This window comes from Populus nigra, chromosome 19 (assembly GCF_951802175.1).
Source record: "Populus nigra chromosome 19, ddPopNigr1.1, whole genome shotgun sequence".
NCBI classification, from domain to species: Eukaryota; Viridiplantae; Streptophyta; class Magnoliopsida; order Malpighiales; family Salicaceae; genus Populus; species Populus nigra.
The window spans coordinates 8,304,247-8,442,908 of NC_084870.1; the positions used below are offsets into that span (position 1 = coordinate 8,304,247).

General features: G+C 35.0%; 17 protein-coding genes and 1 long non-coding RNA gene across 28 annotated transcripts; 8 read left to right on the plus strand and 10 right to left on the minus strand.

Annotated features, from left to right (window-relative positions):
* Positions 1-1,841: 1,841 nt before the first annotated feature.
* LOC133679753 (oligopeptide transporter 4) lies at positions 1,842-7,766 on the minus strand. The gene is made up of 6 exons (XM_062102438.1): positions 7,053-7,766; positions 6,557-6,654; positions 3,650-4,216; positions 3,282-3,534; positions 2,910-3,092; positions 1,842-2,672 (listed from the first exon to the last, which is right to left on the minus strand). The coding sequence occupies exons 1-6, from the start codon at positions 7,584-7,586 to the stop codon at positions 2,058-2,060; spliced, it is 2,250 nt and encodes a 749-aa protein (XP_061958422.1). The 5' UTR covers positions 7,587-7,766; the 3' UTR covers positions 1,842-2,057.
* Positions 7,767-14,711: 6,945 nt separating this feature from the next.
* LOC133680315 (uncharacterized) lies at positions 14,712-19,312 on the plus strand. Of its 2 annotated transcripts, XM_062103178.1 has the most exons (5): positions 14,715-15,139; positions 15,246-16,392; positions 17,693-17,772; positions 18,202-18,466; positions 18,573-19,312. In XM_062103178.1, exons 2-5 carry the CDS (start codon positions 15,618-15,620, stop codon positions 18,830-18,832), a joined length of 1,380 nt encoding a protein of 459 aa, XP_061959162.1. In that variant the 5' UTR covers positions 14,715-15,139; positions 15,246-15,617; the 3' UTR covers positions 18,833-19,312. The 2 variants fall into 2 exon arrangements, with proteins under 2 accessions (XP_061959163.1, XP_061959162.1); XM_062103179.1 differs by having other exon boundaries at positions 14,712-16,392; positions 18,563-18,913.
* A 1,748-nt stretch (positions 19,313-21,060) lies between these two features.
* LOC133679921 (heat shock 70 kDa protein, mitochondrial) lies at positions 21,061-24,523 on the plus strand. Its single transcript, XM_062102658.1, has 6 exons — positions 21,061-21,365; positions 21,873-21,949; positions 22,045-22,123; positions 22,219-22,785; positions 22,870-23,490; positions 23,660-24,523. The coding sequence occupies exons 1-6, from the start codon at positions 21,291-21,293 to the stop codon at positions 24,287-24,289; spliced, it is 2,049 nt and encodes a 682-aa protein (XP_061958642.1). The 5' UTR covers positions 21,061-21,290; the 3' UTR covers positions 24,290-24,523.
* Positions 24,524-27,356: 2,833 nt separating this feature from the next.
* LOC133680163 (secreted RxLR effector protein 161-like) lies at positions 27,357-27,857 on the minus strand. The gene has a single exon (XM_062102980.1). It carries the CDS (start codon positions 27,855-27,857, stop codon positions 27,357-27,359), a length of 501 nt encoding a protein of 166 aa, XP_061958964.1.
* A 7,447-nt stretch (positions 27,858-35,304) lies between these two features.
* Positions 35,305-42,388, plus strand: LOC133679982 (rDNA transcriptional regulator pol5-like). Of its 2 annotated transcripts, none has more exons than XM_062102747.1 (9): positions 35,305-35,451; positions 35,729-36,374; positions 37,094-37,219; positions 37,302-37,499; positions 37,704-37,946; positions 38,034-39,158; positions 39,576-39,860; positions 40,314-40,764; positions 41,158-42,388. In XM_062102747.1, exons 2-9 carry the CDS (start codon positions 35,751-35,753, stop codon positions 42,015-42,017), a joined length of 3,912 nt encoding a protein of 1,303 aa, XP_061958731.1. In that variant the 5' UTR covers positions 35,305-35,451; positions 35,729-35,750; the 3' UTR covers positions 42,018-42,388. The 2 variants fall into 2 exon arrangements, with proteins under 2 accessions (XP_061958731.1, XP_061958732.1); XM_062102748.1 differs by having other exon boundaries at positions 35,353-35,451; positions 35,726-36,374.
* Positions 42,389-45,054: 2,666 nt separating this feature from the next.
* On the minus strand, positions 45,055-47,518 carry LOC133679293 (transcription factor GTE7-like). 2 transcript variants are annotated; one of them, XM_062101837.1, is made up of 4 exons: positions 45,946-47,518; positions 45,636-45,840; positions 45,411-45,553; positions 45,055-45,305 (listed from the first exon to the last, which is right to left on the minus strand). In XM_062101837.1, the coding sequence occupies exons 1-3, from the start codon at positions 47,329-47,331 to the stop codon at positions 45,501-45,503; spliced, it is 1,644 nt and encodes a 547-aa protein (XP_061957821.1). In that variant the 5' UTR covers positions 47,332-47,518; the 3' UTR covers positions 45,055-45,305; positions 45,411-45,500. The 2 variants fall into 2 exon arrangements, with proteins under 2 accessions (XP_061957821.1, XP_061957820.1); XM_062101836.1 differs by having other exon boundaries at positions 45,639-45,840; positions 45,946-47,487.
* A 4,020-nt stretch (positions 47,519-51,538) lies between these two features.
* On the minus strand, positions 51,539-52,420 carry LOC133679945 (uncharacterized). Its single transcript, XR_009836238.1, has 3 exons — positions 52,266-52,420; positions 51,824-51,917; positions 51,539-51,710 (listed from the first exon to the last, which is right to left on the minus strand). It is a non-coding gene; the product is annotated as an uncharacterized LOC133679945 (long non-coding RNA).
* A 6,230-nt stretch (positions 52,421-58,650) lies between these two features.
* LOC133680058 (uncharacterized) lies at positions 58,651-60,512 on the minus strand. Its single transcript, XM_062102860.1, has one exon. It carries the CDS (start codon positions 60,260-60,262, stop codon positions 58,817-58,819), a length of 1,446 nt encoding a protein of 481 aa, XP_061958844.1. The 5' UTR covers positions 60,263-60,512; the 3' UTR covers positions 58,651-58,816.
* A 5,335-nt stretch (positions 60,513-65,847) lies between these two features.
* Positions 65,848-69,943, minus strand: LOC133679241 (phosphoglycerate mutase-like protein 1). 4 transcript variants are annotated; one of them, XM_062101779.1, is made up of 10 exons: positions 69,809-69,943; positions 68,965-69,039; positions 68,691-68,798; positions 68,483-68,562; positions 68,007-68,169; positions 67,642-67,716; positions 67,399-67,487; positions 66,865-66,984; positions 66,222-66,266; positions 65,848-66,139 (listed from the first exon to the last, which is right to left on the minus strand). In XM_062101779.1, the coding sequence occupies exons 2-10, from the start codon at positions 69,022-69,024 to the stop codon at positions 66,034-66,036; spliced, it is 846 nt and encodes a 281-aa protein (XP_061957763.1). In that variant the 5' UTR covers positions 69,025-69,039; positions 69,809-69,943; the 3' UTR covers positions 65,848-66,033. The 4 variants fall into 4 exon arrangements, with proteins under 4 accessions (XP_061957763.1, XP_061957764.1, XP_061957765.1 ...); XM_062101780.1 differs by having other exon boundaries at positions 68,965-69,027; positions 69,809-69,887; XM_062101781.1 differs by lacking the exon at positions 69,809-69,943 and adding an exon at positions 69,643-69,770.
* A 2,011-nt stretch (positions 69,944-71,954) lies between these two features.
* On the plus strand, positions 71,955-72,661 carry LOC133680473 (uncharacterized). The gene has a single exon (XM_062103441.1). It carries the CDS (start codon positions 72,095-72,097, stop codon positions 72,575-72,577), a length of 483 nt encoding a protein of 160 aa, XP_061959425.1. The 5' UTR covers positions 71,955-72,094; the 3' UTR covers positions 72,578-72,661.
* A 689-nt stretch (positions 72,662-73,350) lies between these two features.
* LOC133680472 (protein RMD5 homolog) lies at positions 73,351-76,497 on the minus strand. 3 transcript variants are annotated; one of them, XM_062103439.1, is made up of 2 exons: positions 76,391-76,497; positions 73,351-74,759 (listed from the first exon to the last, which is right to left on the minus strand). In XM_062103439.1, the coding sequence occupies exon 2, from the start codon at positions 74,755-74,757 to the stop codon at positions 73,603-73,605; it is 1,155 nt and encodes a 384-aa protein (XP_061959423.1). In that variant the 5' UTR covers positions 74,758-74,759; positions 76,391-76,497; the 3' UTR covers positions 73,351-73,602. The 3 variants fall into 3 exon arrangements, with proteins under 3 accessions (XP_061959423.1, XP_061959422.1, XP_061959424.1); XM_062103438.1 differs by lacking the exon at positions 76,391-76,497 and adding an exon at positions 75,810-76,378; XM_062103440.1 differs by lacking the exon at positions 76,391-76,497 and adding an exon at positions 74,838-75,793.
* Positions 76,498-77,323: 826 nt separating this feature from the next.
* On the minus strand, positions 77,324-80,832 carry LOC133679347 (glutamyl-tRNA reductase 2-like). The gene is made up of 3 exons (XM_062101915.1): positions 80,335-80,832; positions 79,281-79,522; positions 77,324-78,882 (listed from the first exon to the last, which is right to left on the minus strand). Exons 1-3 carry the CDS (start codon positions 80,591-80,593, stop codon positions 77,764-77,766), a joined length of 1,620 nt encoding a protein of 539 aa, XP_061957899.1. The 5' UTR covers positions 80,594-80,832; the 3' UTR covers positions 77,324-77,763.
* A 4,809-nt stretch (positions 80,833-85,641) lies between these two features.
* Positions 85,642-88,533, plus strand: LOC133679163 (peptide methionine sulfoxide reductase B5-like). The gene is made up of 3 exons (XM_062101671.1): positions 85,642-86,072; positions 88,009-88,165; positions 88,262-88,533. The coding sequence occupies exons 1-3, from the start codon at positions 85,735-85,737 to the stop codon at positions 88,418-88,420; spliced, it is 654 nt and encodes a 217-aa protein (XP_061957655.1). The 5' UTR covers positions 85,642-85,734; the 3' UTR covers positions 88,421-88,533.
* Positions 88,534-89,330: 797 nt separating this feature from the next.
* LOC133680328 (K(+) efflux antiporter 3, chloroplastic) lies at positions 89,331-99,136 on the plus strand. The gene is made up of 19 exons (XM_062103195.1): positions 89,331-89,647; positions 90,147-90,536; positions 90,809-90,910; positions 91,419-91,499; positions 92,471-92,572; positions 92,793-92,870; positions 93,852-93,920; positions 94,092-94,142; positions 94,621-94,734; positions 94,824-94,925; positions 95,015-95,149; positions 95,350-95,531; positions 95,621-95,756; positions 95,988-96,056; positions 96,166-96,267; positions 96,793-96,954; positions 97,742-97,831; positions 97,931-98,092; positions 98,556-99,136. Exons 1-19 carry the CDS (start codon positions 89,612-89,614, stop codon positions 98,850-98,852), a joined length of 2,460 nt encoding a protein of 819 aa, XP_061959179.1. The 5' UTR covers positions 89,331-89,611; the 3' UTR covers positions 98,853-99,136.
* An 8,533-nt stretch (positions 99,137-107,669) lies between these two features.
* On the plus strand, positions 107,670-118,796 carry LOC133680462 (probable sphingolipid transporter spinster homolog 2). 2 transcript variants are annotated; one of them, XM_062103425.1, is made up of 16 exons: positions 107,670-107,901; positions 108,570-108,701; positions 109,312-109,413; positions 110,333-110,437; positions 110,575-110,668; positions 112,632-112,706; positions 112,904-113,006; positions 113,080-113,145; positions 113,706-113,748; positions 113,917-114,014; positions 114,304-114,380; positions 114,573-114,686; positions 117,438-117,557; positions 117,651-117,779; positions 118,326-118,404; positions 118,475-118,796. In XM_062103425.1, exons 1-16 carry the CDS (start codon positions 107,765-107,767, stop codon positions 118,609-118,611), a joined length of 1,611 nt encoding a protein of 536 aa, XP_061959409.1. In that variant the 5' UTR covers positions 107,670-107,764; the 3' UTR covers positions 118,612-118,796. The 2 variants fall into 2 exon arrangements, with proteins under 2 accessions (XP_061959409.1, XP_061959410.1); XM_062103426.1 differs by having other exon boundaries at positions 107,678-107,901; positions 110,593-110,668.
* A 2,226-nt stretch (positions 118,797-121,022) lies between these two features.
* LOC133679086 (soluble inorganic pyrophosphatase 6, chloroplastic-like) lies at positions 121,023-124,309 on the minus strand. Its single transcript, XM_062101591.1, has 6 exons — positions 123,861-124,309; positions 123,152-123,312; positions 122,862-122,962; positions 122,567-122,748; positions 121,830-121,928; positions 121,023-121,309 (listed from the first exon to the last, which is right to left on the minus strand). The coding sequence occupies exons 1-6, from the start codon at positions 124,116-124,118 to the stop codon at positions 121,217-121,219; spliced, it is 894 nt and encodes a 297-aa protein (XP_061957575.1). The 5' UTR covers positions 124,119-124,309; the 3' UTR covers positions 121,023-121,216.
* A 1,668-nt stretch (positions 124,310-125,977) lies between these two features.
* Positions 125,978-128,897, minus strand: LOC133680486 (L-galactose dehydrogenase-like). Of its 2 annotated transcripts, none has more exons than XM_062103471.1 (5): positions 128,542-128,897; positions 128,198-128,426; positions 127,744-128,013; positions 126,901-127,029; positions 125,978-126,457 (listed from the first exon to the last, which is right to left on the minus strand). In XM_062103471.1, the coding sequence occupies exons 1-5, from the start codon at positions 128,721-128,723 to the stop codon at positions 126,326-126,328; spliced, it is 942 nt and encodes a 313-aa protein (XP_061959455.1). In that variant the 5' UTR covers positions 128,724-128,897; the 3' UTR covers positions 125,978-126,325. The 2 variants fall into 2 exon arrangements, with proteins under 2 accessions (XP_061959455.1, XP_061959454.1); XM_062103470.1 differs by having other exon boundaries at positions 127,744-128,043; positions 128,542-128,896.
* A 5,303-nt stretch (positions 128,898-134,200) lies between these two features.
* LOC133679884 (transcription factor bHLH18-like) lies at positions 134,201-136,240 on the plus strand. The gene is made up of 4 exons (XM_062102611.1): positions 134,201-134,368; positions 134,486-135,013; positions 135,120-135,494; positions 135,606-136,240. Exons 1-4 carry the CDS (start codon positions 134,333-134,335, stop codon positions 135,678-135,680), a joined length of 1,014 nt encoding a protein of 337 aa, XP_061958595.1. The 5' UTR covers positions 134,201-134,332; the 3' UTR covers positions 135,681-136,240.
* Positions 136,241-138,662: the final 2,422 nt, after the last annotated feature.

A 138,662-nucleotide genomic window follows, 5' to 3' on the forward strand; every position in this document is an offset into this window, starting at 1 on the left:
GATCTTAAGATGTGCTTAAGGAGGAGTACGGAGAGTGTTATCAAGCGACGTAGTGTGATGATAAAGAGTTTGAAATCTGTACAATAAGTCTCGAGTTTGAGTCAGAGTGTGTACCTCTTATAAGTAGGGGTGAACAAAAAAATCGAGAAAATAAAAAAAAATAACCAAAAAAACCGAACCGAACTGTAAAAAAAACCGATTAGAATTTTTAAAAAACCAACCGGTTCGGTTCGGTTTCGGTTTGATAAGCCTGAAATCGAAAAAACCGAACCAGTTTAGCAAAAAAAAAAATATTATACAAGCCATTTCTAAACTTTTAACCCTAGCATTCCCTTGCATCCACCCCCCCAACTCTCAAATCTAAACTTCTCTCACTCTCGACCTGATAAACAATTAATTTTTCATCACTTTACAAAATTTTATAGCCAGATCTAGACTTCTAGTCATCTAACAAAACTTCAACAAGGCTTCAATTTTCATCTTTAAATCTAACAACTCAGGGACTGGTTTAGTATATGCTTCAAATCTTCATCTTCATGGCTTCAATGTTTGTTTCCTTTCATCGTGGTTTTGGGTCTTTTTTTTTTTTTTTTAAGGTTGATGCAGCTCCTGATGTAATTCCTGCCAAGGCTGAGAAGAAAGATTAAAACTTCATACATCATGGGTTATTCTGCTATGTTGTTTACATAAAGCTCTTTACTTTAAAAGTTTGTTTTTTGTTTAACTTTTATATTGGTTGTTTAGTTTCTTTCATAACCATTTTACAATGCGTGGAGACGATTTTATGGTTACTGGAGATGGGTTTAGAATAATGAAATGGTTCTTTGCTGTATTTTATCTGCTTGTAGTTATTACATGTTTGAGATTTGTTGTTTGTTGAGTAATTGAACTTTTGAAATTGTGGGGTTTGTAGGGAAGAACAAGAGGGAAGCTGGAGAAGCTATAAAGAAAATTTTTTAAAAAAACCCGGTCGGTTTGAATATAACTTTTTCCGGTTTTTATGTTAAAAAATGAACTAGACCGAACCGAAACCGGTTGGTTTGAACCGATTCTGGTTCGGTTTTGGTTGAAAATTTTTAGTTTTTCAAAATTTTATTTTGGTTATTTTTTTAAATAAAAACCAAACCGAAACGAAAATGATCACCTCTACTTATAAAGAGTCTGGGATAGCTGAGGTTTTACTCGCTCACCTGTACCCATAAAATACATTTTCTTATATTTCTTCGAATAAAAAAAAAGAAAAAAGAAAAAAAAGAAGAGAGTACTGAGAGTGCTCCTGATACCTCTGAAGGTGCAGAGGTTGTGCATTTTGACCAGTGAATATCTTCTAGTTCCTGAATTGACTGTTTTGGGAGACCATTTCTGAACATTTTTTCTTTATAATAAGGATGGATGAGTATAATCAGTGGCTCTCAGTTCACGCATCATGATCACATTCAGTAAAGGTACGATTTATCATTAGTACTTTCTGATCATCATCTCAATCGACCTCTGCTAAAGAGCAAACAATATCGTGCCCACAACATGTGAAAGTATTTTTTCGCTTTCTTTTTGTCTGTCATATTTCAAAAACGATATACCATATGCATTTTGTGTGGCTGTAGATTTAGTCAAATCAAGCTAAATTGTTCTTGATTATAGGGTAGCACAATGTCGATAAAATATGAAGTGCCATATCATCATACCAGGTTCAAGGGAATGAGTATAGTATGATAACAAATGCTTGCCTGATGCATCACCCATATAACAATTATTTTGTTGCCACAACTGCAGTGTGATGCGCCACAAATGCATCGTGGACAAAATCCGAATGGCTCCTCAATGTGGAATGACACAAGTCGTTTTCCTCGGAATATATAGGATTTTATTTAAATATTTATAGACATGCATTAAAATATTTCTAGTTCACAACAATGTACACATGAAGCTGGCTTTATAGCTGAACTAACATATGAAACCTTGAGTTGCCACTATGGCTTGATGCATGTTGTTCAATACCTGCTAATTCTATCCTGTGTAACCTCTTAAATAGAAACTTGTATCAGAAGGCAACAAAGTTAGTTAACTGGACAGCCATCAACCATTATACCCTTGGCTGTTGGACAAGTTGCCAATTCACAGTGTTCACCATTTGTACCCCACCAATTCAAAGTCCTATCTTCTATTCCAACTGAGAAGTACAAAAGCACTGCCATGAAAGCCACCCCGGCATCCAATGCAGCTGAAAGAACATAATTGTACCTCTGCCACCACGTCTTTTTGTAACGGAAGATGAAGAAATTGAAAATTGTTCCAACTATGATCCAGGCGTTGTAGTTTACTGGTGTAGCTGGAGGCATCATCGCAGTTGCTCCTAGAAGGACCGGAAGATTAATTAGGGGAATCCAAGATTGCTTGGGGAATGATTTGTGTAGCAGCCAAACTATAACCGGTCCTAGTGCACCTCCAAGGAAAAACCAGTTCATGGCCTGATAGTTTCCAAGTGTTCCAAAGATCCGCTTTGGTCCCACCAAACCCCATATGACAGAAGCATCAAAGAAGACTCGGTCACCTGGGCATGTCCAAGGACTGTTAGCGGGTAGTAGATCATCCTGGCATATGTTTTCAATGGAGTTCAGCAGCCACCAGGCTACTGCAAGGTTGATGGTTCCGGCAAGAACTGTTCCTATGAACTAGACATACCCAGATGGAAATGCAAAAGCGAATAAATATATCAGTAGCTCTAAGTGGAAACAATAACAACAAATTGTTCATTATAATTGACTTTGTCAGTTTAAGGTCGCGGTCTTGAGGAAATTCTTGGATGGTGGATCCTTTTGCATACATCACATGAACAATTATAACAGTTAAACAGGATACCTGGATTTAATTCATTTATTATCTAGACAGTAGTTCTGAGAAAAATGTACCTGAACCAAGAACATCGATCTTGGAGGGATCTTCATGTAATGTCCTAGCTTGAAATCATTGAGGAAAGAAACAGCCTGAGCCATGCTCATATATCCATAGGTTTTGAAGCATACATTGGCTATTGGTCTCCCCGGTAATATGATACCCATGACATACTCCGTTATTATGTTCAGCCCTGGTGTCTGTATATGAAGTGGTAGAGCATTAATAAAGAACAGATTTAGCTGAGATGATGAAGTGAAAGGGAATGACTATCAAAGCCCGGATGGATAGAGCGGGAGGTTTCGAATTTTTATTTTTCCGGTTGATGCTGAATTTCACTACATATTCATCTCTTGCTCGGAATAAGATTTAAAAGAGAGCCAAGTTACCTGGTTTGTTGTGGCAGTTATGATGCTGATGGGAAGGGTGAAGACAAAGGCCATGGCACTCGCGAAGATGAGTCCCCACCATGGCATCTGAACTTGATCATTCAAGAAGATGCACAGTGCAAGAGCAACAATTAATGTCACACCAAGCAACAGGTAAAACCACCAGGAAGGTATGTCCTTGTATCTTTTCATCAATTTTGTATGGATATCCTCCTTGCCCTTGTAAGAAGCACGATATTTCTGGAGAATCTCCCTGTAGATCATGTTTCATATGTCAGAACATGCGTCTGTTAAAAATCTGATTACAACAACATGAATGGGAAATTAAGGCGATTCTGATTCTCAGTTCTGTTTGTTGAAAGATTTACCTTCCATAGAAGAAAGCCACATGAGTAAGGGTGGCAGCAATAGTTGCAAAACCGAAGCCATAAGTGAGAGCAAAAAACATGCTTAAATGAATTCGTCCTTGCTGTTCATAGTTTGGTATATCCAGCTGAAACTTGTTATTAACAATAGCTGTTATATTGTACTTGTGACCCTCTGCTGTAAACAGGTGTGAGGAGAAAATGGGAAATTTTCGTGCACTGTACAAGTCGAGGCCCCAGTATGCTAAGGGCATTGCAACGTAAATTATGAATACATATCCCACAAGGACATTGGCAATGGCAAAGAATGGACTAATGAGAGGGCTGAACAAGAAGGATGCCACAACAGACCAGTCAAGTGTAACGGCTCCAAGTCCAAGGCCCCTCATGCCTGAACCAAGTTGCTGTGCGGTTACTGACTTCGGAAATACCCAGCAGACCCATGAAATGCTTGAGAGTGTTGTAAATAGGTATCCTGGGAATAGATACCAGACAAAACTGCAAGCCAGTGCAATTACGAAGAACTTTGCCCGTGTCATGCGGGGACCGTCATCTTTCTCGTGCAAAGCCCTGCAAGATTTTTCCCAGGTAGTTTACATGGGCATTTAGTCACGTGAGTTATCTGAAGATATTAAATGTTTATGGGTGCATGCCGGATCAAGTGCTGGAGAATTTAGCTGCGATGACTGGCCAGATTAAACACCTCTATAATTAAGGCATATCCACAAAGTTGAAGAGCAAACCCATTTATGTAATGCTTGCTTTAAGAGTTTTTTCTCAAAGTAGCACAATAAAATATTTGCGAATTTTTAATTTATGTTATTTTTTAAAATACATTTTAACTGCATTTTTTTCTTTTAAAGAAAATCTACTGTTCTTAAAAAAAAAAAAAAAAAAACTCATAGGATGCGCAACAAGAAGACAAGCGGTTTAGCCCTGTATTTCAGACCAACCTTTTAGCACTTAGGTAATGGTTGTTTTTCGGCTGGATATTTTTGAAAATTTTTATTTTTATTTTTTAAATTAATATTTTTTTATATTTTTAAATTCACTTAAAAAAATTCTACTGTGCTTCAAAAAAAAAAAATTAAGGAGGTCGCGGGACATCAAGACAAACGGTTTAACCTCTTAGGTATGGTAGGTATCACAGTGGTGGTGAAAAAAAAAAAAGAACCGTAAGTCAAGGACTTGTAAATTTCAAATCAATCTTGTGGTTGTTTTTTTGCAATCCAAATATATTTTTTAAAAAAATTATTTTAAATTATAGTTTTCTTATTATTTTAAAATTATTTTAATATACTATATTAAAAATAATTTTTTTAAAAAAAAATATATATATTTTCAATATATATAAATAATAACTACACCAGCTCTCACTTCTATTATTCGTGGACGTGTAATGACGATGACAAATATAGGTTGGTTGGATGATGCCATTTCCAAAACAGACAAATAAATGATCATTATCGTTATCATTAGACTGAATACCTATCTTAAAACCTTTCCAACCACGCTTTGTGCGTTTCTTGTTCATGATTTATTTAATTGAGAAATTCCACTCTCATCCATTGCCACTGTACACCATTCACCAACCAGTCATCTGCGTTCCGCCACCACCTCACTTATTATATCCTTGACGTACAATGTTCTTTTACATTTTGATTTTGTGTTTTTCAGTGTAATAATAATTGTTTTTTCACAGTGTTTTTTTTTTATAAATATATTAAAATTATATTTTTATCTTTAAAAAATTATTTTTAATATTATCACATTAAAACAATTCAAAAATATATAAAAAAATTCAAATTTTAGCTTACCCTGTTTCAAACGCAATGCAAAACAGGGTATATCCAACCAATTGAGATTTGATGTCACTTTTAGGGTGTTTGTGTTAGAGGTGGAGGTTAAAATTTGGATAGAGACCCATTAAAAAGCTAAAAAAAACAAGAAATATTAACTTTTATGATTGAATTTTATATATAATTAGATTATACCCCACCACAACCTCAACCACAAAAACTAAACTAAACATACCGAAAACTTTTAGGAACACTGAAAAAAACACCTGAACCCTCTGTGCTATCACGTCCAGTTAAAGTGAGAATTAATTGTGCCTTCGTGTTTTTTTTATTCATGAGCTGTCAAGTAGCAAACACTTAAAAACTTCCACCAGTCCACCATCCATTTCTTCACACGAAGTTAGCTTGATTCCGTGGAAAGTCAACAGTTCCTTTTCCTAATTATTAAGTTAAAAGCACGCTCACAATTTAAATATTCCTTGATATTATAATTGGAGTTATTTTTAAAGGTAATATTTTTAAAAAATAATTTTTTTATTTGTTAAAATTTATTTTTGAAATTAAAACATTAAATTTATCTAAAAACATTAAAAATAAATTAATTTTAAATAAAAAATACAAATTTTTTAAAAAAACCGCCCGACAGCAGCGTGGCTAGACAGATTCTAAAGCCGTGAACAAATTACTAATTAATCACACCGAATCAGCTAAGCCAACTTAAGATTCTAGTTGACTCGATGGAAGGAAAAGGGGGGAAGAGCACAATAATAAAAGAAATCGAATCCTGGGAAAAGGGACATGTCACGCGCTATCCAGTGTAAGAAATTATTTATATTTGCTTTAGCTATCAACAAAGAAATTAATTATTGCAACTATTATGATTGAAATAATAATCAATCTCAGGAAAGTCTAGATAAATAAAAACAACTCTTTTTACACAAGATGTGTGGACGGAAAAGTGGTGATGTGGAAGAAGAAATTGTTTAGTATTTTTCTTTTTAGCTTTGATACATGTCAGGGCGGGGGCTGTGCATCAAATTGCTCAATAACTTTTCCTACTGCGAAAGACAAAAAAAGCGAGGGGTCTGTAATGCGAGGGAGTGAGAGATACCTGAAAAGAGAGACCTGAACGAGAGTGCCAGGCCACCACATATGGGCTGGCTCCACCACATACTTCCTCAGTAGCCCTGCCCAGCCATATCCTAACACCTACCATTGCCAATCATGCACCCAAATCACTCAAATTATCACCACAGCGATGCTTAATTAGCAGATTTTTCACATCCAAATCGTGACACAGTTTTTTTTCTTGAAAATAAATGCAAGATTTTCTTAGAAGTTTTATGAAAATATAGCCATTGAAAAAAAAAACAGCTAGATGTACGGTAACGACAAACTCCAACAACCAAGCCAAAAGGGCCCAAATGCCTGGGGGGGGGGGGGGAAGAAAAAAAAAGAAAAGGAGACAAGGATCCACCCAATATTGCCAAAAGAACTTCATCGCTTACCCAACTTGAAACCAGAACTAAGATCACATTTTGCTTTCAAAAATATTACAAAAAGAATACCTTTTTTTATTTTTTTGATAAAGGAATACCAAGATTTACCTGAGTAGTGGTAATGAGAAGCCAACCAGCCAAGAAAGAAATACTCCTTCCGTAAAATGCTTTGATGATAGTGACAATACCAACAGCATAAGCAGATCCACTACCAAATGCACTTCCGGCGTTAGCAAATATAGAAATGAGTACGTGTTCTTTGATGTTAAACGGACCTGGGTTGAGAGAGAAAGTTCTGGACCCAAAACCAGGAATCTTGAACTTGGTTTTTGGTAGCACAGCAGCCATGGAGCGGCCTATAGGGAGTGAAGCTACTTGGACGGTTATCTGGCTTATAAGAAGCGGCTCGGTTCTGTAAGCAAAGAATTGGTTGAGGAAAGCTAAAAGGCTGCATGAAATCAGGCCTAAGAACCACATCCGGAAGGTCCATACAGGTAGGGTTGGGTCGTCCGTGTTGGCCACGGTCAGTTGGACCTCCTCGATAGGGGATACGTCGTCGTCTTCGACAGCATCGGTGATGGGTTTTTCAGGGTCAGCGAGTCTAGAGGAGGTATATGGTGTTTGGATCTCCAGGCTGCCCATGGTGAGTGGGGTGGTGGAAGGGAAGGGGTGATAGTTTTTTAGTAGGAGGTACTAGGGAGGGGCTTGGCCCTTTTAAGACATGGTTTGTGCTTTGTAGGATTGGACGGTTTAATATTATGGGGTAGGGCCCGAGCAAGTGTGAATGGAAGGAGTCTAGTGGATGAATGTGGAGATTTTTCCTTGTTTACAAATTTCTAGTATGGATGGGTTATCTTGTCTGTTTAAAAACAAAAAAGGCTACTCGTATTCGTGGACCATGTGGCTAGATATGGGTGTGGAAACGTTTGCAAATTGATCATGAACTGGAGTTGGGTCACAAACTGCGCCTGCGTACCACTGACCAGTGAGTGAATGTTGAAGAATTGTGCTTAATATGGGGCTGAGGGCTGGCAACTTGTGCTAGTTGGGAAGAAAACGCGTTGCCTTATTTGAATTTACTGGCATAAACTTTGGTTTATCTCTGCCAGAATCCTTATTTTGGTTCCATGTTCTTGCTATATAACAAATTAATCCATCCATCCTCCATGAAAGGTGCCTAAAGACCAGCGAGTAAAAGATTGAGAATAATTCTGAATCTTACTCCTTAAAATACAGGGTCTGCTTTGTGTTATACTATTCAATGAATATTGTAATTGTGACTCGTAAACACAGAGCTAAAAGAGTGGGAACTAATTAGGGACACCAACGCTCTCTCGCTCTTCAATAATACAATAGTGGCATCTTTATTTATTTTATAGTTCTTTAACTGATTAAAGTGTGCGGCTAAAATAATGTTCGTTTAAAATTTAATTTTTTTTGTTTAAAAATAATTTTTTAGTGTTTTTTTATTATTTTGATATACTAATATAAACATACATTTTAAAAAATAAAAAATATATTTCTAAATAAAAATATTTTAACACACTGGAATATCTTTGAACGGAATAATCCACCAAGGGAATGGAAGGGACAAGTGGACAAAATATACGGGGGCCGGAAAAATTAACAGCCATATGGGACCGATAACCTCTTCGTTGACTGGAGTGCGAAGTCAACAAAGAGAACATCTTGGAATGTGCAATTAACTTGATCTGTAAAGTTATCTGGAATAATTCTAATTTTAATTAAAAAAAATCAAGTGTCCTCGGTCTTTATTTGTTTATTTATTTAAAAATGTTTTAAAATGAGTGCTAGCCTTTTTATTTGATCAGCCACTAACAAAAAAGGAATAATCACCGTCATCATTTCTCTATTGATTCTCTAATACAGCCAGCCACCGATAGTTGGAGCCATAGGCGGAGGTTTGGCAAAGGCTGGGGTGGGCTTTAGCCCGGGTTAAGATTTTATCAATATTTTTTTACTAGTTTTATATAAAATAAATTTGTAATTTTCAATTAAATTATCAAAAAATTCTGAAAATTTGCGTGGAGCCTTCTAATATGATGCTTTAGCTTGTGTTAAAATTTCAGAATTTTTGGAGAAATTTAGAAATATGATGAAAAATCACAATTTGACCAGTTTAACGCTATTGAACGTAATTTTCAATCCAACCATCAAATCGATCTGAAATTTTTCAAGGGATCTTAAAATATGTTGAATAAAATCTGGTTAAAATTTTAGAATGAACGAAGCTTGGTAGTGCTAACAAAAAAAAACCGTCAAATAAAAGCAAAATGACTCATTAAGAGTAAAATAGTTATTTGTCATTAAAAAATAAAACAAATAAGCTCCTCCTTTCTTTTACATGTTGCCGACTGGGCAGAAGCATAATAGAAAAATAAAAAAAAGAAAAGGCGAGAGAGAAATAGAAAAAAGTAAGAGAAAAACATAAAAAAAAATCTAAGGAAAAAAATAAAAAAAAGTGAAAGAATAACCTCGTAAACTTACAAAGTTCAACCTATAAAACACTAATCTAGGAAAGAAACAAGTGAAGGAAGGAGGAAATGAAAGAGATAAAAAATTTAATTACTTTGTTTTTCAGTTGACATAAGATTGTTATTTTATCCCGGTTGAGGGGTTGTTACAATATCGATTCAGATTCGATTATAGATGAATTATATTCCACAAAACATCAAAAGATGTAACTTTAATAGTGAGTTTATTTTTACTTTCGTTTTAATTTTATGTATTTTTAAATTTATTTTTTAATATTTTGGGTAGTGTATTTGAATTAAAACTTTACTATTAACTTTAAAAATTCATGTACATAAGTTAATAATCCATCTTTAAAAATATTTATATATTTATTTAATAGCCCAGGATAAAAAAAATTCTTGGCTCCACCTTGGTTGGAGCCAAAGGCCGGCTCCCCTCCCTGTTGTGAAGAGGAATCCATCATGAATCAAATCTTCAGAGCGAGTCCCTTCTGTGCGAGAGGTCTAGGATTCTTTGGAAGGGGACCGGAAGGAGATAATGCATGAGGATGTCATTATTATCCTGTGAGGCAGATCATATTTAGATATCCTGGAATCTTTTTAACAATGTATTTGCAGTTTTGCACTCGAGCATGGCAAAATGTGCATGTGAACCCTTGAGAAGCCGGTTCATGTCTACATGTGACGGTAACAATGACAGTGCGTAAAGGTGAGGGAAAAGTTGGCAATGCCAGATATTGTGGTTTCAGACTCGGTGTGGACTGTGATGGGAAAATTATGTTTTTGTTCCTTGTGACCAGAAAACATGCGGCTTAGCTTCCGAGGGTGGTACGGTTTTTTTTTTAAAAAAAGCAAATATATAAAATTACCCTTGGCAACTGGGACGTTTTTGCTATTTCCATTTTGAATGCACAATAAAATTACTGGATTGCCCTTGAAGCAGAAAAAAAAACTTTTTAACTTCGGTGAAGGGTTTTTGGTGTCACTTTACAGCTTTTATATTTATTATAGTTTGGTGAGGGCAGGTTGGTCATTTACTTGGTAATAAATATTATAAAAAAATAGTTCACGTGACTGTGGCGTATGCAGGTTGTTGTTGCGCTCTTCTAGTGATGTATATAGCGTCGTTCAATGGCCAGACGACAACTTCTAAAATTGTGTTTGAATCGTCCTAGCAGCTCCTTTATCATTGGTCAATACGTGTTCTAAATGTACTGACGGTTTAGCGTTGATAGTAGTTTTTTTTTCCTCTCATCCTCGATTTCCTTACCTAGCACTCAAAATTCTCAAAAGTTGACCCTCAAATTGTTTTGTCTTCACATGCAGTCCTGTTCTTTTTATTTCTAATTTTTATCCTTAACTCTTTTGTAAAATTTTAATTTTCATCAATTAATTTCAATTTCTCATGTGCTGTATTTTTTCATTTTGATCCATAAAAAAATGTTGTCCTCTTATTGTTTTTATATTTTGATCCTTTTTTTAATTTTTAATTTTTTTCTTCTGATTATCTTGTATAATTGTTTATATATATATATATATTAATATTTAATCAATTAAGAATTGAACTTTGTAATTTTTTTATATGGGGTGCTTTTAGTCTAATAACCGGGTCACGTAACCGGGTCACGAGTTTAAGAAGCTACCACTAACTGACATCTTTTTTTTATTTTATTATTTGACATTGTTTTTTTTTAATGTTTGGTGTCTCGTGACCTGAGCTGCGAGTTTAATGGGTTAGCCTAAGTTACTCGACCTTTATTACTCGAAGTAGGTTTTTTTTATTGTTTTTTACTCTATTTCATCGTTTCATATTTAATTGCTAAGATTCGAATTGCATTATTTTTTTCCTTTTAAAAAAGGTTTTTTTTCCTATATTATTATGATCAATTTTTCAATTGACCTATTTATTATCGTTGCCTCTTCTTTACTTATTATCTAATAAAAATAAAAATAACTTATTTAATTCAATCAATTATATATCTTACTTGTATTTTTTTTAATAAAAAAAGACATGCATTAAAATACTAAAACATATTACCACATGCTGAAGAGCGGTCTCCCTTGTTGATTGTGTTTTTATACACACACACACACACACACTCACACAAGAGTCAAAAGGATGTACATGAATCCGTTGATATTTGAAGATGCGAATCTTAGCGACATCATCATCATCATCATCCAGCTGTTATTCGAAGCGACCATCAATTTTCAGTCAGAATCAGCTCATCCGCAGCGGTCTATGCTTTCACATGGTCATTGATTGCGCTCCAGAAGGCCACGTGACGTGGTACGACGCGCGTGCTGAGATTTTCAAAGGTGTCGCGTGATGTTTCTGAACATTGAACATCTTTACTTCTAATATTGGAAAATGCGAGGGAGTCTTTGAATACGAGAACAAGTATGCAATGCATGCGAGATACCCAGTTGTCTAAAATAAATAAATAATTTATTTATCTCATCATAATATTAAAATAGTTATTTTAAAAAATATATCTTCACTTGAAATATATTAAAATAATATATTTTTTATTTTTAAAAATTTAATATCAAAATTATTTACAAATAATACAAAATTAATTTAAAGAAAAAACTCTAGAAATCTTTTAAATTATTTTTTAACTACAAAAACAAACATGCTCCTACACTGAATTGTATCGAAACCAAATGCATGGCTGTTAAAATGTTGTAGTAATCCACCCGTGAGAGGCAAAGGGCTGAATTAACAATTCAGAACTCGTGGTTGATTGATTGCTCATGAGTTTTTTTTTTTGTTTATTATTAATAATTTTACCACTTTATTAAACGTCTTTATATTCCCATGCAACGGAAAATTTGGTGCAGGTTCATTAATTTCGGCCACATTTTTCCACCTCGGCAACCCCTAGTTAACTCCACAGTCACCGGTGCTGAAACGGGTCCACACGGCAAATTCTTGTGGACATTAAGGAACAAGGACGCATATTGATGGAGGCATTTCTTGGGGTGGTAACTCAAACAATTTAATCTGTCCATATCATCTGCTTTCTATTTTGGAAGAAATCAGAAAAAAATAAAAACACATTGTCATGGTCGTCCTTATTGTTCTTGTCAGCATCGTTTCATTGATGAGAGAAGAAGTGATATACCAATACTTGTAAGGTTACAATACGACGTTGGGATTTGAAAGCATGATCGAGATTATAATTGCCATCCCCCGACTCTATCAAGTATCAACCCACTGCTTCAAATCACAGCGAGACAGACTCAAGCTCTTTGTCGCAGCATGGAAAAAAGTCAACGGCCCTTATCGTTGAAAGTGATGCCATTCTCACACCAGAAGTCAGAAATTCGTCTTGCATCTCGAGAAAAAAAAGCTCTTTAGAAGAATTAATAAGTCAGTAATTTAGCTTTTTTAATAGTCTAACTATGTTATTTTCTACATGTGCATTCCAATAGAAAAAAAATCATTTAGAAAAACTAATTATATTTTAATATATTTGATATTGACAAATTAAACCATCTATTAATTGTAATTAACTAATGAAATTACGATCAAAACTCCTTTTCTGCATAAGAATATACTAAATAAATCTTCAGTACTTTTGACAAATATATAAGAATGACTCTCAGGTATAAAAATGCTTATTTTAGCTCAACAGCATAGCTTTTTTCCTTGAAGTTCTAAAAATGTCAAATGTATATATTAATTCGTTTATACATCTCCCTTTCACTTCCACTAACTAATCGTGTAGAACATGGATAAGTGATTTGTATCTTTTTCACTCCAATTAATTGCTTGTATGATCTTCAAAAAAGCCATATTCACAATAAGTTTTTTTTTTGTTTTTTTACGATAAGTGCAATGTATATTCATTCATCTTTTTTCCCCGCAAAAAGATAATTTGTGGCACCATTCATATGATTTTTAAATGAATAATTTGTTTCAGAGCCGATTTAGTGTAGCCTAGGGGATGCTAATCGTGGTATACATGCATCAAGATTACGAGTCAGGGAGAGTGGTGATTGATCGAAAGGCATCCCTTTTACGAACAAAGTAAAGGCATGGAAATTTTATAAAACACTGAGCCCACTAAGCTTCGCGAGTAAGAATCCAGGCGCATTCAGACTCCATGACAAAGCTAACACTGTAATGGCACCCAACTCTGATGAAAGGCAGAAGAAAAAAAACCAACTTCAGCCCCATTCAACGACTCATGTATCCGAGCCGGCCCATATAAAACTACAGCATAATCAACTAACTGGGGATTTCTTAAGGCCATAATCCAGCAATTTGCTTACAAGCTGCGGATCACATGGGCCTAGCATAACAAAAAGAAAAAAAAATCTAAAAATTGTAATCGAGCTAAACTAACCTTTACCAGTGTAGATTTGAAACCTCCTTTTTATTTGAGATTTTCCATGTATCTAATAAGAAAAGGCAACGGGATAGGTCTGAGCCACAGCAACCTGGAAGAAAATCATGCATGAAATGCCGAGACTACGAGCAAGTTGCAGAGGCTAAAGGAAGCTCGATCGGACTTCAGAGCAGCTTTATTTCACATATTTGCCGCAACCATCGTTGGTAGTCGCCACTGGTATTTTGAAAGAGATGGCTCGCCTACTTACTTACTCCATCTAGAAGATGTATGCCCAATATCTCAACTCTCTTGGTCATCCTTTGATCCGGCGATCATCTATCTATTTCAGCGAAGGAAAGGGAAGTCGAAATGCTAATGGACACGTAGACAAATATGTTGATGAGCTCGTCAACAAGTGACCATGGCATTACTATATATATATACTTACCAGGGCCTAAATAAAAGGCCCAACTCAGCTCAAGAAGAAAGGAGGAGAGGAGAGAGGAGGGGGAGCCCAAAGAGAGAGGAAGAGGAGAAAAGAAAGAGGAGAGAGGGCCCAAATAAGCCCAAAGAAGAGAAAGAGGAGGATAGAGTGAGCTAATCTTGAAAACGTTGGATTGTTTTTTTTTTTTTTTTACAATTAAAAGTATATTTGGCAGTGTATCTGTGCATGATCGTTTTTAAAAAAGCTTTTTATTTAAAAATATATAAAAATAATATTTTTTTAATTTTTTAAAAATTATTTTTAATATCAATATATTAAATTATTTAAAAATATATAAAAATTAATTTAAAATAAAAAAATTCAATTTTTTTTAATTCAAAATTACTTTCCAACCAGGAAAACGTAGCCGCCCATGAGATGAATTTGTAAAACCTCAACCTTGCCTTTTTATAGTTCATCCACAGACTCAGATTTACGGCTTCTACTCTTTCACCTCACACATTATCCTATTCATTTATTGTACGAAAAACGAACCAGCCAATTCTGGTCACTATTGCCCTTTTTAGTGAGCGGTCAATGTCAACAGCAAATTCCTACAATTTATTCAAAGATAAAAACCTAGAAAGTGGATAAAACTGATTTGTTTTCCCCATCAACGTGAAAATATTCTATGTCGTTGTATTTTTAGGCAGTAACATAAATTATTACTCAAAATATCCCGATATTTTTTATTTTCTTTGAACAATTCAATACCAACTGCTTGGTTGTTTATTGTTGAACCATAAATCAAAAGAGGATTACTGGGTTTTCATTTTCATTATCTTCTCTCCTTTTGCTGATCTTTGGTGGTTTTTAAGGATTCTTGATCTGGGTTTTTCTTATTGAGGCCTGCAAAGTTTCTTTATTATCAATGAGGTAAAGGATTCCTTTTCTGTTTTATTGAGGGTTATATGCTGGAATTTTGATATTTTGGGATTGAGTATAAGCTGAAAGATGGGAAATTTCTATTTGTTATTTCAAGGATTGATGAGCGAACAATCTGCAAAGTTGGAGACATGTAGATGTGAATTATTGGGTTTGTTTCATATTCTGTGAAGATTTCTGTTGGGTTCTTTTCTTGTATGTCTATTGTTTAGTGCTGGTTTTGGTTTGTAATGAGGCAGTTTTAAGGGATTTTGATTTGATTCAGCATCACCTTCTTCAGCTCTGATATTGGAGCAAATGAGGAGTTCTTATGTCTACTCTTGTGATTTGACCATCAAAGAAGGGTTTTGTTGTTGACCTCAAATTGATTTGTTAGCGAGTTTGACTTAGCAAGTTTTTGGATTAGATTGACTTGATTTATATGCTTACTGCATTTTGGATTTGATATTCATAGATATCTGAAAACATTATGCACATAGACAGGGAAGAGCCTGTCGGGAACGTGGAGGCAGAGGAGATGGACGGAGACCTCAAGGAGGATACTCCTCTCGGGGACATCCCTCTCTACCGCCACCGTTTTTTGGGTATGGTGAGACAGAAAGCCTATATATTTGACGGTGATGGAAATTATTACAATAAAGATTGGGATTTTGCTGAACCTAAGGAAAACGAGTTTTGTTGGTACCATGTAGAACTTCCAAAAATTAACCAGAAGCTTCCGCTTTTCGCACAAAGCCTCATTGACATTCTTTGCCCTCCTTTGAAACTCCAAGATATTCTGTCACTAGTTAGCAACGGGCCCCTTTGTAGTCATGTTAATGGAGCACTTGTGTTCAGAGTTAATTCTCCTGGTCCTCCAACTAGCAATTATACATTTAGATTAGCTGCTAGAGTTACTGAGAATTCGGTGATTACCGTGTCACTAGGACGGGTTCCAAGATTGGGTTTCTCACCAACGAGTAAATCCCTTCTCTCTGAGATTCCTAGTGTGGAGACTTATTCAAGTGGTGGGCCGCCCTCACATAATGGAGGGGATCAAAAGGAAGGAAGTGGGTTTGTGATTAGAGAGCATGTTCTTGAGTTCTTATTGACAATGAACCACTCAGAGGAGGCTGATAATCCCGTGCCGGAATCTGTCTCAAATCTTGTTGTTCACATCATTGACACGCATGTCGATCACCTTCAAGATGTTACCACCAAACTCGAGATGGAGCTTGACTCTGTGGAGCTTGAATTAGACAAAGGTAAAATTCCTATGTAATGACAACTTATGGTCCCTGTTACAAAATCAAGGTTGCCTTAAGTGTTCGCATTGTTGTACACTTACTATTTAGATTTCTTTTGGGTGAAACACTGTTAGTTTTGTTGCCTTTTTTCTGGTCATGGAGATAATTACAAGTTTTGAGTTCATTCTTCTTTAATGCTAATATATTTGCTCCACATTTCTAGCAACCCTACAATGGTAACTTTTTTAATTGATCTGGAAGGATTATTGGTATATGCACTCTATGCCATATGCTTATTTAGTAATTTCTCATCCTATTTTGGGCATGTTAGTTCTGTTATAGTTTTGGAAAATGGCAACCTCTTATATACTCGGTCCTCCTCGTTTGTCAACAAGCAGCAAAACAAATGACAATTGGAGATGTCAAAACTTGTTGAAAAAACAAATGTTGAAATGAAATTTGATAGGATTAATCTTGTCTTTGCAACCTTGATGGCTTTTCACTCTCAGTATTGAAATTTATTTAATTTGATAGGATATATCATGGATCAAACAGTGAATCCTGGTAACTGCAGCTTACAACTTGGAATGCATGTTGTGATGTTTTTCCAGTGTCATGCGGAACTGATATTTTATATGATTGGCTAATAAGAACATTTTTGGGAAGAGTTAAGAGGTCATCAAAGCATTGCCAAAGTTCACTTGTGAATGGGGCGGGGAAGCTTGTTGCTAAATGTGCTAAATATTGTGTCAAAATAAGAAACGGTTTGCGGTTTGAAGAAAAAATATGATTGTTTTCCACACTGATGGGTCTGAATAAGAAGCTAACTCCAGTAAAGTTGGTTATAATGTCCCAAATGATCATTCCAGGACAGTTATCCTTCTTCATGTGGCATGTTTGTGCCATTCCACATGCCTGGTATTTATGTACCTTGAAGTCCTTGCAATTACATGATGGAATCTCATTGTTACCTTAAAATCTATTTTCACTCGCAATAGATTTAATTTTCAGAATTTCTGCTTGATACCTCAGATATTATTCTTGTTAAACTAAAGTCTATATGAACTCCCTGGGAAAGAAAATAGGTCTACACAAAAGTCTGGATGGCGAGAAAAATTATGAGAAATCAGCATATCTATGGACCATCAAGGTACTAGAAAACATGGTCAGGAACAGTTACAAGCCTCTATCTTTATCAAAGAAAGTATTCCCTTTTCTGTTTGTCCTGAAACTCAAATTTGAGGTGCTTTCTGTTTGGTACATGATTTCTTTCAACTTTTGAGTGGAAACTGAGTGTTGTTTTTATGGTATACTGCAGGAGGTTTTGCATTAAAGAAACAGATGCTTGATGATAGAAGATTTCCTAATATGCATCTTAATCTTCAGCGTATATTGCAGGTAGTTTGTCCACCCTGTTTGATTTCTTGTAAACATAAGAACAATTTTAAGTTGATTGGTACAGAGCCAGACAAGTAGGTATTTAAGTATCGCTCGTACAAAATCAGTCTGGATAAGCTGTAAAGACCACTCTACTAGAACAGCAGAAGGTGTGAAGATTGAAGTCCTTGATTGCTATGGTTGAATACTTTCAGGGTTTCCTATTATGGAGTTTAAAGCACTTTATTTTGGACATTGACCATAAAGGTTTTTAAGTGCTTTAGTTTTTCACCAATAACATCATCTCTGCATTTTGTACAGCAATGCATCCTAGACATTGATGTTTTTGGATCATTTCTAGGAAGATTGCAGCTTGTTAAATGTGTGTTTTTCTCTAACAAATATAAAATTGAAACGCATGTATTAAACTTGTATTTTAACTGAACTCAGGTGATTGCACATGGGGAGCAAGTATTTCCGCGAGTAAAAGAAAAATGTTCTTCAAAAAAATGGTTTTGCAGTGAAGATATTAACTCCCTAGAAGAGTTAATTGGAAGGCTAAGGAGGCTAAAAGAGAGTGTGGGGTTTATAGCAAATCGTGTCACGGCAATTCAGGCAGGTTTGGATAGCTGGCAGGCTGAGCAAATAAACAAGAAACTATACTATCTCTCGTTCCTTTCAATTATATTCCTCCCATTGTCAATCATTACTGGAGGTAAATGTTTCTCTCATTTTTTTTTTCCAATCATAGTTAAACCTTCTTGAATAACTGTTGAGAATCAAAATTTAATAATGCTGATATTTTTGGAAGCTCGTAACAGTCTTTGGCATGAATGTGGGAGGAGTTCCATGGACAGAGCAAAAGAACCCAAAGGAGAAAGATGGTTTCCGCAATGTGATGTTTCTCTGCGTGGGAATGCTAGTTCTCGTTCTTCTATGCTTCCTTTTCCCAGCTCTTTACACCCATATAGCTGCCTGGCGACGAAGGATGGCTTTGAAAAGAAGCTGGTCTCTCAATAGGAAATCTTTTCTCAAGAGAACTGTTCCAGTTAAAGAAAGAGGTGGTTATATTCGCCTTTGAGAGTGCAAGCCTAAGGAAGAGAGTGATGATGCAATTGTGGTACATGTGCTTTTCAGTCTTGATGTGATTCCAGTTGCGGAATTTATCTTCACTCCTGAAGATACATGTCCTAGAGGAGACTTCTCTCAACAAGCCTTGATTCTGTTTCTTTTTCTTGATTCTTGAACGACATGCACTCTGCAGATAAACAATTGTCAATGTTACCACAGATCCTGTCTCAGAAATGGGAATTCTGGTAGAAAATACCTTCTTCCTTTTCAATCTAGATAAGAGGTAAGAGTTTTTTCAAAGAGCGGATTCTGTTTTTTTTGCAATAACGTTGTTAATGACTGCATTCTTTTGCAATCTTTGTAACAAACTGTACAGATTATAACATTCATCGCACTGAATATGCATATAAATATTCAGAGCTTGTATCATTATGATTCCACTCAAACAATAATTGTGAATGCTGCTTGACATCTTTCATTCTCTTGCCAATTTCTTTTTTATCAATGGCTATCCTTTGTCTTTTCTGCACTGCCTTTCAGATTGTAGAAACTACAGTGAGTAATATATTTGATTCAATCCCTATTGATATATCCGGGAATCAAATTCAAATATGGGATATTGTTAGAGATTGAAATTTATGTGGTTTAATAAATGAATGACGCATCAATCTTATTTTAATATCATTTCCAGAAAAAAAACAAAGAACCAATCTTCAGTAATTCCATGAATAACCACTTCGTTCTAGGGATCATGTGACAATTGACATCACTCTGTCTACTTTTTTTTTTCTCTATTTTCGACTCTATATTTATATAATTATTTTTTTTTCCATGAAACGATTCCTTTTATTTATTTTATTTTTATAGTTGAAACAGTTAATGTCGTGGGAGAAAGGAGAGTCAAAAGAAAGCACCCATTCAAGTTTCAAACATGGTATGGCCACACAAATGCTTGGTACAAGAAATGCCACTTTCGCACTGCTATGAGCCGCTCAAAAAATGGAAAAACTCCTAAATTATGTAGTAGCCATGGTCAAAGATGGACTCTTTATTCTAAATTAAAAAAGGATTGTACTGAAATTTGCCACGTATTTTTTCAATGTTTTACATTATGCCCCCTGCTTTTAATTTTTTTTATAATACAATTTAAAACCATATCTCATGGAATTAGGCAAAAAAAAAAAGATGGAAATGAAAAGAAAAAAAAGGAGTTGCGTTTAGCCGATCCTCCCTGTATCTGAAAGACCGAGTCGTTGACTGTACGGGATGAACAATAGAAGAAGAACTGACGGTGGGTTAGGGAGAGATGAGCAAACGACACGGTTAAAGAAGAGGATTCAAATGCAGTATTAAAAAGTAAAAACAGAGGGATGAAATTGGAAGGGGGAGCTGCTTAATTGTTCGTAAAAAAAGGATCAATTAAAAAAAGTCTAAGAACATAATGCAAAAAATTAAAAAAATGAAAATGAAAAAAAAAGTTGCCTCGTCGTCCATGTGAACAGTGATTTTAATAAAAAAAATAATTGACGAAATTGATAATATGAACATAAATTAATCTAATAATTCGATGACTCCTATCCTTTAGCTCGAATCAGGAACTGGATACACATGTTCAGTAACCTTTTCTTTTCATCCAAGAAAAGAAAAAAGAAAAAAGAAAAAAGAAAAAAGAAAAAAAGCCAGCCAGGCAGGCAACTACCCCTCTAGAAGTGTGGACACCCCTCTTTCACTCACGTGACAACGCGACCCCAAGCATCAATGGCCCCAAACGGCAGCACCCCAAATCCCAAAATGACTTCCATCTCAGAAGTTATGACTCGACATGTCGTTCAGGGTAGGCTTATTCATCAAGAAACCGCTTAACGGTGTTATTTGGTCCCCTGCTCTCATCTCTATTACATTATCATCCTTAAAGTATCTTTTTATAATTCGATCCTCTTTCCTTGTTCTGTAACTATTTGATCCTTCATTCAATTTTCATAAATAGATATATTTTTAATTATAAAAATAATTTTTCGAATGAGAAAAGGGAAGACACTGATGATTATTGAACTGCAATTCACTAATACCATGAAAAAATAATATCTTGCAATAAAAATATAAGAAAAATACTGAAATCATTTCATTATGTAACCAGAGATTTGTACAGTATGATACCATAGCAGTTTCTTACAATGACTTACGGACAGATCGTATCACCATAAAATAAATAACAAGAGAGCCAAAGTAAAACGCTTAAGAGAGTGAAGGGACCAGACTCGGCTTATAGTGCATTTTGTGTGTTTTGCAGGAAGGGTATATATCTAGAACCTTCTACGCTTGCCAGAAAAATCGTTTGCGAGTTGCGCCTCATTAAAAAGCCTTTGCTCCACAAAACCCTAAACCCTTCTTTATAAACCTCCAAAACACTGTCCCCGCGTCCTTCTTCTCCGCTTCCAATCCAAATTAACCGGTAGATCTCTTCACTTATGGCCACAGCTGCTCTCCTACGCTCTCTACGACGCCGTGACGTCGCCTCCGCTCCTCTCGCGGCCTACAGATCCGTGCGTCTCTCATCATTTCTACTCCTTCTTCAGTTTTACTAATTTGGTTGTTTGTTGATGGAGCTCAAACCTAGACTTGAACTTGATTGAGAGATGAATAAAAGATTTAGACTTTTTTGTGATTGAGTTTTTGATATGGTAGTTTAGAAACTCGGGCCCTTCAAGGGTTCATTTGTAATGTGCTTTTTCATTTGATATATTACATAATCATGCATAGCTGTGTTTCTTCGGATATTAACTACTTTGTTTTTTTATTTGTTTTGTTGTTTAATTCTGAATGATCAGCTGAGAGTTTTGATAAATGTGAGTTTTAAGTACTTAGGCTTTTAGGCAATGATTGAATCGTTTTTACTTATTCTTGTGAGGATAAAAATGTTGTAGATGACGATTGAAAAGTGTTGGTTTTTGTTTCACTCCAGTTGTGGTTGGTCTGACTATTAAAAGTTGTTTGCAAATTGAGGTTGAGATTGTGAAATTGCTGAGTTTTGGTGGTTATCTGTTGTGCAGTTGAGTAATAATGTGAAGCCATCGTGGGCTCCTTCTAATTTCAGCCAAAATTTGGCTGGTTTGTCCAGAGCTTTCAGGTAGCTTGTTAAGTTTTTTGTGGTTTTGATTTGTATTTCTGTCATTTGCTGTTCCTTCTGGTATGTTGAAGGTGAGCGTTTCCTCTTCTATGTAGTGCAAAACCTGCAGGCAGTGATGTTATAGGTATTGATTTGGGTACCACAAATTCATGCGTTGCGGTCATGGAAGGGAAGGTAAGCATGGATGGTGTTTGTTCAGATTGTTTATTCATTTGGTTATTAGGCTTCCTTTTCCTTTTGGTTCTAATTGATTCCATGATTATATACAGAGTCCCAAAGTTATTGAGAATGCTGAAGGATCTAGGACAACCCCGTCAGTTGTTGCCTTCACCCCAAAGGGAGAGTTACTCATGGGCACGCCAGCAAAACGCCAGGCTGTGACAAATCCGAGCAATACAGTGTTTGGAACTAAGCGTTTGATTGGTAGGAAGTTTGATGATCCTCAAACACAAAAGGAGATGAAAATGGTTCCGTATAAGATTGTCAGGGCTCCAAATGGAGATGCATGGGTTGAATCCAATGGACAGCAATATTCCCCTAGTCAAATCGGGGCCTTTATTCTGACCAAGATGAAAGAAACTGCTGAAGCATATCTCGGAAAAACAATTTCAAAAGCTGTGATCACTGTACCAGCTTATTTCAATGATGCTCAAAGACAAGCTACAAAGGATGCTGGAAGAATTGCTGGCCTTGATGTGCAGAGAATCATCAATGAACCTACTGCTGCAGCACTTTCCTATGGTATGAACAACAAGGAGGGTCTCATTGCAGTGTTTGACCTTGGAGGTGGGACATTTGATGTTTCTATCTTGGAGATCTCTAATGGTGTTTTTGAGGTATGTGACATGTTTCGCTATTTAGGCTTACTCTGATTTTCATTTAGTTTGTTAAATTGAACCAAGTGAACGGTCCTTGTTTAGGTCAAAGCTACAAATGGGGACACATTTTTGGGAGGAGAGGACTTTGACAACACCCTTTTAGAGTACTTGGTCAATGAGTTTAAGAGAACTGAGGGAATTGATCTTTCAAAAGATAAGCTAGCTCTGCAGAGGCTCCGTGAAGCAGCAGAAAAGGCCAAGATAGAACTCTCCTCGACCACTCAGACTGATATCAACTTACCATTTATCACAGCTGATTCATCAGGTGCTAAACATTTGAATATAACACTGACCAGATCCAAATTTGAAAGCTTGGTAAATCACTTGATTGAGAGGACAAGGATCCCATGCAAGAACTGTTTGAAGGATGCTGGCATTTCTACCAAGGAAGTTGATGAGGTTCTTCTTGTTGGAGGAATGACTCGTGTTCCCAGGGTTCAAGAGATAGTATCAGAGATCTTTGGAAAGAGCCCTAGCAAGGGAGTAAACCCTGATGAGGCAGTGGCAATGGGAGCTGCAATTCAGGGTGGAATTTTACGGGGAGATGTCAAAGAACTGCTTCTTCTTGATGTCACTCCCTTATCACTTGGTATAGAGACACTTGGCGGTATCTTCACAAGGTTGATCAGCAGGAACACAACAATTCCTACAAAGAAGAGTCAGGTGAGTCTTTAGTGCCAAATCTGTTTTCAATTTATCTCCAAAAAATTTAAATGTGGGCAATAAGCTGCCATGCCTGTGCTAGTGCCCAGGCAGCCCTCCGATATTCATCTGCTGTTCTTGTGTTTCTGGGCCCAGTTATATATTTCTCTGATCTTTCTATGTAATCCAGGTCTTCTCTACAGCAGCTGACAACCAGACGCAGGTTGGTATCAAGGTGCTGCAAGGTGAGCGTGAAATGGCATCTGACAACAAGATGCTGGGAGAATTTGAACTTATGGGTATTCCACCAGCTCCCAGGGGCATGCCTCAAATTGAGGTGACCTTTGACATTGATGCCAATGGTATTGTCACTGTCTCTGCCAAGGACAAATCAACTGGTAAAGAACAGCAGATCACCATCCGTTCATCTGGAGGCCTTTCAGAAGATGAGATTGAGAAGATGGTCAAGGAGGCCGAACTGTTTGCGCAGAAGGATCAAGATAGAAAGGCCTTGATTGATATTAAAAATAGTGCTGACACCACTATCTACAGCATTGAAAAGAGCCTCGATGAGTACAGGGAAAAGATCCCTTCTGAAGTTGCAAAGGAGATTGAGGATGCTGTTGCAGATTTGAGGAAGGCAATGGGGGGAGACAATGTTGATGATATCAAATCCAAACTAGATGCCGCAAACAAAGCAGTTTCAAAGATTGGAGAGCACTTGTCTAAGGGCAGCAGTGGTGGAGGTGATAGTGCTTCTGGAGGTTCACAGGGTGGCGACCAGGCTCCTGAAGCTGAATACGAGGAGGTGAAGAAGTGAGGGGTTAATTTTGGTAGCTGTCTTTTTATTTTTCATGGTTTTGAACCATATTCGAAGAAAGATCCTTTTTTAATTTTATTTGCACTTGGGATGTACGTTTCTTAGGGGTTTTGTATCTAATGGTGGAGATTAAAGTGAACGTATTAGTCTTTTTGTTCATCTGAAAACTGCCAATGGGTGCCGAGGCCGAGACCCTTTTTATTATATCAATAACCAATTTTTTTCTCAAGGAAATTGTCGGTTAATTTGAAGGTCGTGTTTTAGAATATAGTAAAGGATGTGGATTAAAGTGTTTGTTATTTATAAATGTAGTAAATAATATATATATTTTTAAAAAATATATATTTTTATATTAATAGACTAAAATGATGGAAAGATATAAAAAAATTTAAAAATTTAAAACACCATTTCAACTCCTTACCAAACGCATCTGAAAACTTCACTCTAGATGGAGTTCTGATTAATCCGCTCGCTGTCGGTGTTTTCTAGCCCTGCAGACAAGTAATGGCAGGCTGTCGCGAGTTCGCTTGTAATGGTGATGGAATGGTCAAAGGTGAAATATACGCTTTACTGTGTTCGCGAGTAGTTCCATGCATTTATGATGTCATATTGCCATCTTCGTTCGTCTTGCTTTTTGATGCATGTGTTTTAATTGCTACATGACCGATTTATCACAATTGCCACTGGCACCAGTCCCCCTATCCATGTAACAACAAAGCTCTTGAATTTGTTTTTTCAATTGAATTTTTTTATAACTTAATTAGATGAAATTAAAATTCAAATTATTATAAAAATAACTGTAAAGCTGTAATTTTCATGCATTTCTCAAAACTTTTTTTTATTCATTTTTTAGTCTGTTAGAGAAAGATAATAGGAATTTTATTAGAAAAAGTTACGAGAGAAATAATTGTTAATTGAAGCTATTTTTCAGTAAGTTTACTTGATATATTTTTTTAAATTCATTTTATGATTTTATTAATCATCCATATGTGTTTGAACCTCTACGTCTAGATTTTTTTGTCATTCGTTATTTTTCTTTTTTTTTCTTTTTTATTAAATTATCAAGTCTACTAGATATAATTAAGATAAATCTTACATAATTTTATTTTAAACTCGAACTAAATAAAAAATTAAATCAAAAATTTTTAATTTTACTTATCAGATGGATGGAGTTTGATAGCATTACCAAGTGTTGTTAATGTTATTGAAATCTGACACTTATCATGTTCTTATAACATAAAATCTTGATTTGTATATATTTTTATGTTTATTTTTTAGAATTTAATTTTATCTATCTAATTTATTTATTTTTATAGAAAATATTGGGTTAAAAGTTTTTTGTCGTCATATTTCACAATAATTACAATACAGTCTCTAACTTGTTTTCGATTAAATTCTATATATATATATATATATATATATATATATGATATCATATGAAATAAGAATTTTAACAAAATCACAATAGTATCAGCCATAACCATAATAAGCAATCACATTTATGGTCAATTAATCCAATGAAACAAAAAAAATATAAGAAATAAAATTCTCATTGTAAATATACGATATTAATGTAGGAAACAAAGTTTTTTTTATTTTTTAAACATGTATACCTATTAAATTCTCATCCATGTATTTTAAATTGTTTGACTAACTTGACCAAGTTAGCAATTTAACATGCAAAGATTTAATTAAGAAAATTAATCCAGGGACTAAATTGTATTAGCTATAAAATATGATAATAAAAAACTTTCAATTAAGGAGTTTTTGTAGGGAGAAAACAATACAGAGATTAAAGTGATTTTGTTTTTTAAAAAGGGACCAAGACATATATATCAATGAAACTTTTGTTGTGTAAACATGACACGTGCTAGTTTTTAACAGCATTAACGACACTAGTTAATGAAAAGGACATGACAGACAAAGTATAACGTTGAGGAATGATATTAAGACAAAAAATAGAAAAAAAGGAGTTTCAGGAATGTCGAAAAGCATCGATCTCCTGGTTATCACCGACTATCATCACCGTCTCAACTCCCCCCACTACCTTTATAACTAGTATCCACTGTCATCTTGTTGCCATTGTAAGTTTGCAACCACCACTTCATCGTTATAGCCACTTCATCATTCCACCACTAGCGTCCCCCCGCCACCACCAACTTGTTACTAATACAATTTCACAACCACTATTGCAACACCATTGTACTTCCCTCGCTGTCATTGTTATCTTGCTACCACTATTACCACCACCACCTCTCATCAACCTCCATTACTACCACCCATATTCTTACCATAATTAGTTTCCTTGTCCTGCTACCATCATTTCACAATCAACCTATTTTTCTATGAATAATCAAGCAGGCATGAAGCACATCTCAAGCTCACATGCACTGGTTCATAATTATAATTACATGCGAAGTTTTTTCGTCGGTTCATTAGAAATAATATCTACACAGTCAAAAAGGTCGAAGTTGTTGAACACTAAGTGTTCTGCACTAATTCAAAGCTAAAGTTTTGTATTGAAAACGTACAGTGAAGCTAAAGCTTTGTAACAACAAACGTGGAAGTGCAACACTATATATTTCATTAAGAAGAGTTCAATTTAAATAGGAATACAAATAATAGATAAGTAGAAAAATATACAGCATCTATCCCATGACTAACTGTCACCTAGTCAGCTGGGATTTTCCTAAGGAATAGGTAAACAATTGACTGGTTCCTGGTAAATAGAAACTTATTCAAATACAGAGTAAATCAAATAACAAATAAACAATAAACATTTAACACCCTCCCTTAAACTGATTTATGCAAAAAACAGTTTAAGATGGTACTACCATGGAGGTTTCATAGGTTTCATCATAGCAGTTTTATTAAACAAACAACATAGCTGCTGTCATCAATTTCCTTGCTCAAGAACCTGAAACGAACACATTCCAAGTAAATTACGCAGTTTTTCAAATGCATCCAATTTCAGTGCCTTTGTTATGATGTTTGCGATTTGATCTTCACTTCGGCAGTAAACCAATTCGATGGTCCCTTCATTTGAAAGATCACGAAGGAAATGATATCACACATCTATGTGCTTGCTTCTCCCGTGAAGGACTGGATTTTTAGAAAGCTTGATTGCTGAGCTGCTGTCACAGTGAATTATTGTAGGATCATGTTGCTGAAAATGCAGATCATCAAGAATTCTTCTCAGCCATATGGCTTGACATGCTGATGTTGCTGCGGCTATAAACTCTGCTTCGGTTGTGGATAGAGTAACCACCTGTTGTTTTCTTGAAGACCAAGACACAACACCTGAATTCATCATGAACTCGCTTCCTGAAGTGCTTCTCCTGTCGTCTAAATCACCTGCGTAATTACTGTTAGCATAGCCAATGAGTCTTGAAGCTTCTCCTTTCTTATAGTGTATATCGAAATCAATTGTTCCCTGTAAATAACGAAACACTCTCTTCGCAGCTTGGGAATGCAGACTTGTTGGTGACTCCATGTACCTGCTAAGAAGACTCACTGCACACATAACATCCGGCCTAGTAGCCGTTAAGTACATTAAGCTCCCAACCATTTGTTTGTAATAGGTGTTGTCGATTCTTTATCCATCAAGATCCTTAAGTAGCTTCAGTCCTGGTTCAATTGGATTCTTGACTGGATTGCAATTTTGATAATGAAATCTTTCCAAGATCTCTTTTGCATATTTCTTCTGCGTAATGAAGATTCTAGTTGTTGATTGCATGACTTCAATTCCAAGAAAATAACGCATCATACCCAAATCAGTCATCTCAAATTCAGCTTTCATGGAGTCTTTGAATTCTTGAAGCAAAATCCCATCATTCCCAGTGTAAATAAGATCATCCACGTATAAACACACAAACAGGAATTTACCTCCACCTGCAGTTTTAACAAATAAAGTGTGTTCATGTGGGCATTTTCTGAAACCTGCCTTAGTGAAGAACGCATCTATACGACTGTACCAAGCTCTAGGAGCTTGTTTCAATCCGTATAAAGCTTTGTTCAATTTGTAGACCTGCTCCTCATATCCTTGCTTCACATATCCAGAAGGCTGATCAACATAAACTTGCTCTTCCAAGTCCCCATTCAGGAAAGCAGACTTTACGTCCATCTGAAAAATAGGCCAAGTGTGCTGTGTTGCCAATGAAATTACAAGACGAATGGTATCATGCCTGACTACTAGGGCAAATACCTCATCATAATCGATGCCATGCTGCTGTTTGTAACCCTTTACCACTAGACGAGCCTTGTGCTTGTCAATCTCCCCATTCTCATTTAACTTGGTCTTATAGACCCACTTTACGCCAATAGTTTTCTGTCCTCTTGGAAGATCCACAAGTTCCCAAGTGTTATTTTTGTTGATGGCATGAATCTCTGTATCCATAGCTCTTCTCCATTTGTCTTCTTTTAATGCATCTTTGAATTTTATAGGATCAGAACCTGCAAATAAAGCAAACTGAGCAAAGGTATCTTCATCAGAAAATTCATTTCCATTGACATAGTCATTCATCCATGCAGGAGCTGTTCTTTGCCGTTGAGGTATGTTGGATGTCCCTTCACCATGTGGAACAATGGTTCCTTCATGTGGAATAGGAACTTGCAGCTGCTTTTCTGTGTGAATTTCACATTCAGGTGGCTGAATGTGAGACTCAATTCTGCGATCACCAATAAAACCCTCTTCTGTTCCGTAGCTTGCATCTTCATACAGGTCAGAATCTTGAAACAGATTTGCATCTGTTTTCTTCCAATCCCATGTGTTTTCTTCATCGAACTGAACATCACGACTGATGACTATGTTTCTGGTGATTGGATTATAAAGCTTGTAAGCTTTTGATTCCTCACTAACTCCAAGAAATACACACTTTACTGCCTTGTCATCCAGCTTTGTTCTTTTGGCATCTGGAACATGTGCATATGCTATGCACCCAAAGATTCTGAAGTGATCAACCATAGGCTTAGATCCACACCAGGCTTCTGTTGGTGTAATATTCTTTACAGCAAACGTAGGGCAACGATTCAATATATGAACACTCCATTTAACTGCTTCAGGCCAGAAACTCTTCGGCATTTTTCCCTTCAGTAACATACTACGAACCATGTTCATAATTGTACGATTTCTTCGTTCCGCCACCCCATTCTGTTGTGGTGAATATGCTGTTGTAAGTTGCCTTTGTATTCCATGCATTTCACAGAAATTTGCAAATTCATGTGAAGTAAATTCACCACCACGGTCTGTTCGAAGGATTTTAATGGGATTACCACATTCCTTTTCACTATGAGCTTTAAATTTCTTGAACACAGTAAAAGCTTCAGACTTATCTTGCAAGAAGTAAACCCATGTCTTTCGACTGCAGTCATCTATAAAGGAGATAAAATACCTCTTGTTGCCATTTGAGGTTGGATTAATTGGTCCACAGATGTCCGAGTGAACCAAATGAAGAGTTTGTTCAGCTCGCCAAGCTTTTCCTTTTGGAAAGGAATCTCGAGGTTGTTTCCCCACAACACATTCCTCACATAATTCAGTAGGACAAGTGATCTTAGGAAGCCCAGTCACCATGTTTTTCTCTTGCAGTGCCTTCAAGCCATCGAAATTTAGATGCCCATAACGAAAATGCCATAACCAAGTTGAGTCATGCATTTTCGTGGAAAAACATGTTTGAATTTGATCCTGCATGTATAATGGAAACATGCGATTGCTTGTCATTCTTGCTTCAACAATTACTCCCTTCTCTGGATAATGTATTTTGCAACAACCTGCTGCAATGATTATTGTATATCCCTTCTCTTGCAATTGTCCCATACTAATCAGATTACTCCAATTCTGGAATGTAGAAGACACTGGATATTGTCTGCACTATGTTATCTTTTGCATAAAATCTCACATTTCCCTTTCCCATGACAGTAATGAACATGCCATTCCCAAGCTTTACTGTATCTTTGTAATTTTCATTCAAATAAGAAAATAATTCCTTGTTTCCACACATGTGGTTATTGCACCCTGAATCCAAATACCATTTGTCTGATTTGGATTCTTCTTCTTCAAGAAATGCCATTAAAAGCATTTCTTCTTCGGCTTCAGCTTCTACAAGATTCACCTTCTCCTCTTTATCTGTGCATTCATACTGATAATGGCCATACCTGTGGCAATTATAGCATTGAACTCGTGATTTGTCAAATGGTTTTTGATCATAACCACGGCCTGTACCTCATCTGCCTCAGCTGCGACCTCTTCCATATCCCCTTGAAGGTACTCCACCATTCATTGATACTTTCAGAACTTGTTCCTCAGGAATAATGCTCACCATCCGCTGCTCATGCAATAGCAATGAGATTTGTAGCTCATCAATCGAAAGTTCTTCAATGTTGTGTGATTCTTCAATGGAGCAGACTACATAGTTAAACTTTGCAGACATTGATCGAAGAATCTTCTCAATTATCGTTACATCCTCCATTTTATCACCATGTATTCGCATTTTATTTGCAATTGCAAGAGTGCGTGAAAAATAGCCATCGACTGACTCTCCAGTATTCATGTGGAGAATTTCAAACTCTTTGTGAAGAGTTTGAAGCTGCGCCCTCTTCACTTTTGTTGACCCTTGATACTTCTTCTTCATTGAGTCCCAAATCTGCTTGGATGTGTTCTTGTGAAGAATGGTCTCTAAAATCCCCCGATCAATTGCTTGGAACAAGTAATTTTTTGCTCTAAGATCCTTCAGTTTCTGATCTTCAAGGATTTTGGTTTGTGCTTTTGTCAGCACACTTCCAACCGTTGGTTCATTGATCCCTTGTTCCACAAGACTCCAATACTCCTTTGACCTCAAGAAATTTTCCATCAACATACTCCAATGGTCATAATGACCATCAAAGCGTGGGATTGCAGGTTGCACGTAATTATTTTCTGATGCCATTTTCTTTGCTGCAGCAAAAGACACAAAACTCACAAAACTCACTATCTCTCTTTTTCCCTGTGTTTCCCAGTGTTTCTCTCAATCTCACGATCTCTCTTCCCTGTGTTTCCCTTAACTTTCTGATTTGTCACACTCTAACACTCTTTGGCTCTGATACCACTTGTTGAACACTAAGTGTTCTGCACTAATTCAAAGCTAAAGTTTTGTATTGAAAACGTAACAGTGAAGCTAAAGCTTTGTAACAACAAACGTGGAAGTGCAACACTATATATTTCATTAAGAAGAGTTCAACTTAAATAGGAATACAAATAATAGATAAGTAGAAAAATATGCAGCATCTATCCCATGACTAACTGTCACCTAGTCAGCTGGGATTTTCCTAAGGAATAGGTAAACAATTGACTGGTTCCTGGTAAATAGGAACTTATTCAAATACAGAGTAAATCAAATAACAAATAAACAATAAACATTTAACAGAAGTAGACGTGTTCGTAAAATTAAAACCTGGTGAGCATGGTTAGATTCCAGACTAAGTAGAACAAAAATCTGTCTACATTCAAGGACTACATACATTGCCATTTTGTAGACACTTTGACTCGCGATACAGAAACTCTGTAATTGCACTTATATTTTCGTAACAGTAAATTTTCCTCAAGGGATTTGGATATTTTTTTCTACGCTCTACTAGTTTTTAGTTTTTATATTTGGATAGTTTCTTTAAAAAAACAAAATTAAGAAAAACATATTTAGTTTATATTTTAACCAAGTATATCATGATTATAGACGGGAGTGAGTAAAATAGTTGAATTAGCATAAAAAAACCCATAAAATTAAAACAATTTAAGATATTAAATTGAAAAAACCAATTATAATATTTTTTAAAATATCAAATTCAATTCTATTTGGTTTTTAAATTTAAAAAATCAAAAAAACCAAACATAAACTATTTAAACCAACATAATTAAAAAAACTGATAACCAACTCATCACTTTAAAAAGCCCAACTAAAAGCCCATTGACTAATTTGGTTTTTTATTTAACAAAACCATTCATTTCGAACCGTTATTTAGTTTGGTTGTGATAACTTTTTTTTTAAAATATTTTATCCAAACCAAAGCAAACTTATTCCATAATCCTTCAACTTCATTTTATAGTGCTTAAAAAATAACCATGAATTTCTACTAGTTATTTTCTACAACTTAAAAAAAACTGATATAAGAAGAAAAAAATCCTAGATGAAGACATAATTATTATTTTTAATGAGATATGAATTTTATTTTTTTAATATTTATCTTCTTTAAAATAATCCCATAGATAAGAGTTATTACTCTCTCTATACCACAAAATTTCCCATCAAGAATTGTATGAGCCTGTTTGAGAATGTGGCTGTGATTATTTTTTAAAGAACTTTTCATGCTGAAATGCATCAAAATGATGTTTTTTTATTTTTTTAAATTATTTTTGAAATCAGCGCATCAAAACAATTTAAAACATACAAAAAAATTAATTTTTTTTAAAAAAATTAAAATTTTTTAAAAACATGATTTACACCACGTTTCCAAATATTCTCATAGTCTTGCCAACTCAAAGCGATTCAAACTCAGCATAAACCTTAACCCGACCCGAGTTTGTAAATGACCCGAGTTTGTAAATGGGTCAAAATCAAATAACCTAAAGAAGATAGATAAAAAAAAAATGAAGAGGAAAATGGGCCCGGTAAACACTTTTAACCCTCTCCTATATTTCAGACAGGCTACTGGACTAGGCTTTCATTAGGCTAATATGGGCCCATATGTTTAATGGCCTGGAGCAAACCGTGGTCTCCTTTCTTCCTCTCTTTTGAGCACCACAAATAGAGTTCGCCGCCCAGAAAGGGAAAACACAAAAAGAAAACCTATTCGTCTCTGTACCCTAGCAAATCCTTAGATTGACTAGATTTGATATGGCATCAGCTGCTATCTCAAGAGGCGAAATCCTCTATCTGTATCGTTCTCTTCTACGCACAGCCCGTCAGTTCTGCGATTACAACATCAGAGAGTACACTAAACGACGCACTATCGACGCCTTCCGTCAAAACCAAAACCTAACCGACTCGTTGGCCATCTCCGCTGCCTATTCCGACGGTAAGACCCAGCTTGATGTCGCCAAACGACAGGCCGTTGTTTACTCCCTCTACGCTCCGACAATCAAGAGCGTCATGGAGGCCAAATCAATTTGACCTTGCCAACGAATTCCGAGCAACCAATTTGATTTTTCTCTTTTCTTTTTTTATTTTAATTGAAATAATTATGCTGTTATAAAACTTGTGAATTTGAGTATTTTACTGTCGGTCATGGTCGTAGTGATACTAAAGGCTTATTTTGTTATTTGTGGTTATTAACTGAGTGATGTTTGTTTCGTTAATTAGGGATGTGCTAATGCTATGTGATGAGTTTTCTACTGGGTGTGCCATGAAAACACTAAAAGCCATTTCAATCAAAGCTAATTTTTTATGTGATGGACTGGTTTTCCGTCATAAAAACAAGCTGCCAAAAGGATTTGAGGTGTGGTTACAGATGAAAGTGTGGTTGGTGTCTGGTGAATGACTGGATATGTGCTTTAGAATTTTAATCTTAAATGTATGAATGTTTAGCTTGCGTTTGTAACTTCAGCAGAGCACTAGTTTGAGACATGTTTTCATGCACAGCAGCTGTATATTTGGTTCATAGAGGAAAAAAATGAGGGAACAAGGGGCTGTGCTATAGTCTTCCCCGAGATTTTTTTTCAATGTATGCTATGGGCCTGGAACTGCAAAATCTGAGGTGCCGTGGGGTGATGGCTCTTTTCCAATCTACATTCATGGGATTTAGTTGCATTTCGATCCTGAGTGCGATTTTATGCTGTAAATCAATGGGTAATAGCCGGTCGGATGTTTTTATATTCATATTTTATTTATTATTTATTATTTATGGGGCAAAAAATTTAGATGTGCATGAATTTTTTATTGCTTCCGGTATTCAATGAATACTAATTATTTATTAATCAATAACAAATAAAATAGGTAATGTATATTTGAAATATTATATATATTGAATGATAAATATTATTTATAGATGTGTGTTTTATGTCCATAGTATGTATATATTATATTGTATTAAAAAATATATATTCTACAAATATATTTATATAATATAAATTTATATTTTGGATCAAGTTCAGTCAGATTTTGGATTTTGAATCGAGTTTGATAATACTTATACCTTAATCATTATTCATCCGTTCCAAAAATACCCCCCTTTTCCGTATGTAAAGCCACAGGAAGTCTTAAGTGGTTGGCATAAAACTTGCTATGAAGTTGAGGGATAACAGAACGTGTTTGCTAAACTGGCTACCTTTCTGCTTTTCTTTCCTTTTTTTTTTTAATGAAAAACCAAAAAAATTATTAAAACGAACAAAAAAATAATAATAATCAGATGTTAAAGCATTGCAGATAAAAGGAGTGCCTTCAATCAAGAATTCAAAACTTGCCTAGCTGACTGCCCTTCTGGGGATAATTTATTTCTTTAATCTATGTATATAACCCAGTCAATTTTCCGCTCTGATAATAAAAAATATTTTTAAATCTACTCAATCAAAACTAAATTCATTGCCATCTCTGATATGATGCATCTCATAAGAGAAATTCATTCATTTAGGCATAGTTTTGAAATTCAGCCTCGTGGATCGACCCGAGATCCAGCCAATCTAGAATTAGAACTTGAATCGAGTTAATAAAAAGTCAGGAAAAAGAAATTGAATGTGACTCGAATCTTAAACTATACCGGATCTAAAAAGTACGAACTTCAATCAAAATTAAAAAAAATCACAAAGTAGAATAAAAAATTTTACCCACAATATCTCCTTCGGCTTCCAAAATAATCCTACTATAATCGAAGTTGCCTACGTGTTAGTAGACCAGTGGTGTTAGGAAAAAAAGAGGAAGAAAATGACACGGGCCTAGAAAACTTGCCTAAAAAACCATTCCCATGTATTAGACGGGCCGCTAGCTCGGCCTTTATAAGTTCTCTAATCGGGCTATTCACTACTGTTCGATAAGAGGAGCCCATTAAATAATGGTTCAGAAAAATAAACGGCGAGTCGGTGACCTCCTCCTCCTCCTCTTTTAAACAATAAAGACAGTGTGGTTAATCAGCTAGGGTTTTTGATTTCCGCTTATACCCTACCCCACGTAGAAGAAGAGGAGGAGACTCTCCATACCCTATAGGTAACACTTGCATAACCTCTCTCGATGTACCTTGATTAGGGTTTCTTTCTATTCATTCCTTTTACCTCTCCAACTGAAGCTCACTTAACCTCAAAACTCTTTTTTTTTCCCCAGAAAGTGTGTCAATTTGGGTACCTTTTTTTTTGTAGTTTTAAATAAAATTCAGTGGTTTGTATTGGTGCTTGAGCTTCAGCCTTACCACTTTTTCTTAATTTTTAAGTCGATTTTTTTCCCTGGATTTTACTTATTTTTTATTTGGTGTATACAATTTTAGCAGACATCTGATTTTTTTGGCTTAAATGGGAAGCAAGAAAAGAAGCCCCAATTCAGTAGCGCAAGTTGAGGATTTAGATAATACAGACACAAATATGGAGAATGCAAACTTAGGGGATACGAATAATGAGAATGCAAGTTCAAATTCAAGTAGAAAGAAAATGAAGAAAGATAAGAATAAAGAGACCGAAGCCCCGGATGGGGATGCATCCAAAGCAGGCCTTTCTAACATTCCTAGCTCAATGAAACCCATGGAAAGACGGAAGAAAAGGAAAGCATTGGATAAAGAGCGGCTACATGCTGCTTCAGAGAGTAAGGAAGTGAAAACTAAAAAAATGGATGTTAACTCAAAGGTTACCGAAAGTAAAGAGCACATGGGAGCTTCCTCGAGTGGGACGTTGCCGAAGTTTCATATTGGTGTCTTTAAGGACCTGGCATCGGTGGATGTATCTGTGAGAGAAGGTGCGGTGGAGAGATTGGTCACGGAGCTGCAAGAGGTTCAGAAGGCGTATGAAGTTACGGAGAATAAGGAGGTGGTTGAAGGTGGATTGAAACTGGAAGCGGAGAAGGATGATGGGTTGAATGATTGTGCACCTTCTGTGAGATACGCTGTGCGTAGGCTTGTTCGTGGTGCTTCTTCATCAAGAGAGGTATGATTGGTTAAATTGCACACTATGCTCTTGTTCCTTCTTTGTGAAAGCTATGTATCATGCACACACTCACACCTTTTGAACCAATTTTAGGGTTCTCTGTATACGCTGTGAGGGGATGGAAACTTGATTCATGATATCCAACAATAAATTTTACACAATGTTTTTGAAGTTCAATTGCATCAAGGATAAATATTTCCTGGAGTTGAATCAACGTTTAGAATTGTCTTTTTGATGAAAATGGTACATTAGTTTAGTTTGATTATCACCTTCATGCTGTGTGATTAATTGCACAATCATGTCTGATGCCTGTTGGGTCTTGATTCTCATGAATGATTCCATAAAACATGCATTCTTGGTGTATCTGTTGCATTGGCTTATTTCTCAGTACCTGTTCATCTCCATGTTAATAGTTGCTTTATACTTTTGACCCTGCATTTTATGCAACGGCACCCGTTATCTGATTCTTGTTTCTCAGGGCATTACATCTTGCTGGACATTATGTGAAAACTCTTTGTTTGGGCATTTAGATCTCACGTGAGCTGGATAAGACTGTTAACCTGTAAAACATTACTGTAAACTGAACATGGTCAAATGGTCACCTTTTCAAGCATTGTAGACTGTAGTATCTATTGTGTGGATATAAACTTGGGCTATCTATAATGTGAGGTTGTTGGCTAACTTGTGTGTATCACATAATCTGGTTTTGCTTTTTGCAGTGTGCAAGGCAAGGATTTGCACTGGGCTTGACAGTGTTAGTTGATACAGTTCCTAGTGTCAAAGTGGATTCAGTGCTGAAACTAATAGTTGATTTGTTAGAAGTTTCTTCATCAATGAAGGGTCAGGTGGGTGAGGATTGGTCCTTTGTATTCTGTTGCTATCTTCTCTGCATACTATTCCTGAAGTTGCTTCTTTGTGGCACTGCAGGATATAAGAGATTGCCTTTTAGGTCGGTTATTTGCTTATGGTGCTCTTGCCCTATCAAGAAGACTGACTGAAGAGTGGATTTCTGATCATAACACCCTCATCATTAAAGAATTCACCGATGTGCTTATCTCCCTTGCAGCAAAAAAACGATATCTGCAAGAGCCTGCTGTTGCAATTATATTAGAATTGGTTGAAAAGGTGCCTTATTCTGACAAATGAAGAAAATTGATTTTCTTGGACAGCTGCATCCTTTTTATTTCCTTGGGGCTTTTGAGTTTTATTTTTTTTGGGGGGTGGGGTGTTCTTATCGTATGCCCACTTGGGATGCGTGTCTTGCAATTCCCTCAGTGTCTCTTGATCTTTGATCCTTGATCCTTCCACTGCCTTGTCTTGTGATTGCAGTTGCCAACCGAGGCCGTGCTGAATCACATTCTTGAAGCTCCAAGACTGCGCGAGTGGTTTGAAGGTGGTATTGATGCCGGAAATCCTGATGCTGGAAATCCTGATGCATTGCTTTTAGCTTTGAGAATTCAGGAGAAAATTTCCATTGATAGTGAAATGTTTGGAAATTTTTTGCCACATCCGTTCAGCCCTAGTAGACTTTTTGTGCCTGGTCATTTGTCCTCAATTATTAACTGCTTGAAGGTGATTCTTTAATTATTTGTGCAGGAGAGTAATATTTCATGGTCATAAAAGGTTTTATTATTTACTATTGTTTGTAAAAAATGGCAGGAATCAACTTTCTGTCAGCCTAGAGTTCATGGTGTATGGCCTGTTCTGGTAAATATCCTCTTACCTGATAGTGTTATGCAAGCTGAAGATGTGGTGTCAGCTTCTAATTCTCTAAAAAAGCACAAAAAAAGTCGCAAGTCTAGCTCATCTGAAGAAGAAATTGCCAGGAGTGTTAGGTGTTTCTGTGAAGTTATTATCGAAGGCTCCCTTCTTCTTTCCTCGCATGATCGCAAGCACCTGGCATTTGATATTCTGCTTCTCCTTCTCCCAAGGCTCCCCGCATCTTTCATTCCATATGTTCTCTCTCACAAAATTGTGCAATGCATGGTGGATGTACTTTCGACAAAGGACTCTTGGCTGTATAAAGTTGCTCAGCATTTTCTCAAGGAGCTATCAGATTGGGTTGGAAATGATGATGTCAGAAGAGTTGCTGTTATAGTGGCTTTACAGAGACACAGCAATGCAAGATTTGATGGCATCACAAAAACAAAAACAGTTAAAGCTTTGGTGACAGATTTTAAAACTGAATCTGGTTGCATGTTGTTTATTCAGAATTTAATGAACATGTTTGTGGATGAAGGAAATGCTTCAGAAGAACCGTCAGACCAGAGTCAGACTACTGATGACAATTCAGAGATGGGTTCGGTCGAGGATAAGGATTCAAATGGTGCAACGGCAAATTCTGATTTCTTGAAGACTTGGGTGGTGGAATCCCTCCCAATTATTTTGAAACATTTGAAGCTGGAGCCAGAAGCAAGGTTTCGGGTGCAGAAGGAAATTTTGAAGTTTCTAGCTGTTCAAGGTCTGTTCTCTGCATCTCTTGGCTCTGAAGTGACATCTTTTGAATTACAGGAGAAATTTAAGTGGCCAAAGGCGCCTACCTCGAGTGCTATTTGCAGAATGTGCATTGAGCAGATCCAATCACTGCTTGCTAATGCTCAAAAGATAGAGGGGTTGCGTTCTTTGTCTAGTGGCCTGGAGCACAGTGATCTTGGGTCTTACTTCATGCGTTTTCTCAGTACTCTACGAAACATTCCTTCGGTTTCTCTTTTTCGATCTTTGAGTGATGGCGATGAAAAGGCTTTTGAAAAATTGCAAGAAATGGAAACTAGGCTTTCCAGAGAGGTAAGCTTTGTGTTCTTGCTTTCAGCAACTCTAATTATTCTTACATTTGAATATGGACATCAAATTGGTTCTGATTTTAGAGTTGGGATGCATGCTGAATCCTCAAATAACAGATATGATGCATGTCTTGATTACACTTTAAAATTGAATGACTGGAGGGAACCTTTGGATATGAATCAGATTGTTTTTACCTGTAATTTTCAGCACGTGCCTTGCGTAGGACTGTTCCTTATTGAGTCTGCCAATAACTGCTTTCCCTTGCATTATTATGAGTTCTTTGAGAGCTAGTATTTTTGCTCGAGTTTCAAATGCTAGCAAATCATATTTATTTACTTGTGTTCTCAAACATCCCAGCTGTCACTTTATCAGCTTTTTAATCTTGTGCAATCCAACTTTTAAAATGTTTTAATTATGCAGGAAAAAAATTGTGTGATTGGTGCTGAAGCAAATAAATTGCATGCAATGAGGTTCTTGCTGATCCAGTTGCTGCTTCAAGTACTCCTTCGACCTGGAGAATTCTCAGAAGCTGCATCTGAACTTGTTATATGTTGTAAGAAAGCTTTTGCAGCTTCTGATCTTCTTGACTCAGGAGAAGAGGAGTTGGATAATGATGCAGATCCTAAGTTAATGGATGTCCTTGTGGATACATTCCTTTCATTGTTACCTCAGTCATCAGCTCCCTTGCGCTCTGCTATTGAGCAGGTGTGTGCAGTAATGGAAGGTTAATTTGCATTTGTATTTGCACATGTATGTTGCATATCTATATGTCCCCAAGCTTAATTTGGCTTTACAGTGCACATTCTATGATAAAGTTTTATATTACTTTCGTGACAGGGTAAAGCTCTTGAGTAATCTTGTGTGGTTTCTTCATGTTAATACATTATTTCTTTGTCATTGTTTTTGAGAATTTCGGAAATTCAACTTGCTACTGGAATGATGCAGTTGGCCGAGTCCAGATTGAATAGCTGAACTGTTAGTCAAGTATGAGTTGCTTTCAACAATCATTGTGCATGGCATGCATAATCTTTGTTTCACAACTTATGTAGGGAAGATGTCAATTTGGTTAGAGTGAAGGGTTGCTAACAATGTCTCTTCTTGGACATGGATTCCCATCAACAACATGATATTAACTCTGGTAACAATTTATGTTTTTAGGTTTTTAAGTACTTCTGTAATGATGTGACCAACGATGGACTTCTTCGGATGTTGCGTGTCATTAAGAAAGATTTGAAGCCACCTAGACATCGGGAAGAAGGTAGAGATGATGGAGATGATGACGATGAAGATTTTCTTGGTATTGAAGAAGTAGAAGAAGGAGAAGGAGAAGAAGAAATGGATGAAGCTGAGACAGGTGAAACAGGTGAGGATGAAGAACAGACTGATGACTCTGAGGCAGTGACTGAGGTTGAAGAAGCTGGCAAAGAGCTGTCTGATGATTCTGATGGAGGAATGGATGATGATGCAATGTTCCGGATGGACGCTTATCTTGCCCAGATTTTTAAAGACAGAAAGAATCAGGCTGGAGGTGAAACCACCCAATCCCAGCTTGTTCTGTTCAAACTTCGTGTCCTTTCATTGCTGGAGGTTTACCTACATGAAAATCCAGGTAAGCATTTGTTTCTTGTGTTAAATTATCTGGGATATGCGAGTTAGCCTTTTGTTTGTTCTAGCATAATTCATAAATTCCTAATAATTCTCTCATGGCTGGATATAGCGGTGGCTTTGGATCAATGAGAAAGGAATCATTCATTTATATATAACATTGGTTGTGTTAATGACTTGTCAGAAATGCTAAATGGTATTTCATGCCTGGGGCTGGGGTTTGGCAAGCTTCTTTTTTGGCTGTGTCGGCAGAATCTCCAGTCTCAGTTGCAAGAATTCTTTATTTCTACATTATGTTGGAATTTTAGAAAGTCTGTTTTGCCTTACTTTCTCTGGATGACGTTTTATTAAAAACCTGCATCCTCATTTGTGCTTTCTTGTTGTCTTCATTCTACAGCTGAGCCTGAGGTTCTGATGGTGTACTTGAACTTGGCTCGGGCATTCGTTAACCCTCAGACTGCAGAAATCAGCGAGCAGCTTGGACAGCGAATATGGGGAATTTTGCAGAAGAAGATATTGAAAGCGAAGGACTTCCCGAGGGGTGATGCTGTGCAGCTACCTACTCTTGAATCTTTGTTGGAAAAGAACTTAAAGTTGGCATCAAAGCCATTAAAGAAAAAGAAATCTGCTGGTAATTTATCCAAGAAAAAACAGTTGGCCATGTGGAAGCGACACAAAATGATTGTTTCCCTTGCTCAGGATTCAACCTTTTGGATTCTGAAAATTATTGGTGCCAGAAATTTTCCAGAGTGTGAACTACAGGGGGTTATTGATATTTTCAAGGGTGAACTGGCGCGATATTTTGAGAGTAAGACATCCCAAATAAAATCTGATTTTTTGACAGAAATATTTCGAAGAAGGCCATGGATCGGGTACCATCTCTTTGGTTTCCTTTTGGAGAAATGTAGCAGGGCAAAGTTGGAGTTTCGTCGAGTTGAAGCACTTGATCTAGTAATAGAAATATTGAAGTCAATGGTTTCTTCTGGTAATGATGAAAGTAATCGCAATGCATCAAAGAAAGTCTTGAAAAATCATTTGCAAAAACTCAGTCATCTGATAAAGGAATTGGCAACAAATATGCCAGAAAAGCCATCAAGGCGGGCTGAAGCACGCAAGTTTTGTGGTAAGGTCTTCCGGTATGTGTCAACATATGACCTGACCAAATCATTTCTTAAGTATCTAGCCCCAGAAGCTGAAGCTGCTTGTGAATCTCAACTTGGAGAGCTGTATCTCAATTTCAAGAAGATCGAGAGATAACTACAATAATTGATAGGGCTTCATAGTGCTGAAGCCCTCGATGCTTCTTCCAGCTCTTGTTCCATTCGAACATGCCCAAAGTATTTATTCAGGATTGTTTGCTTGAAATAGTTTGGAGAAGGAACTTCTCTTGCAGAATTTTCTTTGTGATGGTTGCTTGTTGTCCAGCATCATCAAGTTATCTATTGGTATGACTATTTAAAGCTTCCGCTTAGCTGTTTTTTCCAGAGGTTCTTTTTAAATGAAGACGGAGCATTAATTTGTTTTCTTATAGGAAAAGGTTCAATGAATGAAAACTTGAGAGGGTGAAAATCCTTTGCCATTTTTGTCGAACACAAACGTGCTATCTAATCGTTATTTAAGTTTATCTACTTTCTGCGTCTGCGATGGAAACTTGCAAAAAATTTGTTGTATGATGTTGACGTTTCAATCTTGTTGATGGGTTTGGATATTTTAAAAAAATGCTTGACATGTTTGTAAAGTTGTCGAATAACAAGTTGCTAGAATATGGCAAGCACAGGGAGACAAAAAGGATACGAGGATCCTCTCTGTCAGTACATGAATTGACTTCTACCCGGGTTATCTCCGGCTCGCCGCCAAGTCTTTGCCGGCGTAGTAGTTGAATCAGCAGGCAGCCCTCGAATTTACAGAGAGTGGTTTGGAGAAGAGTAACGCCACTGGTTTATTTATGTAGTTGTGCTCGCCACAACATTAACATGTTTGCTTCAACTTCAATGATGGGAGAGGGAGTGATCAATCATTGGCTCTGACTTGTCAAGGTCCCACGTAAAATAAATCCTTTCAACTGCGTTGGATGCATTTAATTTACCAAGCTGGAGATGGTTAAAGCGCTTTCCAGAATCCGTTGTTGGGGGATGCTGCTTTCTTGGTCTGGCTAGCATGTCTTGACATGAATCACCATCCATGGTTTTATTGAAGGGCGTGTCCCTTCCCTAAACAACAAAAAAAGAAAGAAGAAAAAGATAGCAGCATGACATCAAATGAAAACAGCGTTTTTGAGAATGTCATTTGTGTTGGTGAGGTCATTTTCAAACTAGGTTTTACTAAGAAATATCTCGATGGTGGCTTACGTGATCTTGAAAGCAACGCGCTAGAGTTCATAGAAACTTCGTCGTGAAAAGTTTACAGGCGAGTGATTAGAGGGAGGAAACTTCATTTGCTGAAATAATTGCGATTTGCTTTTCAAGTGAATAAACCCAACGTAACCACCCTGAACTACTGCTTCCCTAAATCGATGGTTTAACTAACCCTTCTTTTCTATCACTAAAATTGCTAACTTCAATTTGAAACGCCCAATTATTCCGTTCCTTCTCTCTCTCACTAATCTATCCTTATTCTTCTTCTAGAGCAAAGGAGTGTTTGATAGAATACTAATCTATCCAAGTTACTGGCGAAACACGAAATTTCAACTTTTGCTTGGGAAAATTGATCTTTGGAGCTTTTAGCCTAAACAAAAGATGATGATTGAAATGGACATTTAATAGCAAGAGGGGGTCTTCTATCAGTGGCGTTTCTTTCATGGATTTTTAATTTATCAATTTGATGAATTCAAATCTATCTGCTGCTGGTGAAGTCTCTTTATTTTATTCTATTAAGTTTTTACTGGGCTGTTTAGATTGAATTTTTTTTATTATAATTGAATTTAATTATAAATTTTTAGTTTGAATTAATAAAATTTATATTTTTTTAAAAAGATAAGATTTAATTAATTTTCTTTTTTAGTACCTTCTTCAAAATTCTCTAATTTTTTTTTGATAGATAAGTATTTTAGAAAAGTTGATCTGAACATCAATTTCTTTTTTATTTTTTGTAATAAATTAAAAGGGTTAACCTTTAATTTACTTTTATATTATTTTTAGAGATTAAATTCTATTTAAAATTTAACTTTTGATATTTAAAATAATTTTAAACTTAAATTTTTTTAATTGAATTCAATTTAAAGAGTTTAAAATTTCCAAGAGACAGTTTCTTCTTAACATTTATGGAGTTTATCTCTAGGTAGAGAGATTTAAGTGTTTTTTGTTGAGTTAACTTATTTTTTTGATAAAATTTATTTTTTTTATTTTGCTTCAAATTAATTTTTTTAATGTTTCTAAATTGTTTTAATGTAATAATATAAAACATTAAATAAAAAATATTATTTTAATATATTTCTAAATTAAATAAAAAAACTTTAAAAAACAATCCATAATCCATACGTTACTAAAATAAATAGAAGAATCTCCACGTTACTCAGTTTACAACTAATTCCATACTTTGCTAAAAGATGACTGGGTCCCTCATATTAGCCATTAGAAAAAACAGGACATTAAAAAAGAGAGACGAGAGAAGAGAATCCTATCTCTTTCTGACAAAGGCTTGAAAGGCCAGCAACTCCTCTCAATTATCTACTACATGGTGGGCTTTGAATATGGTCTGTCTGCTCAGTAAATTAAGAAATGCACTTTGTCACGTTCAAACGGGGCTTGAGTTGCAGGATCAAACCTTTTCCATTAGGCGGCGTGAATATTAATTAATTAAAGCCACCCGCTTGGCTGACACTTTTCCCCCCCCCCCATCCAGCCCTTATTCATATCTGGCACACCTAAATTTCACATGCTTGCTTGCTTTCATCTGTTCGTCTCCCTCGAAAATATATTTGCATGGCATATGCTCCCACACGGTCCGTTCTATATATATATATATATATATATATATATATATATATATATATATATATATATATATATATATATATAGAGAGAGAGAGAGAGAGAGAGAGAGAGAGATGGGATATTTGCCTTGCTTCCAATCTTTCCTGTCAAGGAAAGAAAGAAAACTTACTACTCGCTTTCCGAGATGCCTAGTGTGCAACACTTTAATATAGGAGGAGCTGGTGATGCACTCTTTTGCCTCCGCTGGAGATCCCCTCTTGCTTGCTTGTACAAAATGCTTAATATCTTGGGAAAGGAGGCTGCTTGCTTATTCATGGTTCATCAGTAGTTCGATGGTAAAAACCAAGAGGAAGAAGAGGGCATTTACAGAAGATAATAAAAATCCATGTATTAGGTGTTGTAATGTGTACAAAAGTGATTCAACCACCTCTCTAACCATCTATTCTACTTTTTCACTGCTTTTCCTACCATCCTAACCTACAACCTTGATTTCTACTATTTCCTTCATCTTTTTACACAAATTGCAAACGCTTTCAGTCCCCAGCCAATGCAAAGCCACTCCCAACTCCTTCAAATTTACCTCTCCTAAGACGCAACCCAACACAATTGTTCCCTGTACACAAAGAAAAGGAATCCATAGAACTCCATCAGTCTACTACTGAAATGAAAAATTGGGTTTTCAACAGCAACTACAGGCATCAAGTGAATCGCCACATACCTCAACCACAACCCATTTCAAGGCACTTCAAAGAGACACCTGGAAAGCTTTAAAGCAATCCAGAATTCATTCAACTCCAATAAGACATCATCATGAATGTGCATCCTCTGAATCACTCCCTGAAGAACTCCCTGAATCAGAATCTGCAGTTTGATTCAAGATTAGCACTTCTGCAACAAAACAAACTCTCTTAAATTAGACTCCAAACATCAGAATTGAGTGTACCACTTGAAGATGAAGAATCATCACTCGAACTACTGGAGCTACTGGAACTGCTACTTGCATGTCCATTATCTTTCTCAATCTCCACTGGTGGGAAACTACTCATTGGCATCTCATCGCCAATGTCAACATCTTCATCCCCAACATCCCCTTTCTTCGGCTTCTTCGCCTCATTTACCACCTCCATTCTATCATTTCCAGGTACATCCTACTCAATTGAACACCCAATAATAAGTCATTCAAGCACTACAAATACATAACAGAAATGAAATGAAAACAATGCCATAATAGAAAACTAAGACAAATCATATACCTTATTATTGCCTTCACTGATAGCAGTAGCACCCGCATTTGTGTTAATACCCATCAAAGCTTGCCGCTTAATCTTGCTAACCATCTTCTTGTAATTAGTCACAAACCGATCCAACTCCCATAATGTCTCTGTATCAACGGCCTCAATATCAAGCTCGATCTCATCACCCTCTTGCCTCAAATGCCCATTCCTCTTCCTGATAATCTGCACAACTTGCTCCATTTTCTCTTGTGGCAGACTCTGCAAACCAACACCTAGCTTGTGCTTCTCTTCAAGATTCATCTCTCGCTTATTTGGATCCTTTGCTTTCGGCTTTGGTTGCTTCAATGGCTTCACTTGCGGCACCCTCATTGGTGAAGGCGTCCTCACGGAATTAGGGTTTTGATTCATCCCGGTTGGCTGCTGCTGCTGGCCAATTGGATCAGATTTCGCTGTAACTGGCATAAAATCACCATCAATTTTACTAACCCTCTCTGGCTCTCTTCTAATATGATCCCAAGAACTCGCTTGCACTTCTTGAACTAGATCATTCTGCTCCTCTTCAACATCCTCACCCACCTTCTCCTTAATCGGCCTATACAAATCCTGAAATCTTGTAAGAAACTGTTCGGCAAGAATATAAACTTCATGACCCTTAGGGTTATACTTCATGGCATTATTAAATGTCAATCTAACATCAGCAGCGAAATCCCTTGGCGATTCATACAAATTCTTGCTCAAATTTGTCTTCACCGTACCCAAATCCATCGGATTCTTGATTATATCATGGTAATCATGCAATTGCAAACCCACAACATCAACTGGAGTATTAAAAATATACCCTAATTTTTGCTTCATCAATTTCGACAGAATTTGACTGCAATTCTTCATCAATTGCGCATTATCTGGACTTGATCGCTTAAAATTGTTAAAATTTGAAGGGGCTGGAAACGGCCGCTTGTTGCCGGATACTTTCTTGTTTGTAGAGGTTTGCTTTTTGCTACTGAAGTTGGAGCTGGGTTGTCCGATGTGGAAATCAGAGGATTCGATTCTGTTTTTCAACTCTCGGATCTTTTCAAGCTCGTAAACTAATCGACTTTTTAGCTCGATTAGTTCTTTCTTAGAATACGAGCTAACATTGAACGACACGCATCCTCCGGTGTTGAAATCGTGGTGATTGTTCTGTGGACGGCGGTTGATAGACGACGCGTCATCTGAAGCGGCTGAAGGAGATTCATCGACGTCAGGGATTTGTGGTGGTTGAGGTGGCTGAAATTGGCGTTTTTTGGAGAACTTAGGGTTAGGGTTGGAGAAAGGGATTTTGCCCATGAATTTAGCTCCACCACCACGTGGCTGTGGCTGCGTCCAATTCGGTTCGTTCCGGTTCGCTAACACAGCTGACGCCATGAATCCGGTTCGATTCCGGTAGATCTCCGGTGAGAAATTAACATGAATCAAGTGGGCGTGAGTTACACGCGTTGCCGGGATTTTAACCTCCACGCGCAATAAAAATATAATTGGAAACAAAAAAAAAATTTCTAATAAACGTGAAGAGTTAGGGTTTCTGAAGGATTGATTTAGAGCGAGGAAGATAGGAAGCGAGGGTTGGTTCTTAAAGGCGATGAGATCTGCCCGAAGATGTTACGGGCAAGATCAGGGCCATTGACTTTAGTTTTGTTTCTTGATTTGCTGCCCAAAAAACCGACCGACTGACCTGGCATTGATGGTGAGGATTTGATATGAAGGACACGTGGGGGTGTTTAGATGCGTCTGATTGTGATTGTGATTTGGGGTGAATTTGGATTGAATTTGTCGTGAATTTAGGGTTTTTCTAGGTGGGGGCCAGGGGGGTGATGACGTGGGGGGAAGCCAACTGGATGGTCCGGCGTAAGTGAGAAGCTGACGCGAATGTGATAAAACCGTATGCCTATGAGGTTAATTGAGTAAATTGAGGTTTGCGGAGGAGGGGAGAATGATTGGAGTAGCTGAGGTGAGGTTTTTGTCTGGGAATGAAGTGTAGGGAGGGGAGTTTGAATTTTTTTATATGTATAATTTTTTTTAAAGTACAAAATAAATTTCTGTAAAAGTTAAAAACATGCGTTTTTTGAGTCCTGACAAAAAGTTTAACCGCACCTCAATTATTTCTGAGCAGTGTAATAATACTTATTTTTTAAAATATACTTTAAACATAAACATAATTAAAAATAAAAAAATAAATAATATATTTTTTAAGTACAAAGACGAACACGTGTTGAATTATAGAATCACCCTTGCTCATGCAAATATCAAAAGTTGGATTTTATTTCCGTAAGTGGTAGTAATCATTAAGTGCACAAGAAATAAGAATCGATGTATAGATTCAGGTAATTCGGCACAGCATTTCTTTAAAGTGGATAATAACAATAAAAAAGTAGCGACGAGAATCTCATAAGATCCAGGATGGTCCAGTTGTGTTTTGGAGGGAGAGTGAAAATTTAGAAATGCCTCCTCTTAGCCATTTCACTTGTTTTGGAGGGAACTTGGAATTTCATTTGACTACCCAGCAGCAGCAGCACCATTTAGATATTACAGTCATTCGAAGACAAAATGGAGAGTCTCTGAGCTGACAACATCATCGTATGTACAAGACATGGAGTCTATATTAGCAGAGATGTTTTTTATTTTAAAACGTATTAAAAAAACTCATTTTTTAAATAATATTAGCATATAAAAATCATCGAAAATTATTAAAAAATTCAATTTAATATTTTTTTATATAAAAACACTCTTTTAAACATGGATAAATATAGAATGCCAATCAGCTATCTGATTTCAAATCCAAAAACAACCACAATCATGCAGGTCAGATATCAAGTATGAGAGGAGATCGTCGATGACCATTTATAGGACGAGGAAAAATTCTAATAAAAAAATGGCTGTGAGACACAAGGATTTGAAAGAATTTTGACTGGGCGGCCCAGGTTGGAGATCAGGCTTCGGAGATGCTTGGGATTAGCATCGCTTAGCTTGGTAGAAGTTTCAGGTAATTGAAGAGTAAAAGCCCATTTCTCTTCGAGGCCTTCTTTATTTATTTCTCTCCTGGAACCCTAACCTCCTATATATATATATATATATATAGCTAATGATAGAATTGTAATTTTTATTAACTATATAGATATAAATAAATTTCAGGCGGGTATTGTTTGATAGAGCAGCATCCATAACACGTTTCAAAATCCAATTTTGTCATTATTATCAATATGAACCGTCTATAAAATATCCATCAAATTCAAATGAAATTATCATTTCTAATATTGTGCAGGAAAAAAAAGGAAGAAGCAGCTATAACGATATTATTTTCTTCCATTTTTAAACTCTCTTGATGAACTCAATACAGCCTCTAGAGAATGCTTCACAATTCTTTTTCAGCCCAAATTTGGTGAATTTGTCTAAGCTGGAGAAAAAGGGTCCATTCTTCTGCTGGCTTTCTTTTACTGTTTCTTCAATGAGAAGAGCCCTATGTACAATGGCAATGGTGTTAGAACAATAAATTGGTCCCGTGACATTTGGTTCCCTTTCCAGGGCCCTAATGATTAGATGTTATACATGGGTCTGAGGCATAGACGAAATTGTCACAAGTTTGCTGCTCCAAACTTCATGTTAGTTGAGTTGTCTATCCGAAGAAGATAACCCCACTTCCTCTAACAATTCTCTTTCTTTTCCTCTCTCTCAGGTAAGGAGGTTTTTGAATCACAACCACATATATAGTGCCGTGTTTGTGTTGTTTTAGTTTCACACCAACGAAGTGCTATGCACAATTCATTTGGTTCAACAAAATTCTTGTGCAGCCACAAGCATTAAATGCATCTCTTTATTGTCTGGAAACAATGATGTGAACTGCTTGATTTAGGTGTTTGATTTGAAGAAATGGCCAAGAAAGCCATGTTTCTATTCTGGGGGACAAGTGGTTAGAGTCAATACCACATTTGGATGCACATCACATCTTCTTGTTAATGAACTCGACAGAAAGATCTTAAGTTTCCAGCATGCTCATTGACAGGCAATAGATTTTAAAGGAATCTGACAATTTTCAAACTCAGACGCCTCAAAATTTTTTAAAGATATTTTGAGAGCACTGATTCCATGAAACATCAATTGTTGCAGGGCAAACTGATTTCAAAGGGCACAACTTATGGAAACTTTACCGCCAAATCTGCTTACGCCATTGCTGCAGAATCTCTGTACTGGCAAGACATAAAGAGATTGCTGATAATCTTATTAATTGTTTATGATGTTAAGCGTGGAGAAAAAAGATTGAGACCTTATCTAAGAATCGAAAGCAAGGAAAGTGGAATTTTTTTTGACAAATCAGAATCCTCCTAAAAGTATTTCGAGATTTTTAATATTTTGATACCCAGAAATTCTGCTGTCATTTGCAGGAATCCGCAGGAAGTTGCTAGAGGTGAATTGGATAGTGCTCTGGCACCCTACCCTGATGGATGCAAAGTAGGAAAGGCTTACGAGCATCGTAGTTGTTTGCATTCAGAATCTTTGTTTTTTTTTTCAAACCCCGTTTGTTCTGGATTTGATGAAGTCATCGCCAATTTTAGATGTACAATGCACTTAGAATATAGGAGATCACTTATGATCAGCTTTTAAAATACACTTGGGCTGCTATTCCATTAAGGTTAGACACATACATTTGTTAGCAGAGACTTATCGCCTTCCTGCTGGCTCTCAGTTTTAAGGCTGGATATGATGCCCGAAGTTCAGAATTATAGATAAGGTGCTAATAATACAGGATAAAAGTAAAATATATTACAGCAGCGTTAGTGTAGTCTAATTAAAGATCAGAAACTTTGTATGGCAACAAATCCTTGAAAGCTATTGAGGTCACAGGTGGTGGAAGTTACTTTATTACATTAGAGCGAAAACACATTGCAGAGTACTCCCCGAGCTCAATCCCATGGTACCATTATTTGGAATGAAAATCTGGAAGTGTTTGTATGTTGTAACTTGTCAAAACAGATGTATAATTCTAAATCTAGAAATGCTACTGATGTATCCTACATTCAAATTAAGGTGATTGTTGCCGTTGTTAAGGCTCAAGGCTATTGCTTTCCATGTTGGATTTGGCCGGCCAGTTGGTTCATCTTGGCCCTTCAGATTCTTATTGAAGTAAATCTACGGCAGTATGCTTTGCCAAGTTTTTATTTTGCTGGGGAGCGGGCTTGGCCTTACGAATTAACCATAAACTGCTACACGATAGGTTATTTGATTCTGCGATGTTCATAAAGTTCATGGTTGATTCCTAGCATACTACAGAACAAAGTTCTGAGCTATTCATGCTGAATATCCAGATAATGAGTGTTGGTTTTCTTCGCACTGCAGATCTTCTTTACGTCAGTTACATCTCATTTCTACCACTCCTGCTGTTAATCCATGTGCAAAAGAGTGTGCCATCTGGTATTAATTATAATGATAAGAAGTGGATGAAAAAACTACATCTTGGATGTGCCAGAGCTCTAAATCCTTAGCACAAACATGTATTAGAAAGATCCATCATGATCAATAAAAGATAAATTTCATCCAAAAAGATAAAACGGGATAATAAAAGATAGCGAAAGATATCGCATACTCATCAATCAATAGTTTTATATAATCAACAAAGACCCTTACATGTGTCCTAATATAAAACATCCAAACTCTTTGTGCCGTATAATCACAGGCGTCATTAGGTGACAAGTACAACTGAAGGGTCACAGCAACAATCATCCAAGAGACAGCAGCAACATAAAGCTGCAAGACTGCAACACATACACCATAAAAAGAACAATCTTTAGAGCATCAACATGACAAGCTACAGAGTCTATGTGTATGTAGCAAATATTCAGAGTGAAAATAAATTTAGAAAGCATACCATCCCTCCAGAAAGCCTACTTGCCGTTGCGGTGGTGGTGGTGGTGCATAATATTGAGGAGGCGCCATCACGGGAGGCGGTCCTTGATAAACCCCTGCATCATTACTATTCTGGTCAAGAAAAAACTTGAATTTCAAAAAGAAAAGGTGGGCATAACTTGAATAGGATCCATTTGGTTCTGTAGCTTTATTGTAAAATTAATTTGCTAGCAAGGAAGCCATCATCTAACAGTCGAGACTAAGATTAGATGATCGTTTCTAGCCTGATGACAAAGAGAAAAAAGTTTTCAATCCATGACTTCGGATTAAATGGTGACAGTGATGTATCTGTATGTGATGCAACATGCAAGTACCATAAATGCTGACAATAAAATATTACTAATTGTACATGATGACAAAGAACTCTCTTTCATAGAGGAATAGAAAAGAAAAACAAGCAATACCTTGAGGGGGGTAAGGATAACCATACTTGGGGTCATTCATAATGGCAAGACAAAGCCAGAACACAACACCAGAAAGAGTTGATGGAAGATTGGACTTGTGGGCAGACGTTTGGCTTATTAATATATGCAAAAAAGTTGAAAGGAATATATAGTGTGGAAAGGATCTGAAAGCTCCCGAGACACATGTCTCAAGTCTAGCACTACTAGAGTATAAACTATGCGTTTAGATGAACTGGAATATGTTCCTTTTCAAATTGTTATGTTCTCCTTTTGTGATGATTAAAAAAGTTAATGAACTAAGTGAACGTATTTTTTTAAAATGATAACTAGCAAGTTCAACTGTGTTAACCGGTGGATTCTGGGGTACGATAGATATGCAGTGCAACGGGGCATGTAAAACTGGAAGGCAATAGCTCTACTTTACAGGTTTCCTTAAATAGGCAGAAATTCCTGTTAAGATTATGATATTGTAGCGGTGATTGTTATTTAAAATGTTTATATATATATATATATAATTTTTTAAATTTATTTTTAAAATCAGTAGATCAAAATAACACAAAAACACAAAAACAAAACAAAATTATTAAAAAAAAAAAAAACAATTTAACCGCCGCGGAAACAAACAGGATATAAATAATAAGGAGTGCCAAGTATTCCTTACATAAATGAAAAGCTTTCACATTAGCTTTCGGCTTGTAAGATCTTATCAATGAACTTCATCAAGAATATCGAGCCCTTAAAGCAATTGTTCCTTGCACACAGCAAGACTCATCTAAAATAATCAGAAGGAATTCCCTTTTTTCCCCTTCTCTCAGCACAAGGAACTGAACTCAATCCATTCCCAGATTATTACAGAACTTGGTGGAACATGGGATGATCAAGAAAAGATACCTCTGTTTATGTTTCTGGTAATTAATGCTGGCTGGAGCCTGGAGTGCTATTAATTTACCATGCACAGTGCTTTGAGTATCTGTAAAATTTCTTTCTCTAGAGTGACTGGTATCTATAAAGAGATGATTCTCTTAGTTATGCTCTCACCACTTTACAAGCAATTCCATCTCACTTTATTCCTTTTTCCTCTTATAAAACAACCTGTATCTTTTATTTCGTAGGCTCTGCAGCCCATATAGCTCAAAGTTTTGACACATCCATGGTCTATCACTGTATGCATGTACATATATACCTTATGTTCACCGGTTGCGTCATCTTCTACTTCATTTTACAGATATGATAAAACTGATGTGTGAAATGAATATATCTACTGGAAGCCCTCAGCATGCCTTTCGGCTCTATTTATTATATACTTGTAAAGGGTCTTCAGCAGCTTCCTCTTTCTTTCATGAGCTATGGCCATCGTATGTATTGTCCTGTCAAAGTAGGGTACAAACAGACAGACTTTAGAATGTAGGGTGGGTTTAAATCCAATATCTCGAATTCTAAAGTCTAAACCCACGCGACACCAATTTTAAGTAGCATAGGGTGTGGAGCAGAGGATCAAAGTGCATAAAGCAACGCATGAAGGTGGTGTTTGATTTTTAAATTTTTGATAATGGTTGTTTTTAAATTAATTTTTATTTGGAAATATATTAAAATAATATTTTTTAATTTTTAAAATTTATTTTTAATATTATCATATAAAAAACAATCTAAAATTATATAAAAAATAAATTAAAAATTAAAAAAAATAAATTTTTAAATATATAATTGAACCATGTAAACAAAACATCACTTTATATAGATTAAGCAAGGATGGGTGCAAAATCCAGCGCATGAACATGTTAGATTGTGCAAATAAGAGGCAGTACACAATCGTGGCTTGCAATTATTAAAGGATTATCGTTAATGAATGTTTTTTTAATTATTAATATGGATGTTCGGGTCAGTTTGTGTGTACCCCAACTAATACCACGGGTCCTGAAGTTAACGACCATGTAAGCCTCCAGTAGCTCTGAGAGTTATAAGACTTGAACTGGTGACCTCTAGAATTATCGTTAATGAATGTTCAAAATACGGGTGACTTTATTTTTATTTATTTTCACTTAAAAGTTAATAAAATATTTTTATATATATAACTTATGAATCAACGTATTGTATATATATTATTTTTATTTAAGTTTATATTTAAAAGAGTTAAAGATACAATAATAACTCAATATCCTTAAATTCAGCTACATTATAAGTTTGAGTATAGGCAAGTCTGACGAGTTACCAGACTTGGTATCCTTAAAACTCAACATCATATCATATCCAAACAGATATAGAACTAACGATCTTTCTAGGTCTCATTTTAGACCACAAGATTTCATTTATTTATTCTTATGACCTTTAAAATGTTAGTGTCAATAATACTTATCTTTCAATACCTCTAGATATATAAAAGTCTTCTATGAACCTATCATATTTTCATCAATATTAATGATGTGCAAGTGATATTTATCCCCCTATAATTTTCAAAAAATCTAAGTAGCTTGGGGTCAAGGTTTATGTTTAGGATAATCGGCTAATCTCTTGGTTCTGATAATCTAATACATTTTCTCTACTCAAAGTGGTTGATGTTTGATACCTGTAAAAAAGCTTTTTTTGATGAATTTAGGAACTCTCTAATACTTCAATAAGTATTTTTTATAGAGAGAATTCAATGATATTTTAGAGAGAGACTTTGAAAATAAATATACAATACATAAAAAAGATTGAGAATCTAGTGTTTGAAGGATTCATGATGCATTTATAGCCCATGAGTTTTGTCTTATTAAGAAAAGAAGGGGTTAAAGTATAATTTTTCCTGATAGTTTTAATAAGGGAAATATTCACGACTTGCATTAATAAGGGATACATATCTCTTATACAATGTTAATATCGATTAAAATATGGTGGATCTTTAAAAGACTTTCACACTATCCCTTACACAACATTAATATCGATAGAAATATGGTGGGTTCTTAGAGGACTTTTATACATTTAATGGTGTATAGAGAATAAGATCCAAAATATAGCTGAGCTTATGGGAGCTGGGCTTTTCTCCTGGGTTGAGTCTATGACATTTGGCTCTTCTCCAATGCTGATCCTATGAGAGCTAGGCTCTTCTCTAGATTGAGCTCATGAGAGCTGGGTTTAGACACGTTGCTTAAGAGCGTGGGTCTTTAGACCTTTGAGGGGTTTTTTAGACTCGTTAAATTCGAGCTTATCATCCCCTATTGATGTTATTAAGAGGAAATTACATTTCAGTACATCCTCTCCATAAAAGGACAAGACTCATGAGTTATATATACCTTGCAGATCCTTCAAACTTTAGGTTCATGATCTTCATTTTCTATTACATACATATTTTCAGAGTATTTCTCTCTAAAATATCATTGCACTTTCTCTCTAAAAAGATATTTACTTATGTATCAAAGAATCCTTAAATCTATCAAAATAGAACCTTTTGCAAGTATCAGTCAACAGTCACCTTGACTTACCAAATATCAGGAATCAACCATCTTGGTTAGAAAAAATAAATCAAATTGCTAGAACCAATAAATTAACTAATTATCCAACACATAAACCTTGCTTTTATGCCATTTGGATATTTAAATACATCATCAACTCCGGTGCTTATAAGTACTTTCACCGTGCTTTAATTATATTTAGAGTCTATAACACTAGCATTACCCGTGTTGGACCATGTAAATAGTTTTTTATAAAAAAAAACCCCTAAGATCTAGCAGATATCTAGCGTGTTTGTTTTTGCTTTAACTTCTTTGTTTGTTATGGGATACAACTCTCCACGTAAAAAACTGCAAGAGTAAAAATAATAAATTCATGTTTTTGTTGCTGTGTTTTTTGCGTGCTCACCACTAAAAACAAAAAGCAGCAGCAAAAACAAATATACACGTCCTCAATTACAAATGTTTTTGTTATAATATCCCTTATTTATGGCCCAATTTTTCTCATACTAGTTTGCTTAATGATTAACCAATGATTCCAAGAATCTAAATAACATCTTTAATGATTTTTGTTAGAGAAGTAGCCTCACTCAAACCATGTTTGCCAAATGTACTTGCATGAAATTTTTAATTGAAATACAAAAAACTATTTAGAGTTCATGATGGCCTTCAAATAACCTTGTTGTACGTATATACACACACACTAAAGAAAAGTTTTAAAACTCTGAAATTTTCTGAAAAAGAGATATAAAGATGTGAGTTATAGTTTATTAATTTTAGAGAATTATTTAAATTGGACTTATCTATAAATATTTTGTATCTCACTTTGTATTTTCGAGTTTTGATGGTTAAGAAAAGAGGTGTGCCCTTAAACACTTGTTAAACCGAAGAAGCTTTCAAATTCCATTGAAATTGGTGTATCTCATGATAAAACTTGTATGATTCTGCTAAATATGAGCCAGAAAGCAGAGGTATAAAAAACCCCACGCAGATGACTTGTGCACATGGGCCGGGATGACCCAATAGTTTTCCCTCGCCTAGGCTAGCTTTTCATTTTAACTTTGCAGTCAAAGTCGAACAAGAACAATCCCCACATAAACTGGCGCCACGCCATCTCAAGAAAAGGTCACCAGATAGCGACCAGACCACCATTAGAGTGGGAAGCTGGTGATGGAGTTTCTAGGGAAATATATGAGATAAATTATTAGTGTTAGATAAAGACTCTGCCTTCTCTTACACTTCAATTCAAAGAAACAACAAGGGTGGGGTGGTGATGGGGGGTCATCATTCTGTGGGTTTTGATTATCACTCGGAAAAAACTGCACCCTTGTCTGTGGAATTTCCCAACTGCAATGAATAAATAAATACTATGCGTCCTTTTCTCTTACTACTATTTCTATTATTATTTTTGTATTTTAAATCTGAATCTCTATGGATGAGAACAAAAACACCTGGCTGCCCCTCTGCGTCTGTCAACCAACATACAGTGCCAATGGTACGCGAGGAAAATGACATGTCATGTCAGGACTAGATAATTTATCAAACCTATGATTTTTTTTTGAAGGGGGACAAAACCTGAAGGTTAAGAGATTAGAATCCTTGTGAAATAAAAGGACAGATATCTTGCAAACAGCTGATGATCTTTCAATTTCGGGCAGAAATTGGATCCATGCGAATTTTGTATCCTCTGTTGATAGTGAAAGATCCTACGATCTCATATTCTATATTAATCTGCAATTATTATTTTTTCTTGATGAACCAGGTTCCCATTGTTCCATTGGGATAATAGAATGAAGACAGACTTGGAATTGAATATCCACACGCTTTATCATCCATATGAATGAACAAGTTATCATAATCAAAGGAAATTTGAATTAATAACGTCAAGATCAATCCAGAGTAAAGCTCTTTGCAAATGGACCACAATATAATTATACTAGGCTGGAAGCTAATCGACCAAAGATACAGCAACCCCATACATTTTCCTTTCCATTCTTGTGATTAAGTGTAAGAAATTCATTTGTTTCGAAAATCCAATAATAATAGTGACAGTATTGACAAAAGACGACTAGGTGTCAATTTCCTATAGACTGCAGGTTTTGAAACTTGTTCAAGTTCCTATCGAGGATAGCCAGTAGAGGCTTAAATCTCTATGCATTATTGAAGCCGCTCAATAAAGACTTTTTTTAACTCTTGACATTATTGGCCTGTCAATAATGCCTACAACTGCTCTCTCCCGCGAAGCAAATGTCAAGATTATGATATCATCGACCACCCATCCCAAATTTACCACCTACGTACGAGAGTTTTTCAGGCCGAATTCAAAGTTCCATCATAAAACTAAGACGAAAGGATTGGATTGCTTTTAGAGAAAAGGGGTAATGACTTTCTACAGGCGAAAGAATTCTGGAGGCATAATAAGAATGAGAGGGGAATCTCTAGGAAAAGGAGGTAAATAGCAGATTTAGTAAAAAGAATAATTATCTGGGGCCGGTAACAAAATGATATTAGAGGGATCAAGAAAGCTATTGAAACCCACTGTCACTGCCCTTGTTGTCAACACATAAATCAGAACCACGAAAAATTATAATATATATATAATATATATATATACAGCCAAGTTGAGATTGGAGAAGCACAGGAGGAAGAAAAGTCCGCAAGGACCACTGGCATCTCGTTGAAAAAGCTGGCAGAGCTTCTAACAAGTGAGAGTGACACCAAACTTGCTAAAACCTGAACTAGACTTGCACCGAGAAAACTAGATTTGTAAGAAGATATTAAGAGCTGTTCGGATAACGTTGCTGGATCAAAATCGAACTGGTAGATCCATACTAACTCAAATTGGTCTCCACCAGATAACTAAACAAATCTAACCAATCACAAGATAATAGCATTAAGGGCAACCAATCACGGAAAAAAACCACAATTAACAAGGGTCAAACAAGCTACTACTAGTGATATAGCGATAATAAACTCATTTCATTTCCACCACCAGTGTACAAAACCCCAACATTTATCTTGACATAAAAAAACAACATTTACTGTAATCGGAAGGACATATCTATAATATCTTATAATATAAATATTATATGTAATCATGATTTAACATTTTTAATTTACCCATAATCACACAGAAGCCTGTGGAACCTTTGCTGTAACAACCTTAGCTTCTGGACCCAATGGCCCACCACCACCACCATGTCTCATTTCACCACTCACTGCTACACCACCACCAACCCCTTGATACTGTAGTGGTGGTTGCAGTTGTTGCTGTTGTTGCTGGTGAACTACACCACCCGCCGCAGCATAGTAAACCTGTCTACCAACCGTACTATCATAAGCCATCTGTGCGTATCCGGCATCCTGCATGGCTACCCCCGGCCCACTAGGCCTCACAACTCCCATTTGACCCATTGGTGGTGCGGGCTGTTGATGTTGTGGGACCATATTATATACCGGCTGCTCTCGGTAAACATCGGGTCCGTGACCTGGACCACCCATTCTTTGCATGTAATAACCCTGACCGGTTTGTCCGGTAACCTGTCGCATTACGGGAGGTGCATGATAAACAGTCCCTGGACCTGGACCCTGTATCACATAAACGGGTTGCTCCATTTGACCCGGTGAGGTGGTCACGGTCATCCCTGCCGGAAACCCGCCTCCGGCAGCCTGTTTCTCGGACCAATAACCTGGTGAAGCGGTCACCTGTTGTGGCATTGTCACAGGCAAATTCGCAGGAGGTGCTCTTTCAGGCAATTTTTGCATGTAATAATCACCACCAGCAGCAGCATAACCACCGACCAGATTTTCATCGCTGTTTTTTCTATTATACCCAACTTGCTGCTCAGGTTCTCTAATTTGCATTCTCTGCAACTGGGCCTGCAAATTCAAAGGATCCGACCCAATAACCCGATCATCATGACCCGACCCAGCATGGATTTCAGGCAAATCCGGCACTTTCACAGGCGGCGGCGGCGGGGGGGCTCCTTTATCTAACCCGAATAAGAAATCAACGTTATTCGCTGCGGTTTTGGTTGCTTCAACAACCTGAGTCGGAACCGAATTCAAAGCCTCAACAAAGCGCTCCCGATCCGATCTGCCACCATCGGAGCCAAAACTTGCAGGTGACGGGTTAACCGGGAAAAGAAACAGCCTCATGCGGGCGGGCTTAGCAGTGGCACGATAGAGACGATCATACTCATGCATCATGTGTTCAAGATCATCATCATTAGTGACAGATATTAAAGCGTCAAGATCTTCACCTGGGAGCTGGTACTTGAAGGCCACGTCGGTGTCACCACAAAGCGCAGAGAGTTTGCTTATCATGACAGAGAACTTGATGTTTCGATCAGCAGCGAGGATTTTGGTCTCTCCACCCATGTAAACAAGCTGGTTGTCGTGCGGACGTGGGTGGATCTTGCCTCCATAACTACACATGAACTTTGCTTTGTAGCTTTGAGGTTGTTGTGATTGGTCTTCCCATGGTGTCGGGTTGTCAAAATCGATTTCACGAGATCTAGGCGACGAGTCGCCTGAATCTGGGTATGAATTATAAGAATAGGTGTTATCCATGAAGACGACCTGGTAAGAGAAGAGGGTTTGGGTAGAAACCAGAGAGTTGCGGTATTTTGTACTTGTGGAATTATTAGCAAGCCATGAGACTAGAGGAAGAGAGGAGGGGAGAGAATCAGAGGTGCGGACTGAGCAAATCTTTTATAGAGAAATAATGATAGAGTGGATTGTGGTTTGATGGATTTCTCGTGCTATGTTGTGTTTTTGTGGTTTGTTTGCGACAGGTGGTGGTGTAGCAATTGGGGAGGGAGGGAGGGAATTAAGGTGATATGAGTTCCTGGAGGGAGAGTTGAGTATAAGGGCTAGATGGACTTTTCAGGGTCAGAGTGGTGGGTCCCTGTGAGCATTGATTGAGAACGTGAAGGAGGAGGAGATAAGAGAGTGATGTGTTGACTGGAGGGGTCTGGCGCCGTAGTCTTTGTTTGGGTGTTTAAATTTATTTTTTAAAGTTTTTTTATGAAAATATAAAATTGGTTTTTTAAATGTTTTATATCAAATACATATATATAATAAATTTTTAATTAAAGAATATTTTTTAAAAAATATAATGCATTGGATTACTGAACACGCATTTAAATAAGACAAGTTCTTAACAAGGACTCGCCTATTTATAAAAGGACGAATTAGTCCTTTTGATGTTAAGTCGCAGTAGTGGGCAATGATGGGATAACGGGGAGTAGAAGCAAAAAGCTCCTGTTTTCGAGCTTGTTTGCGGTAAAGAAAGGGCAAATGTAAAAGCAGCGTGATTTTCGCGTTACTAGTGGCCCCGCGTCCAAAGCAAAAGGAGTAACAGAATTATTATTATTTTTTATTTATTTTTTTTTGTTGGATGACTTTTTTTAAGTGCATCTTTTCTAGTATTCTTTAAACAATTGAGATTTTTGTCAAGGAATAACCTTTCCAGCCAACGTGAACAGATTAGCAGCGAGCGATTGTATTCTTAGGACAAATTAAGTGGTTCTTACAGGACACACTTTTTTTTTTATTTTAAAATAAATTTGATTGGACATATTTCAATTCAATACTGGTGCGATGCCCCCTTGGTTATTCGAGTAGAGAAAAAAAATATATGTGTTTTTAATTCCATTTTTTATAAAAAAATATTTTATATTCGTATTTCAATTCAAAACTGAAGGGATGCCCCTCTGGTATTATTCAATGTTTTATGAGTTATTCAGTGCGTATTATACACTGTAGATTCATGTGAATCTGTTCGCAAGTGTACGGTGTTTGTGAAGGAAATAGCCTCTATCATAATATAGTAGAAAACACCACTTTTTTTTGTAATTTCCTGTTTTAAGATTTAGAAAGAAAATTAAACTATAATGTTATTCGCTCAATTCAGAGAAATCCTAGTCATATTTCATGGTGGGAGTGCAATACAAGTAGCATCCTCACCCCGGCAAAGTGGTTAGAGCAAGATACCTCTTGACAGCTTAGCCATCGAACGACGATCCTATTTAAAAACTGAAGGTAAGAAGTAGATTTTCTGCTATGCTTCTAATTATAAATTAGGTTTCCATTCTGAGAGGCTATATAAAGCTGACACGGCATATAATATAATATAATATAATATATATTGACCGTGGAGAGCGGTCAAGAATAAGGAAGAACAGCCGGAAAACTTGTGTTGTTAACTGGAACTAGCAGCGAGACAACGAGATCCACTCCTCGGCGAACGTGGCATGTACAGATTAAGATCATCACTTGAGGATTAAAAGAAATATTTGACCATGATTCTCCTTCCAGTAATGAAGGGTTAGCAAACAAAAAGAATCGTTTGACCTGCTTCGATCCCTGTGAGAGCCTCGTTAACTGCCAGTGGCTAGCTTGGTCAGATTGAAAATTCACGTTCAATTGTTTGATTTTTATAGGTTTTTTTAAAAAAATTATTTAAAAATATATTAAAATAATATATTTTTATATTTTTTAAAAATTAATTTTGATACCAACTTGTTAAAATGATTTAAAATACTTAAAAATTGTTAATTTAAAATAAAAATAAAATTTAATTTTTTAAAAAAACACAAAAAGAATAAACCCATTATACAGTCCAATCATTGGGTTAAAAAAATAGAAAATAACTGAAACTATCGTGGAAACATTAAATGCATCAGTCCGCAGAGAGCATGGAGTATAACTCTATGATATTATTTAATGGTGGTGATAGGATATCATGGTTAATAAATAACACTGTGAAGTTCTAGAAACAATGCCGTGAACAAATTGCTTATAATATATAATATAGATAGATGCAGAAATCGTAATGCAAAAAAAAAAAAAAAATCATTTAAACTAGCTAACGTGATAGTTTTTTTTTCTTTTTTCATGTTTCACTACTCATCTGATGTTTTTGAAATAATTACTTATCAGATAATTTTGTATATAATCTTCTTAATGTGATTTATTATCTATAATTATTTTCTTAGACACGAATACACGGTATGTAATGTGCTTTGGGGGAAGGTAGTTTATTTGATAATTTGACTGCGGTTGTTTTTTAAAGTGTTTTTTATTTGAAAATACATTAAACTAATATCTTTTTTATTTTAAAAAAATAATTTTTGATATCAGCGCGTTAAAATGATATAAAAATACCAAAAATATATTAATTTGAAAAAAAACATAAAAAAAAATTTAATTTTTATAAAAACACTTTTAAAACGTAAACATAAACATGCTAAAATATACATTAAAAATAGTTCAAAAATATTTTTTAAAAATCAAGACAGGAAAAGAAAGAAAAAAAGAAAGGCCAGCCCTATTTCTTTCAATTAATGGTCGATTAGTCAATTTTTTATTTTAAAATGCACAAAGACCCCCCGACGTCGTCCTCGCCCTCGCCTTGCCGGCCGGTAGCCACCCACCCCTCTGTCTCCAAGGAAAAAACCAAGGCGCCATGTTTCCGAAGGAAAGCTGTGTGCTATGCCGAGGGGGGCAGTTTCTGATGCACTTACTTTAATGCGACTAATATATCCATAAATCTAAATTTATTTGAATTGAGACCTCAAGAAGGACAGTAGCTGGTGTTGGACATGCTCGAATAAATGCACCGAGGAGTCTCCCACCTGATACAAATCCATGTAAATACCATTTTATTTGTGTTGATCAAATGGAGGGCCAATTTACGGTCAGTTAGTTCCCGCTTAAATGACATTTACTGGGAACACGTATTTTTGGCACATCGACTTTTGTATTTGATAATTTTGTAAGGTTATGTTTTTTTTTTTATTGTGATGAGGATTTTTAAAAAAATTATTTAAAAATATATTAAAATTATTTTTTTAAATATGAATACTTTAAAAATTAATTTATTGATTTTTTAAGTCATACACATTTTTTAAATACAATTTCAACCACAACGTTTCTCGAATAAGGTGTTTAATTTATTTTCCTTAAGGATTGTCATTTACTATATTTAAATCCCCAATTAATTAAAAAGAAGAAGAAGATGAAGAAGAAGAAGAGGCTTATCTAAATCAATGTAACTTTGAAGCAATGTCATGAGAAAATAACGAAGCAGACGGACTCACCGAGAATCGGCAATAGGGCAAGAATTCTATGGGAAAGAAAAGGTGAACATGATGGACCAGCAAGCCAATAAATATCGAATAATTAAAGAGATGGTTCCTTTGGAAATTCTTCGTTTCTTGGAGGAATAACTGCCAACTTGATCGTAGTTAAGTAGGCTGTCTAAAATACAGTATTCTCGGCGATAATATCTCAAGGAAAACATGACCAGTCAAAGTTGTATCCATGCATGTTCTCCATTGATTCATTTACTCCTACTCCAGTCTTGCCTGGGAATATTCTAATAATTCTCATCCTTTTTAGACAGCAGGACTATGGGATGCAAGATGTCATCTGTTACATAGAAATTCAAAGATCTAACGAGGTCGAATTCTAAGATTTCAAGGATTTTTGTGCTTTCTCTTCTTTTTCCAACAACAAGGATTTTGTGCTTGGCTTGCAAGAGATTTCAGGCTCTTTTAAGAACTTCACATTCTCAAGGGCCACTAAAATGAGAGATTAGCATCTCCGTGCATCTCATCTTCTTCGGTCTTGAATTTTCGGAATCTTAAAAAAAAAAAGGGGGGGGTTAAATTCTGCATTCCAATCGGCTTCCGACCAGCAGCGGTGCCGTGTAATATTGTGATGCGATCCGCACATGTGAAACACAAGCACACGCTGATGCATTTACCTTGTTGTTCCTGTCATAAAAAAGCTATATTCAGACTGCAAAATTGCGATAGCAACGACTGGTTCGCCCATTGCCACCCAAGATGTTTTTCTTTGTAAAGACAACAGGAAAAGGTCTTTTTCTTGATCTCCCCACGTTTTTATTGTTGATCCATTATTCTTCAGACATTGAATGGTTAAGGTTCATCTCTAAACATGGACCGAATTAGGATCGTGGGCAATCGTACGTGGGTTGATGTGTGCAAGAAGAGAGCAAACGCTCGTGTGTCTATGCGGTGAAACAAGATTTATAAATTTGAGCTATACCTAATACTTGCACCCATCCTTTCTTTACTTCACTGCAGTGGAATTTTAATTCTAATATTTAATTTAAATTTAATTAATAAATAAAGGGAATTTATATGTTTGGATGAAATAAAATTCAAAATCATTTTGTTTATTGTATTATTTTCATTGACTCCATCTTATTTCTTCAGGTATTTATAAAAAAACCGGGTAGATAAATATTTTAGAAAAGTTGGTTTTAACATTAAATATTTTCTCTTTGAAATTGTAAATCAAAGGGGTTGATATTTAATTTATTTTTGTAATATTTTTAGATATTAATTTCATTTAAAATTCAATTCTTAATACTTAAAATAACTTTAAACATGAGATTTTATCAAGGTCTCCAAATTAAATTTAATTTAGATATTTCCAATCACACGCCGTAAATATTAAAGTTGACTTGAGTAGTTTAAAATATAAAGAATGGAGGCAATAAAGTAATTATCATTAAGCATGCACTTGAATGATTAACAAAATACACAGACAAGATAGATTAAAGTAATTTTTCTTTTAAAAGAGATATGAGAATCGACTAGAGGAGTTCAAATTCAAATCATTGTAAATTTTATGTCGATTCGAGGCTAATAAGTCCTGGTTTAAAACGCTGCATGCCGATAAAGCCAGCATAACTCAATTTCAATGAAATTGTTTTCACACTTTCACAGTACCATGGGTGTTCTTGGAGTACCAATAGTTTATATGGCTGGCATGTCGCACGTGTGGTTAGGTATTTGTTAGGAGATGATTTGGTCCTTTCGATATAACAACTCGAAATTTGGTTGGGGAACCTGTCAATTCATTGTTCTATGAAAAGTATCATACCCGAATAATGGCCTGTTCTTCTTAAGAAGCTCCCTTTGTTTTGAGTGACTGTTGTTGATGATGATGAAGAAGTGAACGGGGATGGAGTTTAGTTTTTAAAAATACCTTTTGTTTTAAGAGAGGGATTGGGAGGATTTTTAAAAGCTTTTTCATAAATTTCTCAATGAAACCCTAAATTCAAAGGTAAGTTTTTTTTTAGCCTTTCAAATCAAGGGGTTTTTTTGTTCAGAGTAGTATTTATTTTTTCGCCCAAGTTCAGAAGGTATTTTATAATTTAGCCTTTCAAATAACATGACTCTGGCTGCGAATGCATCTCAGTTACCAGTATAAGGAGCGAACATTGGAGTAAAGAGGCCACAGTTCTCCAAGAACGCCAAACATTTCATTTTCAATGCACAAATCAATGTCAACCTGTTCATCCCCTAAATTGAATTGGGTGCTTCTTCCTCGGCATCATCACTAGGGAGATCCGATCCAGGAGGAACCTTTCCAGGATAGTTAGTTGTTGAAACATCTGATCCAATCATACTGGAGAAAGAATACAAACTCATGTAAGAAGCTGTCTAGATAACACCATCACTATACTTTATATTATAGATCACCAGCTCACCTTCTGTCAACAATGACCATGGATCGAAGCTCACAGTTAGCAAAGCTGCAAGAAAAGGAAGTAATTTCTTATGTTAGGAAAGTATTGTGTATTAAAAGAGAATTAATTTGACACAAAGTGCAATCCAATTAGATACCGCAAGAAAGTGCCCTACCCTGAAATGCAGTGCATGTCATATTAGTACAATAGAATGCATGACAAGAACATAAGATGCCTTGGGAAAGCATGAGAATATGGCAGTAAGGCAACAATAGGGCAGGTAAAGGCTTAAGTCAAATTTTGTTGGCCAAAAAATACAAGATTCCTTTCAGTTCAAATTCAAGCAGAAAGGAAAGGTAACCCATAACTTCTACTGAGAGGACTGCCGGGAAAAAATGGAAAAATAAATTGTTGTAATAATGCAAGAAAAATAGCAGAATGCTCCAGAAGTTCAGGAGAGCAGCCATTGCTTGGTGCTATGGTAGAAGCCTCGGCATGCAACGCAACTATGTGCTTGCAGCTTCAAATTTTGCGCAGCCACGTCATGGGAAAATGCTAAAAGGTGACTGCGACTTCTCCAATGGCATGTGCACATGGCGAGCTAAGAATTTTGCAATTAAAGAATGCCATCTGTATGCAAAAGCTAAAATAGCAGGCAGCTTACCGTGTGCACATTTCTTTCTTCACTGATGGAACACAGTCATTTCCAAATGCACGTAATGTATGAACCAAAAACCCGCTATGGGTAACAATTGCTATCTCCTTCTCTTTCCTAGTCCACAACCTGCCAAGTGAATGGTTGAGGCCTAAGGTGCAACATGTAAGAAAACTTTACAACAAATTCAAGACATAGCAACACATGAGTCTCTTAATTAAATATTTTTGTAGAGGCTACACTGCAAGACCAAAGCTTTGATATCTAAATTTAGGAGCTCAAAATCGCACATGACAGCAAATTGAACAGATGGTGATAACAGATACTATCAAGCAAAATGAGGAGTGTCTGATGAAAAGCAACCCCGGATTCTAGTCACTTAGATGGTGAAGCACAGGTAAAACACAAGGAGCCTATGAGGTTTGAGCTGATACAAAAAGTTTATACATAATTTCCAGATGGGGTCTTGAATAGATAAATTTACGCGATTCTAACAGAATATACAGAAAAACTGTGCCCTATCAATGGAGAGATAGTATTCACCAGTTAAGAAACTTCAGTCCCCTTGCAGCAAGTTCTTCAGTTGACTCTCTCACATCGGCCTTCCACAGTACATCCTCATCTGTTTCTATCTGAAAAGAACATCAAATGGTTATTTAGTTTAACATTCAAGGAAACAACAAGAATTTAGCCTTAACAAATATAACCACCGACGATAACAGGGACAGCAAATGAATTTCTAACTTTTACTAGTATCACTTTTATCTTAGATATCCAAGTACTTGCCAGAGAAAAGTCAACTGCAGGAAAGAGAAATTGATAGTCATTGACATCGTGTCTCTTGTCACAAGGATGTACACCCTGCAACCAAAGCGACACATAAGAGAACCGTGTAAGACTGTTATGCTTTAGTTTCCCTCTGCATGAGAAATACAAAATCATTAAGAAGTAGAACTAAGTTTAAAGGGGCTCAAAGAGTTCTTGTAACACATAGAAGTGAATGAAGTTAAGAATCAAGGCCATTGTCCAATTTTTCTCAAAGAAAGCAGTAATTATTCTCTTCAGATTCCCTGCAGAACTTAGAAATGTGGAATTTGTCCAATTAGAAGCACATGTTATTGCAAGAAAAGCGAATAGTATACTAGACGTACAAAATGTTCTCGACAATCTTCTACTGCAATGAATGGTGGAGAATTGTGGCTTGAAATTGCTGCTCGACCACTGCTTCCAGCATTTGCCACCATTAGTGGCAGTGGATTCGTCCTATCTGTGTAGCCCTCCCCTCCAAACACTCCAACAGCAGTTTGCAATGTCCTGCAAGTTACAGTGATCAAAACTTACTAATGGAATGTTTCAGAAAGAAGAATAGGGGAATGAGAAAGCATCCAAAGATCTAAAGCAAAACATAGAAAAACACAGGCAGTGAATTGAGAACATATTCTCTCTTCAGAAGACTTAGTTGGATGCTTAAATGAAAATTTATGTCTCTCGCTACTAGTTAGAAGCTTGATGAATCTAGAACTTGATATAAGATCAATTTTAACAAGGAAAGAATTAAATTTATCAACAAAAGAAATGCTATCTATCTGCACTATAACAGCTGGATATATATCCATAAAATCAGTACCTGAGCAATGGGGATGTAACAACTAATTCAACCCTCTTGGAGAGCCCAGATGCATGGACATGCTTGCGCAAATTATCAACCTATAACAAAAGCAGTAACTTCTTTTATGAGATATCTTAATAGTGCAAAATTCTGTTCAGCGTTAGCTTAAGAGCCTGAATTGAATGAGTTTCCTCTCATATTGAAATGTGATTGTTAGGTTTTTTACCTGTTGCCAGCCTAGTTGAGTGAGGGGGGCGTCCAAATATTCAGGATTCAAGTATGCTTTGTAGTTCTTTTCTCCCTCAACATTATGCAATCCTTGAGCATGTCTCACCTGGATGCATGGTTTTGTAAGACCACAATGCCTTGAATTCAGAGCAAAAGCCAAGAAAGAAGGCAATCTTGGACATCCTTCATTCATTCAGACCATATATGTAGCAGATTCATATCCATATTTGACACAGTAACATCATTTATGAAACAAAAAATTCAATACCAACCAGATGAATAGTTTTGCAGCGGTGCAATGGATACAAACTCGGACCTGGACCACAATCCATAATCTGCAACCAAGCCTAGTAAAAACATTCATTAGCTTTTAAAAACAAGAGAAAATAATACCATTAATGAAGAGAAAAAAAGATTCGGTCAAAGATACATTTTTATAATGAATGGGTTTCAGTTTCGGGGGGAGGATAATACAGGCTAGTTTACCGAGCACAATCAACTAAATCAGTAATCATTTCATAAATGAACTACAATAGGGACAACTGACAAAATGAAGAGATACAATCAGAAAAATAACTTAGAAAGCGGTATTAAGATAACAAAATTCGCTCACCCCACTTTACTATTACAGTTCATTATTAAGATGAAGCAGATGAAATCACCAGGCAAATTGGAATTTATCAACATCCATCATACTAAGAAGCAGGTATGCATTGAAAACATAAGAGCAAGTAAGGTTGAAGTTTCTCTAAGCAGATCCAAAATTCAAACACAAATTAAATCTAAATTCATCAACGCTACCTCATAAAGAGCAAAAAAATAAAAAAAAAATTAAGTAATCACATTGAGTAAAAGGTATACAGAATTTATCTAAGAACCTAACAAAAAGAACGCCTGCATTTCTACATAAAAACAAAGAAACAAAGAAAGAAAACACCACACGCGATTACCAAATCGACAAGTAAAAAACTGAAGCCGATAAGATGAGATTCTAATGGCTGAAAAAAGAGAGGAAAGGAACATAGACAGAGACAAGCAGCCCAAGTGATAGATGTTCAATGAATTATTAAGTCTGTAATAATGTTTTAGGTATGGTATTGTGTTCTTAGTTCTTACCTGAGAGAGGTGGAGGAGAGGTGGAGGAGGAGGCTTCTTTCTTCGTTATTATTATTATTATTATTATTAAATTTATAATTGCACGACTGGCTGTACTTAATGTGAAAATATCTCTCGTCTCATCTCTCTCTCTCTCCAGGGACAGAGAGTCAATTATTAATTTTTGCGTCTTTTGATTCGCTGTTGGTATTTTATTTAATTCATAATACCAGCAGTAGACTAGTATTGTCTGCGTACATGGAATCGGAGTGGTGTCTTTTCATTGCCTGTTTACGCAAATAAAAACAGTATAAATCATTTTATTATTATTTTTACAATTCTTATATAAATTCAAAAAACTTAACCTAAGCAAAGTATAAAACTAAGAATCTTAAAGAAAAACCAAATAAAATGCTAAAGAAATTAAAAATAAAGAGAAAAAAATAATAAATTATTTTGAGTGGGAGCGAGATGCCCCTTCCTGACCTTTCATGTCTGGATGGGGATGGGTGCTTGGTTAGTGGCACTTGAATGGCGTGGCAAGGAACTGTGAGAGGGAGTTTCTGAGTGGTGGTGGACTTGGTCTTGGAGGAAGCGAATATATATATATATACAGCCCAAATTGTAGAAGAAAAAAAAGTTGAAAAGGTCTGAATTTCAGTACTTTTTTGTAATTTATCCTAAAGGGTAAATTCATTGAATGGTCTTTCAAATTTTGATAATTGGTTAGATTAATCCTTATATTTTAATTTTGAGTACGACAGCCCTTGTACTTGTAACAGTGATCCCTCCATGTAGGTGGGGTGGAGGGCCCGCAGATTCAAAGCTGGGGGTTGAACTGCTAAATTAAAAAATAGAGGAGCTAATTTAACCAACTTTTTAAACGTGAGGGACCATGTGATGAACTTACCATTATTTATTATTTAATGGCAAAGGGTGCCATTGGGAATTTTTTTTAGTTTAAACTCCAAATGCTAAAATAAAATAAAAACAAACTGGCAAGGATTTGCTGGACAAGGTAGTAGTGACACTGTGGATGATTATGGTGATGAGAGTTTTGAGACTGCTAATTCTAAGAAATTAGAAGCATATCTTAAAAAAAAACTCCACTGGGGATTCATTTTTCTCCCACTTGAGTAGTCTTGCTGTTTTTCTTAATCCCTCCATTGCAAGTTTATTACAATATTTGTTTTCCTTTAAGATGATGAATATTTAGTTTTGCTTCTAATTCTACGCAGCTTGTTTACAGTATTGTTGTGTTTTTTGAAGACAATTCATAAGAGAAGGGCCTTCCTCGGTGCAGCAGCTTGCTCCAAATGCAATTGATTAAATAAGCTTTTAACCTGCAAGTTAGTACATATGAATGTCTTCGATGGTTTTTCGGCTATTGGTATCCAGTGGATGGATTCTGTTGTTCTTCCATGTACACGTTTTGCTGCAAATTATTCAAAGGAGACAGAAGAAGCAATGGAAATTATTTGGACATTCATGGATGCTGACTCTGATGATAGCGTTGACTTGCGTATCTTCAACTTTAATAAAAAGAAAAGGCTCTCCCTTGCTACTTGATTTAATCTCAGGAAGTTGCGAGCAAGCATTCAGCGACTGTTCTAGCTGCAGCAAATTCTGCCTGGTCGTTTCTGCTCACACCCATGGAGGGATGGAGACTCAGCGAAGAACATTGGCAAGGGCATGTAAAGTTCCTATATTTTGCAGATATCCCCATAAATGGCTTTCAACATGAAGGTGCAAGGTCTGTTAGGCAGTTGTGAATTTTTATGAGACGGGCAACACATCTTTCATTGCTGCATAATGGTTTGCCAAGCACAGCCATGAATTTAACTCTTTCCAGGATTCGAACACAAAACCTTCACGACCAAATTTAACCAGTGGGGTAATGGGGGTCAAAACTAATTTGAATGGCATTCCATTTCTTGGCCGTGCTGGGTCGATTTGAAATTGGTTTTGTTTGACCCGATCATCTTGGAGGCCCAATCGATTAACCTAGTCGAAACTTGGTGTTGATTTATTTTTTAAAATAATGTTGCATTGACTTTTTTAAAACAAAAATCATTGATCTGGTTTAGCTGGATCAACCCCGGGTCGGTTTAATAACTAAGTCATGTTGCATCTATAAACTAGACGATGTCGTATAATGTTGCCGTCAAAAGTTTTAACACCTTTCGAAATTCCAAACACAGCACAGCATCACCCAGGGAGTCCTCTGTTCCTCACAAAATCGTCCTTAACCACCAAACCCTAAAACCTCAATCTCTCCAAAATCCCACCCAAACTGTTACTTCAAAAATGGCACTCAGAACGCATCTGTTTTTTCCAAACACCCTTATCCGACCTCCGAAATTCCATTCTTGTCCCTTCCCGACTACAACCCATTTCAGAACCCGAATCCCATGCACCAACAAAAACAGCTTAACTGATGCGGATCTTGCATCAGGTTTGGCGACAGAAGTTGCAAAAATAAATACCCATTTGGTGCAAAGAGAAGAGGCCATGAAGAAAAGCAGAGAATTACTCTTCACTGAGCTTTGCAACTATTTGGCATTGGATAAAGAGGAAGTGGAGAAGAAATGGAGCAAAATGGATCAAGAGGAGAGAAGGGTTTTGGTTAAAGGCTTTGTTAATGAATGGGGTGCCAATTTTCACCCTTTATCTGCTAGGTCTGTCGAAGAAATGATTGAAGAGTATTTACATGAAGAGAAGCCATCTTCAAACTCTTCTCGTTCAATGCTGTTTCCTGGTTTGAAGAGGATAATGGGGTTTTCTGAATAAGTCCAAATTTTTAAGATAGCATGGTGGCATATCTTGTAGTAATAGAAATTTTGTTGGAATGGATGGTTCGTTGTTTTCTGTTAACTGCTGGATGTTGTTAATAATCATATCTGGCTTCTTTTTGGCTAGTAAGTTTGATAAATTCACATAAATAGAAGATTGATAGGTGAATACTTGTTGTGTGTATGATGCTTTATCCCCCCTGAAAGCAGCCCCCATTTTCTTTTTCCCGTCACTTGTGGAAAAGCAAATTGGAACAACCATAAAAGACATCAAATGGCAGGACATTAGAATTGAATGAGGTCATCGGTTATGCAATTTCACCGGAATTCCACTCTGACCAGATAGCTAGTCCCTCCGAATCTTGTTAAGCCGCCTCCCTTTATCCATGTGACGCGCAATGATACATGTATATAAAATTAAACATACACTAACTCAAGATTTCGGTGCCTACGTTCTGCTGTCATAATTCCACCTTCCGATCTATTTTCGGCCGCTCTGATCAATTCGGTCTTTCCCACCTCTATAATAGCTCATGATTATGAAAGAAATAATAAGATCCTGCAGTAGGCATGCATACAATTCTCGGTGACCATAAAGGGCAAGTTGGTTTTTCGGGTGGCCATGAAGGGCAACATCTTTCTGATTTCTGGTTGGAAAGTCCAGTTGAACAAAGTTAAATTTGGATGGCAGCAAGCGTCACTTTCCAAGGTCATTTCTGTAGTACCATCCTCAATTCACAGTATATGGTGGATATTGGATGCAAACACAAATTTCAACTGAAAGCTGACGCCCTAGTCCAGTATCATGATAAAAGCGTTAAACATCGAGGTAACATGTCCATGATGTTCTTTTTTCATGTATTTACATCCATATAATTGGGATTTCAGCAACTCAACGATCCGAAAATCAAAACATAAATCTGAAAAGAATGCTTATATACAGCAACCCTCAAGCAAAAACATGTTCTCATCACCGACCCCGCAAAATCTCCAGACTTTTCCTACACAGTAGTGCAAATTTTGTCAGAAATATAGCTGCCTGCACTGCGCAGCTGAAGCCTCAGCTGGACAGTAAGGACACTTGAATGCCCTGGAGCTGCCTTTTGATAGCTTCATGATAGACTGCTTGCAGAGAACATGGAGGCATGGCAGCAGCATCGGTGGATTTTCCTCACTCCCTTGATCCCTACTTACAGGACAGACAAAAATAGAATGGAATTGAAATTCCTTTCCCAGCTCTACTGGCACCGGCAACTGTTTCAAAGCCTGCCACTCTTGCTTCTTTGCAGCCATTACATTTGCCAGCTTCAAGAGAGTCGGCAAACCTTCAATCCCAGCTACTATTGCCACACTTAATGGGCTCTGAAGGGACTGACCGACAAAGTTGCAGAAATCCCGAGCCAGCTCCTCGGTCAACTTCTCCCAATGGATTGGAGTAAACAGTTCAGAGTGAGGACAATTTTCAAGTCTGCCTATCCACATTATGCAAACTATTAGCTTTTGAAACTCTTTCAAGTGACTAGAAGCAAAAGAAGCTAGGTGAGTTTTGGCATAGTTGAGGGCATCAGCACGATTTCCTCTCTTTAGAATCTCTACAAACTGCAACTGGTGAAGTTTCAGCTCAATATTTGAACCATTCTGCACTAGCTTTTCACGGTTGGTAGAGGCCCACTTCAAAGCTGGCTCAATATTTTTAATCCTCATCGCCTCAAGTATTTGATGCAGTTCCAGGAAATGAGATCTTAGAGCAGCTGCTTCTGGTTCTCCAGCTTCATTTATGAGACAATCTCCAAGATCAAACAATCCCTGATGGTAAAAATGACTTGCTATTATCTGATTCACTATATGAAAATCAAAGTCAACATCCCTGTATGCCTTGGATATGTCAGGAAATGATTTTTCAAGGACCTTCGGGAACTTGCTAAGGTTTAAATTCAATTCCTTCTGTGACCCTTCTAATAGCTTGAGAGGACTAATTGCAATAAGCTTGTGCTTCAGTTCTGTGAGGATGGATTTCTGATCAACGGGAGACATAGGATCTTCCACTGACTGTATTTTTACCAATGCCTGCTCAAATTCCTGGCTCACTTGATCGATTACTTCTTGGCATTTAGAAAACGATAATTTTTGCTTCTCAGCAACGCGATCAAATGCATCTTTGGCAGTAGTTAGTTCCATTCCTGTAGAAAAAGAAAAGTCAATAACCTCACTACTGATTTCACTCAAAATAGTCGAATAGCATGAAAATTCTAAACCACCTGCTAGTCAATAACAGATAACCCATCAAAGTTATCACCAATAAATTGTTGAGCACCACCTAGATATGAACAACACACTTAGACTGCAGTATTCGATATCTATGAGAACAAAAATTTAATAAAGGAAAAGAAACTGCCATTCATCTTCCCTGTCAATCAGTGAAGACAGTGATAATGCTAGTCATTCCATCTTTCTAGGTTAATTCAGGACTCGTATCCTCCTCAAAAAAAGAAGAGAGAGAGAATAAATAAAGAGAAGAGAAGGGATACAAATAATAGACAACAATTAGGAGATTAACCCAGCTAATACCTACATAACAATCCTTTAAATGTTGTTAGGGAACAAATCATAAATGGCAATTACAAGATCACCCAAGTAGCCAAAACTCGCGTAATGACAATAAATACATAACAGGAGATACACTGACGAGTATTAAAATTTGACAATTCTGGATGGAGGCATTATTTGGGAAACATGGCTGGAATAACACTGTAAAAAAACTTCTTTTCCCGTTTCTTTTCATTTTTTTTTCCTCTTACTATTTGTAAAGGTCAAGCGTACATTAATGAAATGCCTGGTGTAAGAGGCACGCCGGGATAGGAAGAGGAAGAGGGAATTGTTTGGCGCGGGGCCGGGAAAAGGAGTGTTATAGTCGGTTCCGAGATGGATAAGAATACAGTTTGCATGAACTTGCTAAATAAAAGAAGATACAGTAAGCAACTTCAATTTTATCAACTACAATGATTTAAGTGATAACGAAAGATAGGAATAGGAATGATCCGCCCTCATAAACCAAAAATTAACAAAACAAACCATGAGAGAGAGATATACCTTCCTTAATCCTCCTCGAAAAACCCAAAATAAATCGTAAACAATAATAAACACAATCACAGCAAAAATAAAACACAGATTAACACAAAAAAACCAATCATTCCTGTGAATAACACCATAACATAACCTGAGTTACATACTCATTAATTGAGTCTCTTTCTCCCTCCTGACGATTTCCATTTCTTTTTTGTTTTGTGACATAATTTTAACAAATTTAAAAGTAGAAAAGATCAAGAAAAGGCAAACTATCTACCTGTTGAAATAAGAGAGAAAAGGAAGCCTAGATTCAAGCAAGAAAAGAAGCAAAAAAGAAAAAACAAATTGTATCATTCCTGTGAATAACACCATAACATAACCTGAGTTACATACTCATTAATTGAGTCTCTTTCTCCCTCCTGACGATTTCCATTTCTTTTTTGTTTTGTGACATAATTTTAACAAATTTAAAAGTAGAAAAGATCAAGAAAAGGCAAACTATCTACCTGTTGAAATAAGAGAGAAAAGGAAGCCAAGATTCAAGCAAGAAAAGAAGCAAAAAAGAAAAAACAAATTGTAACTGCTACGATAGATACAAACGATAACAGATAACAGTTAGTTTGTTAGGGTGGGGATCTTTGCAAATCAAATGATTAAATTTTGTAACTTCCCAGTATCAAGATCATAATCACAATCAAATTTGAATTTCAATTAAAAATCCAAAAGGATAATCAAATGGCGTTACCTGAACAACTTTTTTAGAGAAAGAAGGCTGCGAGAGCGACTCTAAAGAAAATAGAGAATCGGTGAGCGTGGGAATCGAGAAAGAAATCTGGCAGTAAAACTCGTTGGGGAAACACGTGTCAGTTTAGATTTTTTTTGGACGATATTGCCCTTATTTAATTTCTTGTTTACCATTTATACATTCTCCCTGGTTTTTAATTTTGATTGATTTTGCTATTAGACATTATTGCGTGAACTAAATACTAATTACAAAAAAACTAAAGGGCTGACAAATAAATATAGTGTGTCGAATGCAAGGGTTTCGTAGGAGAAGAGGGGGCACTTTTAGTATTTACACGGATTCTTTAGAATAATCCCGCATTTTAAGTATACTCATGCATGGGATATTTAATGATTTGGCAACTTTTTTGTTTTATTCTTTTTTATGGAAATTTAATATCTTTTAGTTTTAATTTTAATTTTAATTTTAATTTTAATGATGAACAAAAAATTTTGTTTAGATAGTTGAAAGGATGAAGAAATGTTCTAGAAAATTTTTACAGTGCTCACTTTAAAAAAACAATAAACACTGGTGGAAGAAAAAATATAATTTATAATTTATAAAAAAATAATAAAAATATTTATATATAATATTTTTCTTTTTTACTTGTACTTATCTATTTCTATAAAATTAATTTTATAGAATAATTAATAAAATATATTAGCTGCCATAAAATTTCTCCTGGCCATATGGTGAGTTCTCAAGACTTGATACCTTGAACATTTCGATAACTAAATAAAAGTAGTAAGAAAAAGGTAAGTCCTGTAATCTAATAAGAAAATATTATATTATATTTTTTAAAAAAAAAGAAAAAAGAGGAGCATAATAACGCATAAACACAGTTATTAATAAATAGAAATTGATATTCCCAGAAACATAAAGACCTGTAAAACATTTGTGCAATCTGTTATCAGTTTCAAGAATTATCAACTGGCAACAACAACAGCTGTACGAGGAAATGTTGCATCAGAACGGAATCACAGTAAGAGCTTGGAAGACGACTCCAAGGATGAATGACATGTCGAGTGTAGCAATAAAATCTGTGAAATAATTACAAAAATAAAGAATCACGCTCCTCATTCCTCGACAATTAGGACGATCTGTGGCTACAAAATTTTCATCTGAATCCCTACTAGCCTGACTCTATATTACTATTGAGCGCAAAAAAAAAATGACAAGCCACCATTGAGGATAGCAGCCATTATTTCTCTCTCTCTAAAAAATGGGTCTCCAAAGAATTGATTATTCTGTGTCAGTGTATAATATCACAACAAGAACACCCAAGGAACATCCCTTCGGTGCAGTAAAATGGAAAAGTACCCTTTATGAAGAGCTCACTTCTTGATTCTTTCCATTTTCGTTCGAACTGTGTCCAAAATTATCTCCGTCTCAAGGTCAAACATTCTATTCACAGCATGCATAATCTCAAGCATCTCCTCTGGTTTTTGGCAGTCACTCCTCCCATCGCATCTTAGGTGCTGCATTGGACCATGAAGAAACTTCTTCATCATGCCCATGCTAAGATCATAAATAGCTTTCTTCTGTTTATCTGTAATATCACCCATCTTCGAGAGACACTTGTCCAGTTCAGAAGCCCTAATCCTTTCAAGATAAGCCCGTAGCTTTTTAATGGTGGGAACGGCTTCAAGGGAATCCTTCCAAGCTTCAAAGTGCTCTAATTCCTCGGAAATAATTATTTGTGCTTCCATAGCCTTCCGGAGCCGATCCTCCTTATTAGCTGCCACAATATCCTTGAGATCGTCGACATTGTAAACTTCTGCTGTCTCAAGATCCGAGACACATGGTCCTACATTCCTGGGAACTGAAATATCAATGAAAAGCCGCCTTCCCATTTCTGTGTCCACAGGGAGTGTCTGTGCATGCTCTTTCAAGAACAGCGGAGTGTCTGATGCAGTGCTTGTGAAAATTACATCTGCTTCAGCAGCACATGCCATCATTTCTGAAAGGGGCTTATAGATGATTTGAATATCCTTAAGCTCTTCACGGATTAAAGCAACTTTCTCCTCAGTTCTGTTCACAACCACCATTTCTTTGCACCCTTTAGCAGCCAAGTGTTTGATCACAAGCTTCCCCATTTTGCCAGCTCCAATTAATAATACCCTAGTAGTTGCATATGAGGACTCTGGAAGCTTCATTAATGCAAGCTCTACAGCAGCTGAACTAACAGAAACTGACCCAGAGGAAATGTTGGTTTCAGTTCTAACCCGTTTCCCAGTAATGATAGCATGCTCAAACAACCCACCAATTTTCTTATTGAAGCCATCAACTCCTTGTCCAAGTTTTTTAACTTGCTTCACCTGAGCAAGGATTTGACCTTCTCCTAGAACAATTGAGTTGAGTCCAGAAGCTACCTCAAATAGGTGCCTTGTGGCATCTTTATTATACAACATAAATCGGTGTTGGCAAAGCTCTGAAACAGAAACCCCGCTAATCTGTCAAAAGAAAAATTGTTAATTATGGACCAAGGTCGGTGTTGATTTTACCACTATGTCTGAATATGAACAATTTAATTTGATATTTCCCTAAAGAAGTATCCTCTTATTCAATAGATGTTTTGACCAAATATGTGTAGAGCAACATTCCCGGTTGATGCATGTAGAAATATATCAAATATATTTTCAATGAATTTTGAAAAGTCTATATACAGTAAGAAATGGTAGGAATAGTCTAATATTAGTAGGACAGGTGGATTTGAGCAGGGTGAGCCGGGTCAATTCAAAAGCACACTCCAAACAGACGCCACACCAACATGCAATTTAAAGGTATTTCATCTCTCTTTCATGCTCTATTTGAGAATTCTTAAGAAACACAAAAAAAGGCAAACAAGTACCTTAGACATCCATTCAGTAACTTCTTTGACTCCACGATGTTGAGAAAGAGCCACAACATATACTTCGATTCTGTTACAAGTACTGAGAACAGCAGCTTCTTCTATATGATTTAAAGCACAGAGCTCCCTAATGGCTTGAGGCCACTGGGCTTCTTGGATGGCCAGCTTCTCACGTACATCAACTGGTGCTGTGTGCACATTTAGTCCAATGACAATGATGCTGCTCTTTTCCTTTGTATACCCTGATAAAAAAAAAATAGTATTTCAGCAATTAGCATTGATGAACAATTTCAGGAAGGTTTAGCGAGGATTCGTATAAGAACAATAAGAAAAACAAAATTGACACAAAACTGGTCGATTTCGAAGTGACAAACATGATATAATAAATTCACACCCCTACGTGAAATACTCATAAATGAAAATACAAGCAGGAAAAACCTGAAACTAAGGCTACAGATAAAGGAGATTTGAGATTTAGTTAAGACAATTAATGCAGAACAGTAAATAGGTGTCAGTACAACCAAGATGGCTGGTATAATTCAGCGCTTGGGTGTCACAGGCCTCTGCTTCTTCAATTTTAATTTTTCTTTCTTTCTAGTTAATGGCATCACGGACATCCAAAACCCACACAAGCAAATTATGATTGATCTAAATACTCACAGAATTAACTAATCCTTCGAAGTAAAATAAATTCTTGAACCCATAAATATGGCTGCAAAACATCTTCCATGCTAATTTTATATATATATATAATCACTAAAACACTCTCGAGTCATCAAAATCAGTTTAAAAATCCTTCCACTTAATAATTATTACCACATAATACTCACATCACCACCAGGATCACTGTCTCTTTCTTATCTAGTAAAGCTAAATTCCACTACCTTTACAAGGTTTTCAATCCCATGCTTCTAAATAGAACATATATTTTTTTTATCGTAAATATAAAATAATTTGAGCAAGCTAAAAAACCAGCCTTTTTGCACCACATAATAAAACGAAGCACACACATTATCCAATTTCAAATAATCGAAATAAAAAGTAGCAAACTCACTGTCGATTGCAGAAGCCTTGAGTTGCGCAAGCGCCATAGCGCTCGATCTCTTCAATTCTTCCTTGTCGATTGTATTCAAATTCTGACTCACACTTTCACATCTAACACGAAGGCTTTGATTTAAAGCCGATGCCCTTCTATTGTTCAAGGGTTTGTAGAAGGTTTGCAATTGAGGACAAGACACAGCCAATGGACGGAGGTTAGGATTTGATGGTGTAGAAGTAGCAATAGAGGTGGCGAAACCGAATGCCGCCGCCATCGGCGAAGAAAAGATGGAGGCGACGACAAGAGAGTTAGTGAAACTTGATCCCCGAGTAATGAGAGGATAATTTGGAGGTGGATCACAAAGGCGAAGAAGAAAGGGATATAATTTTGAAGGGAATTGCGTTGGGTCAGAGAGGGAGGTTTGGCGAAGAAAAAAAAACTAATAATAATAATTTGAGAAGGGAATTGCGTTGCGGTGGTCTTTGTTTGGGTTGTGTGTGTGTGTGTGTGTGTATATATATATATATATATATATATATATATATATATATATATTGACCTGTAACAACTATTCCCATGATTTTATGACCTTTTCCAACAAGGAAGTGGAGGAAGGGAAAAGGTCGGTTTTAGGCAGGAGGAAAACGGGATTGGAATCGGAAAAGGGATATTTACGCGTTTTGTCCACACGCCCGCCATGGACTGCGCTAGGAAGTTAGGAAAGGTCAGATGTTTTGATTCTTTTTATAACCAACCATGGTTTTGTTCTAATCTGTCACCCTCCATTATTTGTCAACTATAGTGGCCAGGAAGAGCCAGTAGCTGATTGGTCTACCGGTGAGCTAACTTTTTATATTGCGGTCATTTATAACGTTGAGAATTTGAATTTTCCCCAAAACCATATTTGTTACATAATAAAGGCCTGGTTTACTGAGTTGACTTGGAATCCATTTAATCCGTTTCCTCACTCAGTTTGAGCGTAAGAAAATTAACCCAGAGTTATTTTTATATGATTTGATAAACTTGAAAGATAAATTTATGATATAATTAAAAATCAACTTAATTTCTTTTAAAAATAATTTTTATTGATTTAAACCAACCGGCAATTCCTTTTATTTGAACTGCGTTGTTTGAAATTCGAGTGTTGAGGAATCCAGAATGGGGAAAAATGTAAATCGAGTTTAGATTACGTTTTAATTTAATTTATCTCGTTGGCTCTCCCACCAGCGAGATAAATTATTTCCTTTGATGGAATGTTAATTTTTCAATAGATCCAGTGATGCATGTAGAAACCAGCGAAAGTAAAAAAACATGTACCGTTTAACTACTGGATCGGAGGTGAGGAAGCAAGCTATAAATAGAGATGGAAATAGGTACTTGGTCAGATAATATTAAAAAAATATTTATTGAGTTTTGAGTATATAATATGTATCTATTATCTACTATCTATTAATATATAGAGAGAGAGAGAGAGATTGATTTATTGTTATTAAGTTATTAATATATTATATTGTATTGAAAAAATCTAAATATTTTATAAATATATTGATATAATATAAATATATATTTTGAATTAGGTTCGGGAAGGTTTCGGATCGAGCTTGATAATATATTTATTGATTATCCATTGTATCTAGAAAATATACACTCATTCGATTTAATATACATCAAGTTCATATTAAATTGTCATCTCTAACTATGAACTCATTCCCACCCTGCCCTTTCTAGTAGAAATCTTGGTTTTTTCATGTAAATATTAGTTTAAAAGCGTATTTGTTTTTGTGTTTAAAAAGTATTTTTAAAGATTTTTAAAAAAATTAATTGTTTTTTATGATTTTAAATCATTTTGATGTGCTAATATTAATAATAATTTTTTAAAAAATATTAATATATTTTTAAATAAAAAATATTTTAAAAAATAATTATTATTATAATCTCAAACATCACCAAATAATTACATGTAGAAATCTTTCTCTCTCGTAACTACACCTTGTATAAATCCCTGGTTACAAGGCATGATGCAGCTATGAAGGTTCTCGGTGACATGTCAGCTGAAAAATGGCTCAATCGCTGAAAGAATTATTTTTTTCATTAAAATAATATTATTTTAAATTTTTATTTATTTATTTAAAAATGATATTATTTAAAAAAAATTAAAAAAATTAAAACTTAAGTTAATTTATTAAACTTTTAATTGACAAGTAAGCGCAGACCTTGAGCTATGTTAATTTCCGGGTCAAATCCTACAACTATGAGTAAAACTAAATCCTTTTACGCCCAAACTCACTGTAAAAATTTATTTTTATTTAATTTTATGGTTAGTAGAATAAATATTCAAAATAATTTCAATGATTTAAATTCTAGAATGAAAAATGTATTTTTCTTTTTTATTTATGCAGTTGTTTTATTTTTACCTGGCAAAGACATGACTTTTCAACGAATAACATGTCTTTTTGAAAGAAAGAAAAACTTCATGCATTGAAATGATAATTTGTAAGAACTAAATGATTTAGATGTAGGAGAAGAAATATATTCCCGTAGCCAACAATCTATTTTCGTTAATCATTTATTTTATTTTTACCATACACATGATTTTTTATGTAAAAACTTACTATCATGATTTGTAAAGTAATTTTAAACCAGGGAACAAAAGCAATATCTATATTATTTTTTATCAACTGTGAAGGAAAATAAAAGAATAACTAATTGAAGAAAATAATATAAGATATTTTTAATAAAAATATATATTTTCTAATCTCATTAAATATTCATCCGTATTTTTTTTGAAAAATTATGCATATAAATTTCATATATAACCATTAAAAAAATAAAATTATTACCAATAAAATATTTAATCTTATTTTTAAAATATAGAATGATGGAAAGATTCTTGAAATATGTTATAATTTTTTATTTTAAAAAAGTCATCTTAAAATATAAAGAAAGTTCTTTTATAAAAGAAGAGAAGGGCATAGACCTAAACTGCAAGATCCACACGCCTTGTCCATGAAAAAGCCTAGGCGCGACCGGCATTTCTTTTTAAAGTTACTTGGACGTATTTGGGGTGAGAAAAAAATTAAAAAATTAATTAAATTAAAAAAATTTTAAAAAAATAATTCAAAAAATTGAACTATGAAAAAAAATTGATTAGAATTTTTAAAAAATTGACCGGTTTGATTTTATAAACCTGAAACCGGAAAAACCGAGCCAAAACTGAAAAAACCAAGTCAGATTGAAAAAACCGAGCCAAATCGATTTGAACTGGTTTTTTATCTAAAAAACTAAACCGAACTGAAACCGGTCAGTTTAAATCTATTTTAGTTGTTTTTTAAATTCAATTTGGTTGTTTTTTTTTATAAAAAATGAACCGAATAAAAAATAATCACTCCAAAATAACACATTATCTATTTGAGTTTTTTTAAATAAATGGACAACGCATCGAACACTAGAGCAAGTAATATATAATCTGCTACAGCTAATTTTGGGTGTCTCCAATGCTCGGATTAAAAAAAAAAATGAATTTTGTGATTTTGGACCTAAAAAATTTATTTATTTTCATTTAAAAGACCTTGTAAACTTTTATAACTCTATTTATAATTCAAAACATCCTTTATTAATTTAAAATTTTAAAATCAAATTAAATACTAGAAAATCTCAAGCCTTGATCTAATTTTCCTGACAAGATTAAATATTTTAACCACATTCATAAAACATTTTTTTCATGATGAACTAATTGTCACAATGATTGATCTTTCGTACGGCTGAAATATAGTTGACTTAAACCTACCTACCTCCCTCGCTCTCTCTCTCTCTTGATTTTATTTCTTCTTCATGGACATTCAAATTTTGAAATATAAAAAATTAATACTACAAGGACTAAATAAATAAAAAAACTAAAAAACTTCAAGGACCTAAACATAGATTTCCACACCTAACATTTGCATCCTGGAATGAACAGTACAATTCACATTGCAAGAGGAACAGCCGGCCATATCTAAATTGTTTTTTTAAATTTTTTTTATTTAAAATATATTAAAAAATATTTTTGATATTAATGTATTGAAATAATAAAATAATACATAAAAATTTATTTAAAATTAAAAAATTTATTTTTTAATAAAAATATAATTAAACTACAATATCAAATAAAAATTTGGAAGACATGATTAATTAGAAATACTGTGACGGGAAATCTTGTGTTTGTCGTACTATCCGAGTAAATTCTAAAGCTTCTAAGCAATGATAGGAAGTTCGTGTTTACAGATTCTCAGATAACTGATTAGCTAATTGGAGACTTTCTTTTGAATCTCAAGTTTGATGTCTTGATTCCTTTCTCGCAAGAATCACTATATTTTTTTTTTAATTATTGTGTTTATCCTTTATTTTTTTTAATTAACATGGATATCCGAATCAACTTACATGCATCTCAACTAATTTCACAAGTTCTGAAGTTAACAACCATGTAAATCTCCAATAATTATCATATAAACAACTATATAAAAAACAAATCTTTTAATCTCAAATTTATTTTTATATTCGATATCAGTAAGGTTAGCTATTCTCCTATTCTTTAAGTTTCATTCTACTTATATAGTTTATTAAGTTTTGTTTGTTTTTATATTTTCAAAGTTTTTTTTAAAAAATTGATTTATTTTTTTTTAAATTAATTTTTTAGTAATTTTAGATTATTTTGATGTGCTGATGTTAAAAAATTATTATTTAATTATTATTTAATAAAAAATAAAATAATTAACACACACACATACATATATATACATATACCACACACATACATACAAAGAGAGTGTGTGTATATCATACTGCATTAAAAAATTTAAATATTCTACAAAAGTGTGTGTGTGTGTATTGAGTTAGATTGATAAGTTTCAGATTGGATTAATATTCATTAAATTTAAATTAAATTATCATCGCCAGCCCTGTATCCACAAAGAAAAAGGAAAAGATCCTATGTTTAGGATGATGATATCAATCCGGACGATGGGAAAATGCCATATCAATCTAGATATGAGGAAAGGGGTATCCGAAGGAACCATGAGCCCATTGACCCTAACAGGAAGCTACTGATAATCCAAAGGAAAGGCCTATAACCGGTTCTTGCCCGACGGCCCAGTACCCAACACTTCACTCTTATGCCCTTTCCGTGGAAAAGATTACCAAACACCGGAGCTGGTCAACGCTAAACAAAATGTTCGGTAACGTGGTTGATTTTATATCTTTTAAAAATTTAATTTAATTTTAGATTATTTTAATATATTTTTAAATAAAAAAAATACTTTAGACTACCACCACACCAGTGCACGCTCATCAACACACCCTCGAATTCTGAGCTAAGAAAAGCATTAATAAAACCAATATCCAAAGAAAGCCTCGTCACTCTGTGACCGAGTCTCTCAAATGGGCTTTAACATCCTGAAACCTCCCCCACTCTCGTCCACCAAAACAATTCTCTCCTCCACACCTACCAGACACGCTTTCTCCAAACTTCTCTCTCCACTTCCCTCCATATCCTCCTCCTTAACCAAAACCCATCTCAATTTTTTATCTCCAAAACCAACTGCTCACTCTATATCAGCTACTGCTTCTATTGGGCCCATCTATCAAACCAAGCGTCAGTTTCGTGGAGGTGGGGTCATAGCCATGGCTGCTCCCGGGTCCGTCCAGAAGTCCGAGGAGGAATGGCGTGTTGTTTTGTCCCCAGAGCAATTTCGTATTTTGAGACAAAAAGGCACAGAGTAAGATTCTTATATATGATTAAATTTTGATTGTTTCTTTCGTTTTCTTGTTGTTTTGTGGCTTGATGCTCTGGTTGACTTTTTGAGGAATTCTTGGTTTGTTTTATACTGCGTCTGGTTTTCTATCAAGATTATTACATTATTTTATGCTCTGGTTTTTACATTTTTTTTGGTAGCTTAACCTTAACATCAAGATTCTTATCTGTAACAAAATTTTGATTCATTTTCTATGATGTTCTGTGGCTTGATATTCTGGCCATGAATTCTTGGTTTGTTTTTTCATTTTGTTGTTTTATCCTGCTTCTGGGTTTGGTTAACTTATTAACAATCAAAGATCAAGTAGTTCTTCTGAATTCTGTTCTTTGCTCAAGCGATTCAATTGAACTCTGTTGGATGGGACATACTCGAAATAATCTCCTTTAGTGTCCCTTTGAATGTTATCCCTATTGAAATGCATGTAAAATCCAGCGTGCATGAAAAACTTCTAAGAATATGTTGCAAGAGGAGCGTTTGGTTCTTACATTATTTTGTGGCTTAATGGTTTATTGAACGTGTTCGAATTTTGTTTTGTTGATTCATGGCCCATGCTTTTCAGTTTTAAGAAGCTAAAATGATGTTTTCTACTTCTGGGGCTGATTGGCATTAATGTAACACGGGATTCAGGAGTTTGCAGGGAAAATAATTGTGATAAAAAAAGGAAAAAAGGACATGCGTGTTTGTTTAGCAGGTAAGAGATCGAGAACGTGCTAGATCTTAAGAAGTTCACAAAAAAAGTTTCATCTCAAATGCTAAGCTGGTTTAGATTTCCTTTACAAGTTCACAACAACAGAATCCAGGAGGAATAGAAGTATAACCTACCTGTTAGGACTTGGTGACCTGGGCCAGGTTTCATTTTGAACTAGTTTGGAGGTTGACCTGGTCCGGGTTGACCCTGTCAAATCCGGCCGACCTAGGTGAGATCTGGCCATGTCAACTTTGAGGTTTTTTTTTTCTTTTTTAATTTTTGTCCAAAGCGGCATCATTTAATTTAATTTTTTAAATTTTTGTCCAAAACGATGTTGTTTCATTATAAAGAACCAAAATGATGTTTTGAGTTTGACTCGGCAATCCTGCAACCCGGGCCAGGTCTGATAACTTAGGAATGGCTTTTGCAGATCTTTCTTTTGACAATAAGGTACATTGTATAGTAGCAAATAGAACATTGAGCCAGGGTGTAGCTATGTTCTGTTCTGTGATTTGCCAAAGCTGGCGATCCCAAGTTGAGAGTGAAAAAGGTTGATTGATTTATGCCTTGGCAACTAGTATGTAGCTTTTACGGCTGTCTATCAGCTGGCCGTGTGGCTTTTTTGCATGTTCACATGCTGCTGTCAGGATGATCATAGATTTGGTGAAGTAGCAATACTTAAAATTTTACACTTTGGTGTTACTAACTTGGCAGAATGTCATGCTGATTGCCTCGACTGCCAGAGGCAAGAGGGAAGGGAGCGAGATAGCAACATGAAAGGGATGAGAAGCAGAAGATGGGTGGTAGTCAGGATAATATTAGAAGTCTAGAACTTGGAATTTTATTGCTGGATGGCATTGAATTGGCTGTTAGGAAGATCTCAGATTTTCCTTTCTTCTGCCTTGGTTCTTCAAAAATTAAATGAAGGACTAGAGATATGCATTAGAACCTCTGCCTAAGTGCCTATTCTACAACAACAACAACCAAGCCTTAATTCCAAAATAGTTGGGTTCTGCTATACGAATCCTTTTGTGCCATCTCCCTCAATCACATACAATCTGCCTGGTCTATCTGTTTGAAATTTCTATTACTAGATGAAGTGCATAATGGTCAAGTGCTCTTGAATGAATCGAGCGGACGTTTCTCAAGAAAGCTAGCAAGGTTTTATGCTTTATTCCTTGTGATTTTTCACATTGTTTGGGTGTTGTGCAGGTATCCCGGCACGGGGGAATATGACAAGGTTTTTGAAGAGGGTGTCTACAGTTGTGCAGGATGTGGAACACCCCTGTACAGGTCGACAACCAAATTTAATTCCGGTTGCGGTTGGCCAGCTTTCTACGAGGGTCTTCCTGGAGCCATTAATCGCAATGTGAGCTCTTTTGCTCTGCTAGTTTCCCCTTCTTCGCTTACCATTTTATAGCAATTTATGTCATGAAATATTAACAAGGTTGGCAATTGTTATCAGCCGGATCCAGATGGTATGAGGATTGAAATTACATGTGCAGCTTGTGGTGGACATCTGGGACATGTGTTTAAAGGCGAAGGGTTTCGAACTCCCACCGACGAACGCCATTGTGTCAATAGTGTATCGCTTAAGTTTGAACCTGCAAATTCTTCCCAGTGAAAACTAATAGTATGGTTATTTCATGGTTCAGTACCATTGGTTCTGTATAAAGCATTGCAATAATGTCGTGTTTAGCCAAATAAAAAAAATGACACTATTACTGTTGGTTATAATTACCCCTGTTACGTGCTTATGAACTTTTTGGAGTATAAAGAGAATGCTGTCATTTTGCCATCGTGCTGCTTCTGTTATGGAGATGAGAGAGACATCGCAGCCAGATGTATGATCTCATCTTCTTCCTGCGTGGAAGATGAATAGGGGCTGGGAAGATAAACTATAAATTAACGGTAAAAGTTGTATATTTTGCATTTAAAAAACTTTCGTGCTTGGTTTTTAGTTTTTTGGTTGCAGTTATTTTTAAAATATATTAAATTATATATTTTTTAATTTTTATTTTTTTAAAAAAATTAATACATCAAAATGATTTAAAATATTAAAAAAATTATTAATTAAAAAAAAACTATTTTTTTTTAAAACGTAAAAATAAACGGTAAAATTACTTTTAATCTAAATCACTGTTTCCACACTAAAAAAAATGTTATTAATTAATTAATTTTCTGCATAAACAAAGGTGTAACTCGCTTTTTATAAGCATGCTGGGCCGTGTTCTGTGAATTTGTATGACAAAAAATTGCCGTTGGATGACCGCAGGGATGGTAATTTTGACTCTTCTTTAATAATTTAAAGGAAAAACAAAGCAAACACCCTATAATCCCCGTCGCAATAATTTTTTTTAAGAAAATCGGAAATTTCTTCTAATTTTGGCAATAAATAAATAAAATAAAAATAAGTTTCCGGCGCAGATAATCACAGTCAGCATTAGCAATCTGCCAATCCGCCACATGGACAAAAAATTTAATTTTCAGTTTAAAAAAATCCACTTGACAAGATGACAAACCAGAAGTTCTTCTTGGCCACTCGACTTTACGTTCCATTTCCTCTTACCACAAACAAATTTCACTCTCCAAATTCTCTCCTTTTCATTTCTCCAAGTTCCAAAATCAGTGGGATTTGATTAATAAACGTGTGGCCACTTTTGGCCTCTCCTTTTAGCTCCTGCCTGTAATTATAAACACAAACACAAGATTACTAGATAACTGGAACTAACAAACAAATGCATTTCAGTTCTTTAGCTAGCTGATCTTCTCCAGCGCTTGTGTTCTTAATTAACCCGTGATTCTTATTACTAATATGCTGGAGTCAATCACTTGTTGTCACAGTCCCAAGGTAACAATCTTTTCAATCCTCCCTCCCCCTCCTGTTTAAGCAGTTTCCCATCTTTCTGATTCCTGTTCTTTATTAAGGTTGTTACGTTTAGTAATTGTTATGCTTGAGAACTTTGCTACTTCATTTTCTACACTAGGACTCCATCAGCTTGTTCATTTCGATCTTTTTATCCATGTTTTGCATAATCGGGTTAGTGCCTATTCGTTTCAAGTTTATTGTTATTAATTTGGTTTTACCCTCTTAATAATTTCTGATTTTAGCCCACATTTTGGAGTTACATTCTTGTTTCTAATCGATTTCTCTTTGTTTATACCACTAAGTTGTGAGAGCCACTTTTTGGTTGCGGTGGGAACTCCACATTCTAACTTGGTTCTATGTTGAAAGTTTTTAAACTGGTTACAATATAGTATATATTGTGCATTTATTCAATATTTTGTAGTATTTGAAGTAAGATAGTTCTTCTGATTATAATCCATTTCATTTGTTTGCTGATTTGCAGGGGCACACTATTAGAAACAAATCAAGCCCAATCAGGGCATGCTCTCGTCATATATCACATTTTCATGTACATTCTTTTAATGCTAGATTTTTCACAAAGCAGCCAACGCGCATGCCATCATGTGGCTTGAATTACTGGACTAGTCAATTCTCCTTTGTTTCGGCAAATATATTTGAAGGCAAATCTTTGTTAACTTCCAGATTGTGTGGTTCAAGAGGAATGTACATGTCCAGACATAGATTGGGCCGTTGGGAAAGATCTCGACTATGTGCAGCTGTTGATGTTGGTAGTGCCATAGAAGTTATCAATGATTTAGGATTGGATACTTTGACATTCTTAGGTGTGACTGTCGTGGTTGTTCCTGTGTTCAAGACAATTAGAGCTAGTCCTGTAAGATTTAATATTAGCTACAGTTCTTATTACTTTCTTTTCCATTTGATGTACCATTCAACTATTATTGCATCTAAATGCTTTGGATGTATATAGAAAGGGCGACAGAACCTGTATTGTCCATAAGATTAATGCTTGTGTTACTTGGAAGTGTTGGTGGTTGCCTAACGCGTAGAAGCATGCATATAGATAATAATGCAGCATGCTTGAAGATATTTTTTTTTTCTTCTGCTTAAATCCTGCATGATAATGGGGGTTGCTGGCTGTTTCAGATACTCGGTTTCTTCTTTGCTGGGATTGTACTCAATCAGTTTGGATTCATTCGAAATCTTACAGATGTTAAAGTACTGTCTGAATGGGGGATACTTTTCTTGGTAAGATCCGTCATTTAGTTAGCTTAATGTACTATGTTGCTGCTATTTTTCTCCTTCATATGCACTGCTTTTTCTGCTGCTGTTATTCTATTTGGAGCTTTTAATCATGGTGCTCTATTATCTGTAATATTGTTGTCGTTATTTGCTCTACTATACATGTGGATAGTAATGGGGGTTGGGGGGATTAACAATGAAGTTAAGCACAGTTACTATCAATCACCGAAACTGGCATTGTGTATTTGCCAAAACTCATATACTCTATGGGCTTTCTGGTCTTTTTAGGGGATTTTAGATGACTTCAATAATTAAAAATAGCTTATTCCTTTTTAGCTTTTTGAAGGAAGAAACAAATGCATACATATAGTATTGTTTATTCTCATTGTAAATGCTTATCATAGTTGTTCGGACAAGAGCTCATTATTAAGCATCTTCTATGTTAATTTTATGCATTATTATATACTGTATAAATGATACTTGTTCCATTTGGAATACATGTTCCTTTTTTCAGCTGTTTGAGATGGGTTTAGAGCTTTCACTTGCACGTCTAAAGGCACTTGCAAAATATGCCTTTGGCATGGGATTGACTCAGGTATAACATTCAAATCAGTAAGCCAAATTGTCATTGTTCCTCGCACAATTATGGAAAGTAAATTTGATAGCTAGGTTAACTTATGTATTAAGTAGATATACATGATTTTAACTTGTTGGAAAATTGTATTTGACAAGATTTCTAAGAACTTTTCAATATGCAATGCTTTATGTTTTTTTTTCCATATTGGTAAGTGTTTCTTTATTCAATCATCTGAAGTTTATGTTTTCAATGTTCCGGAGGCAAATACACATGTAAAGGTTTCAGTTAGAACCAAGTCCTTTTCACTTCTGGCAAAAAAGGGGTGGTACATTTACATGACGCTCAGACTATGTGTGAAAATGGAACCAAGTCCTTTTCACTTCTGGCAAAAATGCATTGCAAGGCTCTGAGCTTCTGGGTGGGTCAAAAGACATTGGGTTTCTCAGTTGGGGTTCTGGAGTCTTATTCAGCCAGGATAAAACTTGAACTGTCCTGAATTTGAAAATAGATATCAGGCTCAAACCACTTTCTGAATATGTTTTTGTATGCTTTAACATTACAATTAGAAATTTCCCTTTAGAATACTGTATCATTCATCTTAATGTATGATGTTGTATGCTCATTTTAAAATAGCTGGTTCTTTATGGCGGTGTTTGCTCTTTCTTTGAAGATTAAGTTTATAAATTTCATGAAAAATGAATTAGTGTGTCCACATAAAATCTGTAGAAACCATAGGAATGCTTTATTGTGCCAGACAGTTGTCTCCTGAATTTCTTGTCTAGGTGTCAAATAACCCTTGACTTGGCTCCTCTAGAATTAATCTCAGCAATATTTTCTTTATGGCATTTTACAAGTTTAGTTTAATTGCTTTTTTTCCAACTATTGTTTAGTTTGCATTGCGCTCTATAACTATATACACTTTTGAGGAATGAGAATGTGACAATTACATTATAACTGCTGGGTGAACCTTTGAATTTATTGCCTTGAAGGTTGTGTTATCAACTCTTGCTTTCACAGCATTTGAACTCCCACCAAATGGTGCTATTGGAACAAAAATCTTGGAGTTCCTTTTTCATTCCAGACCTGATTTGGTGAGCACTCTTATCTACGTATTCTCAATCCACGTTGCATATGATCACCAAGCAATTCTTTAAGCAAGCCCAAAGCTAAAATCTAGCAGTTCTTTGGTTTGGTGTGTTTCCTCTTGTTGTTGTTTATTGAAAGCCTTGTGACTGAAGTTATCTTGCATGTGTTCTCTAAGAAAAAAGGGATAATTTTTGTTTTTTTGGTATTGGTTTGGATGAATTCCAGGTGAACATCAGAAGCATTGATGAGGCTGTTGTTATTGGTGCTGCTCTCTCTCTCTCTTCTTCAGCTTTTGTTCTGCAGGTACTCAAGTTGTAAAATCTAACAATGAGTCGCAGATCATCTGTATAGTCATTTCTATTTCTAATAGTGGAATTTAGGATAACTTTAAATCCTGAAATTATTCATATCCAACCCAAAATGATGGTCTACTTATGTTCTATATTTCGGGCTGTTATAGGGTTTCCAGCATGAAGGCTTTTCATTGAAAGAGAATTAGAGTTATGTGATGCAGGGTTCTGGTTTTGAAAAATTATTAACAATATGGATTAACGAATTTTGGAATGATCACACTACAGAACAAGTGATAACAAATTGACGAAGAAAAAGAAGAGAAGGAAATGGGAATGTTTGCAAGTCTTTGCAGGACATTATAGATGATTCAAAGATTGCAAGCAAGAGCTATAGGATGGCTCTTGATAGGTTCAAAAAGTGATTAGAGTTTGAGAATAGAAAGTATGAAAGGAGTTGATTTGATTATTTGATTGTCATGGTTTTCCTAAACACGCAAATCGGACTGGACAAGTGAATAAAATTTAAGAAGCTTAGAAGAAGAATGAGAGAAGAGTGCTTAAGAAAAAAAAGAGTGAAGAGAGATAGAGGAGAAGGGAATTCCTCATCTTTCAAAGCTTTCAAAAGAGGAGTTTGTTACTTGGTCACCTGGGTTCCAATAGAACCTTCAAACCTTGTAACTGGATACATGGATGGAGATAGGAGTGTTTATTCTATGGTGAAGAAGATTAGCGGGACCATTCAGTAATAAGTATATTGGTTCTATGGATTCCACATCTCCCTGATATGTTCTTTGAAGTAAAGTATCCCATGGTTTCTTTGAATTATGTCTAGGTCCTCAAAAGTCCTTTTCTAAGAAAAATTCTGAAGAAAAATCAAAATAGAAGATTTCCACTTGATTTGGTTGTTTTTCAATCATATCAGCATACATAATATTTATATTAAATAAGATATATTGGATCTCATCCTTGAGCTTATCAGATGTATAAATAGCTTCTTGCAGAAAGGGGTGAGCTTCCTACAAGATTTGGCTCTGCAACTTTGGGAATACTTCTTTTACAGGTACTTTAATTACTCACACCTGGTCTTGTCTACATGTATACGTAAAATTTCTGTTATGTTTTGAATTGATTATGTGCATATGTCTTGCCAAGATTTTCATGCAAGTAGAGACTAAAATTTTGATATTAAAATGATGTTGGAAGTTGGAACCTCATTACTCTCTATTTACAGGACATAGCAGTTGTTCCTCTCTTGGTCATACTTCCTGTGCTAGAGAGCCAGGTATGTCTAGACTTGCTTTTTTCTGTCCTGAAGAACTCTAAGTAAATTTCATTTTTTGTTACAAGTAATAATAATTTAGGCTGCGTAAATTAATTTAATGGTATGCTTGTAATCCCACTTTGAAGATACCTGCTCCAAACTCAAAAGGTTTCTGTTCCGCTAGCTTTATTTGTTTGGACAGGATAACACAGAGCAGATTAGCCAAAGACCAAGACTGTCTAGAACAAAGAGTTCAGTGAAAATAATGCTTTTTAACTTCTAGTGATTTGGTTGAGATCTGCTAATAATTAATTTAACTTTTCATTGTGGGGACAATTGCTCAGAATCTTTATGTTTCCAGAAAAACATCTTGATTTCAATTTTCCTTTCCCATTTATGTTTAATCAGTGATAATTCCTGAGATATACTCTAGATGCTTCAAGTTATTCATTGACCTTGTGTTCCTTCATCTATGATATTATATATATATATTTTGCAGAATTTGGTGGAGGAAAGTATTTGGCCAATGCTTGCCCAAGAAAGTTTAAAGGCTTTAGGTGGTCTTGGGTTGCTTTCTCTTGGGGGGAAATATCTTCTAAGACGAGTGTTTGAGGTATGCACCATACTCATTTTATACATTAGATCCAAACATACATATGGATATATAAAATGTTGTTGCCAACACTAAACTAAATTATTCAGGTTGTTGCAGAAGCAAGGAGTTCAGAAGCATTTGTTGCTCTCTGCCTGCTAACAGTTGCTGGGACTTCTCTTCTAACTCAGAAGTTGGGCTTCAGTGACACGGTTTAAACCTTTCTTATTGGTGATAGAAAATGGTTGATATTGAGTTTTTGAGTCCATGCAGTTTGATAGAATTTGATTTGATCATGCAGCTGGGAGCATTTTTAGCCGGGGCATTGCTGGCAGAAACAAATTTCCGAACACAGATTGAAGCTGACATAAGGCCATTTAGAGGCTTACTTCTTGGGTTATTTTTTGTGACTACAGGGACTTCAATTGACACGCAGGTTCAATTTTTTCTCACCTATTAATTTCATAAGCAGTTCTGTTATGCAGGATGTTTGAAGCATTGGATACAGACAACTGTATGACATGCTTTTCTTCTTATGGGCATGAGATCTTAATTCATCGTTAGTGCCAGAACATTCTGTTCACTGATTGTTTCTTTCATTTCCTCTCTGACAAGTTGATTTATCTTCTTGTGCAGCTCCTTTTTCGAGAATGGCCAAATATACTCTCTCTCTTGGCAGGTTTAATCGCCATCAAGACAATGATTATAACAGCAATAGGTCCTCGTGTTGGACTCACCTTGCAAGAAAGTGTAAGGATTGGATTGCTTCTATCTCAAGGAGGTGAATTTGCATTTGTTGTATTCTCTCTAGCTAACAGGTCAGTTAATATTTTATCAATGTGCTACCATGCTATGTTAGCATTCTGGATTAATTTCTTCTTTAAAAGTTGTATCTTCTTGTAAGCAGTCTGGGAGTGCTACCACTTGAGCTTAACAAGCTGCTCATAATTGTCGTTGTGTTGTCAATGGCATTAACCCCATTGCTTAATGAGGTTGGAAGAAGAGCTGCTGAGTTCATTGAAGACAAGTTTGACACAGAAGATGTAAGTTCAGTCTATTATGAGTATGGTTGTGCTAAGTTCTCATGTTTTGAATATTTGCTAGTACACATCAGATGTGAATTTACCAACTATATGCTTAGATGCTCCAGAATTTTTAAAATCACCTGAACTATTTTAGGTTCTTCAATGCATATTGTTACATTTTATTGATTAATTTATTGATTTTTCATTACTTCTGCTAATGTGCCTAAAGTTAAATCTGAAATATGCCAGAAAGCTGCTGAGGTGAACTTCAATGTTAGTGAACCTATTGTGATTGTTGGATTCGGACAAATGGGCCAGGTACTTTAGTTATTTAGAAGAAAAACAGCATTTTTTTTTTGGTTTCAAAGAGACGTATCATTTTGACTGCGCTGAAACTGTCCTAATGTTGCCATTTTTGTACATGCAGGTATTGGCCAATTTCTTGTCCGCCCCTTTGGCTTCTGGGATAGATGGCGGCTTTGTAGGGTGGCCTTATGTAGCTTTTGATTTGAATGTTTCTGTTGTCAAGGTCAGGAATTTTTGAGTTTGATTCAAATAATTTGCTTCTACAATCCAAAGTTAATTCTCCAAAAATTTCCATAAACTGTTCAGCGTAACGTTGTTTCCACAAACGTGGTTATGAATTAAGTTCAAAATCAATTTGACTTTTCAAGAATTATGTTAACTTACACAATCAAGTAAATTGCTGTTGCTTACATATACCATGACCCTTACAGATTTCCAGGTACATAATTGTTGAGAACTAAAACATGAGTCTGATTACAATTAGATCTGTCTTTGAAAAAGGTACACTGCGTGGAGAACTGTTTGGTAGTATTGTTGAGTTTTCCCATTTCTAATAGTGAGAAAATGAAAGCATCTCTTAAACTGTGATTGTAGAGAGGATAGAAACTTTTTATCTGCTAATGCCTGATCATCTGCAGACTTTTTTGGCATTAAACCTTTGCAACTTCTCAAGCCATTCTTCTCTTGCTAATAGTTTGTGCTAGGTTATAATGCTCGGTCTTCTAATTTTTCACCATCATATTCACAGGCATCCAGGAAACTTGGTTTTCCAATCCTTTATGGGGATGGTTCACTTCCAGCGGTATTGCAATCTGCTAGTATCTCTTCCCCGAAGGCTTTCATGATCATGTTTACAGGGAGGAGGAGGACAACTGAGGCTGTTCAAAGGCTTCGGCTTGCATTCCCTGTGGTAGTGCTCTCACTCTGAGCGTGCGCATCAAGTGCAATAAGTCAAAATGATATTGCTCCCTTATAAAAATGAATGGAGAAGAAAACAAAGGGAAAATGAATATAGTCTAATATGAGTTATCATAATCCTTCCCTCTTTACTGCCATCACAGGCTGCTAATTCTGTAAGATGCGGATGAAGGTGTGATATTTTTTTTGGGTCCTTTTTTCCTTGTTTAGAAATATGACGTCTTAATTTTGTTATTTGCACAAAATTTCTCTGTGCCAAAAATATTTTCAACCACATTGCCCAATTTATCCTCAATGGAGCTAGGAGGCACTAAGGTTCGTTTGGCAAGACTTTGTGGAAAATGACTTTGATTTTGAGTCATAATGCAACTATGAGTTAAGTTAGAAGTATGTTTGACAAAAATTGACTCAAAGCAACTTTTTTAATGGAAGGAGGTGGTATAAGCAAAATAAAATTTTGACTCAATTTTGTAACAGCTTATTTGATTTAAGTGAAAAGTTATTTCTTATCAAACATCTTTGACTTAATTTTGTAACAGCTTATTTGATTCAAGTCAAAAGTTTTCTCTTATCAAACATCTTTGACTTTTCTTCGAGTCAAAAGTAGAAAAACATCTTAAATCAATTTGCAAAAGTCATATCAAAGGGAACCTCAATTTATTTCTTGATTCCACTCTATTGCTTCTGTTACATCCATATTTTCTTTCATTTTTACCCACTTTTCTAATGATATGTTCCTTTTCTTGGTTGAATTGCTATTTTTGGTGCATACTTGGCAGATACCAATTTATGCCAGAGCTCAAGATCTCACCCATCTTTTAGAGCTAAAGAAAGCAGGCGCAACAGATGCTATATTGGAAAATGCGGAGGTAAGAATAAATCAGTTCCCCTTTGGTGGCTTTCACTTCCGAAGGGGTTTCAATAACTTTAACCAATCACCCTAACTATATATACCATATATTGATCAGATGAGCTTACAACTTGGCTCTAAGCTTTTGAAAGACTTTGGCGTCATGTCTGATGATGTGAACTTCTTGAGCCAACTTGTTCGAGACTCCATGGAGTTACAAGCTCAAGAAGCACTCAGCAAAAATGATGCTCGAGAATTTGATATTACGAAACCATTTCAGGTAAATACATACAGGCTAGGAAACCTTACAATTTGACTTGCTGGTCACAAGAATGGCAGGGTTGAGATTTTCTGTACTATACAGTAACAGATTTTTATTAAAACTGCATTGCAATCTGTTTATTTCCAACTAGTGGCCTTTAATCTAACCAAAACATTGTGACAGCTCACTCTTTGTTTCGGTCCACTTTGTTTCGGTCCACGTGCTTTTTCTCTCTTTCCCTGACTTCCTGTGCACCTGATCTTTCTATTTCATTGGAGATCTTTCTATTTTCTGAATATTCAAAGTTTGTGCCATATTTTGTGTATAAATCCCATGCTTGAATATTTCTTAGAAGTTGTTCTTTAGTTATTGAGTTTCATTACATCTTACATGCATTACTCTCGTTGGAATTGCTTTTGAGTACCATTTCATTGATGTACTTCATGGAACCAACACCGAACTAACTCTTGATACTCTGAAGGTAAGAGTTGGTGACTCAATCGGTGGCCAAACACTTATTCCATCAACCTCATCTGGAGCCAAATCGTTAAGTATAAATCAGACAGATGAAAGTCATGTCTTGAGGTTTCAAGGGGAAGCAGATCAAGCAGCACATGACAGTGAGCTCCAAGAACCAGAGGATTTGCAGGGAAAGGGTGTTTTATACTGTGAGCTAGATGGAGAAAATGGCTATTCAGTTAGAACTGATGATGCTAGGGTGGAGAAAAACATGTTAGATCCATCAGCACCTTGCATGGCAACCACTGAGGATCCTTAAAACTGTCGGAGATTTTTCACTCCTAAAGAGTATTTTATTTGTTCTTGTGGCCTCATTATAGCTCTTCTCAATTGTTTTTGTTGGTGAGACTAACGTTAGAGACAGAACAATCTAAACTTAGTCAAAAGGGTAGCTGGATTGGCTGTTTTAATAGAATTCTCAGACTCCATCAAACAAGGTTTCAATTCCTGTAAACCACACCATGTATATTGTTGACATTGATAAACTGATTACCGATGAAAAATGCACTTTGTTTAGATATATAAACATATTGATTTCTTGTATTTCTACCTCTGAAGTTTTTTCATTAATTTGGGGCCTCAATGAAACAGATTGTACTGCTCTGGGATTTTGATCATATCTAGGATATATGGCCTCAGTATTTGAGCTATTACCATTTAGCGAAAACAATCACCAAAGAGTTCTGGATACCGTGGAACGTTTTGTAATCTAGAGTTATGTTTGTTTCCTGAAAAATAGTTTCTGAAAAATCACTTTCCAAACTTTCTTGTGTTTGTTTGTCATTAGAAAAGTTGATCAATGAAAAACACTTTTCGATCAATGAAAAACACTTTCCGGTTAATGAAAACACTTTTCGGTCAACAGAAAACATTTTCCAGTCAAAGAAAACTTTGGTTTAGTTTCCAGAAAAGTATTTTTCTTTTTAGCTGTGTTTGTTTTTCGGAAAGTGGTTTCCGGGAAACCACTTTCCAAACTTTCTTGTATTTGTTTGCTATTAGAAAAGTTGGTCAACGGAAAACACTTTCTAGTCAAAAGAAAATTTGGCTTGGTTTTCAGGAAAGTATTTTCCTGAAAAATTTAGGCGGAAAATACTTTATGGAAGTTGTGAAAAATTTAGAAATGCTATTATTTGCTGAATATATCAATTTTAATCCTCAAACTTTTGATTGTTATATATAATTTGTTTTGAATATTTATTTTTCAATTTCATCTCTTAAAATTTAATTTTTATATTAATTTTGGTCCTTATTTTTATAATTGTTATTTGCTTTTTCATTATCATTTTTTTATTGAAATTTTTTATCTATCAAATTTGGTCCTCATTCTTTTGATTGTTACTTATTTTATTTGAAATAATTTATGAAATGTTAATTATTATTATTTTAATTTCTTCATTTTTTATTTTTTAGATTTGATCTCTATTATTTTGATTATTATTTATTTTATTTGAGATAATTTATGAAATTATATTTTTTTTCAATTTCATTCTCATTCAACTTTTTAATTTGTAAGATTTATTTCTCATTATTTTAATAAACTTGAGAAAAATAAAATATTAATAAGTTATTTTCTAGTTTATTTTCCATGACATAACCAAATATTGAAAAGTGTTTTCCAACTTATTTTTTATTACACTATCAAATATCAGAAAATACTTTTTCAAAATTCATTTTTTAAAAAAAACTACTTTCTAGCAAACAAACGGGCCTAAATACCCATTTCTCAAGATAATTCCCTATTATATCCAAATCAAACTGAAACAATATTTTTCTACAGTCAAGTTAGTCTTCATACGGTTGTGGCGCCAATTGCTACTGCTGCTGTTGTTGCTACTGATGCAGATCTATTCATAATAGATTAGGGCTGTTGGTGGTGCTCTTGGCTGTGTGGAGGTTGTGGCTGGTGGTGAAGATGTGGGTGGCTGGGGCAAGTTGCCCAAGGTGGATTGGGTATATGGTGGAGAAAGAGTTGAATGCAGTGCCTAGTTTAGGAATTTGCTCATATGCCTTACATTTGCATTGTTTAATAAATGCTAAAAAGAGGAGTTGTTGAAGGACGGGAGGGCGAGAAATGTGCAATTATAATAAGGGTACAATGGTGGTGGTTATTGATATCCAAATATATTTTTGTTTTTTCATTTTTTTTAATAAGATTGAGATCGTAAAGTGTAATTTCTGATAAATTTATATGCGAAGTGTTCGGCGTTGCAGTGATTTTCCCTTTTTGTATTATATTTCATAAATGCTGTCAAACGAAGTTGCCTTGAAAAGTAAAAATTACTTATGACTTGACGTTAAGAGGTCGGTGTGGTGATGGCCTCTTGAAAAAGAACAAAAGAAGAAGAAAGAGGGTTCTGATGGGAGACCTTCAATAAACGGCATGGAACTTGTAGAAGGGTTCATCAATTGATCAAAGACGCAAAGAGTTGACTTTCTTTTCCATGCAATTTTCATCGTAACAACACTTTTGTGATCCCTCAGCAAGAAATGGCAGACCAAGTTTTGTCCCCAGCCCTGCAAGTGATCTTTGACAGATAGCTTCTCCTTTCATAGAAGAGCTTGTTGGTATTTGGGGATTCGAGGACAACCTTAAAAAAGGATGAAGCAATCCTTGTTAATGATTTAAGTTATTCTTGAAGATGCAGAAGAGCAACAAGTGACCCGAAAAGCTGTGAAGATTTGGTTGTCAAAGCTCAGGGATGCAGCTTATGTAACTGAGGACCTACTAGAGCATCTTACTGTGGAAGGCGAGCAGTATCCTGTTCCAATTTCAATCAACGCTTAGAAGGTTAGGAAGGCACTTGAATCTTTGGAAATGACTGCATATGAGGGACTTGGCTTGAATTTGAGAGAGGATATTGTTATTAATAACAAATATAATGCAAGAGAAACTAGCTCTTTCACCGTTGGAATGGAAGTTTATGGAAGAGAGGAAGATAGTACAACAGTTATTATCTTGTGAAGCTACCCAGGAAGGATATCCAACGGTTATTCCAAAAACCAGTATTGGGGGCATTGGCAAGACAAGTCGTGCTCGATTGGCATATAATGATGAGAGGGTAACACAGCACTTCGATGTTAAAATTTGGGTGTTCGTGTCTGAAATTTTTTATGCAAAGATGATCACGAAGACAGTTACAGAGTCTGCTACAAAGAAAATATGCAAAAAAGAGATGGATGCGCTTCAGTCCAAGCTGTGGGGTTTGTTGCATAGAAAGAGATACCTCATTTTGCTAGATGATGCTTGGAGTAAGGATCACATTGAGTGGGGCAAGCTAAGGCCTTTGTTGAGAGGGGGTCTTGCTGGAAGTAAAATCATCATCACTTCTCGTAGTAAAAAAGTTGCTATGATGATGGACTCCCCAATCTTCCCTTACCATTTGAAGGGTTTGGATGAAGATGATTGCTGTGCTCAGGCAACGGGCTTTTCGGAGAGGAGAAGAAGAGCAGGATCCAAATCTTTTGCCAATAGGAAAGCAGATTGCCAGAAAATTTGGAGGGCTGCCACTAGCTGCAAAAACTCTGGGAAGCTTGACGCGCTTCGAAAGAGAGGATAGAGAGTGGTTATTAGTGGAAAATAGTGAACTTTGGAGTTTAAATGTAAACCATGGTGGAATTTTACCTTCCCTGATGCTAAGTTATTATCATCTACCAATACACCTCAAACATTGCTCTGCTTTCTGCTCAATATTTCCAAAAGCTTACAAAATCAAGGAGAAGTTAATTCATCTATGGATGGCAGAGGGATTTCTACAAGGGGTCAAACCACCAGAAGATATTGGCAATGAGTACTTCAAGGATTTGTTGTGGATGGTTTTCTTTCAAGATGCAGAAAAATATGATGATGGCAACATGAATTGCTACAAAAGGCATGATATCATTCATGATCTTGCACGATATGTTTCAGGGAAAGAATTTATGATAGAAGAGCATGATCTTCTACCATGTGGCCTGGTCCAAACTTGCCACTCATGTAGCGTAGGTAAAGTTGGATCATTTACAGTTCCAGAAGCATTGTATGAGGCAGAACAACGGCGGACACTCTTATTGGTAGGGGTGGAGGGCTTGAAAGACATTCCCTTCAAACTGTTTTCGAGTTTCAAATACTTGCGCGTGCTAGATCTGAACAGTTGTGACTTAGCAAGTCTGGATAAATCTCTATAGGTAGCTTGCTGTGTTTTAAGTAACTTGACCTGTCTTAATACACTTAACAGAGTTTTTCCACCAAGCGTAGAGAGGCTTCGTCATTTGCAAACTTTGAACCTGTATGGCTGCACTGGTCTTGCACAATTGCCTGACTTGACAACAGTGGCTGATCTTCGCCATCTTATTTTAACTGGATGTGACTGTTTACCCTTGATTCCTTTCAGTATCAGATAGTTGCATCTACTTCAGGCATTGCCAAAATATATTGTACATAGGGATTACAACTGCACAACTGCACCCGCCACTTGGCACTTTTAGATCTCTGCGGTGATTTGAAGATTAAGCCCTTGCAGAATACGAATGTATTCGAAGCGCGATTAGCTAATTTGTGCATGAAGAAAGAACTTGAGACACTGGAACCACACTGAGGACACACTAGTGCTCGAGGAAGGAATGGTGTCACAAGCCCTGCACAGCAGTGCGAACAAGATGCTTCTTATGTGGCAGCAGGAATTCTCAAAGCCTTGCAACCTCATCAAAATCTAAAAAAGCTACGTATAAAAGGTTATCCTGGAACCAAATTTCCACGTAGCCTGCATTCTTTGCAAACTCTAAATATGCGTGGTTGCTGTAATCTTGAGCGGTTGGCAAATTTGTCTCGAATGTTTCATCTTAGACATCTTATTCTAACTGGGTGTGAAGCATTAACATCAATTCCATTTAATATTGAAGAGTTGCCTCAGCTTCAAACATTGCCAACGTTTATTGTAGACGGCTACTATAACGGCATCCAGCATTTGGAACATGTAAATCTTCACGGTGAGTTGAAAATTAAACACTTGCAGAATGTTTGGAATGCACATGTAGCGTCATCAGCTAATTTGAGGAAGAAGGAAACCTTGAGTTGTTGGGACTGCATTGGGAAGAGAGAGATAATCGAGAAGAATGTAACGACAACCTGATGTCCATTCTAGAAGCCCTGCAACCTCATCAAAATGTTAAACAACTAGTAATAGAAGGTTATCCTGGAACCAACTTCCAAATTGGATGCTTCCAAATTTGACAGTGGTTAGTTTGACTAACTGTAGAAAATGTGAACGTCTTCGCGCCCTTGGGAATCTTACGTTACTTAAGACACTCTCTCTTTGTGGAATGGATGGCTTGAAGTGATTTGGTCCGGAGTTCTATGGTGAGGAAATTCTCAGACCATTTCCATCACTTGAAGAACTAAGCTTGAGAGGCTTTCCAAACCTGAAAGAATGGTCAACTGCAAATGATGGAGGTGCATTCTCTAAATTGAGGAAACTGATTGTTGACAACTGTCCCGTATTAATTAATATGCCACGGTTTCCGTCTCTTCAACATTTGGAGCTACGGAATTGCAACCAAGCAATGTTGTCAATTGCAAATTTCACTTCCTTATTGACCTATAGAAAGAATCCCAGAAATTCACTCTATCTCAGGAAGTTTTCTTGCTGGAAACACGTTTCTGACATCTCTGGAGATCATCTCTTGCCCCAAACTCATTTCGATTCCATCAGAGCTGGGGAGCCTCACAGTTTTAAAATCCTTGACAATTCGATGGTGTGAAGAGCTTATGTCTCTGCCGCAAAGCTTTCAGAACCCCAATGCTTTAGAGTCATTGGAGATTAGTGAATGCTATAGCATGACCTCTTTACCAGACAACGGGCCGGCTTCAAGGTTTATGTTCGCTGCGGACGTTATCCATCGAAAACTGCAATAGTTTGACTTCTGTATCTTCAAGTTCGGAGCACCTCACTTCCCTTGAGCATTTAACTATCATGTATTGCCCGAGTCTTGGTTCTTTGCCAGACGGTTTGCTACACCTCTTTGCCCTGCGAAGTTTGACCGTCTTAAGTTGTCCTCAACTTTTATCTCTACCAGAGGAGCTTAAATATGTCACAACGCTGCATTTCCTGGAAACCCACAGCTGTCCAGGCATGACAGCTTTGCCGGAACGGGTCAAGTATCTTGCTTCACTAAGATCTTTGAGAATTTCAGACTTTCGCAATATAAAACATTTTCCAGAAAGTTTGTAGCGGCTTTGTGCACTGCAGCACCTGTCTATTCAAGATTGTCCTGAACTTGAGGAACGGAGCAAGAAGAAAGTGGACAGGATTGGCCAAAAATATCTCACGGAAGCAAGCAGCCATGAGTAAAAGAGTAGATGCTCGCAGGATGAGAATGGTTGTCAACTCAGTTACTCCTGTGCTGAAACAATTCAATAAATATGGTGGGAAAGAACCGAGACATATGAGAATAACTGTTTTAAGCAGGTTCTTAGAAAGATAGCGTGTACGTATATCAGTTTGTATAAATACAGGTTTCAAAATTCCACGCAATAAGCTTCTCACCATACTGTATGCATATATGTGGCAACTACAGCTATTATTTTCATCTTGAATCCAAGTATTTGTACCACAGAAGCTCAAACGATGTTTTCAATTACCCATGTTGGCTACAAGCTCAAAACCTACACATTCCGTTGAAGATGTTTCTATTTTCATACTTGAACTTCACCACTGCTATGGTATTAGTTACAGAAATGCAATCCAGACTGCTTGATATAGAAAAGAAGAAATTCTATGAATTGAAATCAGAGGATAACTCGCCACTAATCCGTTGTAGTCTAGTTGGGCACCGTTTGGGAACGCGGCTGCGGCCGCGTTCCCAAAAAATTTAAAAATTTTTTTTTTTGCTAAAATTTAATATGATTTGTACGTTTTGGATCGTTTTGATGTGCTGATGTCAAAAATAATTTTTAAAAAATAAAAAAACATCGTTGGCATGCATTTTGGCACGAAAAGTTATTTGAAAAGCACCCGCAACCACACTGCCAAACACGCTCTTGGTCAGGATACTCGGCTCTCACCCGAGAGACCCGGGTTCAAGTCCCGGCAACGGAAAGTTTTTTCTTTTTCCCCCCCAATTATATCCAGAGAAACAATTTTCAATTGGATCCTCGTTCTATCAAAATTCCTCAATTGAGTCCTTTCATCCTGTTATGGTATGTTCGATGGAAGCTCTTAACAACTTTAATGGGTTTGGATTAGAGGATCTGATTGGGAATCTAATTAAGAAAAACAATTCTTTGAGAGCCTAAGTGAGAATTGCTGTATAACTTTAGAAGGGAGAGAAGTCTTGAGTTGGAATTTCATCTGTTAATTCATTATGTATGTGAATTTAATAGCATAATCTCTTAGAGACCGGTTCCTATTCCTTGTATGCGAGATTAGTTCATGGATGTAAGTTTAATTTTAATTAAGTAAAATAAATCGAAACTGATTATGATAAAAAAAACAAACAAAATTAAATATCATTGTTTTGTAAACTCCACGTATAAAAAAATATACATGCAATAGTTCTCTGTCTATATAATACAGTGTGTTTTTGTTTTATTTTTTTCACAACATTAAAGTATAATCGGGTTATTTTTTTTATTAAATTCACATTAACTCGTATAATAAAATAATATAAATATTTTTTTAATTTTGAGTTCCATTAAAATCGTGATTCAAATCACTTGCTATAACTCTAATATAGTTTATCAACAACCAGCAGCACCTGGGAGATCGAATAAAAGAGGCCATGTATTCAATTTTTGTACGAGTATGCAATAAATTAGTTCCAGAAGAATCAACTAATCTCTCCTGTTTCAAAAACTAATTATTTAGGTCTTTGAGAGCATCTAATGACTGTGCTGACTTTTAATATTATTTATTTCTTTTTTAAAAAAAGTATTTTTTCCTTCCAAATCTTTCTATGGCATCCATTTTTTTCTATTTTTTTTTAACATAAATCAAAATAAACTGGAAAAAAAGCATAGAATGAATGAAAATGACTAAATAATTAGTTTTTTAAATAAAAAACCAAATAATTTATTTCTAAAATATAAAGAGATTAATTTATTAACTCATATATTTTATTTTTTATAAATTGAACATATAAAGATGGGCTTAAAGAGAGAAAAATGAATAAGCTGCGACCTATATAAATAAAACCCGAGCACCGAGGTTTTTGGCCCAGCAATTTTGGTAAGATTTTCTTACTTCTGCATCCTGGGTTCAAGTCTTAGCATGCATGCTTGTTATCACTGCAGTGTCTTACCTGTCTACTGGACTTGCAGGGTGTTTAGTGGGTCCGGAAATTAATCATGGTCCGCGTAAACTATCCCGAACACTCCAAGTTATCAAAAAAATAAACCCGATAAGCCTATCAAACTATCAAAAACTTCATTGTTTCAAATAATTAAAATTCTGTTGGGGAATACAGTTAAAATTATATTTTTTAAAAAATTAATTTGTTTTTATTTTTTAAATTATTTTAATATAATGATATTAAAAATATTTTAAAATACAGTCATTATACAGTTAATACAGCCAGATTTCCTTCCTTTGTTATCGGGATTGCGCAAATATCGTCAGCAGGATCTTAACTTCCATACCAAAAAAACATTATATTCTTTGAGTCCCTATTTAATTCCCATCGTCTAAATGCAGCCACACCATAACTTTCATTAAAAAACAACGAAATCATAATCATTCTCCCCTATTTATTACGTGTCAACATCTCTCGCAACGAAAAAACCATGGTACAGGAAAAAGCAGGCACAGATGATCCCAACCCAAACTCGAAAAAAGCGAGAAATAAACAGATTACGTAGGGAGCAAAGGCAACTTCATTTACCAAAAGCCCAATAGAAGAAAGAAAAACACAGCCTGTATCGAGCTTTGACAGAAAGAATTTTAGAGCGAGAGGGACACGGGGATTAAAGTAAACTCTCCCTCTTTTTACTTTTTTTTTTTCCCACAGGTTTTCTTAACACGAAAAAAAGATTTCGTGTTAAGGAACAAAAACGTTGGCAGCCTGGCAGGGGAGGTAATTTCATCGAACTTTTAGGTCAATTATCAACTGAGTGCGTTCGTGTTCTAGTCATTGTCAGGAAAAACAAAACTTGCGTTGCGTGCCATTCAGCTTCACCTTATTATATTAGTATTTAGTTTTATGGCACAAGAAGATGAAGTCAAAGGAGCAAAAGTGTCATCCGAGGAAAACCCAAACCCATCAACAGTGGTCATAGAGATGGCAAGAAGTTCTACTGCATTATCACCTCCTGCCCCTTCATGGTTCACTCCAAAAAGGTATTTTTTTGTGGGTTTTGAACGTTGAGGCCTGAACAGGCATTTTTAGTTTCGGTTTTTTGTTCTGGGTTTTCTTGGCTATTTAGAATAAGATTAAAAAAACCTCTTCTTTTTAGGTACAGATATATACGTGCGTATTTTGGATGCATGAATGAATGATGAAATATTTTGGGCTTTAAAGACTCATTATGAGGTTTTTGTGATAGTATTGCTTTTTTGGATATTCAATTGAATTAGGGTTTTCTGGTTGTTAAGGTTCTGGTTGTTAAGGTGATGTCTATTTAGGTTTTTCATACATCACGAGGAAAATATTGGCAAATTATGCAATTTAATACCAATATACCATCATTTCTTTCTTCTTCTTCTTTTCCGGGAAAGTCTTGCTAAAAATCCGAGGCAGCTATTGATTTCCCCCCTTTTGTCTTAGCTATTGATATGTTAATGTCCCATGGCTATTTCTTTTCTGTCCCGTCCTCCCCCCTGACAGGTTACTGGTTTGAGGGCATTGCTATTTGATTGTGTTTTTTAACCTAATTCTGTGTGATCGTCCCAAGATTGGGGGAAACTTGATCCATGATATATTGCAAATTTTGTTAACCATATCTGAAGTTTTGTGCTTTCTAGTTGCTACAATAGACCTAGTAAACTCTGCAACCTTGTGCTTGCAGGCTGCTAGTTATCTTTTGTGTGATCAACTTGATCAATTATGTGGATAGAGGAGCCATTGCAAGCAATGGTGTCAATGGGAGTCGTAGAACCTGCTCAAAAAGTGGTACATGCACATTCGGCAGTGGAATACAGTAAGATTTACTGGGACATTTTCATTCGAGCCCGATATAAGATTTGTTTTTGGAGGAATATGGTAATGGGCTAGTGGCCACTATTTCCTTCATTGTTCTTAGGGGAAGAGATGCTAATTTTACATATCTGCTAATATTCAATTTTAAATTTGCTCTCTAATAGAAACAGGTTGGACATTGTAGGTTTTCTTAAAATGTTAGCATTCCATTATTTTTTGCTTCAATAAAGAAAGTGGTTGTCCTTCCCCCCAAAGTAAAGATCCTTTAAGGTAACACATGTGTAAGCATCTTATAACTATATCTGCATTTTGTATAGAACCATTAAGGTAAAAGTATTAGTAACGACAAGTATGGCTAAATTTGTTCCTTTTTAACCTGCAAGATGAAAATTTTAGAGACTGAGAAACTAGATTCTAAATCGTGTCCTTTCACTCCTGCTGTCAAGTGGCTGAGATGTCAAACTGCAATACATTCTGCTTTATTGCTTAAATACAACGTATTTGTTCTTACCTAACCTGGAGCTTACAGTTGATGAGATATAGCAAGCCTAGCTACTATTTTGCAGGAAAAAAATACATTCTGAATAATTCTGGTTCCTTTTTTTTCACAGGGGGGATTTTAACCTGAGCAATTTCGAAGATGGAGTTTTGTCCTCAGCTTTCATGGTTGGACTTCTCGTGGCTTGCCCAATATTTGCATCATTAGCAAAGAGGTAATGAGCTTCCAGTTCTTTCATCTTAACTTCTGATGAATTGCTATTGTTGCAAGTGAGTTTTTATAGACATTATGCTAGGGAGATGGATGGGGCAGAAAAGAAATAGCCATTAAAGGTTGCTAAATTTTAAACAGAAATGTGATCAGTTATAACATTTAATTGAAATGATAACCATAAAAATCATGTCCGTGAGTAAAATGCACGTAAGGATATGCTTTTGGTTCTAAAATGCTGATGATAGGTTCTGAATGGCAGTTAGGAAAAGCAATCATCATACCATGGGACGTACAAGTTAGGAATAGTATCCCTATTGTTCAATATTCATAAGCACCAATGCCTATGAGGCAACAATTATGCAATGTTTAACCTTTCTCATTTAATGAAGGTGTCTTCCCTGGTAGTTTTGTGTACAAGTCCAGAATGTTATATGTAGATTTCGTGAAAGAGTTGTATCAAGAAATATTGCAACAAAAGTTGTTTGTCAGGTTGTAAGTGCATGTTTCATTTAAGTTGGTAAATTTTGTTTTGCCAAAAATATCTTTTTCGTCAATTGAAGGATCTCCCAACAGTCATCTCCTTAGAACTAGATATGCATAAAACACACAAAAATTAGTTCCTCTAGGGCTTCAATGGGTTTGGAACTTATCATTTGTGGCACCAAAGTACCAGTTTAGCCTTTTGCTGTCAAGTACGTAGTGTGTGTAGTTCAGTTGTCTTGTTTCTTGATAAGATGTAATGGAGAAATTTCCTTGCATTTATGCAGCGCTGTTTTAATTGGCAATCACACAGAACTAAAGTAAAGAATATTTGACTTCTTTTTCTCTCTAATAATTTTTGGCACAGAAGTTAGATTATGATTTAATTCTCATGGATTTACTTCTTGATTGAGTCCTTATGCATGCATGAAAAATTGCAGCGTCAACCCATTTAGGCTCATTGGAGTTGGATTATCAGTATGGACAATTGCAGTAGTTGGGTGTGGTTTTTCATTTAATTTCTGGACCATTACAATTTGCCGCATGTAAGTACATTATCTATCTTGTGCTCTTCTTTGTATTGTTTCACTAAACAATTAAGCAATTTTTTTTTCTGTCCTTTGGTAAGGAAATAAAGGTTTTTGCATATGTCAATAATAAGCTGTTATATGATGCACACTAGTTCTGATTGTTTTTCTAGGCTAGTCGGTGTCGGAGAGGCTTCATTTATAAGTCTGGCAGCCCCATTTATCGATGATAATGCCCCTGTTGCTAAGGTTTTGTTTCCTTTCATTTGATCATGCCAAATTTGTTTGATTGGTGTTTATTTTTATTTGTATTAATTTCATCTGCTGAATTGTTATAAAAAATGTCTGAACTCGATCTGTTATACATATATGCTGGAAAACTGTGACTTTGCTAGTGTTGTCATGTCTTCTAATTTGTTTAGACGCTAGCAAGAAGTTGGTACATTGTCTTGGGTCCACTTATAAAATATGTTTTAATTTTTTTTTGCCAACTCATTATAATTGAAATTAACTCAAAATTAAGTTCAACAAGAAGTAAATATAATACCTTAATTTTAGTATACATGAGGCTGTGAAGTCAGGTCACTTTTGGCAAAGGACATGTCAAAAGCAGTGCTTTGAGTTTTTCTTTATTTGTTTTCGCATGGGCACAAAATTATTTGTTAAATTATGAATTCTATGTTGATAGATTATTGATTATTCAAACTTTTATTATAATGCCTTCTTAAAAAAATTATTGACGTGTGTTGTGGACATAAATAATTTTTAAATTATACACGTTAAGTTTATTAGGTTAGGCCCTTTAACATTTTGTGGAGGTAGTTGAGTAAGAAAAAATTTATAGTGCTCAGGGAGTAACTAGTGACATTTTATTAATTACATCCTAAGCTCATCTTGAAGAAAGAGACAGGCACAAAAAGGAAAGAGAAAAGGAAACTCATGACCCATTAAAAGTGATTAGAATATCCCTACCTAAGATATCTCTATCGTGCTTGTATCTATTTTTTTAAAAAGTGAATCAAAGGACTAGCTAATAAGATGTCACTAGTTACTTCTTCAACACCATAAAATTTCTCGTTGAGTGGTGAATTGTGATAAAAAGTTTTTAGTGTTAGCTTGTTTTTCAATATTTAACAAGTACAAAATTAAAAGGAATTGAAATTAAGTTTGACAAATTTTGATTTTGTACAAAAGGATTGAATGAATAGCACATTAGATCGATAAATCATAAATTACAAAATTGATGGCAGTAAAAGGTTTTTTATTCTTTGGTTACTTGTATTTGAGGAAAACTAATCTTTAAAAAAATTACTGCCTTAATATCTTATCCAAATTTTTCTACTCATATTGTTTCACTAAAAATATATTTTATTGAATATTTATTATTATTATTATTAGGTTTCAATTTACTTGTAATTGTGACATATTTATATATTTCTTTCAATATTTTATTGTATCAAATTTAAACCCAAACTCAAAATAAGTAGTTCAATATATTTGGATTGTAAAATAGAATTTCAATATAATTACTTGTAAGTGAAAAGGGGGAAAAATCGAAATAAATATTTTTTTATAAGGTTTTATTAGGCAAATTATGAATAAAAATAATTTTGGAAAATTAGAAAAAAATGAATAAAACAAAAAAAGGGCTAGCCAGGGAACCAAATCCTTGCACTTAGGCGTGGTCCCTCATACCCAGTTTTCTTGATGTTTTTTCCATCTAAACACCTCAAAAACATTCTAGCAACCTCTACGAAGTCATTTTCACCCTAAACAGCTCACGAAAAACCCATAAATAAACCAGATCAAATTAAAAACATAATTATTTATCCAGCTTCCAATCTTTTCTTTCCGGACTTAACACCACCTTCAACAAATACCCTCATCAAACTGAATACATTTGACGCCAAGATTATCAGATCCCATGTCCAAAATTGGTTCTCTCGTCTATCTCCTCCCCTCTCTCTCTCTCAACCAATGAAGCCAGGGAGCAAAACGTGATGCAAATAAAATATAGGGATTGGAACATAAAAGACTCAAAAAATATTGGGACTGGAATGAAAATAACACTTTAAACTAACGTTTAAATATCCTCTCGCAACAGTGGAAGTGGGTTTTGTTTTATTGTTATGTATGATGTATAATATATTTCTTTTTTGTGCTCTTATGATTCATCAAGTTTCATCTGCTCTAACCCTGTTGTTTGTGTCAGAAAACCTTATGGCTTGGAATATTTTACATGTGTATACCAACTGGATATGCTCTTGGCTATGTATATGGTGGATTGGTAAGCTTATTATACGATTGTCAAGGTCCTTTTCGTCAAAGAAAATCTTGCTTACATATGTAGAATAATATTATAATTACTGTCTGAGAAAGGACCAGCTCTTAGTATATTTAAAAAATTTACAGCATATGTCATCTCCTTTAGAACTGTCAACACTTGCAGTTACTAAATAACATTTGTCTTTTATTCTTAAATAGATTGGTGGTCATTTCAATTGGCGCTTCGCTTTCTATGGAGAGGCAATTTTGATGCTTCCATTTGCTGTTTTAGGTTTTGTTATGAAACCTTTGCAGTTGAAAGGTGAAAGTTTGTTACATCTTGGTTTTTTGAGCTAAAGACAATTCCAGCTGTTCCTAAACAATTACTGATACAGGTTTTGCTCCTGCTGAATCTAAAAAAGCTCTGACATCCATAGAGACTGCTGCCTTGGAAGTTCAAGGTGCTGTGTGTAATGATAATATGGAATCTCATTATTTTGTAAAATCTATATGTTCTCTAATTATGAATAGATGAATAAATAAGTCAAAATTTGAAGAGAAGCCATCTCATCTGCTCACTTCCACTTGATTCCTTGAACTCTCACATGAAAATAGTGAATCTAATGAAATACAATTGAATGAGGTTTCTGAATACTTGCTCGAGATCGACAACCATGGATTCAGAAAGGAAGAACAGAATAGATGAAAATCTGTCCAGTGATGTTCAAAAGGGAATAATAGGATGTATGGAAATTTCTAAGTTTTGTATCCCCTTAGGCATCCAAGTACAGCCGTATACTTGACTATCTAAAGTTGCATGGCAGAAGTTTGAGAGGACTGATATATCGTTATTTCTTTTTGAAGGCCTTTTCTTTTGGAATTTTTTTACTACAGTCAACTTACTGTTATATGAAGTTTGCTACATCAGCAAAATGTGCCTCTGTATTCTGTTATTTAGTTTCCTATAAATAAAAGATTTTTTTCTCGTTTTCCATTGACTGGGTTTACATGCTGAACACAGATGCGGGCATTTCTGTTGTCAAAGGCTCAATGAAATCTTCCAAGTGAGCTTAATTGTCCTTAGCTTATGACATGTGTTGTATAGATAGCATATTGTAATAGATATATTGCTTATGTTTTCGATTTAAATTTGGTTATACACCATTATGCGCGTGCATGCACACTCAGAGTTGGGATATGTTGGTGATTTATTGGATTTAAATTTGTTGCAGGTCAAATTGTGCATTCATTGATTTGAAGCAATTCTCTAGATTCATGATAGACATGAAAGTGCTTTTGCTTGAGAAGGTTTATGTAGTGAATGTTTTAGGTACTTTTTCTCACACTACTTTATGTTAACCACCAACATTTCAGCTTGTCTTTTCTTTACGCAGACCACAATATCAAGGTTAAAACTAATTTCATGTGCTCTTAGCTGTCTTTTCTGGTCTTATTTAGTTCAATGATTGCCTTGATAATCCAACTGTCACCTAGTTTCTGGAATTTTCTCTTTATGAGTGTTTTCCAGAACATCTGCAATTTTACCATCTCTGAAATCATGCTGCTTTGCTACATCTCTGCAAACTGATTTCCTGAACTGTACCTGACTTTTTTGTTAGGTTACATAGCATACAATTTCGTCATTGGTGCATATTCATATTGGGGGCCTAAAGCGGGTTATAACATTTATAATATGGTAAGCTCCAGATTTGATGTGGCTATGACACCAAGTATAAAAGCAATGATAGCACTTACCAATGCCTTAAATTCTTTTTTTCCTTCAATCTTGCATTACCTTCATAGTAAAGGCTTTTGAAACTAAACTATCAGAAAAAGTTGAGAGTGAGAGTTATAATCTATTCTATTTGAAATCATGGTCTTTTTGCAGAGCAATGCAGATATGATATTTGGAGGGGTTACCATAGTCTGTGGTATAGTTGGCACAATAGGAGGGGGTTATGTTCTGGATTTCATCAATTCCACAATTTCCAATGCTTTTAAGGTATGTATTCTTGCGTATAAAAGGAATTTTCTAAGATTAGAGCCTTGGGCAATTTTCTTACAACTTGAGCTGCTATGCTGAAAATTATGGAATATTCACTGTTTTGTCTTATTATAAAGAAGCTTAAACTAAATATGGTGTCACTGTATCTAAGCCCCTACAACAACTTCGTTTTAGGCTTTTTTTGCTTTGAAACGAAGATATTTTGCCAAAAATTTTAAGTGATTTTTTGGAAATCATCTACTTGTTTTTGAACTTCAATCATAAGTTAAAAGATTGTATGAAATGGTCCCTGAACTTAATTTGTATTACAATAAGGTTCCTGAATATTGAGAGAGGAGAGAAGGCAAGAGAGATTAAGGTTTGGTTTCTGGATTTCTAGGATGCATTAGAATGTGTTTTGAGATTCAAAATAGGTTCATACATGTATTTAGGATGATTCTAAAGTGCTTTTATCCGGCTAAAAAATGGATGTTGGAGGTTGGAGTTTTAGTGGTGGCTGGCACATGACGTGTCACTTGCAAACAACATATTGTCTGGTATTTTTATTTGAAATTTTTTTAAAGATGACAAAGCTTGGGCCTGCTATGCACTTGACCCACCTTTGTTCTTTTTTTTCTTTCATTTCCTTTTATTTTTTCAATATTTATTTTTCTATTATTTGCTCGATATCAATTCTCACTAAATAATTTGTGTTTTTTTTTTAAATACAACCTCATGAAAAAATAATGATTATTTTCCATGAATTTGATGTTTTTATTATTATTTATTCAAAATTAGTATAACAAATAATCATTGTTGTAAAAAATAATTATTCTTCATGCAACAAATACTAATGATTAATTGTTAAATTTTTTTGACAATAATAGAAGTTATATAATTGATAATTAATAAATTTAAGATCATATAACAAATGTTTTATTCTTTGAAAAAAAATTAGCACTGACCATAGATTAACATTTAGAAAAAGAAATAAATAAAAAGGATTTTATATGTTTTTTTACTTTTCTTTTTTCATTATTTATTATTTTCTCAAAATGTTCCACAAATAGTTAATGATTATTTTTGTATTTTTCACACAACCTCACAAAAAAATATTATTATTTCAAAATTAGTATAAAAATGTTCATTATTATAAAAAAATAATGATTCTTCAAGCAACCTCATAAAAAAATGATTAAATACCAATTTTTTTACAATACTTATTATCGTTATAATTGATAATTGATTAACCTAAGATGCATATTTTAAAAAAATCAATGATAATTAACACTAAATATAACATCAATCTTTTTTTAAAAAAACAATATCAGCATTAATTGTAGATTAACACATAGAGGAAGAACAAGTCTAAGTAATAAAGATTTGATAATTTGTAATTTATCATCTTTTAGTTTATATTATATTTGGCTAATTATGCATCACTTCAAAATTGATAATGATTCTTTGATATATGTTAAAAAAAATTGATATTCTGAATTTTGTTGATGCAGAATTAAAAAAAAAGTAACTATCAAGGAGAGAATATTGAGATTTTCTTAATCAATAGTTATGGACTCAATGATTAAGATTAACCACCCTTTCAACATAGATTGTTCAAGCAACATTTCTTGTCAATTCTTGTCTTTTTCTGGTTATTGATTCATTTAATTAGGTTTTATCAGGTGATATAGATAATTGATTGCATGTTTGTTTTTTTTTTTTCATTTATTAAAATAAATATATTTGTAATTTATATTTAAACTCAAAAATAAAAACATGTGATATTAAATATTACAAAATACATTTTCAATTAAAAAAATTCCACAATTAACGTTAATTTATTTTAATTTTAATTTCATTGACTTAAATTTTTAAATTAATTAAAATATTAAATAGATTTTATAAACTTGCCCGCGGCAACACATGGGTACTAATAGTCTGTTTGGGAACGCGGTTTTTTTTTTGCTAATTTTTTTTTTAATGTTTTCATATCGTTTTAATATACTGATTTCAAAAATAATTTTTTAAAAATGAAAAAACATCATTTTAATGCATCTCTAAGCGAAAAGCACTTTGAACCACAACTGCTACCACAATTTCAAATAGGCCATAGTTTAATTGCTAAATGGTTTTCTACATCTCTTCAGTTTTTCTTTATATCTTTTCTAGCGAACACCTTTTCTCACCTTATCCCTCTTGTTTATCCAGTATTTTCAATATCCATAATTTTAATTGGATGGTCATAAATGATATTCAGGAGAACAAATATGTCAGTATTTTATACCTGATTGAAGCGGTAGCATAAGCTTCCTTCTCAATCTCAATTTTAAATTCTTCTTGTGGGTCCACTGAACAGCTTGCTTTACTTGTGAGGCTGTCTCTGACCTTTAGGAGATGGTTGAGGTTGGATTGTAGTCCTTAGAGTTAGCTTATGAATTTGCTAGACTGGTCAGCTGAGCTGTCATCTGGCTTACGGTATAGCTTGAACAGTTCTAACTAGTAAGCCAAGATTTTTGGTTTCAGAAACATACTCTTTTACAGGAACTTTTTTAGCTTTAATTTGACTTTACCATGATAATTTCTGCTATTTCAAATACCTCACAAGAAGGGTGACTGTATCGAAAGGTTAGGTTCAATGGCTTTTTGCATAAAATGATACAGCATTTCTAATTTGGTATAATGAGTTGCAGAATTTTCTAAATAGCTTTGGGCTATTTGAATATTCCCTTGAATTAGCTTTTGTCTCTAAAATTGTTGAACTCGTTGCAGCTTCTTTCAGCAGTTACATTTGTTGGGGCAATATTTTGCTTCAGTGCCTTCTGTTTTAAGAACATGTATGCCTTCCTTGCTTTTTTCGCTATTGGTGAACTACTTGTCTTTGCAACTCAGGTATTAAAATTTGCTATTAGCATCTGTTACACTTTTAGCATTTATAGAGCACGTTTTTTTTTCTCTCTACTAAATATTTGTGTTTATTTTCAGGCTCCTGTAAATTATGTATGTCTTCATTGTGTTAAACCAAGTTTGAGACCAATATCTATGGCTATGTCCACCGTTGCAATTCACATCTTTGGAGACGTGCCTTCCTCACCACTTGTTGGTGTTCTCCAGGTTTGCCTTCATAGCTTTCATAGCATGCCTTAGCTGAACTTTTGTTTTTTGTTCAGAAAAAAAATAAAACACCTGTTTTTTCTTCAAAAATGACGCATGAATCTTAAAGAAAAAGGGAGGCATAATCTTATTTCTTTCCTGTGCATATTTTCAAAGTACAGAATAATTCAATAACAGAAGAATGGCAATGAAGATAACATAAGTGAATAGAATTATGTATCATCTGCAGCATTCTGAATGTTTGGCAGAATGTCATGCAGACCTATAAAGGTCACAGATGGATTTTGTGTGGAGTGGTTCTTCCTTCATAAATTGGATCTATGAGGCTGTTTATTTTGGAACTAAACAGAGAGAGAGAGAGAGAGTTCTTTTGAATTTTTAGGTTATCCAACTATCACGGTATCACCTGATGATCACAGTATATGTCTTCCCCACTTCAACTGATAAAGTTTACCCATTCACATTTTTAAGATTAGATTGATATTTTTCTCTTATGCGTGCATAGGCAATTATTCAAGTTCTCTACTGTGGATATATATGTTTCAGGATCATATTGACAACTGGAGGAAGACTGCTCTTATTCTGACGTCCATTTTGTTTCCAGCAGCTGTGATATGGTTTATAGGTAATTTTTCGTAGTTATTCCTCAGTTGTATAGCATAATTATATTTGATTCATCATTTGCTCTACGGCAGGTATATTTCTACACGGTGTGGATAGATTTGATGAAGAAAGTGAGCATCCTCAAGTGACTACAGCTGACAGGTCCAACACAATGCCTTTGCTTGATGGGAAGGCAGCAGGAGCAGCAGAAACTTTGGCAGAACCATAAAGTTTTCTCCGGAATTGTATATAGCATTCGTTTGTTTTCTGCACAATTTTAGGGCATGTCCACTCGTTTTTCTGGTGTATAAAATCTTCCTACAGCGGATTGGAATTCATTACCAGCTACATTTTGTCACGTGTTTTTCCTTAATAAATTTATCCAAGTTATTCCGTAATTTTGCCCCCAAATAATCCTGTTGACATTAATCCTAGGAATATGATCATGTACACGCCAAAATTCTTACAAATTCAAGTTTAATGTCGGAAATGTCATTCAAAATAAGCATGAACGTCATGTCCAGGTGATGTACAAATCCCAATGGATAATCTCCACGACTGGATGATGTCAGATATTGTTTTTTATCATCTATTTTACTACCACTGATATGTTAATCTATGATACATATTATATAATCCAGTAATGGTAAGTCTTACCTTGATTAGTAATAAGATCAATATTTCTATCATTTGAAAAAAATCGAAATGATTACAAAATGCACTACTCCCAGCGTTACTCGTTGCTCTTCAATAAGGCGTGCCTTCGCCATGGGAAAATCCTCGTCCATCGTCAACTTCCACGTGCTTTCTCATGCTCAACCACTTTCTCGATCAGCGAATCCTTTGGATAAGCCCAGCTGAGCTCACCCTCGTTTTTGCGGTTGTTAATTTGAAAAAAAAAAACATATTTAAGTTTTTTTTATATAAATTATAGTTTTTTCTTAATAAATATTAAATAGAGAAGTTTTAATAGAATTCATGTGAATCATAATAGATAACATTTAATCAAATAAGAATTAGATGCTTTTTGGAATTATATTGTCATGTATTTTTTAAAATAGCTTTTTGTTTAAAAATATATCAAAAAAAATTAAAATATTTATTTATTTTTAATATTAGTATATCAAAATTATTAGAAAACACTGAAAAAAATATTAATTTAATATTTTTTTAGATTAAAAATATTTTTAAAAAGTACTATAAATAAAAGTTATCTAAAGAGACCATAAGTGATTAATGCAAAACATAGTTTTAACCACGATATCAACTAGCCTAATTGTGTATTTAATATTGTAGTGTAATGTGATTTTTTAAAAAATATTTTTTTGTTTAAAAATATTTTTATTTATTTTTTGTATTAGTATTAAAATCATAAAAAATATTAAAAAAACATTAATTTAATTGAAAACACAGTAGCGACTAAAAAAAGGGATAACCACAAGAAGATTTTTATTACCAAAAGAAAATCTCAGCAACTTCGGTCATGCTGCTCAGCAAAGTGGAAAGTAAAGTAGTCGTTTTTTCTATGTATATATAATTTTGGTTCATCGTTTTCATTTAAGACCCACAGTTTTTCTTTGCCTGTTTTAGGTAAACCAACTTTATGCTATTCTCTATTTAAGTCTTTCAATATCCTATTTTGTCTGCATTTTCTTTTCATCATGGCTCCTACAGCTTCGATGCTCCTACTTCCCTACCATAACAAATCCACGTCTCCGTCATCTCTTCCTACTTCAACACCCTCAGCTACTTATTTTTCTGTGGCTAAGTTCTCTGCAATGAAATGGGTTCAACGAGACAGTCCAATCTTCAAAGGGAGATCTCTGGGCAAAGAGTCATTCATGGCTGGTCCTTCTTCACCTGCTAATGATTCTGACAAGGAAAAGAGGTTTGAAGAAGCACTTGAACGCAGCTGCTGGTGCTAGGATGGCTGCGTGGTTTGCAGTTCTTTCCTTTCAAGTTTCCTTCGTTGTTTTCAACAATTGTAATATGTGACCGAAGGGGTACATCATGTGCATATGTCGTGCCAGAGATCATGTAATGACAACTACTTGTATACGTAAGGTTTTGAATGGATTCTACTTTGATCAAATGGGAGAATCAAAAAGAACTTGTTACTTTGGTTATATAGTTATTTCAATCGATTCTGGATAAATTACATTAAAACTTAACCAAGCACATCCACTAAGGATACCATCACTGATCAATCAATTGCCAGTGTAACAACATTATTTATGATAGATGGAGGCTTAATGAAACTCCAATCCCCTTGACTCCTTTTGCATTGAAAATTTCCATCCACCCCATCTGTCGCATACTCCAACCCTACTGACAGTGGATGGACGCATATGAGGGCTGGTACAGTTCAATGGACAATCCTAAACAATGTTGGAGGTAGTGGGATTGCCTGAGAGGGTTACCAGTCATTCACCAACATAAAAATGAAAGGAAATCTCTAATTATATGGTGCAGGAAAGGTTATGTTTAGCGTTTGCTATTTCGAAATTGAAGGGTGATAACATGAGGACTGTATTCCAACCACCATCTTGTATAAGCATGACCATAGTAACAGGAATGCAAGCAGTTTTTGCTTGTGTACCAGAAATGTAATCCCAGTCTCACGATGAAAACACAAACAAGTTGCAGAGGAACAATGGATTATTCAAACTCGTTAACGAGGAAGAAATGTTTTGATATCATCAATGTATTGAGACAACACGGGGCTTGCTTGCCAGAAGGTAAAATTTCTGGCAAGTAATGCCAAAAACAATACTACTTCCAGCTCCATCTCAATAATAATACTTTCACCTCCGACTCTAGTCTACCAGTGGCTTTTATACAAGAGAAAGCCCTCCGGCTGGAATCGATCTCTTGACGAGTTTAGCCCAAGATTCATTGGTCTCGGTGATGACCTTGAGAGCATAGTCCTATCCATCGCACGGAAACCATTATTCAGAGTAGATACGGAAGATTACAGAATGGAACAGGTAGCACTAAACATAAAATGACAAAAAACTTCAATTGGCTATCAAAGGATCAGAACAAAACAAGGATATTTATCAATTTATTCAATCATCAATCAATGACAAAGCAGTACATGGTGTTCTGCCCCATGACATGAAGGCCATGACTAAGGTAATTGCAATTGAGGGTAAAATCGATATCCGTATATTGTTAAAGAGTTACGGTATTCAATTCATTTATCAGCTTGTGTAGGTCAATGTGCTCAAAATCAAATGTCTTTGATAATTGCATATCTAGATAATGCAATCCTTTTCTGCATAATATAGCTTTTTACAGCACGGTTAGCTACACCCACAGCACATGATAGCAAGAAAACACAATATTAATAGAAGGAGAAAGGGAGGAAAATGAGGCAAAATTAGAACTCCACGAAGCTGAAACATACAGGCAAGGTTCTATTTGAAAAATAAATAAATAAATTACCTTGCTTGCTGCCTTGTTGCCAAGACCAAACCTGTTGGCAGGTTTCCCATCAGGGATCTTATAGTCTCTGAACCAGTCCCTGATTGCAGTGAGAGTGCCCTGAAGATAACCACCAGATACTTAGTACTTCTATTTCTATTTAGAACACATTCTCTCATTTCCAGATTCAATCAAAGTCCTTGCTTGTTCTAGGACAATGATTTTCCGGTTAATTCAAAGTCCAGGCAGAATTTCTATCAAAAAAGTACCTTCATCACAATCTTAACTTTTCCAGAACCATACCACTAATCATCTAATGCTATGTCAGCAAAATTGGATGGTGATACATAACCCACACCTTCGATGAATTCCACATCCCCAACTTAGCATTCCAGATATTTTCACTCATTTGTCCCATTTATTACAATAGCTAGTATATCAATGCCTACAACTCTTTAATCATTTACTTTCATTAAGCTAACAAATAAAAGGCCAAAAATATACCCTTTTCCTTTTTGAATACGATCTAACCATTTAAGTAGAAAATGCTTTGAAATTATGACCTCTTAAAAAAAATACCATCTTAAATCCAACATGTACGCATTTGGAGAAATTATGAAACAAATTATTAACTAATCAGAGATGTTTCTAGTAGCTGGTAAAAGAACAATTACTTTTCATTGTAACTGATTTTACAAAATTGACAAGTGGCTGTGGTGAGGTATTGCAAGGCTGCTTGGTAATAGAAGAGGACTTACGGGGAAATGTTTCTCTACATCATCAACATCATTTACGAGAGATGCTCGTGGATCATCCAAAGAGATAGCAACAATTTTCCAGTCAAGTTCCCCTTCATCAATCATGGCCAAAGCAGCCAAGGGCTTGACCTTGAGAATTTCACCAATCTTTCCCCGTCTTTCACCAATCTCAACAACATCAACTACAAGCGGAGACAACAATTTTACAAAATTGAAGTGCTACTTAATTGGAACAAGCAAATGCTAGAATCTGCAAGAAAGGGCAAATATCAAAATAGAACATATGTTGATATACCGGGATCATTATCTCCGAATGCTCCTTCAACTTCGGCATTTGCAAAAGATGGGTCTTCCCATGTTTGTGGAAGCAATCCATAGTTCCAGTTTATGTTGTAGCTGAAAATAAGGCAGAAACAAGAATTCAAAACCAATAAAATATGCTCAGCAATGAAGTAAGCAGAGGAGATGCAACTGAATGTTGAGCTACAATGGGCTAACACTAAAAGCGCAAGTGCTGAGAACAAATTGAAATATCTGTACAAAACCAGTGAATGATTTATAAAGGAAGCAACAAGAAAATCTTACGGATAGTATCTTAGTTTCCCCTTTTTGGTATCTTGCTTAATAGGAGTGAATTGCTCATCCGTAGCAATCTCCATCTTTGCGCTTGATTCTTTTGGTATTTCAACAACATAGTTGAAAGCCCCATCTCCCAAGTGCAAAGGTATGTCATGCCAGGGCGAAACCTGTAATACCAAACAACACTTGCATTACCGATAAGCAGACACAAAAAAACCTAAAGAAAAGTGTTTTAAATTGTTGAAAAAAGTCCCAAATCATAGGTGCTCTCTACTGGAGTGGCATGCCCGTTTTCTTAATGGACTAACAGGTGACCCAGTCTCCGGGATTTGCACAAGTCGTCTTCAATGCAAAATGGCATATACAGAATCTCATCTCCACCATAACAACCTTTCGTTTCAATTTTCAAATTCAGATTGCCATGGCTAAAATAAAAAATCAAGAACTCAAACTGAAACATAAAAGCACCAAAATCTCGCATTGATTAACACGAGCAAAACTCAACTATCAAAAGAACAATGCATTGTTATTTTCGTAAATAAATATAATTTTAAGCACAAATATACACTGAAATCATTACCATTGGAGACAGGAACTGGTTTTCTAAAGATTTTTCTTCTGGGTTTGGCAAATTACATTCATTCCTCGCGTATTATCACTAACCAATACAGATATCATAAAAAAAGAGAAACTTCAGAGAAGTGAAAGATATAACCTTTTTGCCAGAATTGTCAAGAAAGTAGACACGGTAATCAAGGGTCTCAGGCTGGCCTTCTTCCTTGATTTGAACATCAGGATTGTAAATCGACTTGCAAGAAAACAACCTCTTTGAAACCCTTTTGGTGTTGGCGTTGAAGCGAAGGTTGTTGTTGAAGTTGGGAGCTTTTTTATTTAAACTGAAGAATGGTCTTTTAAGGAGCAAGCAGGATGCTGTTGTGTTGGTTGCAGCTGACATCACTCTCGCAGTCGCCATTTTTGCTGCTAGATTCACTGATAGTACCCTTTTCTTGGTTAGATTCACTGAGAGAGTACTTCTTGTGAGCCAAGGCTCAGTTTAAAAGGGGGGGATTTTTTAAGTTGTTGAGCCACAGAGAAGAGAACAAGTTGTTTGGTCGGTCTTGATAGGCTGCCTGCGTCCCTCGCTCTTTTGTCATTTTATTTTTTTTCCTTTTTTATTGTTGGGTATAAGATTTCAAAATTGGACAACCTTGGGGCTGGACGGGTTACTATAATGGTAGACATGGGTTTCCAGCAATGGCTTCAAATATGACCTTTTTTTAGTGATAATGATTTGTTTTTGCTGTGTCTTGAAATCTCACTATTCTTTTTTTCCTTTCCTTTTACTCTGGTTATTGTGAGAGCCCATTTCTTTTTCTTTCTTCTCCTCCATTATTTCTCTTCTTCTTCTTCTTCTTCTTCTTCTTTTCCTCTTGAGCATTGTATCTGACTACCAACCTAGTAATTGGATCTTCTTGTTTGTTCTCTTACCGTTGGATTTTCCTAATTTTTTATTAGCCATAAAAGATTTATACTTTGAAAAGAGAATTGTGCTATTTTAATAAATAAATTTTTAATTGTGCTATTTTAATTAAATGTTTTAGTCATTGTGCTATTTAAAAAAAAGAAGAAGAAGAAGAAGAACTCTGAATTATATATCATTTTGAATTTTGATTGATACCTTCTCTATCATCATTGTTATTTCTCATTTGGATTTTGTTTCGATGGACACTTCCCTCTATATGGGTTGTCTTTGACAAATTTTATATTCTAATTCTAAAAGTTTTAAATTTTTTTAATTATACCCTTAAAGTTAAGATTTTTTATTTAACAGTTTTTTTAATCAATTTAAAAATATATCATTTGTCTTTTTATTTATTATTTTATTTAAAGTTTAACCCCGGATTTTTGACAATTTTATGATTTTCTTATATTAAAAAAAAAAAACAATGACTTGTATATAGTATTTAGTGGCTAAATTTAGTAGAAAAAACTCCAGAAACCTATCCAAGGAAAGTTCCATCAATCAAATTTAGCAATGGACTCCTAAAGACAGAAGCTTTTGTGCGATTGTCCAAATCATAAATATTTAGTTTTGCTCACATGCAATGGAACCATGCCCCTCTCCTCGACGTTTCCAAACACGAGAAAAGTTGGTTCTTTCTTTCTGGTTACAAATAGCAACATGGTTTACATTTGTAAGAACCGTGATGGAACACAGTACCATAATGTGTCCAAATACAAGTACTTAGAGCAGAAGGTTATGAATGCCTTCGATTAAAGTAACAATTTCTGGTTCTGCATATTATTTCCCATTAAAAGCAAAGTTCACGTGTTGCAATCTGGTCTATTTTATCAATGGCCCGTGTAATTAGGCTCTTGATTTTTTTTTATTTGCATTTGCGACATACTCGACTGCCCCATATTTTTTAAAAATAAAAAATTAAATAACTTGCAGTCCGAGAAATCAAAACTTAAGTTTTTTATAATAAAAAAATCTGTTTTTTATCTAAATTTTGATCCAAAACATCTATAAAACACTATAAAAACTGTAATAAATCTAATAATAATCTAAAAATAAACATCTCAAAAACTAAAATCAACTTGAAAAAATATAAAATTTTGCCTAATCTATTACAATAATATGTGAGAGAATTACATAATATGTGAGAGAATGAACAGTAGAACTTGCTGAGTGAAAAACTCAAGCCTTCCAGAGAAATGATTTGATGCAGATTTATTTATTTATTTCAAATAATCAAGTATCCACAGCTAAGCAGATTCATGGAGTTTGGCACCGCATCAAATCATATGCACCAAAGAGCACTCGGGAAATTCAAAAACCGAAGCATTGACTTGCAGGCTTTTATACAACTTCGAAAATCAGCAACGAAAAAAAAGAAGCTCAGTTTTAATGTCAATAATTTTATTACACTTTTAAGGTAAACCACCTCTTAAATATCCCATAAGAATCAAACACATCTTACACGCTATTGAGTTTCGGATCCATCAGTACAATGACAAACCCTCTTCTTTTCACTTGGAAGTATTATTTTCCTTGCCTGGCAGGGGGGATTATAATAGAATGGGCCCTCCGTTGGAACAAATATGGATTGGAGAGCCACTAACAGCAATGCAAATTGTAGAAAGCACAAAGGGAAAGCAGTCATAGGCAGCAAAACATCAGCTCTGTTGGATTCCACTAGGCCAAGTTTGATTCTTCACAGGGATCAGAATTGCTTCAACTTCTGATAAAGTTTCCTGATCCTTGCCAAACGTAGCAAGTTCCGTAGCAGCAGAAACATTCTCCTCAACCTGATCATCAAAAGAGGTGTATCACCCGCACAATTATAGCGTCAATGGTGTAGACAGAGACTTTGTCATCATTAGCATGGTAAACATGACAAATCAGATAAAGTGGATGTTAAAATAAGCACTAGCTAGTTCAACCAGGTATCTGCTGTCCACCTCTTAATTACTTGTTTAGCTTTTGAATTGGACGCTTTAAGCCTTTAAGAAAAAATTGTGCATTTGTAAATGGACAATAGCTACCTTACAAACAGATGATGTTACAAACAATAGAGCATGTTATAGCACAAACATGGACCCAGATTTACATGTCTATGCTAGTAAAACTATGCGGGGGGGAAGGATTGAACAACATACAATGGTAAAGCTCAAAAAGTGCGACACTTGAAATTGAAGTTTAATACTTGTATATCAAACAAAATATGGAAATCAAGGAAATGTAGGAGTACCTGTCTAACAGAGTTCATGCCAACCAGCACGGATGAAATATCCTTATTCGACAAACTGTATTGCATTGCTATCTTTGAAATATTCTTCCCCTTCTCTTTACAGAAGGCAGCAGCAGCTTCACATGCAGACTGTGGTTGGGGGTGGAGATCAATTAACTTTGCAAAAATGTAATCCATCTTCAAGTGAGCAAGTATTGCAAGCATATCCAAGATATTTAAGATGAGATGCATGGTACAGAAACCACTAGAAACAGCCCATAAATATCTTATTCATATTATCTGATCAGGATCTGTTGTAGGTGGAATCGAAAATTTGCCTGAACCAATGTGCCCTATTAGATCCATATCGAACAGCATAATCTCAGATCTTGACACTTCAGAAGGCATTCTTGATCCCATCACATGACATGAGTGCTAGTTGTGATCCTCAATAATCCATTTAATACATGCATATGTTATGTTACAATTGGTTCTTCGTCACATGACTTGCGACTCTGTTATCGTAACAAGAATTCAAGTTTGATCATAGCTCCTATAGATAAATCCAGCTTTCTGACACGTAAATGATGAAACTATCTTTCTCTCTTTTTGAGGTCAACATAAAATTGGTAAACTTAAAAGGAACAGTATTAATGCGGAGGTGTCGATGGTGGTGTGCCATATGTGTGCGTGCACAGATATATGTTTACAACACCCAGCAAACTTCAACTCTTGTTGAAATATTACCAGACAAATTAGCTGGCAACATTTGCTTTGACTGTTTCAGCTAAGCAGTAATGTGATGAAAAGCCAGATGATATGGACAGAAAACTTAACAGATTATTTAAGGGGACGAGGGCAGACCTTCAGTTCAGGAGAAGCTGGATGCCACTCCGGAGGGCCATTCTCTGTTAGTAACCCCATTGCTAGTGGAGACGCACTAATTACACCTACACCTTTGCTCTTCAAGTAAGGCAATAAATCCGCCAACGTAGAATCATTAATACTATAGCGACAATAAGACAAAATAACGTCAACTGTGCCAGGCGGCACTCGATCAAGAACATACGTAAATACTCCCAACGGCAGCCCAGTTATACCAATAAAACGAATCTTCCCTGCTTCCTTTAGTTTCTGCAGCGCGGGAATTGTTTCATTCACTATCTGTCAATAAAACCAAACCAGCCCAACTCATTCTTTTCCATCACATCCTCGCATTTTGCTAACAAAATCTGAACTTCAGGATCTAAAAAAAAAAGCTAAGAAGAAAAAGCAGATATTGCAAACCCAGGTAGGAAAGTAAAATAAAATTAAGAACCTGATCAAGAGACCCAAATTCAATATCATGGCATTGGAGTATATCAACATAATCCAACTGCAATCTTGCCAAGCTTTCGTCAATACTCTTAGTCACTCTCTCAGCACTAAAATCAAAGCCCTCCACATATCTTCCACACTTCGTGGACACAATATATTCATTTCTAGGAACTCCTAGAGCTTTAAGTCCCTGACCAAGCATCTTCTCTGACAATGTCCCTCCATAATACCTTTCAAATTGCAGCATCAAACATCATCGTGAACAAGAAAAAAATAAATAGGTGGTAAATAAATAGTAATAGTGGCAAATTAAAAGAATAGTTCATTGAGAAGGAGGAGACATACGGAGAGGTGTCGAAGAAATTAATGCCAAGGCGGAAGGCTTCGCGGACAGAGGAGACGGCGTCGTGTTCAGAGACAGGGCCGAAGACACTGCCAAGGGGGGAAGCTCCAAAGCCGACGCAACTAAGTTTGAGACCCGTGTTTCCAAGGGGTCGAAGCTCCAGGTTTGGGTGCGGATATGCCATCTAATTGATTTGGAAAAAGTTTTGGAGATTGCTTTTTGAAATGGGGAAATGTAGCAGTGAGGATTCGGAAATGGGTGAGAGAGAAGGGGAAGCGAGGAAGGCAGGGGAGATGGTACAGATTCTCTCCAGGAGTTGAGTGGTCCCTTCTCCTGCACACAGCTATTGGATTCTCTACGAAGGAAAATATAAATATACTTCCATTTAGACATTTTTTTGTACAAAATTAAAAAATCTTCTACCTATTTGAATAGAATTAAAAATCAGATACTTAATTGAGAAAATCATACAAGTTCATACATGCAATTAAAATCACTTTATTCCTTGCTAGAAAAACTTAAACTCAATGCATATAGTTGTTTGTTAATGCTGTATTTATGTTCAATTTCATCCCTTATATTATAAGTTTCCCCGTTTAGTTCTCAAACTTAAATTTCATGTTCTACCCTTTGTTTGGACGGATGAGATTTGCTAAAGTTTATTGTCGTTTTCTTTGTTTGCAGCAAATAATGAGGTCAATAATTCAATTCAAAATTATTTAGAATATCTAAATTTTATAAAATTTTAGCTAGTATGATTAATCCCACCTATCCTGTACTTCTTGAGCTATTAGTAAGCTAGTTTGATGTCGGTATTCATACACAGACACGCAAACGTATGTGCTCGCATTTATCGTCACGTGTTATGGGACAATGTTTTTGTCAGGGCAAGGGATATATTCCTCCCTGGTTGTTACCCAATTCTCGATCGAGTCTACAAACAGGAAAAAAAATTCAATTGAGTCCCTGATACGATGGACAGAATCACACAACCCAATTAATCCAGATCTTGCAAATTTTGCCTTTCAAATCATAAAGAACGAAGACTAACCTGTCTTAAACTTAAATCATCTTTTTTCAAGAAAAAATCACAATTGAAAGTGTTAATTGGACAATGTTTGATCGATGAGAGATGCATTTTATTTTGTTTGGGAGTAGTGTCTGGTTTGTGTTTTAAGGTATCTTCGTTACTGTGATAATTTCTATTTTTTTTTCAATCTCAAATAAAAAAATTGTTTTGTTACCAAATAATTTTTAGTTTTTGTATTGGACCTCAATTGTATTTTCAAACATTGATTTTACAGAAGTTAAAATAATTTATTTTTTATTCATAAATATTTATTTTTTATTTATTTTACATGCAAAAATTAATTTCACGGTAGTTTTAACCATATTTATATTTGTTTAGATTAATTTTAAAAAAAACCATGATTAAAAGTGTTTTTTTAACCCTTTAAAAAAAACATAATTATAAGAACTATAACAATACTAAACATCCATTTAATATATAAAAAAATAATTGTAAAAAAAACATTAACATATTTGATTAAATAAACAGATACAGAATGTAAAATAATTTTTTAAAAAAAAATAATATATTTGTAAGAATAAAAATCACATGTGCCTAATGGGTATAGTTAAATGAGTCTTGAAACTAATTAAAAAAAATGTATAAAAAAATATTTAAGATAACATATTTACACGTGTATTTATTTTTATTTATTGTAAAGAAAATCAACTTTCCATTCAAGTTCTTAATCAAAGTGAATGAATCTTATTCAATTTATATATTTTATGTTTTTTTAATCTATTTTATTAAACATAGAGATTATCTTTTCATTTACTAATTAAAAAAATTATAATACTAAAAAATGTATTCACAATGCCATCAGCCAGCATAATTATAATAAGTGGAGTCACCTGAAAGAAGCTCAGGCAGGCAAGCAGGGGGAGCGTTCCCAGTGATAGAATCACCAATACCAGCTACCAGGAGCAACCATGTTAGCCATAAAATCCACGCAAGGTTTTTTTTAACGGAAGACAAATAAAAGCATGGTTAAAGAAATGGATGGGATAGAGATAAAATTGGATAAGGACCGAAATTTATGCTTTCAAAAGTAATTAACTGGGAATATGATTGGAGTAATCTTATTTTTAGAGTTTGTTTGAAAATATAGTTGTAGTTATTTTTTAAAGTGTTTATTAAAATAATATTTTTTTATTTTTAATATCTTCACATTAAAATGATTTAAAACACCAAAAACATATTAATTTAAAATAAAAAAATTCAATTTTTTTAAAAAGTACTTTTAAAATATAAAAACAAACAGAGTTTTAATCTTTTTACAAACTACGACACTTTACATGAAAAAGAAGAAGCAAAAATTTATTTTTTAAAAAATAAATTTAAATCATATATTATAAAATAATATAAATTATATCTCATAATTTTATATAATAATTAAGTTCTTAAATTTAAATATTTTTTGACATGGTATAAAATTTTTACTGACTAAAAAATTATAAGTTCAATTATCGTCAAATTAATTGATAATATAACATGATAGAAGTTTATGCAAATTTAAATTCAAGTAACTTTCACTATATGATATATATATATTAAACAACTTAAATCTATATATTGAAAATACACAGTAAAACGTTTCCCCATTAATCATACTTATGACGACGAAATGAATATTATATTCAAATTTCAAAACTGGTAAGTGAGATCAGTTGCCGACAGACAGGGTTCTGGGATGAAACTACGAGGAAACTTCCCAAGTCCTATCCCGACAAGACAATACCTGCTTCACTTTGAGCTCTCTCATGGCCCATTTTATCTGCATTTCCTCTCCAATCGGATAGAATGTAATGCAAATTGTACTTCATTCTCTGAAACGCAACTCTGAAGTGTTGTTTTTTAATTTAAAATTGTTTTTTAAAAAAATTATTTATTTTTATTTATTTTAAATTAATATTTTTTGATATTTTAAAATCATTTTAATATGTTAATCTTAAAAATATTTTTTAAAAAATAAATTAAATATTATTTTAATATATTTTTAAATAAAAAATATTTAATTCATGTGATCTTTATCGTTAACTTCCCCTCACCAAAACTGTGTTCATTGAGGAGCGGTGAGGTATGTACTAAACACAGTTCATGCACTGCAACTTTTTTTCAATATGTTCTAGTGTTTTATGGTGAGATAATTGTTGTTTTTTTAAATTGTTATTTTTAAAAATATATAAAAATATTATTTTGTTAATTTATTTGTTATATTAGTACATTAAAATAATTTAAAAATAATAAAAAATAATTAATTTTAAGCTAAAAAAATTAAAATTGTGTTAAACATGATTTCTACCGAAAAAACAGTCAAGTCTGAATGCTGTGTACATGATTTGTAAAAAGCTATAAATTATAGCCTTTAAAATAATATATATAAAAAAGTTAATGATATTATTTTTTAAAAACATTATTAAACATTAAAAAAATCATAACCTCGGTTAAAAATTATAATTTTTAAATGGGCACGAAGAAGGCATTCTTGGTTGAAACTAGAAAACTTTGCTTGTATTTTCTCATATTTGCCAATTTCATTAGCTTGAACCCGACAAAAAGATTTTTCAAAAATAAAACTCATCAAGCTTTAACTTGCCCTATGACCTTGGTTCTTCTTTTCTCGTAATGAATCTGTGCGCGCTAACCGTTTTCATTAATTAATGAGAAAACCTTTAATATAATCCAGAACTAATCTCGAACGATTGACCTAGTACTTAAAAGAGATACGCTCATTTTTTTAAAAAAATTCCAATTTTAAGGATAATAAAATTTATTTAAATTTCTTGAACAAGCCTAAACTCAATCTAAATAGTATCCTTCACTTAAAAAAAAGTACTAATTTTCAATGAACATGATTCGAAAATATCCCTATTATCTAATAAAAAATTTGAGTTTTAAAAGACACTTTTTTCAAAACAATCAAGCACCGACTACTTCTTTGTTGTATATCTGCCCAAGAATACTAACAACGTGCTTTTTTTTTAAAAAAAGATTTTTTTGATGTTCGCGTAAAGGACAAAGAAGATACTTGTAAGAAATTAGTATTAAAAATTATGATAATAATTATTTTTTAAAATATTTTATTTAAAAATATATCAAAATAATATATATATATATATATATATTTATTTATTTAAATTTATTTTTAATACCAATATATAAAAAAATAATTTAAAACAAAAAAAATCTCAAAAATTTTCACCTAAAAAAACCTAAGAACGTTCTCAATTATTTTCACAGGCTGTCAATTATAGCAAGCTGAAAAATAAAATCAAAGCCCTACTAAACTCCATAGCCAATATTTGTTACCAGCATTTTAAGGCCTGCAATCAACCATTGATCCAATGGGAATAAGAAAAAAACATTTATGCAGATACATTTTGCTTGTTTGTTGTTATGATAATGATTATTTTTTAAAGTGTATTTTATTTATAAATATATTAAAATAATATTTTTTAAAAAAAAATTATTTTTAATATTAGTATATCAAAATAATAATAAAAATTAATATAAAAAATATTTATTTTAAAAAAAACTTTTACAACACAAAACAAACCATCTTTTAGTATACGATAGTGCACCTAGTCAAAGCAAGTTTTTATTTTAATCACGAAATCATCCAGTCAAAAATCTCCATTACTTGCTGGCACATCGTTACGGGTCCTCGATTTGTAATCATGAGCCAACCTCTTTATGGGTCGGTTTTTGACGGGCCGTACCCACCCACCAACAAAAAGGATGTGAAAAGTAAAAGGGTGTCGTTACCTTATTGGCTTAAGAATTCAAGAAAAGTCACTGGAAGGTTCAAAATCGAACCAACCATCCGTACCATTCAATGACGCGTTTCATTTATAAGTTCTTTGGCTAGGATAATAGGGTTTTTATTAAAAGTGTGTTTTATTTTAAAATATATAGAAATATTTTTTTTTATTTTTTAGAAACTTATTTTTAATATTATCTCATTAAAATAATACGAATACAAAATAAAATAAAAAGAAAATTCATTTTGAAAAGAACGGTTCAACTGCAACGCTAAATACCCCTAAAATTGTTTGCTTTATTACTTAATAGAACTATATTAACTTTTTTATTTATTCATGAATTTAGTGTTAAACATGTTTAAGCATTTATTTATTTTTATAACAACTATAAGCATGCTTTTGAGGACCAGACAATAGCTATACAAAAATCAGTTTTAGCAGTCCACGTACACTCACTAAGGTTTAATTGCATTAAAACAAATTGGCTGTATGAAATGCAACAAAATTAACGTGGGCTTTATAAGAAATAAATAAATAAATAAAAATCAATTTGGACCTTGCTAATAGTGTGGGGCCACATCCTTTAAGATCAACGGTGTCTTATCAGCAAACCTTGAATGTAAATTTTCAACGGCTAGCTGGTAATCTATCCCGTAAAGTCTGCAAAACAACAAAAAATGATTTGTTAATTGTTATAAGTTAATTGGCCTGCCAGCAAAAACGGCCCCCTAAGTTAAAATATTCCAATTTGCCATCGGAATATTAAACTAATACAGCCTATAGTCATCAAAATTACGTCGTCTTATTCACATCTGTTATTACAAGAGGTGGAGAAGCTATAAAAGTTGAATTATGAGGGCAGGGGACTCTCCTGCTTTAGTGGAAGTTTGACATAGAAAGCTTGGTAGGCTCTTATTAATTCTCTGCCATTCTTTTACTCATCATCAGAAAGGAGCTTCTGGCATGGAGACTTCATCAATCACAGCTTTATATGAACTAGTAAGAGCACTTGTGATAATTATTGCACTTTAATTATCAGATATAGGAATTTGGAAGCTCTTTGTTAGTAATTCAGGATTTGTCAGATACTGAAATGTAAATATTACTGATGCACAGGGAATGGAGGATCCAGGCTTCACCAACCAGTGGTACATGAACTCCCTTGATGATATCAGCTTACTACCATTAGCTGCTGCTGCATTTGGAGAGAACGTACACCATCCTTTCTCTCACCAAAATTTCAACCTCAAAACCTCCATGGATACTACTCCTACAAGCATTAATGTCAGACCAACAAAACAAATGAAAACTTTTCATTTGTCAGACCCACAATCTGCCTTTTCTCCTAACTTTCTTTCATTTGTCAATCCCAACCACGCAAATCAAATGGGATTGGTGAAGCCTAAAGAGGAGGCAGTATGTTCCAAAAGCATCAATAACTTCCCTTCTGACATGGTAGTTTCCCAAGATATCTTTGGGAGCCAAAACTATGTTTTCAAGGGTTGCCAAGGACCTGAGAGGATTAGCACAAACACTCCTAGACTTTCTCAAAGTCAAGATCACATTATTGCTGAAAGGAAGCGGCGAGAGAAGCTTAGTCAACGATTCATAGCTCTATCTGCTGTAGTTCCTGGCCTGAAGAAGGTATCAAGCTTAATCCAGATTATTCTTTATTATCATTCCTGATAGCTTTTCATTTCCAATCATGGCATCTGGGATATCTTATATATGTGAGCATGTCGTGTTTTAGATGGACAAAGCTTCTGTTTTAGGAGATGCTATCAAGTACTTGAAACAACTGCAAGAGAAAGTTAAGACACTTGAGGAACAAACAAAAAGGAAAACCATGGAATCAGTGGTCATTGTGAAGAAATCTCATATCTATGTCGATGAGGGTGATGTCAACTCTTCCTCAGACGAGTCCAAAGGCCCTATTCATGAAACTTTGCCAGAAATTGAAGCAAGATTCTGTGACAAACATGTACTCATAAGAATCCATTGTGAGAAAAGGAAAGGAGTTTTGGAGAAAACAGTGGCTGAAATTGAGAAACTCCACCTATCAGTAATCAATAGCAGTGTTCTCGCGTTTGGGACATCTGCTCTTCATGTTACTTTTATTGCACAGGTAAGTTCTGTCCTCAACCAGTTCTTTCAAACATCTAGTTTAACATGTGCATGTATGTGTCTTCTCCCTTTTCGAATACTAATAAAGGACTTGTATATCCACTTCTTGCAGATGGATATCGACTTCAACATGTCATTGAAGGATCTAGTGAAGACTTTACGCTCAGCTTTCGAGTTCTTCATGTGAAAAAGAAGCTGCTCCAAGCCCAGTTAGTATGATGGTCTAATCAGTTTCTCTGATGCTGATGGAAACTTAAAAGACACCATAAATAATCAGCATATATCTATACATATACGGCTCAAAGCTATCCTTCTAAAAGTAGACAAGGCCTGTAATATGCTCCACCACTTTTGATCCTTACCTATAAGCTTGTTTGCTGTGAGGTTCATTTTGCAGGAGGGTTTTTTTTTCCCTAATCAGTTTTTGCATGGTCAAATTCTTAGCCATGTCCAGGACCCATCTGTTTCAAAAGAGTGATCTCACAGCTTGTTTAGGCTTTTTTAGTGGGAGGTTGATTATTCAACTGAACATGTTAAGTCCCTTTCTTACCTAAGATGGTTATCCAGGGAAGATGGTTTTTTAGGTGTAGACAAAAGGCCTTGTATTGTTGTAATTTTGTTTGATCAGTGTTTGAAGAGGCCGTCTGTGGCCTTCTTTTCTTCTTCTCTGTAATGCTCTAATAATGATTTGGAACAGTTTGGTTCAGACCAATGGGATAATTTATTATAGTAACTTCCATCCGCCAATGAACATGATTATCACTCACACACACACACACTGGGAATCTTGTCCCTAGATTGACTTGAACGCTGGGAATGGCTTATGGAAACGAAAATGCTGCTGGATTGGTGAGTTGGGAATTCAGGGCTGGTTGGTGTATATAGTGTTTTTTATTTAAAAATATATTAAAATAATTTTTTTAATATTTCTTATTTATTTTGAACATTGAAAAATCAATAACATAAAAATAAAACACTAAAATAAAGCTACCACACTCACTTTCAAATGAATCCTTCGCGGGACAAGAAGGAGAATATCCCATTCAAATCTTGCAAGACGGAACCGCACACACAGTAACAGTCCATCTATACTTGAGATTTTTTTAGAAGATTATATTAAAGCTCAAGAAACTATGTATAGAAAAGATAGTCCAATATTTAACTTATTTTTAGGCTCAATTGACGCTCCAAAAAATTGCATCAATCATGAATCCATGATTATAGAATGCCCCACCTAGGACATTAATATATATATATATATATATATATATTCTTTAAGTTTTTAAAAAAGTCAGAATCATAAGAAAAAATTGAAATAGTATTCTAATATCACGGGATTAAATACTAGCCATTTTTGCGTGGTTGCTGCCTAGCCTAGTAGATAGGCTAGGGATGAGTTGGAATTGAGATATGGCTCCCAGACTCTGTTAAGTTTTCTTTCCAGGATCGTGAAAGTTTAACTAATTATTATTACTGACATAAACTAATTCGTGAGGGGACAGTGTAGCTGCCACCACCGTTCATACTCTTGTAAATTGCTGTAAATTATAATATTAAAATTTTTAAAATTTGATTCTTGAATGGTTTTTTTGCACAATTTAGTTTTTTTAAAACCTAAATTAGCAACTAATTATATATTTTTTATAAGAAAAGATTGAATTGAAAGTTAGTCCTTTTCTAACCAAAATGAAAAAAAAACACAGTTAAAATAGAAGACGGACTCTAATTTCACATAAAAAATTATTTTTATCCCCTATTTTTTTAAGGTTATAAAGGATCAATTCCTTTAATTATTTAAAATTTAATTTTAATATATAATTTAATTTTCCATATTTTTCCAGTTCTTTTTTGTCAGAGGATAAAGAGCGGATGTCAAATTCCGGTATAGAGAGAAAAGGTTATCCTTGACAACGATTCTAGTCACTAAAAAATTGAAATTGGTGTCAATGAGTTTCATTTATTATGATAGTTTTACCTATGTGTTTTTTTTCTTCTTCTTGCCCGAGGAGGCAGATCTAGCCGCGAGAAAATTTTTGGGTTATATTGATTTTGATTTTTTGAATTGTTTTTTTAGTCCATTAATAGATTTATCAAGGTATTTGGAGTCAAAATGAGTTTTTAAGTTAAAAAACCAAAGCCCTATTTTTCCAACAACTTATAGTTATTAGATTCTATAAAGGCAGATGACGTGTTGTTTATTCTTTTTTTTTCCGTAGAAAAATAAAGTGTAAGAACATCCATTCCTTTAAAAAATAAAAACAAATTAAAGATGGGCTCATACATCTAAGTTGTTTTGTTTTTAAAAATGCCTAGACTCACGCACCTTAACTTCTCTTGGTTTAATTTGCAGCATCTAAACTATTTTTTTTTTATTTTAATGCTTTTATTGTCTTTTATTTTTTTAAAATAAAATACAATTTCATCATTTGTTATCAATGATGTACTTTTACAATCTAAGCACCACATTCCTGTCATTTTTTTTTACTTCTAAAATAAATAACTATAGAAGATTATCATGCAATTTATTATCATATAATTAAATAAAAAATAATCTTTGAGATAAAAATATTATTGAATATGATGACGTGCATGACTTGCTTTGCGAGTTTTACTTTGTTGATTCGAATTCACTTATTTTTTTTCAAAAAGTAAACGCTATTTTTTTTATCCTTTTTGTACCTTAACATTGAGTTAATCCATAATTGAACTTTTTAATTTGTTTTTTTCAAGATTATTCTCGTTAATTTTATAGGTCAACCTATGTTAACTTAGATTAGATCAAATGTTTTTTCACCTTAATATTAGATAAAAAATACATTTAATTCATGATTAAAATTTATTTTTTTTAGAAAACACATCACTAATATTTTAATTTTTTTCACGCTCTAGAATTTTTTTGATGGCACCCATGCCATAGCATGAGCCAATGTATTAGCGAAATGGCTATTTGGTGCATGATTGATAGAGCTAAGAAAAAAAAAATTTCGGTGTTTAATGATTACTTTGAGCTCATTGTAGTTGTATTTTAAGGTAATTTTTATTTAAAAATATATTCAAATATTTTTATTTTTTATTTTTTAAAATTTATTTTTATATTTACATCTAAAAATATAATTTAAAATAAAAAATCAAGTTTTTTCAAATAAAATAAAATAAATTCACAAGCGTT

Bases quoted from the DNA above. Each gene is read 5' to 3' on its own strand.
- LOC133679753 (XM_062102438.1), bottom strand. From the start codon at position 7,586: ATGGGCAGCCTGGAGATCCAAACACCATATACCTCCTCTAGACTCGCT. The intron at 4,217-6,556 runs GTATCTCTCACT...AAAATCTTGCAG, and splicing joins GTTCAGGTCTCTCTTTTCAG to GGCTTTGCACGAGAAAGATG. The intron at 3,093-3,281 runs GTAACTTGGCTC...CTTCATATACAG, and splicing joins TAACTGCCACAACAAACCAG to ACACCAGGGCTGAACATAAT.
- LOC133680315 (XM_062103178.1), top strand. From the start codon at position 15,618: ATGCACATAGACAGGGAAGAGCCTGTCGGGAACGTGGAGGCAGAGGAG. The intron at 16,393-17,692 runs GTAAAATTCCTA...GGTATACTGCAG, and splicing joins GGAGCTTGAATTAGACAAAG to GAGGTTTTGCATTAAAGAAA. The intron at 17,773-18,201 runs GTAGTTTGTCCA...AACTGAACTCAG, and splicing joins ATCTTCAGCGTATATTGCAG to GTGATTGCACATGGGGAGCA.
- LOC133679921 (XM_062102658.1), top strand. From the start codon at position 21,291: ATGGCCACAGCTGCTCTCCTACGCTCTCTACGACGCCGTGACGTCGCC. The intron at 21,366-21,872 runs GTGCGTCTCTCA...TCTGTTGTGCAG, and splicing joins CTCTCGCGGCCTACAGATCC to TTGAGTAATAATGTGAAGCC. The intron at 22,124-22,218 runs GTAAGCATGGAT...GATTATATACAG, and splicing joins TTGCGGTCATGGAAGGGAAG to AGTCCCAAAGTTATTGAGAA.
- LOC133680163 (XM_062102980.1), bottom strand. From the start codon at position 27,857: ATGGTTGGGAGCTTAATGTACTTAACGGCTACTAGGCCGGATGTTATG.
- LOC133679982 (XM_062102747.1), top strand. From the start codon at position 35,751: ATGGGAAGCAAGAAAAGAAGCCCCAATTCAGTAGCGCAAGTTGAGGAT. The intron at 37,500-37,703 runs GTGCCTTATTCT...TTGTGATTGCAG, and splicing joins TATTAGAATTGGTTGAAAAG to TTGCCAACCGAGGCCGTGCT. The intron at 39,159-39,575 runs GTAAGCTTTGTG...TTAATTATGCAG, and splicing joins AAACTAGGCTTTCCAGAGAG to GAAAAAAATTGTGTGATTGG.
- LOC133679293 (XM_062101837.1), bottom strand. From the start codon at position 47,331: ATGGCGTCAGCTGTGTTAGCGAACCGGAACGAACCGAATTGGACGCAG. The intron at 45,841-45,945 runs GTATATGATTTG...TCAATTGAGTAG, and splicing joins TCAGTGAAGGCAATAATAAG to GATGTACCTGGAAATGATAG. The intron at 45,554-45,635 runs GTACACTCAATT...ATCAAACTGCAG, and splicing joins TGATTCTTCATCTTCAAGTG to ATTCTGATTCAGGGAGTTCT.
- LOC133680058 (XM_062102860.1), bottom strand. From the start codon at position 60,262: ATGGATAACACCTATTCTTATAATTCATACCCAGATTCAGGCGACTCG.
- LOC133679241 (XM_062101779.1), bottom strand. From the start codon at position 69,024: ATGGATTGTGGTCCAGGTCCGAGTTTGTATCCATTGCACCGCTGCAAA. The intron at 67,717-68,006 runs GTACGTCTAGTA...CTTTGGTTGCAG, and splicing joins AAGATTGTCGAGAACATTTT to GGTGTACATCCTTGTGACAA. The intron at 66,985-67,398 runs GTGAATACTATC...TTCACTTGGCAG, and splicing joins GGACTGAAGTTTCTTAACTG to GTTGTGGACTAGGAAAGAGA.
- LOC133680473 (XM_062103441.1), top strand. From the start codon at position 72,095: ATGGCACTCAGAACGCATCTGTTTTTTCCAAACACCCTTATCCGACCT.
- LOC133680472 (XM_062103438.1), bottom strand. From the start codon at position 75,870: ATGTCACAAAACAAAAAAGAAATGGAAATCGTCAGGAGGGAGAAAGAG. The intron at 74,760-75,809 runs GTATGTAACTCA...CTTTTTCTACAG, and splicing joins GAAAGAGACTCAATTAATGA to GAATGGAACTAACTACTGCC.
- LOC133679347 (XM_062101915.1), bottom strand. From the start codon at position 80,593: ATGGCGGCGGCATTCGGTTTCGCCACCTCTATTGCTACTTCTACACCA. The intron at 79,523-80,334 runs GTGAGTTTGCTA...TTTTTTTATCAG, and splicing joins CAAGGCTTCTGCAATCGACA to GGTATACAAAGGAAAAGAGC. The intron at 78,883-79,280 runs GTACTTGTTTGC...TTCTTTTGACAG, and splicing joins TTACTGAATGGATGTCTAAG to ATTAGCGGGGTTTCTGTTTC.
- LOC133679163 (XM_062101671.1), top strand. From the start codon at position 85,735: ATGGGCTTTAACATCCTGAAACCTCCCCCACTCTCGTCCACCAAAACA. The intron at 86,073-88,008 runs GTAAGATTCTTA...GGTGTTGTGCAG, and splicing joins TTGAGACAAAAAGGCACAGA to GTATCCCGGCACGGGGGAAT. The intron at 88,166-88,261 runs GTGAGCTCTTTT...AATTGTTATCAG, and splicing joins CTGGAGCCATTAATCGCAAT to CCGGATCCAGATGGTATGAG.
- LOC133680328 (XM_062103195.1), top strand. From the start codon at position 89,612: ATGCTGGAGTCAATCACTTGTTGTCACAGTCCCAAG. The intron at 94,143-94,620 runs GTATGTCTAGAC...TATATTTTGCAG, and splicing joins TTCCTGTGCTAGAGAGCCAG to AATTTGGTGGAGGAAAGTAT. The intron at 95,532-95,620 runs GTCAGTTAATAT...TCTTGTAAGCAG, and splicing joins GTATTCTCTCTAGCTAACAG to TCTGGGAGTGCTACCACTTG.
- LOC133680462 (XM_062103425.1), top strand. From the start codon at position 107,765: ATGGCACAAGAAGATGAAGTCAAAGGAGCAAAAGTGTCATCCGAGGAA. The intron at 114,015-114,303 runs GTACTTTTTCTC...CTTTTTTGTTAG, and splicing joins TTATGTAGTGAATGTTTTAG to GTTACATAGCATACAATTTC. The intron at 118,405-118,474 runs GTAATTTTTCGT...GCTCTACGGCAG, and splicing joins AGCTGTGATATGGTTTATAG to GTATATTTCTACACGGTGTG.
- LOC133679086 (XM_062101591.1), bottom strand. From the start codon at position 124,118: ATGGCGACTGCGAGAGTGATGTCAGCTGCAACCAACACAACAGCATCC. The intron at 123,313-123,860 runs GTTATATCTTTC...TTGGTATTACAG, and splicing joins TTGACAATTCTGGCAAAAAG to GTTTCGCCCTGGCATGACAT. The intron at 122,749-122,861 runs GTATATCAACAT...CTCCGCTTGTAG, and splicing joins ATTCGGAGATAATGATCCCG to TTGATGTTGTTGAGATTGGT.
- LOC133680486 (XM_062103470.1), bottom strand. From the start codon at position 128,723: ATGGCATATCCGCACCCAAACCTGGAGCTTCGACCCCTTGGAAACACG. The intron at 128,427-128,541 runs GTATGTCTCCTC...GCAATTTGAAAG, and splicing joins AATTTCTTCGACACCTCTCC to GTATTATGGAGGGACATTGT. The intron at 128,044-128,197 runs GTTCTTAATTTT...TTTTATTGACAG, and splicing joins AATTTGGGTCTCTTGATCAG to ATAGTGAATGAAACAATTCC.
- LOC133679884 (XM_062102611.1), top strand. From the start codon at position 134,333: ATGGAGACTTCATCAATCACAGCTTTATATGAACTA. The intron at 135,014-135,119 runs GTATCAAGCTTA...GTCGTGTTTTAG, and splicing joins TAGTTCCTGGCCTGAAGAAG to ATGGACAAAGCTTCTGTTTT. The intron at 135,495-135,605 runs GTAAGTTCTGTC...CACTTCTTGCAG, and splicing joins ATGTTACTTTTATTGCACAG to ATGGATATCGACTTCAACAT.